The sequence below is a fragment of the Ammodytes marinus genome, assembly GCF_949987685.1.
Source record: "Ammodytes marinus genome assembly, chromosome: 15".
Lineage (NCBI taxonomy): Eukaryota > Metazoa > Chordata > Actinopteri > Uranoscopiformes > Ammodytidae > Ammodytes > Ammodytes marinus.
Window position 1 is genome coordinate 4,737,804 of NC_137219.1, and position 142,132 is coordinate 4,879,935.

At 40.0% G+C, this 142,132-nt stretch overlaps 8 protein-coding genes across 9 annotated transcripts in view; 2 read left to right on the forward strand and 6 right to left on the reverse strand.

Moving 5' to 3' along the window:
- Positions 1-21,025: 21,025 nt before the first annotated feature.
- Positions 21,026-33,195, reverse strand: LOC307261514 (uncharacterized protein). The gene is made up of 18 exons (XM_080042072.1): positions 33,054-33,195; positions 32,766-32,812; positions 31,770-31,845; positions 31,485-31,630; positions 31,235-31,318; positions 30,804-30,860; positions 30,476-30,697; positions 29,539-29,745; positions 29,249-29,303; positions 29,050-29,140; positions 28,794-28,935; positions 28,208-28,312; positions 26,108-26,210; positions 25,499-25,685; positions 25,266-25,340; positions 24,781-24,883; positions 22,527-22,633; positions 21,026-22,026 (listed from the first exon to the last, which is right to left on the reverse strand). The coding sequence occupies exons 1-18, from the start codon at positions 33,079-33,081 to the stop codon at positions 21,891-21,893; spliced, it is 1,971 nt and encodes a 656-aa protein (XP_079898198.1). The 5' UTR covers positions 33,082-33,195; the 3' UTR covers positions 21,026-21,890.
- Positions 33,196-34,684: 1,489 nt separating this feature from the next.
- On the forward strand, positions 34,685-48,194 carry alms1 (ALMS1 centrosome and basal body associated protein). The gene is made up of 20 exons (XM_080042207.1): positions 34,685-34,738; positions 35,702-35,855; positions 36,082-36,202; positions 36,713-38,525; positions 38,761-38,914; positions 39,075-40,235; positions 40,357-40,472; positions 40,881-41,028; positions 41,274-42,146; positions 42,859-42,981; positions 43,387-43,542; positions 44,031-44,569; positions 45,002-45,364; positions 45,524-45,626; positions 45,832-45,975; positions 46,460-46,710; positions 47,054-47,201; positions 47,431-47,488; positions 47,621-47,720; positions 47,889-48,194. Exons 1-20 carry the CDS (start codon positions 34,724-34,726, stop codon positions 47,931-47,933), a joined length of 6,585 nt encoding a protein of 2,194 aa, XP_079898333.1. The 5' UTR covers positions 34,685-34,723; the 3' UTR covers positions 47,934-48,194.
- A 1,989-nt stretch (positions 48,195-50,183) lies between these two features.
- On the reverse strand, positions 50,184-89,519 carry dctn1b (dynactin 1b; the record flags this gene model as incomplete). Its single annotated transcript, XM_080042359.1, has 29 exons — positions 89,411-89,519; positions 88,321-88,461; positions 77,536-77,787; positions 76,196-76,274; positions 73,174-73,205; positions 64,957-64,977; positions 63,848-64,018; positions 62,032-62,229; positions 61,285-61,489; positions 60,872-60,950; positions 60,357-60,516; positions 59,814-59,918; positions 58,768-58,959; positions 58,470-58,586; positions 57,942-58,094; positions 56,378-56,538; positions 55,876-56,044; positions 55,615-55,683; positions 55,004-55,216; positions 54,420-54,581; positions 54,113-54,244; positions 53,786-53,911; positions 53,402-53,544; positions 52,805-52,971; positions 51,931-52,058; positions 51,310-51,496; positions 50,959-51,032; positions 50,745-50,834; positions 50,184-50,321 (listed from the first exon to the last, which is right to left on the reverse strand). Exons 2-29 carry the CDS (start codon positions 88,450-88,452, stop codon positions 50,184-50,186), a joined length of 3,855 nt encoding a protein of 1,284 aa, XP_079898485.1. The 5' UTR covers positions 88,453-88,461; positions 89,411-89,519.
- A 1,868-nt stretch (positions 89,520-91,387) lies between these two features.
- On the reverse strand, positions 91,388-100,739 carry slc39a8 (solute carrier family 39 member 8; the record flags this gene model as incomplete). The annotated part of the gene is made up of 8 exons (XM_080042208.1): positions 91,388-91,534; positions 91,943-92,127; positions 92,570-92,777; positions 95,162-95,317; positions 96,065-96,187; positions 96,644-96,813; positions 99,656-99,818; positions 100,515-100,739. 8 exons carry the CDS (start codon positions 100,737-100,739, stop codon positions 91,388-91,390), a joined length of 1,377 nt encoding a protein of 458 aa, XP_079898334.1.
- A 1,352-nt stretch (positions 100,740-102,091) lies between these two features.
- Positions 102,092-112,487, reverse strand: manba (mannosidase, beta A, lysosomal). Of its 2 annotated transcripts, XM_080042823.1 has the most exons (17): positions 112,204-112,487; positions 111,604-111,698; positions 111,417-111,522; positions 110,780-110,953; positions 110,226-110,349; positions 109,432-109,604; positions 109,024-109,134; positions 108,425-108,576; positions 107,820-107,937; positions 107,229-107,315; positions 106,668-106,835; positions 105,931-106,149; positions 105,224-105,388; positions 104,619-104,763; positions 104,000-104,142; positions 103,318-103,578; positions 102,092-103,046 (listed from the first exon to the last, which is right to left on the reverse strand). In XM_080042823.1, the coding sequence occupies exons 1-17, from the start codon at positions 112,405-112,407 to the stop codon at positions 102,822-102,824; spliced, it is 2,670 nt and encodes an 889-aa protein (XP_079898949.1). In that variant the 5' UTR covers positions 112,408-112,487; the 3' UTR covers positions 102,092-102,821. The 2 variants fall into 2 exon arrangements, with proteins under 2 accessions (XP_079898949.1, XP_079898948.1); XM_080042822.1 differs by having other exon boundaries at positions 111,417-111,698.
- A 603-nt stretch (positions 112,488-113,090) lies between these two features.
- Positions 113,091-121,123, reverse strand: LOC307262250 (ubiquitin-conjugating enzyme E2 D2-like). Its single transcript, XM_080043072.1, has 7 exons — positions 120,713-121,123; positions 119,014-119,077; positions 118,350-118,381; positions 118,044-118,121; positions 117,483-117,588; positions 117,060-117,153; positions 113,091-114,492 (listed from the first exon to the last, which is right to left on the reverse strand). The coding sequence occupies exons 1-7, from the start codon at positions 120,734-120,736 to the stop codon at positions 114,447-114,449; spliced, it is 444 nt and encodes a 147-aa protein (XP_079899198.1). The 5' UTR covers positions 120,737-121,123; the 3' UTR covers positions 113,091-114,446.
- A 2,525-nt stretch (positions 121,124-123,648) lies between these two features.
- On the reverse strand, positions 123,649-132,328 carry LOC307261424 (RING finger protein 145). Its single transcript, XM_080041970.1, has 11 exons — positions 132,074-132,328; positions 131,454-131,713; positions 130,989-131,097; positions 130,330-130,421; positions 129,995-130,236; positions 129,253-129,428; positions 128,631-128,771; positions 127,773-127,955; positions 127,249-127,396; positions 126,400-126,756; positions 123,649-125,226 (listed from the first exon to the last, which is right to left on the reverse strand). The coding sequence occupies exons 2-11, from the start codon at positions 131,620-131,622 to the stop codon at positions 124,339-124,341; spliced, it is 2,505 nt and encodes an 834-aa protein (XP_079898096.1). The 5' UTR covers positions 131,623-131,713; positions 132,074-132,328; the 3' UTR covers positions 123,649-124,338.
- Positions 132,329-134,942: 2,614 nt separating this feature from the next.
- LOC307261398 (putative carboxypeptidase X1) overlaps positions 134,943-142,132 on the forward strand; it is a 23,348-nt gene continuing 16,158 nt past the window's right edge. Inside the window, exons 1-7 of the mRNA XM_080041939.1 lie at positions 134,943-135,105; positions 137,179-137,288; positions 137,841-137,980; positions 138,480-138,564; positions 139,220-139,373; positions 140,990-141,081; positions 141,383-141,506. Of these exons, the coding sequence (XP_079898065.1) occupies positions 137,196-137,288; positions 137,841-137,980; positions 138,480-138,564; positions 139,220-139,373; positions 140,990-141,081; positions 141,383-141,506 (688 nt within the window). The 5' untranslated portion in view covers positions 134,943-135,105; positions 137,179-137,195. The remainder of the gene's footprint in view (positions 135,106-137,178; positions 137,289-137,840; positions 137,981-138,479; positions 138,565-139,219; positions 139,374-140,989; positions 141,082-141,382; positions 141,507-142,132) is intronic.

Here is a 142,132-nt window from a genome sequence, read left to right on the forward strand (position 1 = left end):
CTTTCACATTTGGGTGATTAAGTTCATTATTGGACCCCGCGGCTACATTAGCATGTGATTATCTTGGGTATCATGCTGCGGAGAAGAGCATAATTAAAGGTGGAGTCAGTGATTATTGAGAACTATTGTTGCCAAAATCACCTTTGGATATCAAAATATCTCCTCTCGATCCGCTACCTTTATGCACTGTTTGTGTTCTGCTAAAAAAAAATACATTGTTAATACATAGCCTAGGCTCTGTAAAAGGGCATGTTGCTAACTATGGTGGGCCACACTTTTGTTTACATACCCATTTACAGAGCCTAGGCTGTGTAACACCAGATTATTTTTTTCCGCAAACACACAGTCCTGACAAGTAGGTAGATCGTGAGGAGATATTCACTCAATTTGACAAAAAGTGTTTTGACACGAGCGTTCTCCAGAATCGCTGACTCCACCTTTAACATTTGAGAATAAAAAGGCTTTGGGGTTTTTTGGCCTGGGACTGTGTGTAGCTCAGCGGTTCCTCTCAGTCTGCCTCCTCCCTTCTTTCTTTTCCCCCTTCTCTCTCTCTCTCTCTCTCTCTCTCTCACTCTCTCTCTCTCTCCATCGCCATAGCAAACACATTTCTAACCCCTCTACCTCTTTTGTTTGCCAAGATCCGGGTTGCCATGGCGACCAACTGGCACTTTTTATGAGCACCTCATCCCTCATCTAAATATTCCCTAGTTATCTATGGTAATGAAATGCACACACCATTATCCCAGGCTTAATGAAATACACGCCATTGTCTGTGATGTAGAAGAGAAAGCGTTTATTTCTACCGTGGTCTTCGTGTGTGTTGTGGTGTTTCCCCTTTAACAACTGCACCGCCATTGGAGCTGTGTGTAAGACTCTGTGAGCCTTAGATAATAAAGAAAACAATATCCAGTTGCTATGCGCGGCCCTGCTATGTTGCTTATGTGCTACAGTGGCTGTTTGATTGCACTAATTGGCCTGTATGCACTCTCTTTGCCTCGAGATGGGAATGCTGCTTCTTTTAAACTAATAATTTAAAAAAATTCGACATAGTATAGTCCAACGTTTTTACAGAACAGAATTTCGATACAGCCTTTTCTTTTCTTTTTTTAAATCAAAAAATACTATGCACAGGTCTTACAAATGGCATGTTTTTAAGAACAAAATATCTCATAAACCAGACAATTAACAATAAATTTATTAACTTTAGAATAGTGCTCAGAATGATAATGGAAAGTTTAGCTGATGTAAGTGCTTTAGAAGTAGAGATTTAGTATTGAAAAACCATATGTGAGATAATGGCCGTCAAAGATGGTTGCATAGGATAAATATACAGACCCAAACAGACAAGGTTTAGTAAAATAAACACCTAAATGTACATTTTGGACTATTTATTTATACTAGTATGAAAGAAGACTTATTATGGAAGCGAAATAGCCAAGAAATCTCAAAATTGACCAGTGCTTGAAAAAACAGTTTTTGCCTGCAGTGTATTGCCTTCAAAAAAAGGGAAAAGGAGACCTATTAGGAGAATACATTCTAACAGAGTATCCCCAGTTTTGACAAAACAACAACAGAGTCCGCAGAGAGCAGCAGTAGAACATCATTATCTAAAGGTATCTGAATTCAAACATCTTTCGCCTCTTTTGTGGTTTCTGTGTGTGTGTGAGGGAGCAAAAAGCCAAATGAGCTCCTAACCATACACCACTATTCATCTGTGCTGTAGCTTATTCCACGGTCTTTGAAATCCTCTCTAAAGCATCGAGAGCATCATAAAACAGATACACCGTTAAAATGTGCATATGATATCACTTGTTCCACCCTTAGCGATAAAACAGGAAAAAGTGTAAATAGCAGTACTTTCATATTGTGTGTGTGTGTGTATATATATATATATATATATATATATATATATGTGTGTATATAGTGTATGTGTGTGTGTGTGTGTGTGTGCATTTGTCTGTGTATGTGCATTTGTCTATGTGTGTGTGTGTGTGTGTGTGTGTGTGTGTGTGTGTGTGTGTGTGTGTGTGTGTGTGTGTGTGTGTGTGTGTGTGTGTGTGTGTGCCCGTGTCTATATTTTCAATTCAAGACCCCAGGATAATATCTGCAGATTGGGTGGTTAAGTCACTTTTGCATTTCATGAGCCGGGCCCTGTCACTAGCATTTATCTCCTCACTGCCCTCTGAGGAGTTGTCTCCAGGACGGTGAAACGATTCTCTCAAGCTCTGAATAATGCATGAAATTACGTAATGCAAATGGAGGGGCTTTATTTCCCCTGCCTCCCTTTCTTTCACAGACACAGACACACACACACACGCACACACAACCACACACACACACACACACACACACACACACACACACACACACACACACACACACACACACACACACACACACACACACACACACACACACACATACACACACACACTGTATTACGAACAGCAAAGCAGAAACACTGTAGGGAGTTCCCTAGAGTAAAAAAGGAGCTACAGCTATAGTGTGAAAAGGTCAAAGATAAAGAAAAAAAGAATGGGGCCTTCCACTCCTACAATGCAGCTCTATCAAGTATGAAGCCGGAGTTATTGCACAAATTGCCAAGTGGGACGTTACTCACATACAGCTGGGGTGGGCTATCATCATGGGGAGGCTTATTGTGTGGAGGCAGTGAAATATTCATTAAGGAGGAGCAGCACAGGCCTGGCTGGTTTCCCCCTCATTGGTGTCTGCCTGTAAACAGAAGCCCAATCAAATATAAATAATAACAGGAGAGAAGGCGAAGGACAGAGAGAGAGAGAGAGAGAGAGAGAGAGAGAGAGAGAGAGAGAGAGAGAAAGCAGCGATGAGTTTTATCAGATTAGGCTATTAGGCTACACTAAACTGTTGTCAAGTCGAGAGCTGGGTATTTGCAAGAATTTTGCAATATATTACAATACATATTGGGATACAGAGTTGACTATAATATTGGGATACTATGTATTGCGATTTTCTTATAGTCTTTTTTTTAGAAAAACTGTTTTACTTATAAACAAATAGTTATTTATATGCATTTGCTTTGATTGATTTACTTGTTTTTATTGACTTTTGAACACTTTTTATTTATTGACTTTTAACAATCTGTCTGCCTGTTTTCACTCTTTGTTTATATCACCTCTTAAATGCTATATCAATATTTTCTTATGTCTTGTCTTTTGTATGTACTTTTATGCCCCTGTAAAGCACTTTGAATTGCCTTGTGTCTGAACTGTTCCACATAAATAAACTAGCCTTGCCGTAATATTGCTTCAGCCCTTCTAAGAATCGATACAGTATCACTTCTATGACATCATTAAATGTCGCAATATTTAAAGAGTAGCGATATTTTCTTACACACCTATAGTCAAGTCCCTGTTTCAACAAGTAGACAAGCGTTCCCACCCTCTCTCTCCCTCTCTCTCTCTCTCTCTCTCTCTCTCTCTCTCTCTCTCTCTCTCTCTGCGTAGTGGGGGAGACCTGAATGGCATTAATTGCCCCCTAAGATGACGGGCGGATGAAAGTGAGGTGGTGCTTTTGCTTTGGGACATTGGGGGCCGGTTACAAAGAGAGAGAGAGAGAGAGTGCTGGCAGGTCTCACAGGCTTCAAAAGCACAGAATGGACCTTTTTAGACACAAAGGATCCTCATTTTTTCCCTCTTTTTTGTGCTTAATCTTCAGATAGTGTGGGGTTTATTCGTGCCAGCATCCTCTCTCCTTTGTCTACTTTGTGTCGAGGGTTTTTTTTTTTTTTTAACGCCAGAGGATTAAATTGCTGTTGCGGAAATCATTGTTTGTGTTTTTCTTCCTATCGGCTGACTTCCCCCATTGTGCCGTGACATAATCGACCGCTCTCGAACAATATGAGAGGTTCATCTCTTTTCCTTTTTGTGAGAAAAATGAACAGCGGATTGATCTGGTCACCCCTTGTTTGTCCCGGGCACAATATGTTGTTTTGTTTAGGAATAGAGTAGAGTGCTCTTAACACTTAACTCCTTAAGTAGTTTTTTTTTTTTTTAATGAGGTATTACTTGGAGGAGCCTTTAGTGCAGGGAGGGGATACAATGAGCTGACAATGGATATAACAAATGTGAGGTCTGTTCACTGCAAACAAAGAGGTCTAAAAAACACAGCAATAACACATTGGTCCAGAGGTTCCATATATTGAGTATATTTAGTTGCTTTATTTGGTCAATTAACACAAGGCTACATTGAAATGTGTCTTTTTTTCGTATATCCCCTCTCAAAACACTACACTCAAGAGGGGGTCCTCGCACAGGGTCAGCCATAGTACAGCCAGCGCCCCTGTATATGTACAAAACATATTCAGAATTGGGGGGGAAATTGGGGCTCTTACACACAAAGAAAACATGGCAAAAAAAATATTTTTTTTTCCTGCTCTGTCAAGTCTGTTCTGTGTATCCACCCGGACCTTCACCTACAGCCCAGATTCCTGTCATTCTCCAGTGAAGGTATTGGACTCCAGTCGTGCGCGCACACACACACACACACACACACACACACACACACACACACACACACACACACACACACACACACACACACACACACACACACACACACACACACACACACACACACACACACACACACACACACACACATTCACACAGCCAGCCCCCTCCATCTGCCCATGAATAGGTCCAGTCACATTTCTGATAGCATTTAATGAAAAATCCACCCGGGCTTTGGAGAGACGGATGGGGGTAGGGGTAGGGGAAGGGGAAGGGAAGGGGGGGATGTGAAGGGAGGGTTTGGGTTGAGGTGGGAGAGGCGGAGGTAGCGCTCAACAAAGAGTGTCTTTCACTGGAGTGGAAAGCCTAGATTACTGCCTCTCCCTGCTCGCTCGCTCATTTTGTCTTTTTGGATTCAACATCAAAAATGTGCCAAATGACTGGGCTGGGCAGAGACCCCCAGAGGTTGTGCAGTAGCTCTGTGTGTGTGTGTGTGTGTGTGTGTGTGTGTGTGTGTGTGTGTGTGTGTGTGTGTGTGTGTGTGTGTGTGTGTGTGTGTGTGTGTGTGTGTGTGTGTGTGTGTGTGTGTGTGTGTGTGTGTGTGTGTGTGTGTGTGTGTGTGTGTGTGTAAAAGCGTCACACAAAGGGAGAGGTGTTTAAGGTGGCAGCGGTGAGGAGGACACAAAGGTTAAAAGCAAACTGGTTAAAGATGTGACTATAAGCTGGAGTCAGCGATTCTGGAGAACGCTTGTTGTCAAAATCACTTTTTGTCAAAATCAGTGAATATCTCCTCACGATCCGCTACCTGCCCGCACTATGTGTGTGCTGAAAATACACAGCCTAGACTTTGTAAACTGGTATGTTGCTAGCTGTGGTGGGCCCCCTTTGTTTACATACTCTTTGTTTACATGCCAAGGATGACACATTTTTCCTCCCCAATGATTTTGGAACAGGCATTCACAACTCTACAGACAACATTTACAGTATGGTGATGTAGTTTATAATTAAAAAAAACAGCTGTTTTTCTTATAACAGCCCAATGTGCAGGTGTATCTGTGTATATGCTTATGTCCACACACAGACACTGTATAGGCTCTGACAGGGAGGATAATGGTGTTGACTCCCTTTGTTGTCTTTCTTGATAAATGACAGTTTAAAGGTTAAATCTCAGGATCAGTTTGTGGCTGGTGTGTGTGTGTGTGTGTGTGTGTGTGTGTGTGTGTGTGTGTGTGTGTGTGTGTGTGTGTGTGTGTGTGTGTGTGTGTGTGTGTGTGTGTGAGTGTGTGTGTGTGTGTGTGTGTGTGTGTGTGTGTGTGTGTGTGTGTGTGTGTGTGTGTGTGTGTGTGTGTGTGTGTGTGTGTGTGTGTGTGTGTGTGTGTGTGTGTGTGTGGACAATAAGACTGAGAATACTGTTGAGAGTCATTTACATCAATATTTCTGCACCCAATTTGGACACCACACCACTTTTTGCCACTCTCAGTAAATAGACATTTCAAAGGGAGCATTGGACTGTGTTGGGAGTCTACCATGCAGCACACACAGTAACGCTCTGTGAGCATCGGGCTGTGAGACGAGAGCACAGGGACCATCTGCAAAGGGCAACATTGAAAAAATATTCAATAACTTCACTCTGATACAGTGCAGTGCAGTTACTAGTGTGAGGAAACGGAGTGTTTCGCCTCCGTGAGAATGGTGACTGATTCACTCACTGCAATCAGGTGTGTGCACTGATTGGCTGATTGAGCCCAGGTGTGAAGAGGCTATATCTGCCCTGAGACCCCACTGCTCTGTGCTGCTCATTGTTTGCTCTATGCGATGGTGAGAGGTTCACTCAGAGTGCCCTCTGAGTTAGTAAAAATAATTGTTCAAGTTTTGGTCTTTCGTTCAGCTGCTTGGCAGCAGTGGTTTGGTTCTCACTTTAGTTTTGTTATTAAAAGGTAGCCTGTGTGGCCCTGCACAACTTTGTGCTTTTTGTTTTCTGCCCCCTCCCAGTGTCGCGTTGCGATTTAGTGGTTATCCCTCCGGGGATAACTTTTAGAAACCCCTTGGTCCGCACCTGTGTCCCTAACTCCCCCCCAAAGCCTTACAGAATGAGCAGCCCAATGCAGGGCACAGCGGACCCCACTAGTGCTGCTGGGGACAGTTTAGAGGTCCATAGACAGGCAATTTCGGCTCAAGGAGCCCTATTGGGCTCACACGATCAAACGCTACGTGCCATTGTGGAGCAACAGGCCTCGCAGGACTGCATGCTGCGGGAGATACTGGCCCGTTTACAGCCACCTGGGCCAGCCCCTACCCAAGCACAAGCACCTCCAGTTCCACCCCATGACCCTTTTGTAGGCCAGGAGACCAAGTTGGCAACCCCAGCCCGCTATGACGGGCATCCAGGGAGGTGTAAGGGATTTATAACCCAATGCAGTTTAGTGTTTGAGTTACGACCCTCTATGTTTAGCACAGACCGAGCCCGGGTCGCATATATAATATCCCTTCTTTCAGACAAGGCCCTTGCATGGGCTACAGCCTTGTGGGATAAACAGACACCGGGCTGCGCTGACTCTGCTCTCTTCATGGCAGAGATGAGGCACGTGTTCGACCATGATGTAAGCGGCCACGAAGCTGCCAAACGCCTTCTTAGGTTACGTCAGGGCTCTTCAAGCGTTGCAGAATTTTCAATTCCATTCCGAACTTTAGCTACAGAGTCAGGTTGGAACAGGGAGGCTCTAGTGACCACTTTCGGTAATGCCTTATCTGAGAGGGTTAAGGATGAGCTAGCTTCCCGTGAGGTTCCGGATTCTCTTGAGGATTTAATATCATTGGCCATTCGAATTGACAACAGAATTCGTGAGCGCAACAGGGAGAGAAAACCGGGGTACCCCCGCCCTATGTCGGAGGAGTCCAGCATCTCTTGTGAAACAACTAACTTGCCTAAGGGGCCCCTTAGCAATGATGACCATGAACCCATGCAGATAGGACGCACACGGCTTACCTCTGCGGAGAAACAGAAACGTATGAGCAGTGGAGCTTGTCTATACTGTGGCAGGGGAGGTCACTTCATTCGCCAGTGCCCCTCAATGCAAAAACCCGGTATGCAGGGAAACGAGTAGACTCTGCAGACCGTGGGGAGGCCTCGCCGAGTCTTAATATTTCCCCTTGTGTGGATAATCACACTTACTTGCCCTTTGAGTTATTTTGGGATGGAGACTGGCGCACTTTTTCGGCATTTGTCGACTCAGGAGCAGCAGGTAGTTTTATGGACTCAACCCTGGCCCGTAATCTCAAACTACCAATTTTTGATCTTCCTTGTCCACTTGCAATCACCGCAGTGGATGGGCGACCGTTGGGTAGGGGTAGGGTTGAGAAGGTCACCTGCCCGATTTGCATTCGCATTGGCAATCACACGGAAGCGATTAAGTTTTTTCTTATTGATACACCTCAGTTACCCCTCATTCTGGGACACCCATGGCTCAAGGAACACAACCCCCACATCAATTGGAGGGCGGGGCAGGTGCTGAGCTGGGGCCCAGACTGTGCTTCTCACATGAGGGACTCAGACTCGGTGCGACTCCAACCTTTGGGCCTGGGGCCTCCTGCTGCTACCACCTCCTCTGCCTCAAAAACTCCCAGTTCATTAGGCCTCACCTGTGCTACCCCCAGTGTTCCCCTGACTCTTGGGGCTCTCGAGCCCGTGACTCCTTCCAACTCTTCGTCTTCTGTGTCTAATCTTCCCAGTGGGGTTCCGGTAGAGTATGTTGAACTTAGTGAGGTCTTCAGTAAACAGAAGGCTTCCACCCTTCCTCCGCATAGGCCGTATGATTGTTCCATCGATCTCCTCCCAGGCACTACGCCCCCCAGGGGCCGCCTGTATTCGTTATCACAACCTGAAACATCAGCTATGGCGGGCTATATTGATGAGGCTTTAGCGGCAGGTTTCATTCGCCCCTCTACATCTCCAGCTGGAGCCGGGTTTTTCTTTGTGGGGAAGAAAGATGGGGGGCTTAGACCCTGCATTGATTACAGGGGCCTAAATAGCATCACCGTTAAAAATCGCTACCCACTCCCTCTCATGTCCACGGCATTTGAACAACTTCAGGGTGCATCGTTTTTTACCAAGTTGGACCTTAGGAATGCCTATAATCTGGTGCGCATACGAGAGGGAGATGAGTGGAAAACGGCGTTCAACACTTCACGGGGGCACTATGAATATCTGGTCATGCCCTTTGGACTTTCGAATGCTCCTGCAGTTTTCCAGGCGTTGGTCAATGATGTCCTCAGGGAGATGCTTGAACATTTTGTCTATGTGTATTTGGATGACATTTTGATTTTTTCAAAGTCCTATCTGGAGCATGTGTCTCATGTTAAGAGGGTTCTCCAGAGGTTGTTGGCGCACCAACTCTTTGTCAAGGCGGAGAAATGTGTCTTCCATGCCCCCACAGTCAAGTTTCTGGGGTATATTGTGGAGCAGGGCAGTGTCAGAATGGACCCAAGCAAGGTCAAAGCGGTGCAAGATTGGCCTCGACCTGACTCTGTCAGACACGTTCAGCGCTTTTTGGGGTTCGCTAATTTTTATCGACGCTTCATTAGGGGCTTTAGCTCGATTGCTGCCCCTATTTCAGCACTGGTAAAGGGGCCGCCTTCACGATTTCATTGGTCCCCAGGGGCTGAGAAGGCATTTACGGAACTTAAGAGAAAGTTTACCACCGCACCGGTCCTGATTCACCCAGACCCCTCCATACCATTTGTTGTCGAGGTGGATGCCTCAGATGTGGGAGTGGGGGCGGTTTTGTCCCAAAGTTCTCCAAAGGACAAAAAGCTCCACCCTTGCGCATTCTTCTCTCGGCGTCTTCTACCAGCCGAGAGAAATTACGATGTGGGTAACAAGGAGCTGCTGGCCGTGAAGTTGGCCCTGGAGGAGTGGCGCCATTGGCTTGAAGGTTCCGAGCATCCGTTTCAGGTCTGGACAGACCATAAGAATCTGGCATATATCCAGCAGGCCAAACGCTTAAATCCTCGCCAAGCTCGCTGGGCCCTGTTTTTCAACAGGTTTGATTTCAATCTTTCATACCGTCCAGGTTCGAAGAATCTGAAGCCGGATGCCCTATCTCGACGATATGAGTGTTCAGGTCGTGACAGTTCCCCAGAGACCATTGTGCCCCTCACTCGCATCCTTGCCCCAATCACCTGGGAGATTGACACAGTGGTTCAGGGGGCTCAACAGCAGGAGCCCGACCCAGGAGGGGGGCCCCCAGGCTGTCGGTATGTTCCAGCAGGAGTGCGACCACAAGTTCTTCAGTGGGGTCACTCTTCACGCCTCACCAATCACCCTGGTGTTCGTCGCACTATGGGTTTTCTCAAACAGAGATTCTGGTGGCCCCGGATGGCGAGAGATGTGAGCGAGTTTGTGGCGGCTTGCACCATTTGCGCCCAAAACAAGACGTCACAACAGCCGCCTGCCGGTCTGCTCCAGTCCTTACCTATCCCGAAACGCCCTTGGTCTCATGTGGCCCTGGATTTTATTACAGGACTACCCTCATCGAAAGGGTTCACTGTCATTATGGTCGTAGTAGATCGGTTCTCAAAGGCAGCCCATTTCATCCCGCTTCCTAAGCTTCCTTCTGCCCTAGAGACCGCCCGACTTGTAGTCAAGCATGTCTTTTGCTACCACGGCCTCCCCCAAGACATTGTGTCTGACCGAGGTCCCCAGTTTGCTTCCCGTTTCTGGAAGGCATTTTGTTCCCTTGTGGGTGCTTCGGCTAGTCTCTCGTCAGGGTTTCACCCCGAGACCAACGGTCAGACTGAGCGCACCAATCAGACACTCGAGAGAACACTTCGTTGCCTGGTGTCCTCCAATCCTACCACGTGGAGCGAACAACTGGTGTGGGCTGAGTATTCTTATAACACTTTAAAGAATGCATCCACTGGTCTCTCTCCTTTTGAGTGTCAGTATGGATATCAGCCACCGTTGTTCCCAGAACAGGAGAGGGAGGTAGGGGTGCCTTCGGCGGCTCAGTTTGTCCAGCGGTGTCGTGCTACCTGGAGGCGTGTTCGTGCTTCTCTTCAACAGGCTGTGGCACGGCAGAAGCACTATGCTGACCAGCATCGCCGCCCAGCCCCAAACTATCGGGTTGGTCAAAGGGTGTGGCTCTCCACTAGGGATCTCCCATTGCGGGTTGAGTCTCGCAAATTGGCGCCACGTTTCGTTGGTCCCTTCAAGATCATTCGAAGGATTAACCCTGTCACTTTTCGCCTTCTGCTTCCCCGGTCAATGAGAATCCACCCCTCGTTTCATGTTTCCCGCCTTAAGCCGGTCCGCTCCAGTCCACTGGCACCTCCAGAGAGGCCTCCGCCTCCACCCAGGCTGGTTGGGGGTCAACCAGCGTACACGGTTCGGCGGATATTGAACAGTCGACGTGTGGGACGTGGGATTCAGTACCTGGTGGACTGGGAGGGATATGGGCCTGAGGAGCGTGCCTGGGTCCCAGCTAGGGACATTTTGGACCCAACTCTGGTCCGGGACTTTCGCCGCCTCCAGCCTGGGGGTCCTGTGGGAACGTCAGGTGCCGTTCCTTAGAGGGGGGATCCTGTGAGGAAACGGAGTGTTTCGCCTCCGTGAGAATGGTGACTGATTCACTCACTGCAATCAGGTGTGTGCACTGATTGGCTGATTGAGCCCAGGTGTGAAGAGGCTATATCTGCCCTGAGACCCCACTGCTCTGTGCTGCTCATTGTTTGCTCTATGCGATGGTGAGAGGTTCACTCTGAGTGCCCTCTGAGTTAGTAAAAATAATTGTTCAAGTTTTGGTCTTTCGTTCAGCTGCTTGGCAGCAGTGGTTTGGTTCTCACTTTAGTTTTGTTATTAAAAGGTAGCCTGTGTGGCCCTGCACAACTTTGTGCTTTTTGTTTTCTGCCCCCTCCCAGTGTCGCGTTGCGATTTAGTGGTTATCCCTCCGGGGATAACTTTTAGAAACCCCTTGGTCCGCACCTGTGTCCCTAACTCCCCCCCAAAGCCTTACAACTAGTCGAGCTAAGAGGACGTCATTTAAGTTTTAATAACATTTTGCTTATGAATTATTGATACCGGAAGTTCAAATCTGTCATATTTTTTCACTGCAGTCTTGAACTGTCAACTTTATTCTCAACATTTAGTTTTTTCCCTCAAAGTACATAATGAAAAAAATACTTCCTCATCTAATTTTTATTTCTCTCTCGTGGCCCTAATTATGTGAAAAGGAGACTGTACCATTTCGATATTTTCCTTTTTCTCTGTGCATGCATGACTGAGTGTGCAACCCTGGATGACGACACTGTCAAGACATCTTCCTCCTTTGTAAACAACACACGAGCCAACAGGTGCTAAATTGAACCTGAGAAAAGCCTTTCTTCCTTGTCTGACATCAGAAAACAATCCTTGTGCCCTCACTCATTTCTCAAGCCTGACAGATAGGGCGAGTCAAATGTCTCCAGCATGCTTTGCCATCATTACCATCTCTGGCTTTTTCTCCTTCTCTTTTCTTTCTTTCTTTTTGATCAAGCAGAGCAAACAACATGCAGCGCGGCCTTGTTTGAGTTTGCTTTTGTTCTCCTTGAAGGAAGAGGTCAACCAAACTGAAACAACTCTCATCTTGTTTGCCACCACTAACCCTCTAAGCCTTCTGAGTTTATCTTCATTCAAATTACACAAACAAACAAACCGCTTAGGGGCACGTTTTTTTGCTAATAGCACAGCACGCATTGATCCTCTTATTAGCTCATTGTCTAAAATGTTAATCAATATCCCTGAGAGCTTGGGGGGCTGGTCTTTAGAGGAATGTGCACTTGTGAACTGATGAAGAGTCTTCTCCATTTTTCTAGATGCGTTTTTTTTTTTTTTTTTTTTTTTTTTATGATGACGAACTGCATTTTCTATTGGGAACAACAGAGCAGAAGAGTTGCTTTTGTAAACATTTCTAAAAACTGACACCTACTTATTACAAGGTGACTCATAGCAACAACAACACTGTGCAATGCTGGATGTAGTTTCAAGATAAGGTTTGCTTCAAAGGAAAAGAATCCTGCCTGAAGAAATAAACAGTAATAGTAAGAATCTGAAAGTTTTTAACCATTGTGCTTCAACATTCAACTGTCAGAATTTGTTGTGACCCTTTCACACATTCTGGTTCATTTAATCTCTGACAGACATCAGGTACATTCTCAGGGTGAAATGCATTCTGGGAAACACAGGTGATCAGCTCTTTTACATACAGTCTATTATCACCAGACGATGCGGATAAAGTCTCAGCTCAAATGTAACACCAAAAAGTAAAAATGACAACATTTACATCAGTGACTCTAACGTAAGTTTCATTGATGCTATCTATCTATCTATCTATCTATCTATCTATCTATCTATCTGTCTGTCTGTCTGTCTGTCTGTCTGTCTGTCTGTCTGTCTGTCTGTCTGTCTGTCTGTCTGTCTGTCTGTCTGTCTGTCTGTCTGTCTGTCTATCTATCTGTCTGTCTATCCATCCATCCATCCATCTATCCACAGCAGTGTTGCCTTGTCAGATAAAGGAGTAATATATTAATTGTTTTAGCCCTTTAAATATAAACACAAGTTCTCCATGTCTTCAGTGATAGGAGGAAACCCTGGGTGATGAAGTCATCCGTCTGCCTGGTCCCTGCGCTCCACACAGATGGTCTGTTTCTGCTTGTTGCTCCTGAAAATCATCCATCTTGTAATCTGTCCATTAATCACCATCATAAACGGCAGGTGAACAGTAGGCTCCAGTAACCGTGGTGCACCCGCTGACAGCTGGGTAGTGTAAATGTTTTGGAGGAGGGTTGGGGTAAGGTGTGTGTGTGTGTGTGTGTGTGTGTGTGTGTGTGTGTGTGTGTGTGGAGCTGGGTTGTTTTGCTTGTTGTTTGAGGCTTCTGCACTAACTGGAGCCAAATCTTAATGGCCACAATTACCAAAGCTCTTTGCGGTTTTTGGTTTCCAGGACAAAAACAAGAAAAGGAATGAGGCTACTTTATGGTGCAACTGACACAGAGTTACAGTTGGAGGGTGTGTGTGTGTGTGTGTGTGTGTGTGTGTGTGTGTGTGTGTGTGTGTGTGTGTGTGTGTGTGTGTGTTTGTGGCGCGCAAGTACACAAATATTTGTGTGAGAACCAATTAGACCTTAAGAGTGAGGACATTTTTGGAAACTGAGGACATATTGGCTAGTTCTCACTTCGGAACAGGCCTTTAAAAGGGATGTTTTAATACTAGGTTTTAAGGTTTAGTATAGCTGTACAAATGTGTGCGTGTGACGCGTGCATGTGTTTGTGTGCCTGTGTGCATATGTGTGTCAACAACAGTGTAACAGGGTACTGCTTTATACCCTCACATGGAAGCCACTGAGGAGCCCGGGGTCTCCATGTGCTAGCCTACGTCCGAATGATGATTAACTGTAATTACCAAAGCAGTACCTGGCCCGACATGCCAGGAGGCAGCCCCAATATTAATGGATCTCTGGCTGCAAAACGGAACAAAAGCTCACATTTCCGAGGTAATGAATCGCTCCGGTACTAAGGCGGCGTCTTCACGTGGTGCACCGACCCATGGGCCCCCGGGGAGGTGCACTACAACGGGCGAGAATAGATGGATCTCTCTCTGCAGTATTTTCAAACAGGCAGGCAGGGCAAGAGGAAGTCTTAAATCGTCCCAGACATCCTGGTTGGATGGTTGCTACATACATAACCATGGCGAAGAGACAAACAGCCCTCTTTGGAGCTTTCTTAAATGGGTGGTAAACATTATAGCCTACACAGCAGCTTAAACCACCGTGTTTGCCTTTGTCTCGCCACGTACACAAGGTGTTTAAACAATAAAAGCTTTGGCGTGGTGGTGCACACTGGTTACGTAATGAGGGTAAATTGATGCCTCTGAGCTTTTAAGTGACAACAAAACGACTGTGGGTTATATTGCCTTAACCAAGTAAAGAAATAAACATAACAGTAAACAACTTCTAGTTAGAATGTTAATGTTTTTTTAACCCTTTTGCTTCAACATTTAAATGTCAAAATGTGAGTTGTGACCCTTTAAACACATTCTGGTACATTGCTGTGCTTACTACATTATCAGAACCTTTTAGCAAACAAGTTATATTCACAGGGTGAAGGGCATTCTGGGAAACACGGTTTATCACTAGTCTAATTGACGCAGAGGTTGATGTAGTTTCAGGTAAAATTTTACACCAGCAGTAGAAAACTCAAAGGTATTTGGGTAAACACCATAGGTTAACACATGCAAATGTTACATTTTTAATGATTTTTTTACTTTAAGTTGAATTCCCTAACCCAGTCACGATCACCAAAATCCTTTTTACTGGAAGTGTTTGACTGAGCTGACATGCCACTTAACATTATCTACATTAAAGGAAGCAGGTTTTTTATTTGTACAGGAAGTGTGCAGTTTGGTAAAAAGCCTGGAGGGCCACAACATTTTATTACAAGTGTCTCCTGTTATAAATCACTGTCCACAGGAGTAAAGCCGCAGATTAATGGTGACATTATGTTGTTTCGGTGTCGTGGAGGTTAATCTAAGAGGGTTTGTGTTGAGAAATGAATGAATGACACCAAACGGAACACAAGCCACTGGACAATGTGTGAAACAAAATGGTGGACCCTGGTGATGTATAGAAAACGGGCCCATCAATTATTGGAAGTCAAAAGACTCCTTGAGGCAACAATGAGAGAAGATTTACAAGCCACGACATCTCTCACGTCCTTGAACATGTTGCCTCCAGATAATGTGGGTCGGTCGATGGCTAAGTTGAAATACGAACCCTGACGCAAGGTTTTTAATGATTTCAACGCATACACACACACACACACACACACACACACACAAAGGCCAGGGCCACATATTTCTTTCCCCCATTAACTCACATAAACACTTGAAAGGAGGAAGCACAAGTCGAGGCATGTCCATCTTTACATAACGGTGTGTGCACTGATGCCATAAAAAACTCAATAACCTTAGATTAGTTTTTTCTCTCTGCAAACTTCTAATCATTTGACATGGGACACTTTGCTCCCCATTTCGAACGATTTCTCAATTGATTACAGAGACAAAGACCAAAATAATTAGACAACAACAAGATTTGTGCCCATGCAAACTGATGGGAAAGAGATGTGAGAGTCAATCTTTAAATGGTCATTTATCAGGGAAGACGACAAAGGGAGTCAATGCCATTCTCATCCTATACAGTGCCTGTGTGTTTGTATGGACATAAACGTGCACATGTACACATACACATACAAACAGGCATACCTGAATAATTTATTCAAATGTAGAGAAACACTATACATTATGGATGCAGTTACAGCTTTACTGAACCTTATGTACATGCAGAAACATAAAGAATGAGTGTAACATGCACTATACACCAGTGTTTTAATGTTAACCCTTCTGTGAGCATACCACTCTTTAAACAGGGTTTCCGCAGGTTTCAACACGTTAATTGTTTGTAATTGTTACATTGTGGACGTTTAAGATTATTTTGACTCAGTCACATACTGTACAATATAATCCTGATGTACAAATTTACAGTACATCGATTGTGTATTAATCCGCAGCTGAAAGTAGTCCCCAACTTATCTGAGACTTACTTTCATTTGTTATGCACTCGCTGAAACTACAGTTCTTGGCTTTTGAAAAAATAATACTTGTCTTTTATTAGAATGAAAGTAATATAAAGATTAACATTATGTAGGAATTTGCCTGGGGGCTTATGGAGACGAGAAGAAAAAAAGGTTGAGAGACAAGCCTAATCCATTGTTGGCAATAACGTACACCTCTGCTGTAGGGTTGTGTGAACGAGCTAAAACATGCATGAGCGCTGATATTACCCTTTGAATGATGCAATGAATTACCTCATTTACATAAAACTGTTTTTGTGCGACAGTGTCAAAGAGTGAGAACTGGATTTCTGAAGGCGGTTAACAGCAGTTGATGATCACAGATGAGTTTGTCAAGGATGGACAAAGACTTTTTCTTCATTTCTAAGCTGTATAGATAGTCCATAAGCAAGAAAGACAGTGGGCACAATAGACTCGACATCCATTTATCTTCCCTATATGACCCTGATGCAAATGAGGCAAAATGAAAGCAAGCAATCAATTCCCTAATTGGGTTTGCGCTATTTTAACTTGTTAAGGGGGCCTCCGTCTAGATTAAAGGGAAGGTCAATTTCTCATTGTGACAATTACTGTATTCATTTCCACACAGTGCTAACAAAGGAATACTGCAAAAGGTTCTGGAAGAGACTGCAGTTAACCAGATGACTCCCCCCATTGTGTGTGTGTGTGTGTGTGTGTGTGTGTGTGTGTGTGTGTGTGTGTGTGTGTGTGTGTGTGTGTGTGCGTGTGTGTCTGCTAGCACAACATCTTGTTGATCTCAGCTGTCATGCTCATTGGCCAAACTGATGTCATATTCATTTTATAAGTTATATAGCCTTCATTTGATAGCCTTCATTTGTATTTAACAATTAGGAATACTGCGGGTCAGTTTTTAAACAATTGGCCGTCTTGGAATTTCAGAAGACACACATAAATTTTTCAAAATGTTCAGTATATCAAGAAAATGTAGGATAGCCCTGCTAAAGAAAGGGCACAAGTGTATTTTTTTAATATATGTTAAAAACCTTATAATGCTAAATAAGTAGTGATGTGACTCCAAAAATAACCCCTGGTAATATAAACAATGCTCAATGCTTGGTCTTCACTCTTGATTATTATCGCTATAACTGTAAATATTTATTATCAAATGAACTTAAAAGTGGATACAAGGAACTTTCATTCTTGTTGATTCTAGCGACACCTCTGACTATAAAAATAACATTGTTTTCACTGATGGTCCCTTTTGCTGTTACAGGACTTATGATTGTCAGAGGACAAATGAGAGACCGTTTCATGAACATTTAAAACTTCTTGGTAGGAGGTTTGAATACCTCAAATAATATCTGAACACAGCTGATCCGCTTGTTCAGGACTGCGTGGGTGTGTTGTCATCACATTTGATTAACAGCATGAGATAACAACTCTACAACTGTCATCATATTTTCATTTTTAATATTGCCATATCTTGACTGTCTGTTGCACAGAAATAACAGACTGACTTTGAAACCAGTGAGAAGAGCACAGACTAAACAGCACAGGCAGAGATTTCCCCTGTGAAATAACCTAAATGCTCGTAACTCTGGCAGAAAATTGCGAGCTCACATAGGACCATATCACTCATAGTAAGAAGCTGATAGAAAAACTTAAAGGTGCACTTTGTACCTTTGGGTGTGTCAGAGAAGTGAATGTATATTCTCAAAACTGAATAAACTTTCTTAACATCAAAATTGGATCTGTGGAACACTGTTTGAAGTTAGAAAACTACCTGTAAAGTTGCTGTTTCACGGTTGTTGTTTACAGCAGCAGCTAGGGCCCTCAGTTTTGTTTTACGAACATTTTCCTGTCTTACCTTTGGTTCCAGCCAGGTGCCCCCAAAATAATTTAGTTTTGATTTATGATGATTGAATTATTCAAAACTAAGAATTACATGTAGAGTAAATATATTTTGTAAACTATAGCTGCAGGCTCTTAAAATGTAAACAAATAGAAATCCCCCTTCCCCCGAAAACTACATAGTGCGCCTTTAAACTGCCAAAACAGAATTCCTGCGAGAGTTTTGTGTGGAACTGAATATACAGCAAGAAAAACATTTGTGTGTTGGTTTAAATAACCCACGGACATGTTTGCTTGTCTACTTTAAAAGGAGCAACACTTCAAACGGCAGAAGCCCTGCTGGGAAAGGTTATGAAGTTGGAGCAGAGCTGTGAGAGTGTGAGTGTGTGAGTGTGAGTGTGAGTGTGAGTGTGAGTGTGAGTGTGAGTGTGAGTGTGTGTGTGTGAGTGTAAGTGTAAGCTGAGAGGCTACAACCCTGCAGTGGAGCATTCATTTTTGCTTCCTTAAATGTTTTGCCTTTACCAGCGTTCATTAGGTTTTTTATAGATTTTTTTTTTTTAAACTGTAGCCTATACTTTGTTGTTTGATTTTTTTTGACCGTAAATCTATGAAGTACTTTGATTTGCCTATGTGTATGAAATGCACCATACAAATAAAGTTGCCTCGACTTATAAGCAAATCAGACGTGTATGTTGATATACAGCTGGAGTCAGCTCCTCGCCCATATCACATCAATAGTTTATTTACCAGCGCAGGGGAAAAACTCACAGAATTAGAATAAATATTAGATTATGTATATGCTATCCTTCCTGCGCTATAAGCAAAGTATTCAATTACTCCAGCTCAACAGTCCTCTTGGAGGGGGGAGTGAGGAAGATTCTTGCTGCATAGCCATATATCAAAAAGCAAAGAGAGGGAGAATAACTAAATTATTCTATAAAATGTTTGTTCTGCTCGAAAAGGTTTTTAAATTGTAAGTTTTTCATAAAATCATGTTTACCGGATGTGACTGTTAGCTTGTAGCCTACTCTTCCTATAGGCAGTGTGTGCATGCATGTGTATGTATACACTTATAAGCGTATATGTGTAGTATATTGATGTGTATTTGCATGAACAAGTGTAGTAAAATGTCTATATAATGTCTATTAATAATGATCCTTTTAATAAACAACATGTCATGTCTTCTGGTTGGTTTGTGTTATTCCCTCCTAGAGAGAGAGAGAGAGAGAGAGAGAGAGAGAGAGAGAGAAAAATCTGTTAAAAGCTCAACAAACCTCAGCCACAGCCTTTTAACAAGATGCACTTAATCTTTTTCCCGGTGTGTTTGCTTTAGTTAAGTCCGGGATCGGCTTTGTGTCCGGGGGCGCGTTGTGTGGCAGAGTGCTTGACTCCAGCCGGTGTGTGTGATCCCTTAACCTCTTATCACTCCTTTATCTGCATTCGAACAGGTTTTTACTTCCAGCAGTGCAAATCCGAGAGAGAGATTATAAACACAGACCCATTTTCTGCAAGTCGGTAATGTATCAACCCGCATGTCATCCCCTAGTGCTTTTGCCTTGCCCGCCTATATGGGTTCAACCAGAGTTCATGTTATTAGTATTACAGGCTTTTTCATGCGCTCAGATCTCACACAGATCAAAAGGGGCTTTGTGAGGAATGCCACCGACAGCCAATTAATGCCCACGACTACAGCTGCTACCTCTCCAGGGTCAAAATGGAACTCTTTTCACAGCTTAATGGCTTCCTTTTACCGGTCCAACCTTGTTTTTTAAGGTAATTATTCAGCTCTTTGGAAAGCCTTTGTAACACACACCCCAAACATTACATAACAGGAGGTTCAGGAGAGTTGACCTTGAGCTGTTAAGAGTCAAATAACAAACTTTCTGGTGCTTCAGCGAAGAGGGATCTGCACAAAGCCCACCCACATTAAAAAGGTGGACTCAGCGATTCTGGAGAATTCTTGTTGCCGAAACCAGTGAATATCTCCTCACAATCCTTTATCTGTCCATACTGTGTATGCGCTGGGAAAAAAAAGTCTGGTGTTAATACACAGCCTAGGCTCTGTAAACAGGTATTTAAACAAAAGGGCCCAACCATAGCTTGTAACATGCCAGTTTACAGAGCTTATGCTGTGTATTAAAACTGCATGGATTTCTTTGCAGCGCACACACAGTACGGACAGATACCGGATTGTAGGGAGATATTCACTGATTTGGACAAAACGTTTTTTTTTTTTTACAACAATCGTTCTCCAGAAATACTGACTGCACCTTTAACAGCGTGGAGAGGGGGCACACAGTGAGGGAGATTGAAAGGGAGGCTTAGAAGAACCTTGCTTCAGATAAAATCTCAGGGACAATAGTTACTATGCAGGCATTTAATTGGCCCGCTGCTCTTAACTCGGGCGGGCCTAAGACCACTGCAGACAGAGCGCTCCTCACTCAAGGACACTGCAACCGGATACACAGCTGCTGCCAGGGTTAATCTGGTGGTGGGGCAGAGAGAGAGAGAGAGAACCACTGGGGCTTCAAGGATTCCTCTGACCTCCCAAAAGCAGGATTAGGGACTATCTAACCAAAATTTAAATATGTTAATAATATGTTACTAAACATTGTATTTGTTTGTGTTGTATTTCATGTTTTAAATGTGAAAGTGTTTTAATGTGAAATGTGTATGTTTTTCTGCAGCTTTCTTGGCCAGGACTCCCTAGGAAAATACATTTTCATATCTCAATGGGAATATTCCTGGTTATATAAAGGTCAATGAAAAAAGAAATGTACACACTTAAATGCTGAGGCTTGAATAATCCTTCTTACAAATCATGGAGCTTTTCATGAGGCTGACTATTATGGGTTTTAGTGAGTAAGTTATATCCATCTATATACTGTTCACTCAAACCAACCCTGTGTTCCAATTTGCGTACTATTTATTTTTTCACTATTCTACATACTACAGCTGATCAACAAGTATTAGCATGCATAAGACACACAACTGGGACATACTTTTACTTATTCAGTTCTGCATCTGACTACATCTATTGGGACATCCTTAATCGTTTCTGTACTAAATAGCAGGGAAGTATGGGAACTGGAACACAGCCCAAGTTCGGTATTGACAACAAAATGTTGGACACAATGTTATCTCTTAAAGTTGAGGCTTTAATTCCAAATTATAAATTGCAGGCACAGTGCAACTGAAAGGCACTTACTCTAGGACAATTTGTGTGCAAACATCACCACACTCAAACGAGATTCCCCAACACACAAAAAGCATTACAGAAATATACACATAATCTTCAAAGCTACTGAATTAGCCACTCCACACTTTAAACAAACCAAAATGTCCCAGAAATAAAACTTAGAGCATAGTTTAACAAATATAAACATGGCGCCTTAAATGTGCAGATAGTATAACTCAACAAGCACAGCCTTTAAAATGAAAAGCAGAACAGTTTGTAGCCCCAAATGTTAAGGGATAAAAAGGTAACAGTGCCATCTACTGGTGACTGAGAAAAACAATTAAAATCTGATTTTTAAAATAATTTCTAAATAAAAAAATCAAGTTGTTTTGCACAATCTTTAAACAGATTAGATAAATCACAAAATATCCCTGATAGATGATTTCAAAAGGAATGCTCTGATTTTGATACAAATTAATTAATACGACAATACAGATAGTCATTTACGGTGGTGTGTTGCATCCTTTGTATTTGTGCATCAATGGTGGGTCCTACATACATAGTGGTGCAAACACTTCCAAATATGCAACACATTGACAAATCCGAACAAAAATTCTTCTTTTTTTGCAGCAAAAATTTCACAATAATCAAAAGTTAAACAGAGGTAACTGAAAGCAGCCTATAGTTTGACACCACCACCGAGTCAAATATATAAAAGGAGACGATGCATGCTTGTCATTTTGCACGAGTTCCTACATTTGAAAGTTTCCCATCCTACTGGTGAACTTCTCCCTGTCAATGTTCTTGTTTTCGGGGACATGTCTGAAGGTGCAGTCCTGTCTTGTGCACCCTGTGGTTCTCCAGAAAAAGCATTCCTTCTTGTACGGGCTACGACAAACAACAACAAAAACCATTATACCTCACTCGACTATTCCTTTATAGTGATATTCTGCAACGCTTAAAGAGGGGGGTTATATACTTCAAAGCATCACCTTTTAGGAAATTGGAAAAAAGAAAAGAAAAATAATTTATATGAACCGAATCAAATGCTATTTGAGTTTTTTCCAGAACATGTTTTGCACTGGCTACTACAAGTCGTCATAATGGGACTCTAACCATTAGTGACTTCTAGTTAGTTCACCATGTTTTAACAATAAGATACAACTGACAATCTTTAACACATTCCTCTCACTTCAACGACTTCAATCACTTTACACTTGCAGATATACAACCAACAACAATATCAACTGCATATCATGCAAGCTTCTTTGAGTATTTTGTTTTCTGTATTTTGTGAGTATTTGTATGTCAAGCATCTTTGAAGGTCTAGAAAAGCCCTATATGATTCCTATCAATTATTAGTAGTAAGTATAAGAAGACGTTCTTACCCGGGGCGTGAAAAGGGGTCAGCGCTGGTGGATTTTGGCAAAAGTCCTGCTTGGATGGCTCTGTTGGGATATCGCACTGAGAGCGGCGCTCCCTCTACCACCATTCCCTAAAGAAAAAGAAAAAACAAAAGCAAACAGCAGGTCAAGTTCAATTAAAAAAAAATCCATTTAACTAGCCGATTCTGAACATCTGGGGCCGTGTCCGGACTGCCATACTAGCGTCCTACATACTCACCATCTATATACTGCATACTCTCTACTCAAAGATCGATTGTGTATGCGAGTTGCGCCGAAACGTTCTAAGCTGAAATATACTCAAGCAATGAAGAATTTCTTCTTCTTCTTATAAGATTCAGGCAGTTAAGACGCTGTTTAGCGTATAACCGCCCTCTACAGGTTAGATATTGAACTAGATTTTTACAGTCCTGTGTTCATCATCTGTGTTTTAGACCTCTTGTTTTATAATTATGTTTTGAGGCGGAGGATCCCTCCGACGCTCTCTGTCCGGCTCATCAGCACTCAGCTGTCTGTGAGTTGAGCTGGACGAGCCGCGGTGTGTGGAACAGCGATCTGTTCTAATCTCTCTCCACTATCAGACTCACATCACTCATTTCACTTAGTGACTCTAATGTTGTTAGGTATTTATCTTCATCTCTTATCTATTGTAAGAGTTTTATGAATGACTGCACGTACAGTTGTCAGATCGCGGACCCCAAACAATGTCGTTGCCTAGCAACTTGCTCGAAAATATTTAATTTTCCTGGGCGGGTAGAATTGACCCAGTGCATTGTGGGGCGGTTGAGTAGGAAAAGTATACAATCGATTCATACCCAAAATCTTCCCGGAAGTTAGTACTCATCCGGGAATTTCTCGCATACCCAAACTTGCATACCCAACCGTCACATACTCAAATTGAAGTCAAAATGAGTATGAGTAGGACGTTAGTATGGCAGTCCAGACACGGCCTGTATGTATGGATAAGTATTATGTCGTCTTTGTAAGGAAGCTGGATAATCAAGCATGGACACACTTGTCTTTTCCAGCTCTATCTACACCGATGCATTTATTTCTGGTGTTTAATCCATGGCTACAACAAACAATTAGTACATTATCGATTGATGATAATTTATCAATCATTTGGTCTATAAGAAGTCAGAAAATGACAAAAAAAATGTCCATCTCAGAATCTTCAGAAGTCCAAAATATTCCATGTATTATTACAAAAAGAATATTTATAAAAAAATTCAAAAAATAAAAATAAAAAAGCAGTTGCCCATGCTTTGGATTAAAAAAAATACGTTAAAGTTTAAGTCTCATAGTTGCGTCGACACATCAACTAATCGTTTCATGGCTTGGCAAGTACTAATATTACACCCATATGTAAACAAACATGACTGTGTGAAAGCATTGGCTCAAATAAAACGAAGGCTTGAATTCAGTTGCCAGTACTTTTGCCCAAGACGAATTTCCTTTGGGACATCAAAGTTAATCTTATCTTAAATAACTTTGAAATGTTATCATATTTTTCTTGCATACTGTAAATTCCCTGTGTTGAGAAATAAATGCTTTAACTGACAGTAAACACAGTTGAGCTGAAGGCACACAGCTTGGGAAATAAGGAGAAGTTTTCACAGAGAAACAACAGATTAGATTTATGTCAGAGTCGTTTTGTATAATGGGGAAAAATAATGCTACAGTTTTCGAGAAGCGGGCTGACTTTGAAGAATGAATAACAATAATATATTTTTTTATGTCTGAGAACAGTTTTGATTATTTTCTTTTGTTTGTTTTTGCTTTCTTTTTATCTTTACTTCTTCTGAATAAATACTTTTTCAATTCCAACTGCAGGTGATTTAGTAAGACATTCAACTTCTCTGCTTGCTGCTCCACTGAGAATCTGTCAAGTTCTCAAGTACCGGCACTAAAAACCTAAAATATTTTGCAGGAACATTCTACATTCTTTTGTGAACATAAATCCTTTGATATTTGTTATATCAAGTAAATCTTCACTTTTTAAAGTTCAAAATTGAGTCAAGCTAATATAAAACTTGCTGAATAAAAATGTGCTGCGTACAGTGGACAACATGCATTTCTGATTCAAAAACTGTTTACAATGAAATAAATATTAAAATATGTATATGTGCCATGACATAAGCTTATTCTACCATTTGATCCAATGTGAGTGTCTCAAAATTGACAATATGCCAAATAATAATGCAGATGTCATTCAAAGACAAACGTATACAGTACATACATTGATACACTGGATGGCCCGGTCACAGTCCTCCTTTCTGGTGTAGTTGACAAAGGCACACTGTTGCTCCAGCAACATCTTGATCCCATGGACTGTCCCCGCTCTGAGGAGAGGAGAGAGCGTAAACACATGAGCTGAAATCATTAACACTGGGGAGAGATTTGATTTGTTCTTATTGACTATAAGCTGCAAGTCTACACATCAATTCAGCAGAAATAATGCCTAAATAATGCATTTCTGATGACCACATTTTTAGAGCAGAGTGAATTTGAAATATTTCACTGAATTATTAAGTTTTTTTTCCCCCAAAATATTTCACTGAATCTACACGTTACCTGTTTTTTTATTTTATGTTTTATTTTATTTTCAAAAACCTTGTGAATCTAATGCAAAAACTCAGACAGCATCTGATTATGACAAAGTGTTGAATGACTTTTTCAACACAGAAACATGCTTAGGAGGCATGAATGAGATGAGTGTGTTACCTGCTGAAGACCTCATGGAGTGTGGTGTAGGTGACGGTCGGGGACAAAGATCCAACCCAGATGGAGAAATACCCACTTTGTAAATAAGAGAAAAAAAAATATATACTTTACACGCCACTTTAAGACAAGAATTGTTAGAAACCAATCCATCAAATTGTTTTTTTAATTTAATAAATGTCCATGTTTAAAAAAAATAAAAAATAAAAAATGTAAATGCTTCACATTAAACTTACACATTTTTAGCCGGGGGAGTCGGGGACTGTGATTTGGGCATGGCGTGGTCCATATAATCCAGCACTTTGGTCTGCTGTGGTCTGGGGCGGTTTGCTGCCTGGAGGACAGTCCATTCTCCGTCATCCTCCTCTTCCTCCTGCAGCTGCATCATCACCTGCTCTGTGATGTCACTACTGGTGCTGGCTTCTGGAGAGAGAGAATAGACAGAGAGAGAGAAAGAAAGAGAAAGAGAGAGAGATGAAATAGCATGACAGCATTAAATTGACAAACTCAGCTTTCAAATTTTAAAGCTATAGTGCGTAACTTCTGTCGCCCCCATGAGGAATTCTGAGGAATTACAACAACACTGTCTACATGAGGTAAGCCTTTGGTGATCGCTCATGGATTTTATTCATTCTGCTGTACGTCCAGGTTTTTCTCTTAGAAGGTAAAGTCAACAACTGAAACATTTCATTAGCGCTTCTTGAGCTCCTGTGCTATTGACGGGAGGCGACAGGCTAAATTTACTTAGTGTCAACTTATTTGGCAAATGCTTGAATGTAAGGAACGTTCATTTATTGAAAAGAAATGACGCACTATAGCTTCAAGTAACATTTTTGGACATTTACCTCTAGGACCAGGGTTACCACCGAACAGAGCTTCGACAGCTTCCTCTAACGTGGCGTGAGCTTTCAAGGCCTCCGAGCTCTGTGGCCACGTGAATCCCATTTCCTAAAAATGAAAGTACAAAAAAAAAACCTTAGCTGACGTCATACTTAAAAATTAGGGCTGAAACTAACGATTATTTTGATAATCGATCAATCTGTCGATTATTTTCTCGATTAATCGATTAGTGGTTTGGTCCGTAAAATGTCAGAAAATGGTGAAAACTTTTGATACATTTTCCAAAGCCCATGTGGACGTCCTCAAATGTATTGTTATGTCCAAAACACACAGATATTTCAGTTTACTGTCATAATAGGATTAAAGAAACCAGAAAATATTCACATTTGAGAAGCTGAAATCAGAGAATTTGGACATATTTTATTAAAAAATAACTCAAAACGGTTAATCGATTATCAAAATAGTTGGCGATTATTTTAATAATCAATTAATAATCGATTTGTCGATTAATCGTTGCAGCTCTAAGAAACATGCAAAGTACGTTACCATGAAAATGTTCTCATATGAGCTTTGACATATCTTAAGTGATTTTTTTGGCAGTGTAATCAGTTGCACATTAAAGGTACAACGAGTAAGTCGGCACGTTGGCGACACCTTTGAACAAAAGCGGTAGTATTTTTACGACGCCAGCTGTCGTGAAGCTGTTTTCTAGCTCGTGCAGGGCCTCAAGATTCAAATAATCAGGAAGCAATATAGTGCGTGTCCGTGTGTTGAAAGTGTGAGGGCACCGGACTCTTTTCGGCTCGGTGAGAGTGGTTAGTGACACAGCATCAACTACACCTGACCTGATTGCAATGAGTTGATCCATTGTCACCTCTCACGGAGCTGAACGAGTATGTGTCCCCAGTCCCCACACAAAGCGAATGAACGAGAGACGGCAGTTAGTTATGGATCACGATGAGGTAATGTGTTTATGTTGTTGTAAATAATGACTATTTCAGATGAATAATGGTCATCTGATGATGCTGGTGAGGCAAAGTAAACTTTGTTTTAGTAGGCTACCGCTCATTCATTTAGGAGTAAACACTGCAGTCTAGGTTCGCTGCGTGAAATTGTGTATACGTTGCTTGGCAACGCCCTCCCGCCCGCCTATCACTCTCCCTTTGAGTTTTTCTTCATTGCATTTTATTTTTTTTTCTTTGATGGTTCAGCCCCGTTATCAGTCATTATGACGACAAATAACTGTCTCAAACAAGGCTCCCGCTCCCCTTCTAGGATGACCAGATCGCATTTCCATTACTTTTCACACGTCCCGCAAATTGAGACGTTGTCCCGCATTGTTATTGAAAGTGAGCCCCCCTTTTTAAATGCGTGTTTTATAATCTGGCATTAATCCGATAGCTGTCAGGAGACAGCAGTCTCCGTTTGTCTGTGTGTGTGTTTGTCTGTGTGTGTGTATCGGGCTGCTGGGCTCAGTGGCTCTGTGAAGGTGCTGCCTGCAGTGCTTCAACGTTCACTTTCCTGTTACTTCAAAATAAAAGCCAACTCACGTTTGTCAAGTGAAATGCTAATGTGAAGCCAGTGAAATGCTTTTAATGTGAAGCCGCAGCCTTAATGCTCTATTTGTTTAACAGTAGCTAACTTAACTGCTGCACGCTGATCTAAAGATAGTGTTTTTTTAATTTAGAAAGCCGTGTCTCTGGCATTACCGGTGGTGACACGAGTTTATTTTGCTAAAAAAACGGCACTTTGTCCCGCATTGTCCCGCACAAACGTAGTCTTTGTCCCACATCTGGTGAATTGGGATCTGGTCTCCCGCTCCCCTTCCCTCACCTGGAGTGATAGGCTTTTCAATTCACGTTCCTGCGCCACACTGAAATCTGCGACCAATACGGATATGTGACCATAGAGCATGCACGCGTGAACCGAAAATCGGACTGGGTGTACGACCAGATCAAATGCAGTAATAAAAACTATATAAAAACGTCTTTCTTTGCACTGATGGTCTCGTTTGCTGTTAAAGGTAATTTATGATTATCAGAGGAAAAATTAGGCTGTTTAAAAGATATTTAAATGTTACTCGTTGCCGCTTTAACTTCTCCTACCATGAGGTGCAAAGTCTGCGCTCGTTTCAGCTCTGTCGTGGCTTCAGCGCTTGTACTTTCCAACTTCAAAACTTCCTTATAGATCAGCGAGGCCTCGTAGTATTTCTGGAAGGGGGATGAAAAAAACATAAAAAAATCGTTCCAATTTTACAGGTGTGTGTTTACCACAACTATAAAAGAAAAAAAAAACATGGTCCAGAGAATTTGAAGAAAGTTAAAACATGGAGACAATGAATATGAAGAGAAAACACAAACATATATAAAGTTAAAAACACAGTGTTTTTACTGTCTAGACCGTCTGTCTGTGTGGGAGTATCAAACAGTCCACATTGCAACAGTCATTGTTTTTATAGAACGTTTGGATCAAAATACTTATTGTGCAATAAGAACCGCCTCGTTTAACCCGAATTTCTTCAAAGTTCATCAAATTTATATGACAATATATTTCATTTGGATTGAAAAATATGCCTTACTCTCTTTTCAGATGTTTACTATCATGCAACTAACTCAGCAAATCACAGTGTTAGATGGATTTAGTGGATTGAGAGGCTTTAAGTATTAGCTAGATAGAGGAGCAGTTAATTACCTTGAGCCCACACAGCGCTTTCCCTTTTCTAAATAAACCTTTTATCCAGTTTGGCTCCATGCAAAGCGCCAGATCGGCATCCCGCAGAGCATTCTCACATTGATTCATTCTTTCATAACACAGAGACCGATTTCCAAATAACCTGAAAAATAAAAGTAAACAAGTTAAATGCGGTTATTCAAGGGCATTGATGCTACTTAGTGATTCTGGGAGCTTTAATTAAAAGCCTTAACTCCGTTGAAGTCTGTGTACTTACTTATATTCCTTTGGGTTGTATTTAATGGCATCAGTAAAGTATTTTACAGCCATCTCATACTGTCCAGAGGCTGCCAGGCGATTTCCAACACCTACAAGGAAGAGCAAGGACATTACTGCCTGGTATAGTACCTTCACTTTGTTTGTTTGGTCAACTTTTCAATGAAAAGGAAAAAATATATATGTAAATTTGAATTTACCAGCAAGCTCTCTGCTTCTTTTTTCATACTCTTGTACAGCAGGATCTGATATTGTCTGTTGAAATCAGAGGTATTAGGTTAAGACGATATGAAACTAGTCTGTGAATCATGCACACAGCACTACATTTGAATGCTACTTTCTGTCAATCACCAACGGTTGATTTTAAAGTTACTGATACTGATCAGAAAACAGATTTGGTGGAGTGCTAGAATATCTCTATCAAATTAGTAGTGATACCAGGTTAAAATGACGTAAAGAAACATGTATAGTGTGTGTTTAGCGTCCCCACCTGTTCATCGGGTGTAGGTTTCACTTCCGTTTTTGGAACGTCAAGTTTTCGCACTTTTGGCTTTTTCTCACTGGACAGCAGAAATTCCACGCCTTTCATTTTTTCCTTTTTTCTCACTTTCTTAGACTTCTGGATAGCCGTCTCCTCGGGCTCCGATTTAGCCGTAACAGCACATGAATTATTGAATTTCAATTCCTGTTTAGGATACTGAAAAACACAAAGGGTGGCATATTTAAAAGATAATCATCCACATTTTTGTTTTGTCTAGATAAACTGACATAACAGAAAACACGCCGAGACAACCAAAGCTTCAGTTTTTTCATCAGCAGGTTTTAGAAACCGACTTTGTCGATGGCTTTGATCAAAATCAGTCATTTCTGAATTAACCTGTGTAACAATGCAATTTCTTGAACATCTTTACTGGTTACTAATTTGCTGGGAATTCTTGTAAAAACTCAAATTTGCCTTGTGGAAGAACAACTCTTACAAGGACATGTGAATGGAAAACTTGAATAAATAGTAGACCAATGCAAAAAAAAAAATTGCATTTATTTTATGAAAGTAGTATAATACATACATACACCTTCTATTAAGTCACTACCCGTTTAATTACTGGGGATATATTATGTCTGCTCTAGCCTTTTTTTATTTTATTTTTTAGATATTTTTTGGCATTTTTCATGCTTTATTGATAGAGACAGAGGTGAAATGGGGCAGAGAGGGGAGTGACATGCAGAGAACGACCGCGGGCGGGAATCGAACCCGGGTCTGCTGCTGGGCCCGGCCCGGGGTGGGGACGCCCTACCAACTGAGCTAAGGGCGCCCCCAAGCGTCTGCTCTAGCCTTAATATAATTGTAAAGTTTACAGGTAAATTTAAAAGGTTCCAAAACAGTCATTTTGTTCCACAGTGTGACAAACAAAGAAAAACATTCAAACCTTTTGCTCTTCTTCTTCTTCTTTCTTAATCTCAACAGTCACCTCCATTTTTTCTTCTTTAATTTCAGCGCTGCTCTCATCGGAACCAACTGAAGCCGACTCCGGTGCATTTTGTGTTTCAACAGCTGCAGGAGTTTCATTTTCTTCTGCATTGCTTTCAATAATTGGGTTTTCGTCCTGATTTTCTGAGGAGCCAGACTCGTCCAGGTCTTCTTGCTCTTCCTGAAAAGAAAAAAAAAAAAAACATATTACATGAAATCAGCAGCGTTTGTGAGTGGATTTCAAAAATCAAGGTTTGGTTATAACACATAATGGTAACGTGACTTACTTGTAAATTGTCTTCAACTGCAGTCTTCTTTTCCATACGCTTCTTTTCTTTTTTACGCTGTAACAGAAAGAAGAACTGTGTTGTGAGCAACTGTCAAAAAAATAAATAAATGAAAAATCATCATTCAAGGTTTCGTCTAAAGGTGGAGTCAGCAATTCTGGAGAATGCTTGTTGTCATAATAATTTTTTGTCAAAATCAGTGAATGTCTCCCCGTGATCCGCTACCTGTACGTACTGTGTGTACACTGAAAAAAAAATCCAATGTTAATACAAAGCCCAGGCTCTGTAAACGGGCATATTGCTAATAGCTGTGGTGAGTCTTATTTGTTGACATACCAGTTTACAGGGTCTAGACTGTGATTTTGCAAAAAAAGCATTCTCCAGAATCCCTGACTCTACTTTTAAATCCCCATGTTTACACCAACACTGACCAATTTCTTCTTCTTGTTCCTCTCAGTTTTCCCTTTAAGTCGTTCCTCTTCTTCTATCAATTCTCTTGCATGTCTATCAGCTTCCTGGGGGGAAAAACAAGTTGAACCAATGTTAAAAATAAATAAAAACCAATCTTACACTATTAAAAAGGTCTTGCGGTGAAATATAGTATTATTTACAGTTATCCAAAGTGTACTTTAATGTATTTTTTTTTGAGTCAGCCAAAAAGCTACACATAATTAAGAATACCTCTTCAGATAGCTGTCTTATGCTTGGATGTGGATCTAATGGTTTGGTATTAATATGATGTGGACAGTAGCTATCATCATCTTCATCATCAGAATATATGAGATCGTCCTCCAGGTTTCCTTCAAAGCTCCGTAAAAAATCTAATCCTAATAGAGGGAGAGAAAAGCATAGCACTTCAAGTACCTTTAAGTAGTTTAAAAAAAACAATAGTAGGCTACACCATTCTGTTTCCCATCGCAACTTTATTTAAATAAACAGAGACAGCCAGTTGAGAGAATGTTTTACCAAATAATCCAGAGGCAAAGACATCCAAGATAGTGCTGGGATTATGACGTCCATTTATGAGATCTACCATAGATTCCTGAGAAGGACAAGAGAACAGTGACTTAAAATGCCAATATCAATTTGCAACCATCTCATTATTGCTGTGTGTTAAGTTATTGGCTGTTATCTGCAACAGTAAGAGCTGGTATATAATATTTATACAGTAAACAGTAACATCGAGCCAAGATACTTCCATGTAATCTATGTTACTTTGCGCTAATAGAATCACTAGATATATGCATTCATCCAAAAATGTTGGTAGTTTTTCCTTTTACACTTCAGGAAAAAACTCAAAAGAATAACAGCATCTACAGTATCATTTTGAGGAGTTGCCTTACTTAATTTTTACCCCGTTGTAAATTGACTATCTTTGGACTATGGGACAAGGTTTGGCATGATGCATTTTCAATATGTCACCTTTGAGATTAGGGATATGTCATGGACATTAATCAGCATTTCCTGAGATATATTACCAAACAATCCTAGCCTAATCTTAACTGCATGTACGTACTGCTATAATACAATGTGTTCCTTCAGCTATTTTTAAAGGGTGTCACCTGAAGCAATTACCAGAACATCTGTGAGTCAATGTTGTTATAATGTATAATGACTAGATGTTGATGTGTGACTATATATTGTTTTTCTCATAAGGTACAATACACTATACATATATTGTATTGCTTTAACATGACTATTTAACTGTAATCTGACTGTGGTGTAAATTAATTACTAAAACTACCATTTAAATGCACATTTTTACTTTTAAATTACACATTTGTAATATCTTGCCTAAAAGTTTAGTCTATCTATCTATCTATCTATACTGGTGTTCACACTCTCAGTTGTGTTCCCAGGAAGGTGACATACTCACAACACCTTTACTTAAAACTGGATAGACCTGTTGTATCCCAACAATAATAAAACAATAGTTATAGCCAATGCTTGAATCATACTCACGTGAGTTCGCATAAGTCTCGAGCCTTCTTTGATCCTATTTATAGGTGCTGAGAGGTACAACAAAAGGCATTGTTAACTTCAAACACATAAAATACATGTTTCAACTTTTATTAAAAAAAACACTACTTAGCTATGGAAAAATCCACTGACTACGTGCTCATGACGTGTTCACCAAAAACCACAGCGATAGCTAGAAAGCTAAAGTAGCTAAACATTAGACGAAATAGGTCAAGTCCCCAGCGAATCAAAAACCAAGCTTTTAAAAGGAAACCGCTGCATTATCCTTACCTTTAACAATGGCTTTCTTGTTCGACATGATGTTGACGTTATTCCTTTGTACTCCTGTCCCGCGGTAATAGTTTTATTTTGTACCTTTAAAAGTGGCTTATGTTGTTGAAGCAAAAATACCATGTACTGCAGCGAGTGTGTTCCGCGTTTTAACAGTGGAGGCTTTTGGTCCCGCCTCCAAGACGCTCCACCAATCAGCTGCTATATTTTTTTCAGTTTAGGGCTGTGATTGGATATTGGGTCTGCCACTCGTGGTAAAGGCGGGATTTGACTGCAACATGAGGCCTTGATGGCACCGTGGCACCATAACAGTCATGTCCTGTTATTACAGAAATGCGGTCATTAAGATTATGAGTTACGTTTAACATTGATTTAATTGTAAAAATGACACAAGGAATGTAAAGGATTGTGCCTTTATACAATACAATCAAAAACATGAATTTTTGCAATTTGTGTACCTCATACTTATTAGCCTGTGTGTCAGTGAGTTCACTTCTTGACAGTTTTTTTTTTTTAGCTTTAAATAGTTAGGTGTCTGTATGTTTGCGTCTAAGTCTGTCATGTGGCTTGTTGTAAAATAATATGAATGAGTTCTCAGTGGTTCTCATTTAGAATATTATGGGGCTAGTAATAAAGTAGGCTATTCATTAGCCTACAGGAAGACTAGTGTGGAGGACAAAACATCAAGGAGGACGAATAGCATGGGTATTTGGGAGACACCGGACTGCCACTGAATTTGAATTTGAAAGAAGTTACACATTCCTCCTCATTAAAAATGCTAAGAGGAACTTTTATCGAACTGGATGGGATGTAGGCCTAATCTATTTAATTTATTAATCATGAATGCTACATCTACACATTTTAAGGCAGATAAAACATTTCAGTATCAAGATAGGGCTTGAGATCATTTTCTGGCAGGAGGAAAACAACTCCAATGTGTTATATTTGCCCATTTAAAGGTATTTCAGCTGGTAAAACACACTGGATGGGCTGCAATCTATTTAATGTAATACTACTGAAAGTTATCAAGTCATGATGAGCAGAAAAAACTGAGTAAGATAAGACTAGAATTTGACTGGATTCAAAAGAGAAATCGAGGCCTATAAGCTGGTAAAATCTACAGGAAATACATGTTTTATTGTATAAAAAAGCCACACTAATTTTCAATAATTTCAATTGCAGTGGTTTAAAACCATAAAGAAGGATAATTGACTAACGTTGCACATAAACAACCAATAATCAGTATGTCTAGCCTAGGCCAAAATGCTTCAATCACGCAACACAGCCTAACATAATGTACACATATTTCTTATTGTTAATCATTTGGATCAAAATTAAATTATAAAACAATGAAATTACGAGCGAGATCTGGTGCAACTTGGCTTTATGAATGTGAACATTTACTTATAAAGATCAATAAATCAAATGTTCGTTTTCTTGTTTCTTTTTTTTCATACTGTAGTAATACATCCTCAGCTTCCAACTGAGTTTGACGGACCCGTCCGTTTATACTATCTGATCTATGCCCGTCCGTTACACACACGATCTTTGACGTGCAATTCAAATCCCTCTCGCGGGAACTTCCGGGATATTTTTTCTTAGCAACGGTCCTTGGATACGAGCTGCAGGAAGCGCGGTCACCGTGGCGGACTGACAACAACATCAACAATATGGATCCTCCACAGGTGATTTGTTCAACTTTGACTCAATACCTGGTTTGGAAATAATGTTATAGCGCGTTTTTGTGTGTCTTCCTTCGGTACTCGAAAATGTGGCTACAGTTTACCCACCGTTGGCCGTTGTCAAGAGCTAACTAGCTACCTGCTAACCAATAGCCAATTTATAGTTTGACAAACAACGTTTCGTTTCTAAACTTAACTCCCTTTAAAAGTAATATCACTGACAGTTCCCGACCAAATCATGTGTTTCCAGTGCTAAAGATGGTATCCTGCATTACTGGCGGCTAATCGGTTGCTTATAAACGTTAGCATTTTTTATGATAGTGTAATCATGTGTCTCGCCAAGCTAACAAGTAACCTGTTGATCTTTTTCGAGTGTCAACTTATTGATAAATAATATATAATTCAATGTAGTTACACTGCCAATAGAAAAGCCATCTCATTTTCAGAGTGAGTTCTTTTAAATTGACTGTCCTTTTAGTAACATTATTGTTAGTTGACAGCAGCCAAGTACCATTCATCACAAAAACAGATGAAGGTAATAACCTACATTTAGTTTTAAAAGCCAAATAAATACACAATAACAAAAATATAAGGAAATTCTTAAAGTAGGACCATAACCTTAAACTCTTATATTTATTATATTTACACTGTTCAATAGTCATTTTAAGTGGAGACAGTATAGAATTTTTTATTATCATTGTACAGTGTACAACAGATTTAGCAGCATCCAAGTATACACAAATAGTCCTGGGTATTTAAATAGTTAACTATACAATACATTTAAAACATGATAAATATTATTGTCATATGTCATTGTACCAAACATACAACGACATTCAGGTGCACCTTTTTTTACATGTTGAACTGATGAGCGTCACAAGGATTATTCAAATGCTTTGGAGAGTATACTGTAGCAGTGAGTTACTTTGATGATTTGTTTCACAGAGTGTGGTCGTTTCTTCTCAGGTGCCAGCAGATGAAGATGTGACTCAGCACGTTGGACAAACATCCATAAACCAACTGGAAGCTCAAAGTCGTTCCAGTTTGGATCAGACAAAGCCAAAGCTGGATATGTATGACTGGGAGAACCAACGTCCGTGGGGAGACTATTTGCAGCCTGGTATGGGTAGTAAATAAAAACAATGAATTTCACTCTTTCTTCTGCTTTTTGTAATAATATTTAACAGAATGAGGTGATATAGGAACAAAACGTGTTATTGTTTATACTATTTGGTTTTGACTAAAAATATATGGTCTATATAAATATTTTTTGTTTTGTCTCATGATTATAAGTTGTAAACCTCTTTATAACTGTGAATAACTTTCCGTGTTTTCTGTATCACCAGAATTTCAGGACAGCAACATGTCTCCAGCTCTTCCTCTGTTGCATGGAAACGCTGGAGCTGAACACAACTACACTGAATATTCTTTATTCCAACACAGTGACAACGAATTTGCCCCTTTAAGGTAAAACATTTATGTATGGTTGTGCCTCTACAAGATGTCTACATCTTACAAGATGTTTGCTGTAGCCTTGCCAGAGGAGTTTAACGTGAAAGAAGTCAGAGCTTTTATTTTTATTTTCAATATTTTCAATAGGTTACAAGGCAAGCTATCTTATATTGTTTAGTTAGGTGCAGTTAAAACATGTTTGTGAAGTTAAATGTTTATATTTAAATGTGATTCAATGTTCTCTTATCACAATATGCTAATAAACAACATTGTATAGTTTAACTAACACTCTGGTTTCTTCAGGCTTCAGCAGTATCACACTATATATTGTGGTCACCGTCAATATCGACATCGATCAATATCAAAAGAATAATCGTGATAATATTTTTTGCCATATCGCCCAGCCCTATTTTAAAATGAGATGATGTCTTCTTTCTGCTACCTTGTAATGTAGATTTAAAAAAAGGGCTCTCTAAAATTTGTATTATTATTTATTATTTTCTATATTCATTTACTTTTCTAAAGGGGGTATCCAGACGTGTCCATGGCATCAGAGGCGTTCCACTGTCCAGCCCAGGATCTTACAGCTGGTTCCCTGTCCCAGCATCCTTTGGCCCAGGCCACCGTCCTGTCTGAGGAAGGGGCAAGCAGCTACTGCTCTCTGTCACAACACAGTTTGTCACCGGCAGACAAAGACAGACAAAACGAAACTGCTCAGTCCCCACTTATCACCACCACTGACAAACACAAAATGGCATCCAGAAAAGATGCAGGTATCGGAGGAAAAGACTCGGAGGAGGATGATGATGATGAGACTTTTTTCCTGAGTAAAAATATTCCTGCCCGGGATCTTATGAAAATCCTTCAGGAAGATGTGGGCATGGCCAGCACCAGTAGTAGTAGTGCCTTTTCCTCTGAGACCTCCGTTAAGAGCGCTGTATCTTTAACTGAAGAATCTAAAAGTGCTAAAGTTTGCAAACCACCGACCATTGACCAAAGCACAGTTAGAAGAGAAGGTCCTCCGGGTGAAGCTTCTCTTCCCCAACAGCAGAAACAAGAGCCTGACAAAAGCTCATACCTCGACCAATCACAGAGACGTATTTCCGAAGTCGGTAACATCACCATGGGGATACGCAGCACTCAGCCTGACGACAGCAGTGAATCGTTACAAAGAGAGTTGCGGTTTGAGGTGGAGAGGCGCAATAGCCTTCAAGCCGAATCTGAATCTAAAAACAGACCACAGAAAACTCCTACACCACCTGGTCAATTTCTCACACCGTATCCCACAGCCAAATCTGAAGGCAATCCAGCAAGTGTCGCCAGAACAAATGTTAGTCGCGTTCCGTGGACGGGGCAGTTTTCAGCAGGTGTGGAACAAGGTTTTAGAGGTCAAAACCTCTGGAACCAAACGGGGATTGAAGGGTCTTACCTGGGTTTTCTACCACAGTCTCAGTCCACTCCAGGGGTCTTTAAAGCCCCGCCCAAATCCAGTGTCAAGGCTAAATTAGGGGGACTCTCTCCTATAGAATCCTCATATCAGTCAAACACAAAGATCTCTCCACAGCAGGCTTTTCCTTTGACCGATGTTCTCCGCCAAGGCACAGCAAATCAGTCCCAAGAAGAAGCAAAAGTCCATTCTCTCCCCATTCTCAGCTATATGGAGAAAGTGGAATCATGGCGGGCCAACCAGAGTTCAAACAAGACGCCTGTATTTGATAGCTTGGCACTGCAAGGGTTTTCCGGCGTCTCTCCTAAAAAGAAAGCTTACGACGCAGTTTCTGACACACTCAATCGGCTCCTGAGTCAGCATGCAAGTAGTTTACAACAGCAGCAGACTTCTGTTTCAACTAGTGCAACCAATCAGAATGAGGCACAGAGCGTTTCCACAGTTCCCCATGGTTCTTTTACCAAAAGAGGGGAGGCTGTAGGCAGTGCTCCCAATGACAAAGATAACACCGGGCCTACAGCAAGACAGTCACAGTCCCAATCCTCTATTAACACGGTTGTAGCGGCGACCCAGAAAGATCAGCTGATGGAGAAACCTGCAAAAGAAGAACAAGTTCAGACTCAACTTGATGTTCATCAGAAGCAAAGTGCCACAGTTCAACCCACGCCTCGTATGAGCCTCGGTCAGTTCAGCGATTTCTCACTCGATACGACAATCTCAAGTTCTGAAGGTAGTAAAGACAGTGGGATGAAATTAGCAGCTTCCGTTGGAGCTTCTTCTGTCGTCAGCCTAGAGGTGGATAACTACGCCCCCTACTGGACCTCTAAAGTATCAACACCTCCACCACCTGCGCTCAGGCCACGAGAGCTCAACATTGACGAACGAATACCGGTAATAATAAAATTGTGTATAAAGAAGCATTATGCCAACTTATAAAATATTTTTAAATCTATGTGATTAAGTATTTCTTTTAACTGCATAATCAGTTTTAGCCTATTTACATTTAGCAGTTAATTTTATTCACCATGCACATTGTAGCTGACAAAAAAAATTGTATATTGGTGACATCGTCTGGTATTCATGATTCTCATACATTCCTGTATTTTTTCTTTTTTTTTTCTTGCAGCTGTATCTCCAAAACCTGGGTATTAACCAGTCCCCCTCTACAATCTTAACTCCATTTGCAACCAGAGGGCCAATCAGAGAGCCAGAATTCTCCCCCACTGATCTCTGTACCATTAAAGGATCGATTGGAACTCTGAGCGCCCAGCCCTCTGAAGGTACATCAAAACTGACAAATATTACTGATCAATATATCAACTGCTTATTGGTAACTGTACCTATATTACCCTATTACCGCAATTTTTTGTAAAGCAAATTGCCCCAAGAGACATTAAAGTTTTACTCTACTCTAATAACTCTCGTATTGTATTTTTTCAGGTGGCAGTCCCCATAAAGTCGAGCTTTCCCGGTGCAGTGTTCTGTCAGTGGACTCCAGTGTCTCCATACCTTTCAGCATGGACAGTCTCGGTCCAAATGCTGCATCAATCCCATACCGACCAAAACGGGCTTCACCTCCGTCGGATACAGTAGCTGTCCAGAGTCAGCACAAAATGGCGTCCTCCTCCCTGCCTTATCCCTCCACACAGAAGACCAACCTACAACAACAACAGGGGGACGGCATCCAGAATACCATCCAGCTAGCTACCAAGGCTGCCAAGTGTCTGGATATGGAGTCACCCATCATGAACCGTAGTATGGAGCAAATCGCAGAAACCTCTTTCGTTAGCTCCCAAGCTTTGTTGGAAATCCGTAATCTACTCGCTCAGGCAGAGAACATGGCCTCCACTGGTTCTTCTTCTTCTGCGTTTTCCTCTGCGGCGCCCCGTCTGCCCTCTGAGGACGACGACATATTCCTTTCAATGAAGAAGAAAAGCAGCAGCTTCACAGACTCTTTATTCTCCTCATCCTTCTCCGCTGCTGCTGGAGATTCTAGATCTCGCTCATCGTTGCCGTGGGCGCGGTCCTCATCCGACTCAATGCTACTCTTAGAGAAACTCCGAGACAAATCTATTGGTCGAGAGGGGATGACGTCATCACAGCAACCCAATACTACTAATAATCCATCCACAGTCAAACAAGCTCTTATCACCACACCAGCCACAGCTACATACACAAGGCAACCAGATAACACTGTCAGTCGAGATGCCGGTCCCTTTGTACTTTCCCAATCAGCTCGCCGGGCAGAGCCAGAGGGCTGCAGCGCCGCTCCCCCCGACAACGCAGTCATCACACCACAGCAACCAGTCACCAACCCATCGCCAGCATTCACTAGTACAGAAGGGGACTCTACGCCTACAGACATAGCAGGTAGCATAGAGGAGGAAACACAGACCATTTTGGAGGGTCCGGTAGAGAGTAGCGGTAGCGTTAGTTCCCCCTCGCCCGTCCTAGAAGACTCGGATCAGGCAGTGATGAGTGATGGCAGCAGTGGGAGCTCGCTGGCCGTCAGAGTGGCAAAGTTACTGCAGACTGAATCTCCAGCTACGATGGTTTCCAGTACAACCAGCTTCACTGACCTGGAGGAGAGCAAAGCCAGAGGTAAAGGGGATTCAAATTGTAATGTTGAGGGATAAAGCTATAGTGCGTAACTTCTGTCGCCCCCATGAGGAATTCTGAGTTATAACAACAACACTGTCGATGCAATGTTTCCGTTTGGCAGAGTGGCTAAAGCTGAAGATATCCGGACAGCAGTGTGAGCCTCTGGAGTTGGACAAAGAAGACAGAAGGCGGATTGAAGAGATCAAGAGAGAGCTGCTGTTAAAAAACCCTATGAAGGTAAAGTACTGATAAAAAGCTCTTTATCATTAAAATATCAGTTTTACTCATACAAAGAATAATTTGTAGCAATTTACTACATTTATGAATATTGTAAATTAACTGACAAATGTTTATTTTCATGTTTCAAAAAATTTGAACAAAACATTTTTTATTGTCATTTTTGATGTCTGCCTTCAATCTGTGGACAGCTCAGGTCTCATGCTTAAGGTAACTGCTGTGATGCAGGCATGGTGTGTCAACCTTTGGAAATATTGAATTTGAACAATGTTTCCAGAGCAATTTTGCAGTGAAAAAAGGTTTTTATTTGGATCTTTTGTGGTGTTTGAATTCATTCACAAAGTAACATAGATTGGACATTGCCTGCGATCACAGTTTAACACTCTTGTATTTTGCTTCTCCTTTCAGAGTCAGTTGAGCACGGATACAGAGAGCAGTGCAGCGTCCAGTGTGAGAATCCCAAGACGGGAGGATCTGCTTCAGAAAACTGAGACATTCACTGCTGTCAGTGATGCTAACAAGCAGCCGTCCCAGCCACTGCAGGGCCTCAGTACAAGTAATTTAACTTGTTTTAACTCAGTTTTTAATTAGTATTTTTTACACTTAAATTTAATTTGAATTTTTTTTAAGCAAAGTTTATTTAATTCTTTAAGTGTTCGACAGTTTTAACTTGACAGGGGTTGGTGTGTGTGTTGGGGTGCGTTTGGTTAATTTTGACATGTTGGTTAATATTTATGCTACTGGATATCAGAATTTTCCTTCGGGATCAATAAAGTATCAATCCATCTAATCTATCTACAGATCTCCCTGGCTCCAGCGCACCGCCTCCTCCTTACCAAGATCTGGAGGCTCAGATCCGTGAGATCGCTGTCAGAGAAGGTGTGACCCTCCCCAGGACAAACCTCCAAGCCCTCACATCTATCACCATCGCCACACGCAGACGCTCCAACTCTCCTTCTCCCTCCACCTCCCCTGCACCGGCTATGCTACACCTAACTGAGCTATCTACAGTTGACCATGCTAAAACTGACCGCCAGCTTACCTCTACCATGGATAAAGAGTATAAAACATCCACGGATCAGGCATCTGTGTTTGAACCAAGTCTCTACTCCAGAAACCAAAACCTGATTTTGCAGTCGACACCAGCCAATCAAAAGAGGCAAGATGCTGTTGGAGGCCATTTTGAAAAATCTCCTCCACCGTCACAAGGTTTAGACAGAGAGGAAGTGAACGCTAAAGTAAACAGCTCACAGGCTTTCAAACGAGAGTATGAGTTATTGGTGCAGGACAGCGCTATATCTGGTGTTGGACATGAAACCGAACAGGCAAGTTCATCCACCTCCGAATCTCCACCCAGCATAGGTCACGTCTCACACGTCCACCTCACTCTCTCCCCCAAAATAGCCGATCACAGCTACGGAAACACAGACGCTGGGACACAGCTGCCACGTAAAGAATTTGGGCCCCTAAGACGTTCCCCTATAGCCAGCAGTCCAGACGAAGGAGTGGGTTTGTCAAGTCCACCGGAGTGGTACGAGCGAGTGCCGGACAGAGTGGACACATCCACCCTGTTCAAACCGGCTGTAACCCAGGGAACGATGACGTCATCACAACTCTTTACACCAGTTAACAGAGGTGTGGTGTCACCAAGAACCACAACCACGGAAACACCAGGTAGGCTTGTTATGGATTTAATTTAATTATAACAGAATAATAAAAACTGTTATTTTTAGTTATGTGACAGTAGTTTAATTTTTCTAAATAACTATAAACTGAAAAAGAATATAGGCCTCTCGAAAAAAATTAGAATATGATGGAAAAGTTCAATTTAATTCAAAAAGTTCAACTTTCATATATGCTATAATAATAATTAATTAATATAGCGCTTTTCAAGGTACTCAAAGCGCTTTACAGGGTTCCAGGTTCAATTCGTTCACACACAGTCATACCGGTGGTGGTAAACTACGATAGTAGCCACAGTTGCCCTGGGGCAGACTGACAGAAGCGAGGCTGCCATTCCGCGCCATCGGCCCCTCCGACCACCACCTCAAACATACACATTCACACGAGGCAAGGTGGGTGAAGTGTCTTGCCCAGGGACACAACGACCATGACACAAGTGGCCGGGCGGGGATCGAACCGCCAACCCTAGGATCGTTGGCCAACCAGCTTAACCACCTGAGCCACAGTCGCCACAGTGCTAGATTCCTTACACAAAGTGAAATATTTCAAGCCTTTTTTAATTATTTTTTATTTTGATGATTAAGGCTTAAAATCTAAAATCCAGACCATAAGTCATTTGGATGATAAGTCCATCTCAACAACATTGTTTGATTCATTCGTGGACTGTAAAGATGTCTGTTCCCTCCCTCCCGTCCTCTTCCAGCAGTGCCTGTCCTGTTGCCTTACAAACCGCGTGGCAGTGAAGAGCTTTTCTACGTTCCTCAAACAGAAGCCGACGTCTCCTCTACCCACCCGTCTGACACCACCATGGAGAGCACACACACAGGTACAATCCACTCAGGTGTATCTCTGCTAAGCAACTTTGATGTTTACATGTCACTTTGAAAATAATTTGAACTGAATACATTCAGACACATACACACATTATTAAAACATTAATCAAATAAAATGTAAAAATCCAGTTCATCAAATTGTCAGTTGAATCTTGCAATCAATAAGGAGGCAGTGCTCTGATGTCCCTTGTGCCTGTGTGTGTAGCAGCTGGTCTATTGTAACATACACCAGGCAACACATTAATTATTCATGTTCGGGGGCTGAGCGAGACAAAGAGAGAGGGAGGCCCCAGCAGAGAGGTAGAGGGGACTGTGGGTGTCGGGCTGAAAATGAAGAATTTTTGGTATATTTTTTTAGTAGCATTGCAAATGAGGTAACACTTTTGAATTGTTCCCAGGCTCGGATGACGCTGTGCCTCCACGCTTCAACAGTGACGTCCTGGGACACCAAGACCCCGGGCTGGACCGTGGAGTCACTATCAGACACACAGAGGGAATCTACAGCAAGAGGTTGAAAACAGACACATTCAAGATGAACCAGCCTGCACACAGAGGTGAGCTGAACACACACACACACACACACACACACACACACACACACACACACACACACACAAACAATACGCATATACACACTGTAGTTACTTCCTTAAAGGTGCAGTGTTATAACATTGTGAAATCAAATGTGGAGAAACAAGCGTTAACTGTCCATGAATTGCAAAACCAAGTCTGTCATTGGTTATTTTTGGTAACACTTCATTTAAATTGTGTCAGTCAGGTAAAATTATTAAAAATTTCAGAACAGAATAAATAAGTAAATACTACATCTTCTCCTCATCACTTGATATTAACCAAAGACTTGATGATGCCATCTTTAGTTACTAACTTCTTGTCTTTGAAGGCTTCTGTAGCTTCTGTTATTATTCGAAATTAAGGGTTGCCTAGAGAGCGTTCCAATCTAGAACTTCCACCACTATATACAACTCAATATTCCGATATTACACACTGCAGCTCTTAACACCAAGCATGTCTCTCCTCACAGGTGCCTCAGTGTCAGCAAACAAAACCTCCCAAACCCATGTGAACAAGTCTAGTTCCCATGTATCCGTTGCCTTTACCAGCGTGACTTCATCTACCAACCAAAAAGCCTCAACCAGGAGAGACCAGGGAACCAGCCCGGTGCACTTCCAACGTTATGACCAACCCGGGCCGAGCCGTGAGAGATTCAGGCCTGTTAATGTGAATATGGATCCCAACAATGTGAGCCATCAACGGGACGAAAGCTCTCTCCCACCACGGGTAGGAGGGGAGCGAGACCAAGAGAGAAGGGACCCCAACCCCCAGCCACACAGCAGCACACTGGACCAACTGTGGGGGAGATTCTGTGATGAGTGGAGCGTGGCGGAATCACGACCGACCAACGGCAGAGATGCAACACTTCTGGAGCGACTAGAGCGTCTGTCTCGCATTATTCACAACACGAAGAATGCTGCGGATACATCGGAGGCTAGTGGTCGTCCAGGAGAAAGTACAGGAAGGAGAGGAAAAGGTGCTTCACGGGACAGGGACACGGAGAAGAAGGTAAGAGTGAGCTAGAATGAGATGAACATGATGTATGGGCTCAAGCACTTTAAAGGTGGAGTCAGTGTTCTGGAGAAGGCTGGTTGTCAAAACCAGGCTGTGTGTGTGCTGAAATAAAATCCAGTGTTAATATCCACAGGCTAGGCTCTGTAAACGGGTATGTAAACAAAGGGGCCCACGTAGCTAGTATGGACATAACAGGTAGCAGATCACGAATGGAGATTTACTGATTTTGACTAAGAGTGATTTTGACAACCAGCATTGCATTCTTTTAATGCTTCCTCTTTTTATGAAATTTGAATGTATGTCCATTTAAATTAATGCCTGATTTTATGTGTATCATACCCTGATCTATTGAGAACAATACATCTCTTCCTCCTATGCTGAATGTGTATTATAATAGTGACAATAACACTGATTTCTGATTCCTAGGTTGACGGTCCCGTGCGTCGTTCGGCCTGGACACAGAAGCTTCAGGAACATTCTCAACCTGCAGACGATGACGTCAGTGACTCCAACTCCTCCAGTGTCTCTGATAACTCCTCCCACAGTCCACACCTGGAGTCCGAGACCGTGTCCACCATGTCGGGCTCCATGTCCACCATAGACACGGCCCGGCTGGTCCGAGCGTTCGGCGCACACAGAGTCCAACACCTGAAAACCAACTCCGGCCTCAGTAAACTGTACAGCGCCATCGACAAGCAGAAAGAAGGGAAGGGACACAGGAGAGGAATAAGACAAGAGACGCTTCACTTTGTCACTATGTCGGAAACCACCAACACTGATGAATCCACTGTAAGTCTGCTTTTAGTCTTACTGTAATGTGTCAAACTTATTCAATAAAGGCTTATGCAGGAGAACAGAACAAAGTGAGAACAATGCAAATATAATAAAACTTCTAATGAAAGGTATTGAACAGCTCTAAATGTCTGATGTCATTGCATTGTTCTACAGGTCACTGCTGATTCTGCCTCATCAACCAGCACTTACACCTTCCCCTCTCACCACGGCCGCTCCAAGAAGCCTGTTAGACTGCTCAACAAAGGCATCCAGGCAGGTCAGTTAACAAACCCCGATGATGAGTATTGGTACTTTTTACTCGTTAGCTTAATTAAACAAACAACCCATAATTCAACTGGGTAGAAGCGGGTAGTACTGTCTACTGAAAAAGTCATCTGTGTCAAAAATATGACAGATGGATAAGAGACATTATAAATAGCAAAGTCAATATTGTATATAGAAAATGTCCTTTGTCCCTTCAGGTGGTCTGGAGTTTGTTCGTAACGGGACTCGACGCCACACCAGAGATGTTGGAACCACGTTTCCTTCTCCTGCGCCCTCCAAGACCCAGGGCTCACGCAAACAGAGGAGGAGCAAGAAGGTTCCCCCTAAGACCTACCCCGAAGGTACAGCACACTATACATGAGGCAACTGTGGCCATATAATATGCACTGTCCCTAACAAATAAATAAATATTGTAATACAGACCTTTCACTCCGGCTGATAAATGTTGTGTTCTGATTGGTCGATCATGGCCTGCTGATATTTCTGGATTAGCTGACCTACTAAGGATAATTCACCGTTGCTATGGGTAACAGAATGTTACTAGAGGGATATTGTTTTGTTCGATCACTCCCTATCATAACAATCCGCTGATAGATAGAACAGTTACTATTCCAACAAAAAACTAATTAAAATTAAGTATTTTGTTTCAATTAATTCATTAATTTTGCAGCCAGGCTATTGCTCACCTTGTCTGTCTTTAGTCATTACCTGTTAGCTATAGTACATGATCCTTTACATAAAACATATAGGCCTTCTGTATACATACCTAGAAGTTAGAACTCATTTCTCGCATTGATTTGACTGGTTTTGAATTCTTGTCTCCAGGTGTTTCTTGGTTCGTCTCCGCTGACGACATGAGGTCAGAGGCGCGGAAGGAGAACGAGGAGTCGTCGCAGCAACCGAGCACTTCCTGGTTTGAGCCGTACAGTCGAGTCCCTCCGTGGAGAGAACCGCTCAGACAGAGACAAGTCCATGAAGAAGAAAACACACAGCACAGTGACATCCATCAAACTGAACCAGAACTAGACCCAACAACTAAAACCATTCCCTCTGGTTTGGCACGGATCACTCTCCAGGTATTTGTCTTTTACTAAAACATCACTTTACAGGCTCCTGTGTTAAGGGAAAATGGGTTATTTGTATAATTAAGAAGTATGAAACTTTTTATTATGAATTGTCCTTTTGAAGTAAATTGTTGTTTGCGTTGGGTCAGCACATTTCAGGTTCCTCCTCTGTCCTCTTGAAAAGAACAGATGATTAATTTAAAAAAAAAATCAGTTTTGTACTTGTTGACCCTAAAGAAAAGTGTCACTGTCACTCCTCAACTGTCAATAAAGGTGGAAATACCTAAAAAAAAAAAAAAAAAGTATCTAACTTGTGGCCCTTCTCTCTGGTACACAACCCTGTTCCACCCTCCAGGAGGCTCTGCTGATGCGTCGTCCTGACTTTGTCTCTGAGTCGAAGCAGCGCGTGAGGCGTTTGGAGCGACAGACAGAGGAGAGGAAGCTGCAGGACATATTCAGCAGAGAGAGAGAGCAGCTGTACAGACCGCTGCCCAGGCACGCAGGTACAACACTACCAGCTTTATATACAACAAACCTAAATGGGGAGTCAAATCGGTCAGAAACTTAGTTATTGGCTCATAGAATCACAGTGGTCTCTGTTTTTAGTTTTCAGAGCCCCGTTTGAACAGTTTCTGCACATGCATTGTACATTGTACAGAAGGATCCATTACTTGTAGTATTTTTTAAAGGTGTAATTTTAAAATCTAGAGTATTTCTTTAATGTGTGTTCAGGCCCCGCTGTGCTGCTGAGAGCTGTTCCCAGGAAGGAGATGATCCAGAGATCCAAACAGTAAGAGATTTGATCTGACTTTTTGAATAGTAATACCTTGTGTAACACAGATGTTGCAGAAAAGTCGACTATAATTAATTATATTATAAAATGAATAATGATTATTTGCTGGTAACGTCGTCTGTTCTCCAGGATCTATGACAGTCTGCCAGAGGTGCAGAGAAGGAGAGAGGAGGAAAGAAGGAAAGCAGAGTATCGATCGTATCGGCTCAACGCTCAACTCTTCAACAAGGTACAAACTAAACAAAACAACATTTTGACCAGAAAAAACAAGATGATTCAGACAATCTCTGTAAGAACTAATTTTATATAAATGATTACTATGTTTAGGACCTTAAAGATGTTTTTTTTTACTACAGTTTGTGAGTTTGTATGAATAAAAATGATTTTTGTCTTTCAGAGAATCACCAACCATATCCACGGAAGAAGAACAGCGTGGCAGTGATCAAACTTCTTACTCTGTTGGATAAATCAATAATGTGCAAATGTTTTTAAGTATTTTTATTATTTTTTTTAGATTAAGAACATTAAGAACAAACTACCTAACTGAGCTCAAATTAGATTTTATTTATTTGTGACCAAATGTTTTAAAGTTGGTATCTGAAAGATAATGTTGAAAAGTAGAATTCTACTCATTAGATACATTTTATTTTGTAACTTTTTCTACCTACATACCAGAAGTGTCTTTTACTTTGGTTTTAACTTGAAAACGTCTGTATATTGTAAAAAATAAAGTAGATTTCTGCAGATACTCAATTGTATTCAATAATACATTGAAGGTTGACAGACACACACTGGCTTTAATAATGTCTTTATTGATCAGTTATCAGTTGTGCAAGAGCAGGAAGCCACACGAGGAAAAGGTAAGACGAGTTCAGAACATCAGCTGCTCACTCACACAACACATAAATAACACAATGAATAAATAAGAAATGTCTGCAGCCATTTTTCCCTCTTGAAACTACAGTTACGGTCTGTAAATGCACTATGCCCATTCATTAAATTAATCATAAATAAAATTCAAGTCATGACAACACATGTAAACAGTCTAAGAATCGGTTAAATAAAAAATGATTTACGGATTAATGATCTAAAAAAAGTATTTAAAAAAAAATCAGCCATGGCAAAAGTGGTGAAGAAAAACAAATATTCTTTGGCAAAGATGGTGGTTTTGCATTTAAACAAGGATTTTTCTAATCAAATCAGAAATAAGGCAGGTGAGTGACCGCTCTTTAGCACAAGGCTCTCTGCAGGTTTTTAAGGCTCGGACGACGTTTCAAATACAGCAACAGGAATCTCCACAGAACAAAGGTAACACACACGGTCCTTTCTGGATATTTTTTTTGTAATTCAGTAACTTTCCCAATACAACTGGTGTGTGTTCTATACCAAGCATGTAGACGTGGTTGACGTTAATAGCTAACTGGATTTCATTTTTACACCACCTGTGTATTAAATAATTAATAATTTAACTGATAAATTAGTTCTTAAATAAATAAAAACACGTAAAATCTCTTGAGAATAATTAGCTTTTCTTCTGTGCAGTCCACAAGGTTAAAATCAAATAATAAATCCACCACACAGACGGACATCTACTTAATTGTAACTTTATCTAAAAATCACTTTTGTCATCAGATCATTGAAGCAATAAAGTTACATCCAAATAAAGCGACTGTGCAGATTTCGTTCTCTATGGTTTCGTTATATGTGCAAAAAGTCTCTTTGACCAAATCACAGTAAAGTAAAATGCCCACCACTTTGAATGGACAAATCTATTATTAATATTCTTTTTTTCTAAATCACGTAATCCTCCGTTCCCTTTAGACAGTAAGGTTATAAAAATGGAGCACACAACCGTTGACACCTGATTTTAAATATTGTAGCACAGTCATGATCCTGTGTATTAACGTTAACACAGAAACGTGGAGCAAAATCCAATGTTCTTCTGGCCTAACACTATATAAACCACTTTGCGGGTTCCACACCAGGGCCAAAGACCAGTTTGAGAAATGATCTATGCAACAAAAAATTATATATACGATATATATTGGTGAAAATCTGGGCAGCATGCAGCAGTGCAGGTGCAAGTGTTTCTTCTTATTTTTCTGGCCATACAACTATATTGCTGTAAGCTACAATTTGTAGACCGGCCGAAGTGCAGAAGTTTCATCTAAGTCAATTTGAAAACCAAGTTGAGCTGAATTAGATTTTAAGACCAACTGTCAAAGTCCTTTTGAGGTTTCACCAAAATGAAAAAGAGATATTTGATAGTGTTGGTATCACTTAGTGTTACAGGCCTAAGTAAATATGATGCTTCATGGTCATGATCGAATTTTACTTTAAATTCGATTCAGAAAATAACACGTTATAAAAAAATTAGGTAGAATTACTAATCGAATTATTTAAACTCGAGTGGCCCAGACGAGTCCCAAATATTTAAAATCCAAATCAGACTGGTTTTAAACTGTCGCAGAATAAGCTGCGTTTCAAAGAAGACACAGGCCGTCCCCGTACACGTTTGTTCAACTAAAATACCTCCTGGTTTGACTTGTTTGGCCCTGGAGTGGAGATGTTGATAATGGGAGTGGGGGCTTGCTGTTGTTGCTGTTGCAGTTGTTGTGTAGATGCAGCAGGCAGGATAGTAGGGCAGGTGAAGTGTAGTTTAAGTCCTAAGCAGACTGAACAGGTGTGTAGTTCAGGTGCGTAGCAGACTGTGAACTCTCTGCAGTTGTGTCTGTGACAGGACGAGGCGATGGACCTGCTCCTGACCGCGGGGACACGGGACACTGACCCGCCCCACCAGCACCGTGTCACCGTGACGCTCCTCCTTCGCCTGGAAGCAGAAAATAGTTTGTTTTAGATCTTCAAGTTTCCTTATCCATCTAGTGGCGCTTGACACAGAGAGTCCTGCCAGATCCCCCATTGTGTCCTTTGAGACATTTAAATGTTTTTAGTATAAGTAGTAGTCTGCTCCTGGGACATCTAATTGTGTTTTCCTAATAAATGGAAAAGAAAAAAATAATCATGGAGCAGCTTTGTATTTTTTTAAACTAAAGGAGAGCTGATCAAGAAGCTTTCATGGGAATACAACAAAAAATAGTTTGAAATTAAAAAGCAACTGTTTGTTTGTGGACATTACTTTTTATTTAATGATTTTTTCCACAAATGTAAAAGATGATTTATTTAGAATTTAAAAAAGGTTTATATGAGACAATGAGCTCAGACTGACAGTGTGTCTGTGTGGTGCTGCTCATACCTTCACAAACGATGTGGAAGGGAACGTGGCAAAGTCTGAGGAGACTCGAGCTCCAGCATGATGGTTGACCACGTGCTCTCCTACTTCATCCTGACAGTGACGACATTGAAGAAGAACATTTAGATTATTCCTGAATTATTACCTGTAATGTATTTTAAGGATGTTAGTAGTATTATTATTATTAGAATAGTTTTCACTGTAGTGTGTTATTTACCTTCAGTCTGTCCAGAGTGTCTTTCAGGGACTGTAATCTGGCCGTCTGTTCCAGGAGCTGAGCACTAGGTGTCACTGCAACACAAATAATTACTACTTTAGGTGCTCTGTCAAACTAAAGGCAACCCAAATGAATGTATCAACATTTTATCACTTTACTCATCTAGATTTTGGCGGCTGGACTGTCAAGACCACACAGAGATTTTAGTGAGTGAATCAAATAGAAACAATAAAACTTTGGTTGACACAAAAATAGGATTCTTTGAAGACTTGCGTTGTGCTGCACGCACGCACACACACATGCACGCACACACACACGCACGCACGCACACACACACACACACACACACACCTGGGGTTTTCCCGGTGATGTCGACCACCTTGACGTTGGCGCTCATCTGCAGCAGCGTCTCCAGCAGCTGGTCTGTCTTCCGGTACAGAGCGCCGGAGACGACCTCCGGGCGACCGCCGTCTCTGGAGGGAAGTTTAGTCACGTGGAGAGGAGGCAGGGAGGCCAGCTGGGCACGCATCTTCTCCGCCTGAGATAGGGGAACATATGTTAAAAAAGCAATACATATATTGACATTACAGCAGCAAAGTGGATCAAATAAAATAACTAAATTACTATGATTGTATCAAGGTTATACATCTTCAGCAATGCCACAATGAGGTTTATGAATAACATTAGTTTAATAACGGCGGGTTGTTTACAAAAAAACTTATCTATCGAAATGCATGTGTGGCCGTCTTAATGGGCCAAATTCACAGAACAGATGTGCATGTGAATATATCCCAAGAACATGAAGAGATCAAGTTGTCATTAAAGAAACGGGCCAGTTAAAAACAAATGTATCCAAGAAATAGTTTTTAAGTGTGCATTTGTTCATTACTGTGCCGCTGTGTTCTTACTAATTTCAGTATCCTACTTCAATATGTTTCTATACAGTAAGTCAGATTTTGAGCTGATTCCCACCTTGAGTCTGTTGTTGTCATTCTTGAGGTGTTTGATACAGAGTCTCTGAGCTTCGATCTGATTGGTTAACAACGGAGAGTCTATCACCGTGACGCCCGAGCCTGAGCCCACTCCAGGCATCGTGTTAGCTGTAGGAGAGAGAGCAGAGACATGTTACCGGATTAGGATTTTAAAATCATACTGAACAGAGTTGCTCAATGTGGATTAAGACCATGCAAGGAGATGATGTACATTCGTATGTATGATTTGTTTCTCCAATATCACATTAATTGATATAATTTACGCACAAAAAATGCTTCATAAAGTCATATTGTTTTTCTAACAGGATTCTGCAGGTTCATCAAATTAAATGTAAAACTTTTTTTCTACCAGTTACCATACAATATTGCCTTGATGTATTTTTCATTATGTCAAAATAAATTCCAGCAGTACATAACAATAATTCACAAATATTAAATAAAATCAGTAGTAGATGCGGGATGTGTAGCCCTGGGCTTAAACCATGCATGTTGTATTTAACTGTCGTCAAACCATGCACAGCTTAAACATTTAATTTCAGTGTTTTGTTCTTTTTTAAACAAAAGTGATCATGCAGGATCAACAGCAGGCACCAGTACTAGCAGGTAGATACCTTGTTGTTCCTCTGAAGAAGGTAAAGTGAGAGATTAAAAGTCACAAAGAGAAAAGAGTAAAGACAAAGAGGAGGGTTATACAAAGTGGTTGGAGGTAAAATGATGATAAATAACCCCAAAAGTGTTTAAAATTACTTCTCATGATTTGTTTTTAGTCTGGTTAAGAGAAAAGTGGTTTTAAGAATGAGTTACACTTGCTTATCTAGAAACCACCACATAAGAACATGTAGTTCTCCACTAACCTCCAGTTCCTCCTGTGACTATGTTAGCGATCCCCGACGGTCCGGTCCCTCTCAGCCCGTCCACGGTGTTCTTTGACTGGCTGTTGATTCTCTGCTTCAGCTCGGCTTTCTCTGACTCCAGCTGGTCTATGTCGGCCTGCAGCGCATCCATCGTCTCCTCAAACTCCCTGTAAACATGGCACAGCTGTAGACAGTGGCGTAGGTTTGGTTTAAACATATTATGTGGGGCTTTTAGGGGCCCTACTTTCTTTTAAATTTGTATGCACCGATTTGTGCCTTTTCTGCATAAAATTTATGGTGGGAGATGTTTTTTTTTCTGTAAAGCAATAGTGCTTTTGAAAGTATGTCAATATGAAAAGTGGGAATTTACACAAGTTACTAGCAAGAAGACAACATTTTGTCTGTTACACTTCACATCGGGCCTTTAAAATTATCCTAAGGCCTCGTCTTTTAATTTTTTTTTTGAGGAAGACAAATCTACCTCTTCTACATATTAAGGGGGAAATATCCCCTGCATCCCCCCCTGAAAATCTCCGCCTATAGAGATCTGTGGCGGACAGTCATGAGCCTGAATCTACAGCCAGACGTTGTATTTACTTCTCTTTCTTCTTGAGCAGAGTCTGGGCCTCGTCCAGTCTGGTCTGAATCTTTTCAACTCGCTCGTCGGCGTCTTTAGACGAACTGTCCAGCTTCTTCTCCAGCAGACTGAGACGCACGTTGGCCTCACTCAGCTCCTCGCCCTGTAACACACACAAAGAATTCATGCTATTAGTAGATTTTCATTGAAGCAATTAACCAATATAGTATTTAACTGTGTGAAAGATTAGATGCAAGAAGTCCATTTGGATTTGCCAGTTGTGGTTTCCTGAGTGGCTTTTCTGGGTTTTTTTTTCTGTCCGACCTCGTAGTCCAGATCCCAAAGATACTGAAATGTTTTCGTATGTGGCTTGGAATCAAAGAACACTCTGCATCCAAACCCACCTTGATCTTGAGGGATTTCTTCAGCTCCTTGATGACGGTCTCTCTGTCTTCCAGCTTCATGCCCAGACCTTCTGCGTCAGTGATTTCAGCTCGAAGTGCAGCGGCGCGCACATCCACTGGAGCAGGGTTCTGACAAAAGAAAAACAGTGGAAAAAAATATTAAAAATCCAATCCTGCTGTCAATTCAATTCAAACTACTTTATTAATCCCACTAGGAGCAATTGGTTATTGGCAAACAAATCAAAAAACCTTAGCGATCATGTCCAGGTAAGAACTCAGACCTGTACAGTCATACATACATATCTATTTATTTTTTCACATTGTCACCTGGTTCTGAGGCCTCTCTGAGTCGTACTCTCCCTCCTGCATGGCGGTGGCCATCTTGTTCATGGTTGCTATGACGATGCAACAGGACTGTCGCAGTAACTCGTAGGGGTTGGCGCCCTGGGATCCATAGATCTGAAAATGATGTGAAGTTTGCTTGTCAATATCTGGAGCTGTAGGTGTGTTTTATTAAAATGTTTGAGTTCCCCATGGTCTCTTTTTCCTACGTTAGTTTCATTGCAGTTCATTCATCAATATGCGTCTGACTGTTTTAAATAAATAAATAAATAGTTTGTAATGTCGTGTGTACCTGCTCTCCTGCCTTGAAGGCCACGTCCTCCAGTTTGACGGCGGCCAGTCCCTCCTGTTCCCCGAGCGGCGACATCATCTGAGCTCCGGCCGCTGCCACCTCCTGCAGCAGAGCCACCACCCAGGTCAGGTGCTTCCTGCAGTCTGACAGGGTGTCTGACACCTGGGGGGCAAAGGGCAACAGTTATCATTACATTACAGTTAGCGTTACATTACAGTTAGCGTTACATTAGTTAACATTAAGGGAATTGACCAGGAATCGAACCCTGGTTTAGCGGGCTTGTCATATTGTGTATGGACTGTGAAGCCCACTGAGGGAAATGGCTATATAAATAAAAACTTGATTTGATTTACTGCACCAAATAAAAGTTAGCGGTGTTACCTACTGAGGTATCACTGAGTTCTTTATATTTGTCAATATTCTACTAAAAAGTTCCTAGTGATCAATCTTGATTTTTTTTTTTCATCTTCTGCAGGAATAAAATAAACTTAACTTAGCCTGAAATTATAATTAAATGTACAGTAATATAAGCTTTGACTTGAACCAAAAACTGTACAGTAAAGAGGTCTGGTTGCCATTGTTACCTGTTCTCCAAATGTGAGTGCTGCAGGTATCCCCGGTGCGTCTGTCCCCGGCATCCTGCGGCGGATCTTCTTACAGAACTGTCTGATGTCACTGCAGGACGTCTCCAGGTCTTTGAGCAGCACGGCCAGGTCGGCCTTCTCCTGACCCGTGTGAAGGAACGCACGCAGACGCCCCACCTCTACCGCCATGCAGTCCAGGGCACTCTGGGTAAACTGGACATGGACACACAACAGGGGAATGTTAAGCTGGTGAAGACACGTGTGTTAATGTTAGTAACCTGTTTAACAGAAAAGCTGATTGGGCTTGAAAGAAAAAGGCAACTAGATTGAAAAAAATAAATAAGTAAAGGAACTATTTTGTTAAGACATGTTTGGGGATTTTTATGAACATATTTTTAACACTAGCCAAAAAAAAATTGCAAATTCAAAACTTTTCCAAATTATTCAGTTCATTTCAAACATTTTCCAGGCCTGGTAAACATTTTTTCTAATTTCAAAACCTTTCCAGGCATTTCATGACCCTAGAAACCTGTTTAAAGAAAAAGGTGGTTCTACTGTTACTTTTACTTTGTGTATATTCCTCACAGCCGGCTGGTGCTGCTGGTACTCACTCTGATGTGATCGGCTAGCTGCATGGTGCAGTCCTCGTTCTGATCTGCCAGGTGGATGCTGTACAGGTGCTGAGAAGGGACAAAAGTTGTGTATAAAAAGTATGTCAAACTAATAAGCTCTCTAACTGTATGTTTGCAATCAATTTATTTAAAAAAAAAACAATAAACACATGGCGGGATGGACATTATTACCAAATAAATATATCCTCCTTTCATGTACATTTTTTGGCGAAATAATCGTGTGTGTGTGTGTGTGTTTACCTGATAGTATTTAATGGCCTTGGTGAGCGGCTCCACATTAACCGTCTCATCCAGCTGGTCTTTGTGCAGCAGGTCGATGAGGAAATCTAGAGAACGTTCGTGGACACACATCTCCGGGTACAGAGCGCCTATCTTCTTATAGACATCTACACTGCACTGAGACAGGGCCCTGAAACACACACACACAGATTTGTTAGAGCGTATATATACCATTTAAGAGTATAGAGTCACACAACAATTTTATAGCCTTCACATTTACATATAACCTTTGGAAATTAATGAGCATTTTCAGTTAATTTCATGCCTATATTCCTTCTTCCTTATGGTTACTTTTATGGTTCTTCACAGACGTAAGTGCAAATTATGCACAACAAGTCAATGTGTACTATTCCACTTTGTAATTCAATAAATAAATAATGGGTAAAAAGTCCAAATTAAGCGACGATAGGCTGAAAGGTCTGTGATATCTCCCTTGATGTTAGTGACTGTGGTTTAGACGTACTGTTCATATTTATGTAGCGTAGCCTGCAGCAGACTGAGGGAGTAAACCAAACCACCGGCGAAGCTCAGCTGCTCCCCGACTCCTCCCTTCAGCCCCGATCGATCCACACAGCTCTCATTCAGCTCAAACTTCTCCTGGGCCTGTTTACTGATCAGCTCCGCCTAAAGACAGACAGACAGACAGACAGACAGACAGACAGACAGACAGACCCACACGCACACACACACACAAATATACAATGAATTTAGAAACATATAAACAGTTGAGTGGCTTCTTTGCTAAGTATTAATGATTTGCCTGATGTTTGTTTCTTCATAAAGAATTATGAAATAGCCTTGTGTCCCTACATTTATTTTTTACATAATTTATAAAAATATAAAACTGACGGAGCTACTTAGTATGAAAAGATACTTATTTGATGCTAACTACTTTGTTTAACCGATATCTTACTGATGTAACAGAGTAATATATACAAAGTTGATTAAAATCCTTTCTGTCCTTTCTTCCCCATTCTTCTTTTTCTTACCATTCATTATCTATTAGAGGTAATGTGTTTATAAAAGTCATGTGTTTACCCTTTATATATACAGTCTATGGCAGGGGTGTCAAACATACGGCCCGCGGGCCGGATCCGGCCCGCGAGATGATTTGATCAGGCCCGCGACCTGTAGAGCATAAATTTCTGAGTATGTCAAAAAAAAAAGTAAGTCTCTAGCCCATTCCTGTGAGGAGTTATGAATTTTTAAAGAAATAACCGAAATGCTCACTCCTGCCGCTAGGGGGCAGCCTAAATAAAAAAAGCACATTTTAGCAACGTGGTAAATGGTAAATGGCAATCCTGCTTCACCGCTATTAATGTTTCCTACAGTGCTTTATGGCAAAGTAAAAACCAAAAAAAAAAAACATTTTTATTTTTAGTACATTTATTTTATTACTTTTTAATAAAAATAAAACTATTTTTATTAGCAGGAGCATGCTAGTGTAGGCCTACAAGATTTATTTCCTAATTTTCAATGCTGCTTTATTTTTATGTTTTAAATTGGGAAAAACAAATTCCAAAACAACCAATAACCTCTGTATTTAAAAATAAATCAAAACAGTAGAAGTTGCACTTTTATTTAATTGTATTTTGTACAGTCTGCATGTTTGCACAAAATGTGTCCCTGTACATATAATAAACAAAATTGGACAACTGTAAGGTCAGTGCCTGTTGTATTTGTGTATTCAAATAAACAGTTGTTTATTTCATTAGTGCACATTGGCATCTTTGAGCAAAATACCCCCAAAATTTTTGCTGCGGCGCTTCGCGCCGCACCTCCTATTCCCATGGCCAGCAGCAACCTTTACTAAGACATTTCCTGGGGGGTACAGAGATCCCTTGTGATCCGTGATAATGTAGGTTGCAAATGTAGGCTGAGTGATAAAGCATATTACTGAAAAACAAAGTTAGGGATTTGGAGTTATTTTGCCATTATTTTACTAGTCCGGCCCACCTGAGATCAGAGAGGCTGTATGTGGCCCTCGAACCAAAATGAGTTTGACACCCCTGGTCTATGGTGTTTACCTTGCATATGAGCCTGGGCATGAGCAGCAGCACCAGGATACAGTCGTGGTCTCCACCGTGACGCAGGAAGGACTCGGGCATGAAGGACGTCAGCAGAGAAACCTGTCTGTTCGCCTGACCAACCTCCATCTTCCTCAGCTCCATCTCAATGGCCTGCACACACACACAGGAAATACACATTAGAGTTAATACATAACATAAATTTGACAGTTTAAAATAAAAGATATACAAACAGGTCCAAATGTAGATGAGGTGCAAAATTGAAGAAGTTTCAGCTTGACTAAGAAAGCCTAAAGAATAGAGGGACTTTAAAAATACTCTTCTGGGCACTATTTGTGTTCAAAATAATTATTATCTGATCGTCTTTTTCATCATGATTTTCATTGTTTCAACTACCAATAAATATAGCTGTTAATTTAAAAAAATGGCGAAAAAGGATATTCAGACTAATACTGAATCACATTTAACGTCATCACACGACTGAGAACTACTTGTTATTCAGACCAAAGAGCTCTTATGGTGTCTGACCTTGGCGTAGGCCTTTGTCTCTGCAAACTTGATCTTGAAGTCAAACAGCTCTGCAGGCGGCTGCTGCTGTAGCTCTGCTGAGGCTTCCTGCTGGCTGGTCAGATCTCTGTTCACCTCCTGGAGACAACACAATGGAAGAGTCAGACACACAGAGACAGGTAGGATCATACCTGCTTCAAACTGGAAACTGGAGGGTGGGAAGTGCAGAAGTTACGTATTATAGCTTTAATAAACAATTAACATGCAAAAAGTGCTCCAACTAAAAACTATACCCAGTCCCAGTCCATTCTGTCTGTACCTGTAGGTGGGCCGTGAGCTCTCTGTATTTGGTGATAGTCTGTTGATAATCAGCGACGGTCTCCTGCGCGGCTTCAACTCGTTTCTCGGCCTCTCTGACTCTGGAGGCTCCCAGGTCCAACATCTCCCTCAGCTCCAGCTCCGTCTCTCTGCCGTTCTCCTGCAGCTCATCGTTCATCTCGTTTATAGCTTCCTGAAACAAACAGCCTCAGTCATTTACTCTAGTCCTTTGACGTCCATTGTTTACATTTCTAATAATTCAAATTAAAAAGATTTAAAATAGTACAAATATATTCTACTTTTATTTCAAATGTTAAACTATAATCATAATGTATATGATTTGAAAACCCATGATTGTAACCAATATCTCTTATTTATTTAGTAACAAAATCAGAACCCAAATGTTTTGAGAAATGCCATATTCATAAACATTGTGCCGACACTGTAAGTGACTTTATTTGGCCAAGTGAAGGAAGGAGCAGCGGGTCATTTGTTTGAACGAGGTCGATGGATATTGAAAGTGGACTTAATTCAAACAGTAACTCACTATTGACTGCAGTAACAAATCACAAGAGAGCAGTATGTACTGTACAAAGTAAAGAGTCAGTCTGCAAACTGTGGCACTTTCATTTTCTCTGACCTCAGTCCTATAAATACAAATAATTAGGCAGAGAAGGAAATGCACAAGTCTCAAGACATTAGCTGTGGATTTTATTTTTTATTTTTTTTATCAAGTTTTTTTATTTGTTTTTTATGTATAGAAAAGTGAAAAAGTTGTTAATTTGTTACAGACAGGTAGTATGAAAGAATAAATAAAAAACAACTTATGCCACTAACATCGAGACAAACAGTAAAATAAAATAAACATCAAAATACCCAAAAATAATCCCTCCCAAGTCACTGCCGGTTCACAAAGCCTGAAATGAGCCCAAAAAAGGAGCTGTGGATTCTTGAAACGAAAAACTGAATCAACTTTGATGTTGAATTAGTTTAATATGAATGAATGAATGAATGAATGAAAGCTTAGACAGTAGATTGTTCTCTCACCAGATCAGTGACTGTCTCTCTCAGCTCGCGGACCTTCTCCTCCAGGTCAAGGTTTCTCTCCGTCAGCATCTCCACCATCTCCTCTGCTCCCAACGCTGCATCCACCTGGAACAAAGCACATCTGAACTGGTAACTTAGACCCCCAAAAAGCGTGGTCCTGTTTTGTATGTACATTTGGGTTGTGATTTTCTTGTTAGAAAAAAAAAACATATTAAAAACATATAAAAATGTACTTTATTTTTTTATTTTAAACAGGCGCTAGTGTCGTAAAAACACTACCGCTTTGGTCCAAAGGGGGCACTAGGATCAACAAAAACAGAAAGTTCCTGGAAGCTACTCTGAAATTTTCTCTCTTTTTTTGCATTCCAATAATGAAATCATCAATCACTTTGCCAATAGGCTTTTAAAGTTCACATTACAATAGGTTTCCTGAGTCAGTTGCTGGTGGCCTGTAGGGTGATTTATGTCAATGAATAGCTGCAGAAGCCTCTTTTTTTTTAGCCTGTTTAGCCTTTGGTAATAATGAAACCCCCTCACACTGACCTGTTCTTTGAGCTCGTCGATGGTCTTCTCAGCCTGGCTCATCTCCTCCTGTAGTTTCTCCTTGGTGCTGCGGTGAGCGTCCAGCTCCACGTTCTTCTTCTCCATCTGCTTCTGCAACTTCAAGTGTTCCTGTTTCTCTGACGACGACAGGTCACGCATCCTGGTACACACACACACACACACACACACACACACACACACACACACACACACACACACACACACACACACACACACACACACACACACACACACACACACACACACACACACACACACACACACACACACACACGTAAGAGCTTTGTGGAACTTCTTATACTTTTATCTTTTAACCCTTTCTACTGTGTTTACTGTTAACTATAAGGAAGTACAATTAAACTTAGAAAATATTTAAGGTTAGGGTTGAACTTTTTCTTGGTGTCCTGCAGTGTGAGGATTCCATTTTTTTATTTTATTTTTTATTTAACCAGGTAAGTCTTTAAGAAAACATTCTTATTAACAAAGAACTCTACCTGACCAGAGCTTCCTTCAGTCTGCCGTTCTGCTCCTCCAGCTGTTTCACATGGTAACTGGAGGCAGCGCCATCAGAACCTGACAGGAACACAACAACACAACTGAACTTTTCTACTCACTTTTCAATTAATGTCACTAAATGATACTTTTAATCAAACAGATGTTGCTGGTGTTGTGAGTTGACTATTTCTGCTGCAGCTTTAAAAAAAACTATTTCTTATTGCAGAAAGAACACTCCATGTTGCCTTAAATTAAAAAAAATTGCAGTCACTACATGTAGCAAAAGGCAACTAATGCACACTGAACAAGAAGTTACATTTTGTTTTCACCTGCAGGGTGCAAGTCATTTTTAAACACGTAGAATGTAGAAACTAGAATTTAAAATAGATCTTAAATCCCAGCGTGTTTGTACCTTTCTCCTCGATCTCGTGTTTGAGGATCTCCAGGTCCATGGTGAGTTCCTCGGTCTTCTCCTTCATAGAGTCCACCTCCAGCTGCAGAGACTCGGCTCTCTCCTCAGCCATCTCTTTATCCAGCGTGGCCATCTCGATCGCATCCGCCGTGTCTGACATCTCCTCCATGTAACGCTCCTTAGCCTCCATGGCTTCCTTTGCCTCCTACGCAAAAATTCAATCATGTTGAGTTAGTTACGTCTCAATAAAGTAGACGTGGATGTATGTTCCTTTAATGAAAATCATTATTTCTATCATTTAATTATACAACACTCAAATTATTGATGAACAAATGATCAGATAGTTGGGGATATAATCATAAAAAAGGTCTATTTTTTGTGTTTTTTTAGGTAAACTCTCAGGCCTCAATTTTACATTCACTACATTGTTTTCAAAGGACTATCACTTTTACTCATCGGACAACGTATTTGGTGCTTCAGAAATCAATCAGCAGCACCAAACAGCCCTTGAACCTATCCACCATCTACCCATCTATACAGTACTCTCATAAACTCATCTACTCCCAACCTAATACTGATCCATTGTTAACAAAAAAAATTTCAAGACTTAAAAGCACCAAACAGTCTTTCAATCTCCCCTCCATCTATACATACAGTACTCTCATACACTCAGTAATAGTGTGTACAGTATAACACTCAGTAATAAGTGTGTATATACAGTATAACACACAGTAGTCTGCCTCTCACCCGCTTGGCCTCCTTGAGTTGCTTCTGCAGCTCTGCCTGCTGCTCCTGCATCTTGTTCTTCCACTCCTGCAGCTGCTCCAGTTGGATCTTGTGTTTCTCCAGTTCCTTCAGTTTGGCTTTGTCCTCCGTCCGCTTCATCTTCAGCGTGTCAAGCTTCTCCTCAAGATCTTTAACCTGGGAACGCAGGGACTCCTCTTCCTGGATGGATGGAGAGGATTATTCAACATGGAGGATTGGTGGTGGAGACAGAAGGGAGAAAAGGACACATTTAATTTAACTTTAAATATATATATAATTTTATTTTTTTATAGTTTCACACATTGCTGGTGCAGGATGATGAGAACAATCAGATGTTAAAAAAAAAGAAAATAAATGACACACAATTAGGCTACAGGCAAGATCCATTCAGATGGAAAGATAACTATATTGTCATGCACATGTCGTACGAAATTTCGTTTCACTTAATACATAATTGTGTTAAATTCACATATAAAATATTGTACCAAAATGGGTACACAGAAACATATTTTTGAAACTTTTTTCCCCACTCATCTTCATTCTAAGGTGGCAGCACTTTCATTTTCTAAAGTGTTAGGAGGGTTGCATTTCACTTGCCATGCAGTAACTTAACCTGTGGAAAGACTCAGCAAAACAACCACAACCACACACACACACACACACACACACACACACACACACACACACACACACACACACACACACACACACACACACACACACACACACACACACACACACACACACACACACACACACACACACACACACACACACACACACACACACACACACACACACACACACACACACACACACACACACACACACACACACACACACACACACACACACACCTTGTCGACTTAATGTGCTTGTGTATCTGCACACATGTAATCACACCAACTCTTAATTAAATCGTGCTACAAATGCGCACCTCACACACTAACTAATGACGAAAATCACAGCTCAGAAAACCTGTTAAAATGTTAGTGAGAAAAACAACACTTCAATATCAAGTGCAAAAACATCACGCCACACCACTGCACCTGTGTTTCCATAGTGACGTCCTCCTGGAAGGTTAACATAGGAATCAATCTGGTTATTTTTAACGCTGTACGGCAACAGATCGTTTAACAAAATGTTAAAATTATAACTTTAACCTGTAACCTGTAACCTGACCTTTACAACACATTAATATACAAGCTGCTGTTCTCAAATAACACACAAGAGATTCAACTTGTCCACAACCAACTCATAATTAAAGAAGAGTACACGGATAATTACGCCTCTTCAAATCAAGTAACATTTGGACACAAACTGGATCTAAATCTTAGCTTGATTGACCATGTGCTTGAGAGCTAATCACTTCAGCTATTACTGCTTGGTATAATTGCTTGAAAGATGTCAACTTAAAGCTGGGGTATATGATTTCTGATTGGTCAAAGTTGTACACTTCATACCAGACCGAGGCTCCGATTCTCTGTTCTTATTGGCTGTTGGGACTGTCCATTCACTTTGGCACGACTTTGTTGGTGTAGAGTGTGTCAGGGAGGGACCAAAGAGAACAAGTGGAGCGGTTGAGGTATTTGAATTTGAATCTCTATCCCAACTGCCATTTTCTCCAGGAATCCTCCACCCCAGCTTTAAATCTTTTTTGTTAGCAGTAGAATCAACAACTGAAACCATTTTTGGGCGCTTGTTGGGATTTTTCTGGGGTGAAACCATATGTGTGGTGTGTTGCGACGCTGTCAGCAACAGTGTGATCAACACAGTGAAGTCTTAAGCTGACACTGACCTTGCTTGGGACGGGGGGCGGAGGGTTTCCAGGGGAGTGGAGCGTTGGGATGACCGGAGCAGCCAGAGGAGTCTGGGCCGGTGTGCTGGGCTCACTGCTGCTCATCTCCCCGGCAGAGGCTGAGGCAGAGCCAGACGCAGCGCCCTTACCAGAGGCAGGGCGGGTGGGCTGCTGTGGAAGGATCAAGATGATTTTTTTTAAGAATAATTATGAAAAGAATTTGTAACCTCCATTGATAGGCCAAGGGCGTACTTTGGGACGCATTTGCAAAAACTACAACGGAAAAATAGTCAGAAATTTAAAAAAAATGCATAGAATCAAAATTAGGAAGAAAGCAAAGCATGTTAATATGCAGAAATAGCTCTGAGGCGGATTAGAACAAAACTAAACAAAAGCTAGAACAGAAAATAAAATGTTGTGTTAAAGTGTTGAATACATGATTTCTGTAGCTACATGAAAGGCTAAAATACTGAAAAAATAAAAAAGCATAAAACCGAAATCAGGAAGCAAACAAACCTTTAATGTGCAGAATAGCTCTGGAACTTATTAGAACAAATAAAAGGACAAAACTGAACAAAAGCAACTACAGAAATAATATCAAAATGTTGAAAATATGAATGGTGGAATACTGTGTGTAGACAGGACATAGTGTTCCTGCTGTAAATGTCAAAGTGAAGAATGTCAAAATGGCTGAACAGATTGAATAAAAACAGCAATGTGCAAGATTATGTTAAACTGAGTGGAAACATATTTGTGCTATGAACCAAAAACTCATTTCTTTTAGTGAAATTAAAAATGGATTTGGCATCATGTCTGGTGATGTATTGTCACTGCTGTTTGGCAACACAGACGCTTGCACACACACACACACACACACACACACACACACACACACACACACACACACACACACACACACACACACACACACACACACACACACACACACACACACACACACACACACACACACACACACACACACACACACACACACACACACACACACACACACACACACAGCTGCATGAAGCGCAACAACAACAATCGCAAATAGATAAATGTTGATAAAAATGGTAAGCCCTGAAGACTTTGGAGACTGGGCTCACCTTGGGCCTTCTGGCCACGGTCTGAAGAGGAGAGGAAGTAGGAAGTAGGAAAGGAGGGAGGGAAACAAACATCCAGGGTTAGTGATTCAAGGGCACACTTCATATTAAACTACACATCACAGGCAAATAGGACAATATGAGCGGATGAAGCTGACATGATATGAATCCTGCTACTTCTCTGTAAAGCTATTGTGCGTTACGTCTGTCGCCCCCATGAGGAATTCTGAGTAATTACAACAACACTGTCAGCGCATCTACATGAGGTAAAGCCTTCGTTGATCGTGTATGGATATACCTTCTGCCCTACGTCCAGGTTTCATTCTTATCAGTATAATCAAAATCAAAAACATTTCTTGGGCGCTTCTTGGGGTTTGTCTGAGTTCCTGCATTGTGTCGGGTGGGGGGGGGGGGGGGCGACACCAGTTTGTAAATACTGCCATACTGAGATAGGCTTAGATCAACATTGTATGAATCCATTGGGCGATGGCTTGAAATGTAACCGACATTAATTTATATGAAAAAGTTACACACTATAGCTTTAAGGCCCACAATGAAGCCATTATCATGTAACATCCAGATCTCATCTCTGATCAGTTTCTTTACGTCTCGACACTCTTGTTATAACTAGTCTCATCTCTTCCACCAAAAAACCCTCCTTAACAACATGGAGACTGTGTCTGGTACGGATGCTGTGACCTAAATGACTGACTGCATTGTGTCTCGGCCCAGTTTTCAAACTGCAGACAGCGCTGGAAGAATGGCTCGTTATCCACTGGCTGCATCCCCTTGTTTCAGTGAAGTGTGCAGAGAAAGATCCACACATTGTTCTTATGTAAAGTCTGTCCAGCAGACCTGGGTAACACTGCTGGTTGGAGAAGAAATTGGACAAACCAACCAACTATTATGTTCTCAAGTAAAAATGTGCCTCTTTAGTTTTGCTTGACTTTTACGAGGTGACTTATATTTATAGTTAATATTATTTCTAGACCTTAAGGACCATGAAATATTTTCAAATGTCAAACTGTATTTACTAGAACATGCCAAGGTTTAGGACTGGACCATAATTCTACAGCATTACCTTCAAATTCTCCATAAGATTTTCTGTTCAGAGATAAAATAGTCATTAGGAAAATAGTTTAGCAAACTCAATCTGTAGCCATAACAACTACCAGAATAAGTGAACGTTGTTATAATTGTATACTGAGATGAGTCATATTTTGTGCAGAATGTCTGCACTATATGGCGATCAAATTACGTTCAAGGCTTTCTTTTTTATCATCAAAACATGATGTAACCCAGGTCTGCACACTTCACTGTCCTTTGCATTCTCTCTCTCTCCTCTCTCTCTCTCTCCTCTCTCTCTCTCTCTCTCTCTCTCTCTCTCTCTGTCTCTCTCTCTCTGCTTGGGCCTGGGGCACGGCCGTCTCTCTGGCTAGTTATCGTCCTTTATTGGATTACACAGCCATCCCATTCAGCAGAAATGATCCCGGGCTAACAGCTGTACCAAAACAAGAGATGACAGCCGTCCTAAGTGTCATACTGTCAGGATGCTAGAACAGGCTGTACTCTAATCACATCAGCCTGAAATGATGTCATTCTCCCTTGGAGGGTCAAAAAAAGAAAAAAAATAGCTCTGACCTCATTAAACGTTGTGGTAAGCTTCTGCATCATGAGGCCAAATTAAAATATACACAGAGATACACTGATGTCCATTGAAATGACAGAAAAAGCCTACACACATTGCTGCAGACACAAGTGAAGGCAAAAGGCAAAGTCTGCAAAAATGTCACTATGAGTTTGCAGAAATAACATTGAACTCACAAAATTAAAAAAAATTAAAATTAAAAAAAACCTATTGGCACATTCAATTGTACTTCCAAACTGAGAATATCTAATACCATATTAAAAAGGGTAACTCAACAACAAAATTAAGAATAACTTAAACTTCCAAGCATGACCTTTTACAGCAGAATCTGCCCACAAAAAAAAATGGATGACGACAACAACCATAGCAACAACAACATCCCAAATGCATGAGGACGATCATAAGGAGTTTCTGTACCTTCCGGGGTGCCGGAGTCTGTCTCATCATATTTGCAAGAGGGGAAGACACACAAACACAGTCACCGAAAAATACACACAAACACACAGGAAGGTGATAAAACAGGCAGAGTCCACAGGAGCCGGGTTCAGGAGGACAGACAGCTAAAGCCGAACACACAGTCAGAAAAGCAGCTGCTCAGGCCAGGAAAGCTGCAGTGGTGCAAATGGCTGCAACGCTTTTTTTAATTCTATTTTCCCAGGCTCTCTCTCTGTCTCTCTATCTCTCTGTCTCTCTCTCTCTCTCTCTCTCTCCCAAGCCTCTTTCAGTAGCCTTCTCTACTGCGATCGTGCGTCCTCCCTTATGTCCTCGGCCTCAGCTCATCTCATAATCCATATTCCCATAGCCCTCGCTCTGTGCCTCCCTTTCCCTTTTCTGCTGCTATTACGACTATGACATCTTTCCGTCGCGAGCATCCGAACTGCTACTGTTCACGGGAGACGCCTCTCCTCTCCTCTCCTCCCCTAACCTCCCTCCCCCTCCTAACAAATTCTCTCGCTCCGTTTTCCTCACTCGGCTTGTTGTGATTTGTCAGCGCAGCCAATGCCAAGCTGCTGATGCATTACATCACTGTGCACGGTGCACCTCCCTTGCTCTCCTCCCTTTCTCCCTCTCTCTCTCTCTCTCTACATCTCTCTCTCTCTCTCATCAGCTGATGGCCTGTATAGGTCCGGTATCTTTGATGGTGCTCTTGCCCAACGACTTTACCAAACAATTTTCATTCATGAAATGTAAAATCAATGATGAATGTTTGTATTTATTTATTCATAGAAAACATCAATAGCCTTTGAAAATAAAGGTGTTTTAAAAATCAACTTTCTCTTTCTCTCTCCATTCTGCTCACCCACAGACAGACAGACAGACAGGGAGGGAGGGAGGGAGGGATAGATAGATGGTGCATGTGAATCAGTGACTGTGGACAGACAGAGGGGCGGGGTTGTACTGAGGTGAAGAAGGGCAAATGAGCAACGCCACTGATGCAAGCCCCTCTCTCTCTCTCTCTCTCTCTGTCATCTCCTAGCAACACTCACTGAGCCGTCCTATGGGCTCATTAAAGCAAGACGAAAACAAGGAGGAAAACTAACACCTTATCTGGTTCACAAATCAGAGTGCATTAAGTCATAAATGCCTTTCTAATTATTTTTTATTTGTTTTAAATTTACTGCATATGGATATTGTCCAATATAGGCATGAGACAATATACTGGCCAAAATAATTGTGACGAACAATATCATCCCAATAATCATTACAATATTCTTAAACCCCTTAAACAAATGGCAATAGAACATACTGGAACAACTTAACCTTACATTTAGTTAAAAATATTTTTCTTTCATTATTTTTTATTTACATGTCACTCGTGAGAATATTCACGATTATCCTGATAGAATGCCCCTTTAAATCCAGTGATGGCACGAAGCAGAGCTCATAGATTACAAGCAGAGATAATTACGGGATCGCTTCCCACGGTATTAGACGGATAATCTCACTGGAGGGCCATTTAATTTCGCTCTATAATCCATATATTAAACTACTGGAGCCGGGGGGCGCCTTTAGCTCAATTGGTAAGGCGTCCCCCTCCCGGGCCGGGCCCAGCAGCAGACCCGGGTTCGATTCCCACCCGCGGTCGTTCTCTGCATGTCACTCCCCTCTCTGCCCCATTTCAACTCTGTCTCTCTGCACTATCAATAAAGCATAAAAATGCCCAAAAAATATCTTAAAAAACAAAAAAAAAACTACTGGAGCCACAGAGGAAATCTGTAATGTGGGCCGCAATTCAAAAGGCCTGGACTACGCTACCATGGGCCATTATCTCATTTTGCCCATAAATAGTTTACTTTAGTTTATTCACACTTCATCATCATATCATTGAGAAACAATTTTACGGTACACTTTATGGCAATCTATGATGCGTACAATGGGTGAAAAGCCAAATAAGCTACTTAAAGGAATTCCTAGTAGTCATAATTGTTAAATACTTGTTCTAATAAAATAGACAGATGGGTTTAAATGAGTAAAAAACTATCCGGTATTCCAACAGCCAGAAGGTAAGACTGAAACAAAATGGAAGACTTTGATCTTTAGAGTTAATACTAAAAGGAATAAATGGTTTTTTAAAGAGGCCATTCCTTCCCTTACCGCCTAGAGCCAATCGAGTAGCTATCCTAATATCTTTTTCAGCTCCACTAACATTCTTCTCTGCACCAACAGCAAGAACAAAGAGAGTTAATCAGTGAGGAAACTACGCTTTAAAACCTGAACTCACATTTCACATTGTGCGCATTAAGATGGGCAGAATCTCTTGATATTGCTGTGATTACTTACTAAGTTAACAGTAAATAAAGACGATGTAGGGTTTCTTTGTGAGAGTCCTTAGGCAAGACTGACTAACTGCCTACCTCCAGTTGTACATCAATTTGGATTAAAGTGTCTACTAAATGACATGTAATGTTATAATAATGTAATGTGAGTACTATAGAAGAGTTTTTTTATGATGAAAAGATAGAGGCAGAAATTCATAGTGTGGGCCGCTGAAGCAGAAATAACAATGTGTTTAGGTGTATCCATTACAGAGCAGTTGAGGGAAATCTGTCCTGATGAAATATTCAACATCACATCTGCTGTGTAATCCTTTCGCCTTCTACTACAAGACTTAAGTGCTGCTCTGGGAAGCAGGGCTGGGAATCAGAGGAAACCTACACACACAACCAAAGACACACACACACACAACCCTCCCCCCACACACACACATGAAAAAAAATTAAGATGTAAACACACATACAGAAATAGGATGTGTAACATATTAACACTTTTTTGTATTATATTCGAGTTATTTCTATGATTACCATCGATATCATTACATCATTAATCTACATATATTTAATATCTTTAGTTTTGATTAATACTTCCGCTATTGAATTTGCATGAGTTGTTATATGATGCCTTGGCAATATTGGTTTTGAAAATGTATTGAATTGAGAGAGAGAAAGGGAGAAAGAGATAGAGAGAATTATTAATGTGTGTCCTTGCGTGAATATATGGGGGGTTGTTCTTATATTTTGTGAAATCCCTAATGCTTTGACAATACTATTTAATATAATAGTCATGCCAATACAGCTTTTTGAATTGAATTGAATTGAGAGAGAAAGAGAGAGAGAGAGTGAGAGAGGAGATAATGTTATTGGGCCATGGTAGAGATGTATCAGGTTCCTGCCTTCCCATCACACCCACCCACCCACACACCCACACACACACACACACACACATACACACACACACACAGGGCGGATGGACTGATGCCTGTGAGGTCATCGCTCTGCAGCCTCCAGCAGGACAACAAGGAGATCGAGTGACTGCACATGAAGCATCTACACAGCAGAACTCAACACGCTCGGCTCATAACTGCACTGTACAAAACAACAAAGATAAAATATATGTTTCTGTAGCTCTCTACAAGGAAGACTAGGATTTCTATTGTTGTTATTCTCATATTCTTGTTCTGAAACTCTGATGACACATTTACAGCCGTCATCACTCCAATAGATCTGGAAAAAAAAACAAAATGGAGAATATGTTTCAGACTGATCCTTGGTCTTGCTGCGGAAGGAGACGATAAAGGAGCTGACAGGTAATCTATACTGCAGGTCTGTTCTCTGCAACGCTTCACCTCAGTCACTGTCTGACATTTACAGAGGAACTCCTGCAGAAACTTTTATCCAAATCTACTTAAGACTGGAGGTATGTAGTTAGAATGAAGGGTCTTGCCTAAGGGCTCTTAAAGCTAACTGCACCACCCTGACCAGTAATCGACCCTAGTTTGCCGCACCACAGTCAGTGAGCTATTGAGCATCCCAGATGCACATCATGTATGGCTCAGCTGAAAAAGAAGACGGAGCTTCTTCTTGGAGTGTTTTTTCCATTTCTGTTGATCAACTTATAGTTTAAATAATCAATTATTCAGAGCCATTGCTATCACATGTGTCTGAGGCAGCCCCAGCACCTCAAACCACCTCCTTTACTGATGTGAAATGGCAGAGGCAAATGAAACTAGTTGACAAGTGCCTACAGCTGCAGCTTTTTAATACAACCTCCCAAAAAGAAAACTACTCTGAATGTCATTTTAAAAGCCTTCACAAATGCCAGATCTTTGTCATCCAGAGCATGGTGCTGAATGTGGGCAGAACTGTCTCTCTCTAAGCCTGAAGCTATTAAGTATTGTATTGAATTAGTAAATTCACTTCTTACCAACAGAGGTTTTTGTGATTTATAAAAGCTAGTTGATCATTGACAATGAGACACTACGGCACTGCGACTTCAACATGCTTTATATAAACACACGTAAAGCAGACAGACACGGCGGCAACAGACAACACACACACACAACACAGAGGCAGAGAGCACAGTTCAGGTGACAGACAGGAGGTGGGCGTGGCACTCTTGCGAACACAGGTATCATCTATTTGTTCTTTTTACTTTAACTTTCCATTCACTCTCACATAAACACAATAAGACGTTCGGAGACAAGACAAAAACAATGGCGGCATGGTGAGATTCGACGTAAAATCGCAAATAGTCGTACAATGAGGGAATGAGGTGGGCGCCCTGTTGCCATGCAGCAGCGAAGGCCATTCAGAGCCATGGTTACTAATATATATATATGGTCATTGTCATAACATTACAGCGGTACCGAGGTTAGAGAAACATGCAGCACCTTTTTGGGCTTCAGTCCTCGCTGCGTGGACCAAGGAAAGAAGGGAAGGAAGTGAGGGAAGGAGGGAAGGAGGTTAAGGGTTTGTCACAGTCATGCTGGAGGTGACTGGGAGGTGTAGTGGGTCTGTGCTCCTCGAAATTGTTAGTGGATCCAAGAAACCATATATACAGTACACACATACAGTAGTTTCACCAATATGTCTTCAGTTCACTTTCACACACATATTTCTTTTCAATCGTTCAGTTCATTTTGAGACAAACTGCATGTTAAAAAAGAAATATCAAAAAATTATTCATATTTACAGACCTGCATCCACAAAGAAATAATCAAAGCGTCAGTTGTAAAGGCTAAATAATTTTTATTTAAAACATTTAACTGATCTTGGGGGTGTCACTATTTGTTTCACTTAATAAATCCATGTATCACAAGTCATGTCTAGTGTACATATTTATAGGCAAACGTCTCCCTCTGCTGGTCAGATAGGAAAACACAGCCTTTATCCTAGATTGCCTCTGGAGTGCAGGGTCGGAGGTTCGATCCCCCGTCTCCCCGCCACATGTCGAAGTGTCCCTGAGCAAGACACTGAACCCCACATTGCTCCCGATGGGTCAGAGAGCGCCTTGCATGGCAGCTACTGCCATCGGTGTATGAGTGTGTGTATGAATGGGTGAATGTGGTAAGAAATGTAAAGCGCTTTGGGGCTGAGAAAATCGGCTAGAAAAGCGCTATATAAGTCAAGTCCATTTACCATTTATCCTGGATTGAAGAAAATCTGGTAAACTCATAGTTTCAGCGATTATTTGAAGAAAAAATTATCATTTTATAAATTGTTTCTGTATTTCAATTGTGGGGGAAGACAAGTCGTTATCATGGATGAAAGATATGATAAAGTATCTCCATTTTCTTCTGCATCATTACAGGCATGTATAAAAGAAGAGTTATTTACACTAGAGATTGTCTGTAACTCTCTTTAGCCTGAATTATTCAATGCTAATGAGCAAAACAAATGCACTTTAAAATGCTGAACATAACATTCAGTATAGTCAATGAAAGGCTTCCAAGCATCTTCCCACAGCTAGTACTAACACAAACCTTTTTTTTATTCAAGAAATGAATGAAAGTGTTGAATCCAACTGAAACAGCAGAACAAGTGTAGTCAACAGGAACGCACTTTTACTTTTAGATAACAGAGTTTGTACATGTGTGTGTGTGTGTGTGTGTGTGTGTGTGTGTGTGTGTGTGTGTGTGTGTGTGCGTGTGTGTGTGTGTGTGTGTGTGTGTGTGTGTGTGTGTGTGTGTGAGTGCATGTGCGTGTGTGAGTGCGTGTGCGTAAAAGTCCAGGTGTGAGCTCCTGACTTTCCTGCAGTGGAACCTCATATCTCGGTGCAGCGTTTATCTGACTCACCAGTTTGCTGGACTTGGGCGTCTCCAGGATCTCTGCAGATTAGAAAAGACAAACAAAAGGAAGTGAGAAGCAAAACTTTCACTTTATCATCAGTGTTATCGTCTTTTACAAGGTCTAAAGTCCTACTGAGATCCGGTTGCAAACACATTTAAGTCAACATGATTTATTTATTGTCTCTTTACCGGATGCTCAACACTGATACGGAGACACAGTCAGGTTGCTGAGAAATCACAAACACCTGACTTAGCCTACTCCTTCAAGTGAATCTGATGGCGATAAAACAGTAGTTGGTAGTCATGGATGAATAAGTATCCTGGTCAATTATAATTTTTTTTTTTTACTTAAAAAGTCTTACCAACTCCTCCATATAACTTTCAAAAAAGCAAAAGTCTGAGAAATACTAATCTTCATCTTGTATTATTTTATAACATCACTGTATTGAGCAAACAATCTTGAAAGTTTTGAATTGTTTTACAGAAAACATCATTCGACTGAACGGGACAATTCACAATTGCATTTTTTTTTGTAAAGGTGGTGTCATGACATACGTTTTTTTTCCTGTTTTTTTTTTAAATCAACTTTCAATATTTGGTGCAGGACAGTGTTACAGCAACCAAGGTGTCATGAGAACTTTCCTCTGTGTTGTTACTATAACCTGAAGATACAGCACATCTAACTTTGGGGCTGAACTTATGAATGAACTCCTTAGCCAACTAAAAATTGCTCAAAGAAGTGCAGAGTGTGTCACAGCTTTAACTCTCTCTCTCTCTCTCTCTCTCTCTCTCTCTCTCTCTCTCTCTCTCTCTCTCTCTCTCTCTCTCTCTCTCTCTCTCTCTCTCTCTCTCTCTCTCTCTCTCTCTCTCTCTCTCTCTCTCTCTCTCTCTCTCTCTCTCTCTCTCTCTCTCTCTCTCTCTCTCTCTCTCTCTCTCTCTCTCTCTCTCTCTCTCTCTCTCTCTCTGCGTCAGGAAGTGGAACCTTATGAAACTGAAAACAATGCACCAAACCGACACCCCCCCCCCCTATTTTAATGTAGCAGCAGTGAGGAGTTACCATGGAAACAGAGAGCAGCTCAGTCCATTCTCAAGAGGATGAAAACATATCGATGACCACATGTAAAAAGTAGAGACAAGACGACAAAATGTATCACAATTTATTTGAAATTGATTATGTATTATATATGGCAGTATGTATACAGCAAGAGTTATCATTATCAAAAGTGACCAAGTATTTTAATGGTTAAAACTTTTTTCTTCATACAAATAATCAAGCTGGTTGAGATTTAAGGTTTGTTTTTCGATTCAATTCCTATGATTACTGTGACTTTAATTTTGTTGATGTCCTGCAGAACTATTTGAAGGAGAGTTATTATAATTGTTAGCTGAGCTGGCTCTTCTGGCCCCAAAACAGCTCTAATATATTGCTTCTTTTTCACATTTATTATGTCTCTTGATGAACTTGTCGACACCAAACAGCTCTTGTTGACGCTGCAGAGAGTAAAACATAATATGTTTGCTGTCAACAGGAAACCTAGATGAAATGTTATTGTTCAATTTGACATTTATAGAGAATCAGTATTCAAGAGCTTGACTGCACCAGATGGGGCACACAGAGGGATTCAAACCAACAACCTACGCAGTGCTGGTGCAACACTCTGCTGCATCAGTGACTCAACATGAGACTAAACAGCGTCTCTGTAATGAGATATTTTACATAAACACATTTATATTTCAGTGCTAAAGCTGAAACTCTTACAGTGAGCAGGCGGGGGGGTTACACTGCCTTGCTTTAGGGCGTTTATACACTGATCTAAGACTTTTTAATGCCACTTTAAATTAAATTGAAAGCCAACGTCGAGGCCGCACTGGCAAATATATGAAGGATATCATTGAAATTCTGATGCATTTCAAGGAACTGTTAATAAAGAAACTTAATTATAAACTCACATTAATACACTCACATTGATATACTGTAACAATAGCTTTGTGAAGTGTGTGTGTGTGTATAGTTTTATTGCTTATTTGCCACATAACAACCTCTCCAGGTACTGTATTTATTTTATCTTACAAAAGGGCAATCAAAAATGTAAGACCTTTGTGAAGGAAGTTCAATACTTTGTCAGTGAAAGGCCTGATTTTAATGCTTTCAAGACCCCACGGTTACCCTGACTGATACACAAACACAGACCTGGCTGTAGAGAGACCAAGAGGTTCTTAAGATGTTAAAAATAATCAGTTTATTGCATGAGTAAAAGGGTGACAATTTGAAGACAATATGGAGACAGGAAAAAGCTTTTAGGCAAACAGCCAATCAGGAGAAAGGCAAAAATGATTGTGCGTCAGCAGCTACAACAATAGCCCGCTAACTCTGCACACTGCACACACACTATTATTTTATTTTATACTGTCATGTATAGCACATCACACACTTTACACAGTGCTGGAAATTGCATATATTGTACTATATTTTGTTATATCTTATACTGTACCTTACTGTTTGTGTAGGATGAAAAAAAAGAGTAAGAATTGAATTGTATAGCGCAACTACCTGTTTTACTGTATGCCATATGACAATAAATATTTAAGTATCGCTTAATGTTGTTATAAAACATATGACCTGTCAGTGTGTTAAGGTCACAAAAGGTGAGTTTTGTACCTCTGCGCTCTCATAGTACGGAACTTATTTGCTTTCAAATAGCAGCTCTGCATGTTGAATCTTCTGAGCGTGTGTATGTCCCCAAGACGACTTCTATTTCTTAAAAGGTCAGGATCGATGTGTTTGCACAGTTTGTTTGAGCCAAATCCTTTTCTACCACCTACAGAATACTGATGGGGACCGATGACCAAGGACAAAACCGTGACCGTCTGAAGGGGGGTGTGTGTGTGTGTGTGTGTGTGTGTGTGTGTATGTGGCGTATGTCTGTGTGTGTGTGTGTGTGTGTGTGTGTGTGTGTGTGTGTGTGTGTGTGTGTGTGTGTGTGTGTGTGTGTGTGTGTGTGTGTGTGTGTGTATGGTTGTGTCCTTACCTCGTTTGGGAACCTTGCCGGTGCCGGGCTCAGGTGTCTCTGGAGATGTCGTGTCAGCCCCATCGTCAACTAACTGGATCTGAGAAAAGATACACAAAAATATACAGACATTTAGTCACGGACTCAAAAAACATTACTTGCTATTGCTTCCAATTCGGTTGGCAGAGAGGAGGCCACAGCTGTTGAGACTGCAGCCACGAAGACAAATCCTTTTAATTGATGTTCATTCATTCGTAACACTTGTAATCTGTCCGTTCTCATAGCAACCTTTACGACTGCAGTGCAGAGGCAGTCGAGGTCAGACAGTCTTTTAAGGCCAAGTGGGAAACATAATGAAGAGGATTAGCAACACAACACCAGATCGATATACTGAAGCTTGAAGCTGCTGTGTGTGTGTGTGTGTGTGTGTGTGTGTGTGTGTGTGTGTGTGTGTGTGTGTGTGTGTGTGTGTGTGTGTGTGTGTGTGTGTGTGAGGTAACTGTAAAGCTGAGTCACTGGTAGCATTAACACAATCTACTCTCTGTGCTCACTTAACAGTAGGGCATAATACAACAACCACTCGGATAGATTTATTCCTAAGTGACAAGTGCAACTGATTTAAAAAATCCTTTCTCAAGATTTTGCTAAGAAAAAGTGGTCAAGGGCTGTCATACAAGCCAATGAAAGTTTTTAGTTAATAATGTTAGAAATATAGTCACTCACTGTAACATGCAGAGGTGCTTTGCAGTATTTTTTAGTTTTTGATCAAAACAACACAGATCTCATCCCAAAAGCAGTAGAAAGATGTTGACACCATTCACATAGCAGCAGAGGAAAATGTTAACCCCCACACAAGCCCACTGCATCATATATTTAAGAAAATCTTTAATTTATCTAATAGTTTAGAATACAATTTATTGAACATGTTAAAGCCATGGTGTTGCCCCCATGAGGAATTCTGAGGAATTACAACAACACTGTCTGAGCATCTACAACTTCAACTTCTTAGCAGTAGAATCAACAACTGAAACATTTCTTGGGCGCTTCTTGAGATTTTTCTGAGCTCCTGCACCAGTGTCAAGGGGGTGACACCAGTTTGTAAACACTACAATACTGAGAAATACAGAGAGAGTTTTGTAGAGCTGATAGGATTCAACAACTTTGTGTCAACTCATTTGACCCATGGCTTGAATGGAAACCGACATTCATATGAAAAGGTTACACACACTATACACTAAGTAAAAAAAAAAAAAAGAAAAAAAAAAAAAAGATTGTCAGCAACATATTACAAATTAGTAACTCAAATAATATAATTCATGTACAAAACAGGGTAGGAAGAAGTAAAACAGTTCAGTATTTACCTGTGATTGTCTCACAAATATCCCACGGTTCTCCTCGCATGTGAAGTAGCGCTTGCCCTGCACGGTGCCGTCGTTCTTGCCCTTGGCCTCGTCCAGGATGACCCCCACCCATTTCCCCGAGGCGAACAGCGTGTTGCCGATGTAGGCCACCGTGCCGCGCTGCCCCTTCCCTATCACCTCCACCAGGGAGCCCACCCGGACCGGACGCCCGCCCCCGTCAGAGCTCATCCTGCTGCTGCCGCTACTGGTGGTCTGAGTGGGAGACAGAGAGAGACACAGAGACAGAGAGAGAGAGAGAGAGGGAATTAATGTATGCTCTAAGTCAACGCTGTGGAATGGAACTCCACTGCATATAGTGGAGCAGATAAGTGCTACAATCTTTCAATTTCTGATACAAGCGTGGAAATTGTCATGAGCAGTCTCCATGTGTCAGTTGACAAGATAATCTAAACAACTGTTTACTAAATACATCACAAATTAAAACAATTAAACACTGTTTAGGACACAACTCCAAAATAACATTGGTTATGTCATTTTCTGAAGTTTTAATGCTAAATCAATATGGCTTTGGAGGAGCTTTGACTCAAAAGGGAAACACAACCTAGATGATGTCATCTTAACTTGGGCTTGGTGACAACAAAGTGAACAAAAGAAATGGAGTGCGGAAGTGGGGTTGGAAAGACTTGAATGTTCACCACCAGACAGTGTTCACCTACTTTAATGTGCAGGACGACACAGACAAAGTAAAAGTAAGGCTGTGTCCTGCACTCTCTCTAAATGTCAATGCTCCAACAGCACTGCTCTTTCTTTGTAGCTAAGGAGTCAAGTCTTTGTGATATATCCATGGTAACAATCAGTTGTGTTTTCATGAAGCAGTTGTTGTGAGTGAGTGTTGAGAAAAAATCGCTATATAAAACATAGTTTCAACAGGGCTGCGATATTTTGTAATCAAATAAACGGGCCTAACCTAATTTACTGTGTGATGCCCTAGAACTGACGGTGACTCAGCAGAGGAGCAGAGAGAGGCGCAGATATTATTAGAGAAAACGCTGCAGACTCTCCTTCAGCTTACTGTATAAACACACACACACACACGCACAGACACAGACACACAGACACACACACTTGATGTGCTGCTGTTTAACTAGAAACACAGAGCACTCTGTAGGACAGTGAACCAGCACACACACACACACACACACACACACACACACACACACACACACACACACACACACACACACACACACACACACACACACACACACACACACACACACACACACACACACACACACACACACACACACACACACACACACACACACACACACACACACACACACACACACACACACACACACACACACACACACACACACACACACACACACAACATAAAGGCAATTCAAATGTCAGCTAGAACGAAAACAATTGTAGAGCCGATAAATTGATATAAGTTCATAGCTGTTATATAAGTATATATGGTGGAATAAACAGTGTCAGCATAATATAACGCCTTTTCCACCAGAGAGCACTGGCAAGTTGATTTTTAAAACATTGCACAAGTTTTTATTTTTGTCGTCTGTTGTTGTATAAAGAAAAAATAAGAATATTGGCCATTGCCAATAGCCTATGTCATTATCAGATCTTTTTAAATCAGCCTCAGAAATCCAAGTTAAGGGCTTCATACAAACAAAAATAAGTAATTCATGTTTGTGCTTAATAATTTTGGGAACTTTTGTGTGGGTTTATAAAAGGTACATGTCGTAAGTTCTTAATGGACTCACACAACATAAACATGACCACAGAAGCCTGCCTTAAGTGTGACTGATGTGATAAGTGCACTTAACTAAAATGATCATACATTTGTGACATATTGTGCGGCCCTACAGTCAATGAGCCCCATGGACTTCCCGTCTGTCCACTGTCTCTGAGTCAGAATGCTTCTCTGTCACCAGGAGGGGTGACATCACTGCTAGCTATGTGCACTATACTTTCTAGCTTTGGCTCTGTTTATTTTCAAATCACAGAAAAAAATAACTTATTTATCATGATTGATTGGTCTTTATATATACACTTTTATTTTAGCCAGAGTAACATGGACTATCTATCTAAACCATGTGCATGACAGCATTTTGGTAAGCTTACTTTTTGGGGGGCAAATTAAGCAGTAGCATCTTCAGGCTAACATGTTTTCTCACCCAACACCAGTGCAGCAAATAATGTTTCATAACAGTTTTACTTTCATTGAACACGATAGTCAGTGTTTAAATGTGAGCGTGCACTGTGTTATAATATGAGTAGAGTGGCTCTAAATAATTCAGTACGTCCTCCTCGGGTCCGTTCCGCATCCAGCACGTGTTGGCAAACAGGTCAGAGGCAATGACATGAACAACGCTGAAGGCTTCGTTACAACTCTTTTCTTTTAATTATTTCGTGACTGTAGAGAAAGTGTCACTAAATAAACCAGTAACGGATGTACAGTATGCTTGCATATTGTTGAAATGTGCATTTGAGCTTTTTATGTGTCCCATCTTGAAGTTATTTGATGTTTTAAAATAAATGTTAGATGATGAATCGATGATCTTAGGGCTTGGCAGTGTTGTAGACACTAAAGATTCACGGATGCATTTGATTTACTGCACATGACAAGCTGAAAATGTCTCTTCCCGTGCTGGTTATGAATTATAAGCTAGGTTAATTAGAACTTCATGGGAATGCATGGTTGCCATAACTGCTGCTACATAGCTGAATATCTTAACGTGAATGTTCAAGATTTTCTTCTGCATCTGTGAATTATGTCTGGGTTTATATGTAAGCAGTAAGAGAGTGTTAACTAAATCCATCCAGCAGCAACTATGGTGGAGAAATGTAAATCGTTCAACATGCACCTTTAAGAAGTCACAACATCTTTGAGCTTATGTTTAAATATTTTCCAACATCCTGGCATTAACATTCTTGAAGTGATTTTACAGTAAGCCACAATGATACGATAGAGAGAGAGAGAGCCAGAGAGAGAGACAGAGAGAGAGAGAGAGAGAGAGAGAGAGAGAGAGAGAGAGAGAGAGAGAGAGAGAGAGAGAGGGAGAGAGAGAGGGAGAGAGAGAGAGAGATGCAACTAAACAGTCTTCATAATCCGACATTCCAACCTATACTTTGCTTAAGATTATTTAATACCTCCGCCTTATGGAATATTGATGGCTGACTGTTGAGGCATGTAGGAGGAGAGTGGGGTTTTACTTTTTTTTTTTTTTTTTTTCATTTTCTCATTGCATTGCTTTCCATGTCAGTGCTGTCTCCACTGTAGACAGCAGCAGGCCTATACAAGACGATTATTGTAAAGGGAAATATAGTATCAATTTCCTAATATCAACATTGGAGGTATACGTATTACAAAGAACTGCTTGAACTGCTATAAATGATAGCTTATTTGGCCTATATATTTGGCCATCAATCAGATGTTTCCAACCAGAAAATGTTGTAAAGGAACTGGGAGGCATGAAGATGACTAAAGTTGGAGTCTGTGATTCTGGAGAATGCTTTTTGTCAAAATCAGTCAATATCTCCTCCTGATTGTGTGTGCGCTGAAAAATGCCTGGTGTTTATACACAGCCTTGACTCTGTAAACTCTTATGTAAAAGTAAAGGAGACCCACCGTGGCTATAGCAACATGCCATTTTGCAGAGCCTAGGCTGTGTATGAACACTGGATTGTACCTATAGGTAGCGGATCATGAGGAGATAATCACTGATTTGGACAAAAAGTGATTTTGGACAACAGGCATTCTCCAGCATAGCTGACTCACTCCACCTTTAAGTATTTGTTTAATTATTGCAAGAGATATCGTATCACAACATTCAACAAGGTTATCGCATATTTGCAAGTTTTCCTGATATCGTCCAGCCCTATATTGTCAAGTCCAGTACCTGCTGATAACGGAAAAAAAAATGTCAACCTATCACCTGCCTTTCAAATATCGTCTCAACACTTCAGAGATCCTTGTAGTGACACTCTTTTATTTTGAAACATTGTACTAAACTCTATATGTTTATTCTGCAATCCTTCATTGGACAAACACTTCAATGGACAGTCATTCAAGATCTGGACTTAAAGGGACAAGCTGGGATGGTTGAGTGCAGGTTGGGGTGGGAGGATATCTGTCACATGTGTTAGTATTGGAATAACACAGCTATTGTATATGTTTGGTCCAATATGCAATGTAGACAATGATACATGGTTTAATGGAAAATCAATAAAAATTGCTTAACAAAAAAATTAGAAAAGAGGTTCTGCACACACACACACAAACACACACACAGAGTTGAGTCATCACTGAAGTCTGAACGATAACATCCAAACAGCGATTTTGGGAGCCGGAGGGGGGGCATCCTATACGAACAAAGAGGCGACAAATCCTGACAGAGGAATGCAGCGTTGAAATTGGGTTCAATTCTAGTCACAGTAGAAAATCGACCGGGCATTGATGACAGAGTGAAACAAATTGAAAAGACGTACCACGAACAATGGCGCACCAACTGACCACCAGGACTAACTTAAAAAAACATCACAGTCTGGCCAGTTCATTCATTCACTGACCTAACTGGGATGGTAGACACACACACACCTTGTTGTACACACACACACTCACCCGCGTGTACGTGTTCCTCCTAGTCTGTGACATGTTGCCTGCTTGCCCCCCCTCCCCAAACAAACGCCTGTGCTCTTGTGTTATTGGGGAGAGCCTCCGCCAGACAGAAAGGGGGTCGGGGAGAGGAGTGAGGTAAGGTAAGGGAGCGTCTCACACCATCTCTCTCATGATCTTCACAGCAAAATCTTATCCCTAAAAAAAAATACCCTCTTCCCCTATTTCTAAGATATGAAGAGTATCTCCAAGAGGAAAGACAGCCAGAGGTTTTAGCTCAGTTAAAAAAAGTTTAGGATGCTTTGAAGGTGACGAGTCCACTCCTCCGATGAATGGAGCATGAGGGAAAAACAGGAGAAATAACGTCCGGTCTCGGTGTGTGTGTTGTGCTGTTAGTGCATCAGCTGAGTGCTGCGCTAGTGTCTGCTCCGGCTCCCTGCAGGAGGGAGGGAGGGAGGCGGGTTAGGCCACAGACTGAGGGGGCTGCTGGGTCCTAAAGCCGGCGATTAATATCTCTCCCTCTGGAAAAAGCTTCTCAAAATAAACTTGACAGTCATCATCATTCCCATGCATGACCTCCTGATTTAGCATTAGGAAGAGTATAAGGGTCACAGGAGTGCGAAAAAATATATGAGGAGGAAGTTTTTATTTTATTATGCACTTCGAGAATGAGGTCGAAATGTCGAGAATAAACTCGACAGTCAGTTCAAGACTATAAAGTTGTAAAGATGTTGACAGACTTAAACTTTCGGCATCAATAACCCATAACTAAATAGTTATTAAAACACAAACGATACATCTCTTTGCTATAGTCATAAGGCAGACAATAGGCTCCAAGCTAGACTAATAATATTGCTCTCTATGTGCAGCAGGCTGTGAGACCAAAGCACAGGGACCTTCTTAAAGCCCAACACCGAAGAGAAAACTATACCTTTAATCTTATACCGTGCAGTTATTAGTGGAGCTTGGAGGACATAAACGAACTCTCCTCTCTTTGCACTGTAATCTACGTCAGATTTCTGACAGTTTCACTTTCTTTCTCCAGTTAAGAACCGTGAACGATGAGTGGAAGAATAACACATCGACTGTCTGTAACCTAAAAATTAAAAACAACAACACAGCATTTTTTAACCAGGGGGGGGAGAGTGAACCCGTTCCACTCAGTCTGATGCTGTTTCATTGTGTTTGAACACAAAGGGCCCAGGTGATGGCGTGTATAAAGCAGCACGCTGTAAGCAAAAGCCGGCAGAATGCATTAGGGCCCATCACACAGACAGGATTAGCTCTCTTTTATTAGCGTCGATCAGCTAACTGCAGGGCTATAGGGCTTTCTTTTTTTTGTTTACTCTCAGTCCTTCTTTCTGTATTGTCATCTTTTTGCAATGGTAGTTAACTCTGTCTGCAGGGTTTCTGAATTTGAACTAGTTCAGAGAGAAGTTGTAACAGAATGCTTTACAGTATCAGAATTAAAGAAACCCCAATCTTAAAGCTATAGTGCATGACTTCTGTCGCCCCCATTAGAAATGCTGTCGGTGCATGAGGTAAGCCTAAGGATTTTATACCTTAATTGCTTTACGTCCAAGTTTTTTCTTAGTTTTTTCCATTTGTAAACACTGTCATACTGAGAAATACAGAGAGAGTTTAGTGGAGCTGATAGGCCTAATCAACTTTGTGTCAACTCATCTGGCGAAAGGCTTGAATGTAACCAACATTAATTTATATGGAAAAGTTACCCACTATAGCTTTAAACACATTGGGGTGGGGATGTTTAGGAACACAGAATAAACCTCTGCAGTCTCCTTGCACCCGTTTATGCAAATCACAAAAGCAGAACTAAATTAGGGGGGTGGGGGGGTTAGGGAGGGAGGGTGGGGATTTTGTGGGAGGAAGGGGAGAGTTTGGAGCCCTTATCTCTTTTCAGTCACAATACAAGCCAGCAGCAGACAGCCAAAATCACAGAGCTGCCCTCCTTACAGTGAAGGAAAGGACAATAGAAGGAGAACAAGACGTCATAAGCTCAGCCAAATGGGTTTTGGATAGACTGCAAAAGGAGGTGAGCGGAACAGAGGTGTCGACTCTGCACCTCAGCCTGTCTGCTGAAATCGACGTCACTAAACAAGGTAAAGCTAAGCAATTCTACGTCCTACAAGCTGGCATTGATTAAGATTGTAGGAAATAATATGATATAATTTGACGATCATTTAGAGTTCTATTATAGGGTGGAACTGCAAACTGCTGTGTCAGGATTCTGCAGGTATCGTCATTTGGTCAAGGTAAGGAGTTTAAAGGTACGTCACAAAAGAGAGAGTTTTATTTAGGGCTGCCGGAGACAATTTTATTTGAAGTTTATCTTTTTAGTCCGATTTTTGCTTAAACATGTCATAATTTAATATAAGGAAATACTGATAAATATTGAACTATATTAGCTTCAAGATCTCAAAGTGATGTTGTCAGATTGGTGATTTGTGACCTGAAGACAGAAAACCAAATTATTCCGTTTATTCAGATATGAAACAGATCAAGCAACTTTCATCACTTGAAATTATTTTATGTGAGTTTTAATAAAAGCTGCAGATATGACTGTGACTGAGAATCAAATTGTGAATCACTGTGCCTAAGTCTAACAGCTGTAGGGCTATAGAACTAACGATTATCTATGTTTGTATTATTGTTTACTATTAATTAATTTTTGGTTCCATAATACACTGACTAAAATATTCAAATTATTTGTGTTGTCCAACTTTTTTTGGAATATACTCAAAGATATAAGAAGATTAAAAAAAAATTATTTTATAGTAAATTAAATTTCTTTGGGTATTGAATAATTGTTTCTTTATTCACGATTCATTTATAAATTAAAATAATAATCTGTATATGATGGTGACAACAGCTCTGTCTGCTTCCAATAGCGAATAAACATTAGCTATATTTTGGGCTTCCCACCACTCACTGCATAAATGAATTAGCCTGGTAACAACTGAAACATGCATGTATGAAAAATAGGTCATCCGAAAAAAAACAGGGGCAGGGTCTATTCAATCAAGTGTATTCACTCCAATGTGCATCACAATAGAATGAATTGCTCAATTTGAACTGGATAGTCAACAACAAAAATCTTTACAAAATATAAATAACTAAATCTGTGGGAATATTTAAAGGGCCATAACTGTAATTTGGTGCCATCTAGTGAAATGAAAGCCCAAAGGCTACTGCTCCAATCAAATCCTTACTCCTCACTGACCATAATAATAGTTGGTAGTCATTCAGTCATTCATCTTTCCATTTCAAAAATCAAAATGATAGGCTACTAATAAAAACATTTCTGCCTGTTATGTCTGGAGGGAATCCTAGGCTATTAAATCACAGCATGGGTGTGGCTGCAGCCTGACTGACATGTCATCCTGGCATGGCATAGTAACCAAATTAGATGAAAATAATTAGGTTAAACAATGTGGTTGGGAGGTTTAATTCATTTAAAGGATTATGAAAAAGCCATAATCTTTCCATTAAGAGCAAGAAATTCGGATTCATACTCCCTAAATAACCACCAACCAAAGCTCATTAAATAATTATAATGATGTCGACTCCATAAATGGTCGTTTATATGTACAAATGTCGCATTTTAACAGCTTAAACTGGCACTGAAAACAAAAATGTGAACGCTGGCATTTGGAGCTGTCAGTGGGACTGGGACACTCCCTGACTAGACTTGCAAGCACCTGCTAGCGAGGGTAGCCGTTAGCTTCGGCTGGTTAATACATAACAAAAAATAACCCTCTTAACGAGTCAATTTTAATCAAACAAACGCATATTTATTACCAGACAGCTTTGCGTGTGTATTCTTAATTTACCTCCCACTGTCCAGTTGACATACAAGCGGTAAATCTTACCTGTCGTAAATCCGGGTAACGGTTCAGCTTCGTCCCTGACGGGCTACATCCATCCATGGAGGTTTGACCGGAGACATCCGGCACGAGGTGTCCGAGCTCCTGCCTGACTGGCCCGCCTCACAAGAACCGAGACACCCCGCTGATATGTTTCATTTTAATGTTTGTAAATGATATGTATTTTATGCCCTTTGCTCTTAATTGTGCTTTTAATCTGATTATGAATTTGTAACTGTGTTTTGAACAGTGTTATTTAAATAAAGTTTATTATTAGCCTATTTCTCCCAAATTCCAAAAAATAAATAATTTTCAGTTTTTAGATTAATAAAATGAATATTTTTGTATGTGCTGCATTTGAGTATTTATTTTAGATATGTATTTAAACGTTTTAATTATTTTATATTTATTTTTAAACTTCAAGTTACTGTAAGAACAATGCATTCTTGGGGATAATTAAAATAAAAGTTGACAGCCCAAACTATCTTGATTTAAATAGCACATTTGATATGAAATAGAGATAATTGTAATAAGACAATAACCCGACAACTGTACACAAAACAATCCACTGGGCAGAACCTCAGTATTGCCCCAAAGCCATCGAAATCGGGTTCAGTTGTTTTCAGAATCCTTGCCCTGAGGTTTCAAACTTCCTCTGGCTCATAACAGAAGAAACTCACTCTTCCAGTTTGAGTGAACAGGTGCAGGACTGTTTAAGCCTCCAGCAACACAATTCAGTTTGAAAATGGTTGGAAAATGTGAATGGTTTCAGTTCCAGAGTTTTAACACGCACCACATTCAGGTGATCAGTAAAAATATGGAACGGAAATATCTGGAAAATAGCTCCCAGTCCATATTACACACCTGGTAGTCCTGTTGTGAACAAATCTAATAGGTTCATATCAATTGCTCTAGATTACAAGTAAAAGTTTTAAGGCCAGGGGTGAGGTGAATAAAATGTATCGACTTTTTTACTGAAGTTTCCTTTTTTAAATAAGATCAGTGTCTGATAGTCTTCCATATCGAATCATTGCATCACTTAAAAGCAGAGCAATTCAAAATTTAAATTGAAGGAGCATTTTTAGATGCATTCATTTATTCAATGAATTATGTATAAATTAAATCCTTTACCAAATCAATTTTACAAATCAATTTCAAGGAGCTCAAACAATACAAACTTTGAAACAGGCAGACTTTGGGTGAAGCAGATTTTCCAACTCGAACTAAAAAGAAACAAACTAAACAATAAATGATCAAACTGTTATGGCAGTTATTTGATTCCATTATCCCATGGTAATGAGAAAATGTTCAGATAAAAAAAAAGCTTGTTCCCACTTATCACTTATAATATTAGCTTGTTTCTCATGGTATCAACATAACTAACTTGAGATCTATAGAATAACCTTATATTTTAAGTAATGAGTGGAAACGATTTGTTATAATGGTATCAAAAACTATTTACGAGCACGGCCGTATTCAACTTCCCTAATCTCTAGTATGCGTTTGTAAGAATAGAAAACATGCCTGACCTTTTACTGCCAATGTTTTCTAGTAAACAGTTCCTTAAATGGGTACAGTCACTTGACCTGCCCTGAGTTATGGTTAATCTTAACAGCAATACATGCTGGGTAACAAACAACAAGCATAGAAGCCTTTTGAATGGACGGTAGTGTCGCCCTGAAATGTAACACAATCTTAGTGTCTTGTAAGTTAAAAAACTACTCAGTCCTTTTTCTTTAAATTGAGTCTATACTCAAAAAGAGTGAAGTTCATGATTTTGGCGGGAAGCTCAGGGATGACAAACTCCCGTATTTTCTCGTAGCCAATGTGTTCGTACAGCTTCTGCGCGTCCGTCTGCACCACAGAGGTGAACAGAATGACTGCTGGGTAGCCCCTGTCCTGAGTAAAGTCCGCTACCGTCTTACACAGGGCCTTGGCGATGCCCATCCCGCGGTGACTGCGACGCACGGACAAGCGTTTCAGCTCCAAGCATTCGGGCGCGCTCGCCGCCGGTAGGCAAGCCACCGATCCGACCACGCGACCATCCATCTCAGCCACCCAGAAAAAGGTGTCCTTGCCCTTTAAGTAGGTCTCACTAATGTTGTCCATGTCCTTTTTGAGCGAGGTGTCGATGTATTGTTTGAACAGGTGGACGACAAGCTGGCGGGCCCCGGCTAGGAGCAGGGTGATGGCCATAACAGGCAGCATGAAGGATCTGGAGCTGGTGATGAGAGCGCAGAAGGTGCACATGATCACCAGTTGGGTCAGGGGCTGTTTGAGCATGTGCATGAACGACGCCGGGACGTGCTCGCTCATCCCAACAGTGAACATCTCCTTCACCTCGTCAGCGTCGTCATCCGTGTACTTCCGGATCTGAATACCGGACATGGCTCAGCCCTGTGTGTGGAAAACAACAAGAGGTGGGAATGTGAGAGATAACACAACACTACATATGACTTGTTTTGCAATCTTTCTATCTAAAAGAGCAAAAAAAATATAGAAAAATGCATTAAGGTTTATGTTTTTTTATCGGAACTACTGTTAGATACATTTGCGGAACTTTTTTATTATGACATCATTTTTGACATATGCTATATCACGTAGCTATGGTCTTCAAATTTAAATTCGTTTCAGAGTTTAAAAAAATTTGATAAGATTTGACATGCTGAGCAGCATATAATTATCTCAACTGCTGATGAACCCTGATATACTGTGCCAGGCAAATGGCAAAACAGGAGGCTATATAGAAGCCAATATTTGACATAATTCCATTTATTCTTGTTGTTATTTCTAGTGCTTACAATGTGTAAATATTGCAGAATTATGTTCATATTTATAAACTTCTTATTCCTGGAAACGGAATTTCCCCTGAGGAGAAAGTATTTCTAATTATAACATATTGAGCATAATTCTTTGATAATTAAGATGAAGGATCTTCATCAATGAGTTTCTTCATCTCGTGTGTAATAATATTCAATCATGTCGGTCAAATGTGAACCACAAAATACAGACAATGCTGACAATGTAACCGACAGTGTTTATTTTTTACATGACTTTATAAATGCAGGCTTTTGATAGTGTAGCTTTACTCTTTGCAGACCTACCCCCACTTACACATGCCATTTAATATCTATTAATAAACTCAATCCATGCGAATAAAAACCAATAAGTGAGTTAACACACAGTGTGTGAATGATCGTTTAAGTCAGACGATGAGTTCAAAGATTATGTTAGTAATGCTAACTTTGCTAGCTCACTTTAGCCCATAATCTCTCACCTTCACAAAGCTACCGAGGAATTACATTTCATTTATTTCTTATCACCAGGAGGAATAAACGTGACTTACGTGTTGTATTTGTGATACTTGAAGGCAGAGTCTGGAGACGGCAGCAGAGAGGAGAAAAGTCTTTAATTTCTTTAAATCGCCTGGCTTTATTTGTCTCCTCTTCCTATGTTTGGGAATGCCGCGTTCAGGGAACATGGGCAGAATGGGAAAATCCATCAGCCAGTGTTTTCAGTTAGGGATTTACGTTATTTAAAACTATACAAATGTTGCCACAAGATTCATGAGATGTATATCATTGTCAAACAGACCTAAATGACAACTATGCTTCTGACGGTAAGTGTTTTTTTCTCATATTGTTACTGTGAATAACAATATTTACGATCTGTGCGTATGTGACCTGAACGCAGCTTGCAGCATTTCCTGTTTTACGTCGATTGGCTGCCAATATGCTGCCCACCTGGCTGCATCATTTTGGTCTACAGATAATAACCATTTTAACAAGAATAAAAAAAAAATTTATATAATATTTAATAGAGACTTGAAGAGGTACATTTTCCAATGATTCAGAAGAAAATAATTTACACTAAAATAAAGCCTAAATAAATATAATTTTGTGTGGAAAAAATATGATTTTCGGCCTTTCTATCATCTAACAACCCATCAGATTTATTTATCTTTATCATGGGAACCACTGGCCTACGGTACATGTTCGCTATATAGAATTTACCATTTAATAAAATAAGTCTGCACACATCACTTACATGCCATAAGAAACTGCATATTTACCATTTATTTTTTACCTTTACACATACAAATAGAAAATAATAAATTACATGAAAGCCAAAAAATATTTGAATTTTTAAAATTTGGTGGCTGTATTTACAAAAATACATAGTATGTGATTTACATACAATGAGATTGCAATTTTGAGTAAAATCAAACATAGCACATAGAATAAAGGTTCAAGTACCGGTACATTCTTGACAAATGCACGTTGTACATACAGTAATTAGTAAGTCTATTTGCACTGTGGAGAAGTTGTCTGGATGTTTGAGGAAGACGCTCTTGTTGTAATAAAAACCCTTCATAATCAAACAATGCACAATATAATACATATATGGATGCCTCTGATGTTAAAAGTTACAAACATTTGTAGACGTGGTGGTGATTTTGTTTTTTCTGTTACTTAATTTTGGTAAGTATCCAACATTTATCAATGGCAACTTAATAACAGTGTCTAGATTCTGACAGATAACACAATATTTGAAGGTCATAGAGTTCACAGAGCTCTGAGGTCAAACACTGTTGCCGTACAAGGCCAAACATGAACTGTTGTCACAATAACACAACCTAGGGTAGTTTACACTACAGCACCGTAGAGGTACAATCAATAGAAAGGTATTTCACACTATAGAAAGACTGAAAAAATAATTTATTATCCCTTCAAAACACAATCGACTAGAGTTCATACATTAAAAATGATTTTAAAGAGTTTCCCTTTTGAACAGTGTAAACATTCCACTAGATTGATAGTCAAAAGATATAAAAGCATAATTTATCCTTTAAAGCTATAGTGCGTAACTTTTTCATACAAATGAATGCCGGTTACATTTGAGCCATTGCCAGATGAGTTGACACAAAGTTGATGAAGCCTATCAGCTCCACAAAACACTCTCTGTATTTCTCAGTATGGCAGCGATTACAAACGCACGGAGCTCAGAAAAATCTCAAGAAGTTCTCACCAAATGTTTTAATTGTTGATTCTACTGCAAAGCAAAAACCTGGACGTACAGCAGAAGGTATAATGGGTGATCCATACGCGATCACCGAAGGCTTACTTCATATAGATGCACCGACATTGTTGTTGTAATTTCTCAGAATTACTCATGGGAGAGACCGATGTTACGTACTACAGCTTTAAATATTTGGTTTAGCTTGTACAAAACGATCACTTTACATAAAATTTCCGGCCCGGCCGAGTGAGCAGAAACTGGAACAGCTCATTTATATGTTCAGTGTGTGTGTTTTTACGTTTGTCTAGCCTAAGTTGATCTGTCCGGCATACATTGTTATTAGCAAGATTATGGCGAAGCCGGTGAGAAGCCCAGCATTCTGGATCAGGAAAAATATTATCTTGTCGGAGGTCTTCTTCTGTTCCTGTGCTATCTTGTCCATCTCTGGGAACTGAGAAGAAAAAGAGCGAAAAATCAAATGTCTGTGTGCATGCACTAAGGACAAAATAAGTTGGCTTCATTGGGAAGTAATAGTTTTAAAAACAAGAAGTATGAATCGGTCAGTTACAGTTCCCAGACAATGAAACTGGAGGAAAGACCACAGGTAAACAATCTCATCAACTGACTGCTGATGTCGATAAAACAAGTTCCCCCAGCTTGGTTTTTCTCTTTCAAAAATGTAAGTTCAAAAACAGGTAGTAATTCTAGCTTTCTTTCTTATTGTCATCTAAAGGACTCAAAATAAATCTGAGGGGATTATATAGGATCTATAGCCAAAACAATATGTATAGAATAACACTAAAGACCAGAAAACAAACAGCAATCTGTACATTTACAATTTTCTCGTAATCTCACTCACCATGTCGGCCAGTGCAATGTACAGGAACATTCCTCCTGCGACGGCAAAGATTGGGTTGGGGGCAAAGTTGCTCCCGAGCAGGATGCCGAACACCAGGCCAACGTAGCACGACGCTGCCGACAGTAAGTTGAAGAAGATGGCCTGAGGGACGCTCATGCCAGAGTTCAGCAGGATGACAAAGTCGCCTATAGAGGGAACAAAACACACATGGTTAAATGTTTAAAATGAATTGTCTGTCATGTTGTTCATTAATTAACAGCTCGACATCAAACACAATTTAAAGATATATTACAGGTGTTTCTACTTGGTTTAGTAGATTATTCAGTGTTTGGAGATGAAACAGATAGATACAAGTTTGGGTGCAATTCTGCAATGTGTCAGTAGAGGGCGACAAAGATTCTTAATGACACTTTTTTGTTTGAGTGAAAATATAAGCCATTCCATTTATCTATCTATCTATCTATCTATCTATCTATCTATCTATCTATCTATCTATCTATCTATCTATCTATCTATCTATCTATCTATCTATCTGTCTATCTGTCTGTCTGTCTGTCTGTCTGTCTGTCTGTCTGTCTGTCTGTCTGTCTGTCTGTCTACCATCCACCCGCAGTATTAAACACTCACCCAGTTCATGGGGGAACTCCTCACACACTATGGCGGTGGAGGTACTGAACCCTGCCAGTATGGACACAGTGAACGAGGCTCCGATCGCTAGACCGTCGATGAAGTTATGCACGGCGTCGCTAAGGGTGATCATCCACGCCACGGTCTTAATGCTGGAGACCTGTTTCCCCCGCAACCAGCTGCACATCACTATGGTCTCCGGGATGTCCTGCAAGAGTGACAGGACAGGTTAAAGCTAGAGTGCGTAACTTTTTACTATAAATGAATGTCGGTTACATTCAAGCCATCGCCAAACAAGTTGAGGCAAAGTTGGTTAAGACTATCAGCTCCACAACACTCTCTCTCTCTCTCTGTATTTCTCAGTATGGTAGCGTTTAAAAAACTGGTGTCACCCCCGCCAAGAGGCGCCCAAGAAATGTTGATTCTACTGCTAAGAAAAAGCCTGGACGTAAAGCAGAAGATATCAAAATCCATGCCCAATCACAGAAGAAGCCAACTTAATAGGCCTACTGCTACTGTTTGATTATACCAAAGAAATGTCATGTAAACAATGACGTATGTGGATTTAGTTGAGCCACAAAGATAACACACAATGATATCTCTATGACTATGGTGAAAACCCAAAGTTCAACTCATTCAGCAAATGAAGGTCAAAGTTGAACATCTTGCTGGCAGGTATCTGATCAATACCTGCTTAAGGAATTTTCTCATCAATAATGCAAATCAAGGAGCGACAATGTCTTGGTGTTTCAGATTAAGATTGTATCACTGCATTGGCAACACTTTTCTCAATTTGTAGATAAAGAGACTGCAGTCATGCTAGCAGCTTTGTGGCTGCTTCAAGCTACATGCTATGGCAATGCTAACATAATGGTGTTTAGCAGGTATAATGTTAAACCATTTTCACCTATTTATTTTAGCATGCTAACATTGGCTAATAATCACTTAACAAAAAATAGGCTAAGCCAAACCACCAAAGTGATCAAGAGTGGTGGACCGACCTACTGGGACCCTATCCAAACGGCTATGTTGCCAATTGGTCTAAAAATAAAGACTTTGAAGAGAAAACAACAAAGTGTGTCCATTGTGGATCCACATAACATAGGCCTACCAGATACTCATCTTTCAACCGCAGGAAATATTTTCCCTAAATGAATCTGCAGCATTTGCAACAGAACTCTTCGATTACAAACTTACTGGCGCTAAGTGTTTTTAATGGGAAACCTGAGTAACAGGCGCACATAGGCAGAGACATTGGGCCTTGAGGTTGTAGGTTGTAGCAGTGACAAAACGCCCCTGTTATTAGCAGCGGACAAACAAGGGGTCTTTGTGCTCCGGTCGGACAATTACTGCATTTACCAGGAGGCGAAGGATCCGAGGACTAAAGCCCGGGTTTCACTGTTTCATCCTTATGGGACAGGGGCATGACTGTTTGTTTAAGTATTCGGATCCCTTTCAAAGCAACACTGCTCCATATGACACCAGATATTTCACAGTTACATATTAACACTAACTCTAATTGCCCCGTGACCCTGATAACAGCCTAATAAATTACTCTTAAGTGCCTCAAGTCCACATTATTCCGAAAGCTCAAAAGTCCGAAAATTTCCCATTGGTCCAAAGGTCTGTTATTCCAAAAACAAAACCCATAGTAGGATTTGTAATTTCATGTTAAGAGAGAGAGAGAGAAATAGGTGGCTTTATCTTAAAGGTGTACTCAGTGATTCCGGAGAATGCTTGTTGTCAAAAAGGCTTTTTGTCAAAATCAGGGAATATCTCCTCAGGATCCGCTACCTGTCCGTACTGTGTGTGCACTGAAAAAATCTGGTTTAAATACACAACCCAGGCTCTGTAAACGGGCATGTAAACAAAGGGTATGTTAACAAAGTGGGCCCATCGTAGCAAGCAACATGCCTGTTTACATAGCCAAGGCTGTGTATTGACACAGTACTGACAAGTAGCTGTGAGGAGAGATTTACTGGTTTGACAAAAAGGGATTTTGACAACAAGCTTTCTCCAGAATAGCTGACTCCACCTTTAATTGTTTAATTGTGCTATACCTTGGCTTTTGCTGAAACAAAGCCACGTGGTTTGCGCGTCAAAATACATTAGATATATAAGGGTAAAAAACTTCATGGAGTTTGTGTATTTTAGGGATAAGGGACGAACAAAACAGTGGTGAATATGTCGGACTATTGAGCTGTTGGAATAATGGACAGTCCCTGGTGTACGTTGGTACTTCACTATATGCTTGATGCCCATAAAACTGATTAGATGTTTGAATTACAGTGCAAGCCATTAATTGTCCATTTTGAGTTCATGTCCTGATTATACTGAATATGACACACACAGCAAATTTCTATCAAGCAATTACATTCAGATAAGATTTTCCGACTGAGCTACCTGTTTGATAAAAGGTGACTGAGTGCAAGGTATACTGCTGTGTAAGTTAATGTGACCTGTGTGTGTGTGTGTGTGTGTGTGTGTGTGTGTGTGTGTGTGTGTGTGTGTGTGTGTGTGCGTGCGTGCGTGCGTGTGTGTGTGTGTGTGTGTGTGTGTGTGTTGCCATACAGATGAAGTGTCCACAGTTACCTGAAGTGTAGACTCCTCGTTGGGGCTGCTCTTGTCCGTAGCGATGGTGTTGTTTATGCCGGTGATGGCGATGGAATCCTTTTTCTCCGGTATGTCTCCGTTACTGAAGGAGGTTTGGTGAAGCGTCTCGGCCGAAGCGAAGTGACTGTGGCCATGCTAAGAACAAAAAACATTTTAAGAAATTGGTAAATAAAATAAAAAGTCTAAGACTAAGCCAAAAAGAACATTCAAATCTAGTTGCAGGATTTCAATACTTTCTTTTAGTAGACGTTATCATTCCAAACCTGCAGAAAAAGTGTGTACTAGCTTGGCCTATTGAATGACACCTTGAGTCAGTAGGCTATAAACTGGTGTTACTCGGCAGCACTGTGTGTTACTGAATGAATGTGGAATAAAAAGAATTGAATTAAGAGACTAGAGCTCATATGCAGCACATTGCAGCTCTGTGAAGCTGCACAATTGTGCTTTGAGCAACATGCTAACATGATTTTTAGGAGGGATGATTTATCTATATATTCATTGACTTTCATCAACTTGATTCGCCTTTTATCAAGTTGTTTTTTGTTTTCTGTACTGTTGCCTGATTCTAATACGTCTGTGTTAGTATAAACTGAACAATATTAGGATTACCTCCTATCATAAAACTCTTACATGACATCACAGCCGGTGTCCCTGACCCTTGTGCCAAATGTTGTACTTGTATTTGTAAATGCTAATACTGTACGTGACTCCCGTAAATTGTAAGTGTCCTCATGGATGTCACTTATCAGCTTTGAAATTAGCCAATAAATCACCGGTAGTAACAGGAATAATAGATATAACTCCAATAAATAATAGATATCAATTCAATAAAAGAAAACTCATTGGCACCTCATGAACTCCCTGACTGCAGCATTAGCTTACCTCCAGGTCCACCTTAAGAGCCATTATCAGTATCTTCTCCACAAAGAAGAGGAGATAGAAGCCTCCGAATATTCCAACAGCGTTAGCCACGTAGTTATCTGTTTTGGGATCAAACCCGAGGGCCTGCGGATCAACAGGAGAATGACAGTGGAATGTTAGTAGCCTGTAGGGCCTACTGGGTCTGCTTCACTATTTCATGGCCTAGGAAAGAACTGAAAAAACAGCAAATGAGCTAGTAAGACCACAAACAAAAACAGATAGTATATAAAAAACACATATATTTTGTTTAGAATTACTTTTATGAATGTTGATTATACAGTGATATAATGTTGGCATTTTCTACTATGTCTGCTAATTCACTTTGTCATTGCCTAATCATAACATTTACTGTAACCAGCCGCAGATGATCAAAACCATACAATTTACCGCTTTTTATAAAATTGATATTGAGCAGAATTGAATCTAGCCTATTGGACTAATCCCTGTTTCTTATGTGGCCCCTTAGGGAAAATGAATGGCCCACCCCTGGACTATATACAGTGGTGATTCTGACCCTCTCTCTCTCTCTTACTCACTAACCTCTGGAATGAGTTGGAGCACAGCGTTGGAGAACAGCGTCCCGATGGCGAGGCCGATGAAGTAGGTCAGAACTTTGGGGAAGTAAGGCTTCTTGGTGAAGGGGATCAGAAACAGTCCCAGCAGAGACGCCATGTTGATGATGGTGACCGCCAGAAAGCCATAGCCCCAGACTGGAAGGGCAGAAATGGAGGATTAACAGTTAATAACAAGTAATATTATGAACACTAATACTTTTTTTTTTTTGACATATTTAATGCTTCAGGCATTTTGCTGTGGTGTTCTGTTCTGGTAAATCCCCTGTACTGTAAACCCCAAATCCACACAATCCTTCTAATTATGTCATTTGGGGAATTAGTTGCATAATAGCAGGTTTCTGAGAAGAGTTAGGACTTTTTATTTGTCAATCCAGATTAAACATATTGTCGTTTAAGTTTGATAAACTTTACAGAAATTTGGTTTAGATGAGGCGGGCTTTGCTCAAGTTCTTATTAGGTAGTAATAGTTAAATACACATTCACTGCTCCTTCTTTTCTACCAATTCCTCTTATACTTTTTTAGAAACAAACAGTTATTGCCGCGGCTTGAAGAATGTCTATTTATGGAAATGTGTTAAAAAAACAACATACAAGGTTTTTTCTGAAGAGTTGTATAACTGTAGAGTGTTTAAGGTCATTCAGGTCATGCTGGTCTTGCCAGGCTATGACATTTAATGGTGGCCATATTGGAGGTTCAATCTTTTAAGTAGATTTTTAGGGCAATGTTTTAGCTTTATTGACAGTTTGAAACCTAAGAGGCAGACAGGAACAACGAATACGTAAATTAACAAATTAATAAAATCACTTAAGCGTAAAGTTATTTGATCGTTGCTTATTTGGTCTTCAATATTATATGTGTTATGGAGAAATATGAGATTCAAAGCCACGTTTTCTGGTGGCTTTAAACACAACTGACTGCTTTCATATACGTCTGACACACTTCACAAATAGGTGACATGCTGTAGCTGATAGATAAGAAGATTTTGCAATTTTATTTAGTTATAATTTTGTTCCAGATATTAAAACAGAGTTCCTTAACAGATGTTTATCTTTACAAAAGACACAGCTCTATGCCATTATTTATTTGCAGAGGAGAAATATTGTAGTGGAGCGAGAGAAGTAACAGCATGCCTCACGAACAAATCACTGAACAACAGTCACAGTTGGTTGTGTGTCTGTGTCAACAGCGTTTGCCGGTGGCTCGGAGAGTTCAGCGGCTCAGGGGAGTCAACCCAGGACATTATACAGTGTTACGTAACCCCGTCCATAGCATACAGTCTATGGTTCGAGGAGTTTAAGGGGTTTATTTCCACTTCTGACATATATTAGTGGATATAGATAAGTTTGATTGGGTGACATCGACAGGAGGCAGAGGACCAGAGGCAAAAGTCCAAGATTCTGACATTAGGACACACCAGGATGCTCGTATACACTTTCAGTTCTTATAGTTTTTCATTTACAACCAAATCAATCAGAGTAAACAGAAGTGACATCAATAAATCTATACTGCAGTAGATCCTGTTGTAAATTCCCATTTGACTTCACAGACAAGGACACATGAGGAGGTTAATGTACGAAAACCACACTGTTAAAATGGTCTGTTACAAGTACAAGTCTGAGAGTATATTTAGGAAAATTAAAAATTATTGAAGAAGACAAATTGCCCTTGTGCCTGTTTTACGATTCTATATTCTCTCATTTATTTGATTGATTGATTAAACTTTATTTCAGACATATCAAAAAAAAAAAAGAAAAACTAAAAGCATGAAAACACAACACAAAGAATATGTTCAAATGATTTCACAAATAAAAATAAACAAAATAAACAAAAAATAAACATAACATTGAATTGATATGCCTGAAAAGGAGTAGGAAGAAGTATAAACTTATTTAATCCTACCCCTTTTCCACAGCTCAATAACTTTATAATAATTTTTTATATATATATATATTTTTTTTTATATTTATACAATCCATATATCCATATATACTCGACGCCATTGCAAATGAGGGACACCCCTGAATTGGTCTCCCGAGGATAAACAAAAGTCAAACGAAAAATGAAATGAAATATCCACTACATACATCCATACAAAAATACATCCACCATATGCATCAACACAATTCATACGTCCATATCTCCATATTTGTACAACTCACATATCCATATCCACACATATACTTTCCGTCTTAAATCTCTCCCTCATCCCTGTACCTGTTAAAAATCATTGCTTTGAATTTTTAGAAGCAGGATTATAACTGTTGGAGTTGGTTTAGGTGGAGCTCATTGTTTACCTATTTAGTACCAGACTGCAACTAATGATTAAATTAATTCTGGCTCCTCTTGCTGATTATTTTCTCCTTCAGTTGAATGATTGATTGCTTTGAGCACAAAGTGACACCTTCACAGTGAAAACAGTCCAAACGTCAACATAATTACAAACAGAAAACATCAAAGTTATTCAAATAAAATGTGCAAATTTGTCACATTTAAGACGCTGGAGACATCAAATGGAACCCAAACATCATAAGCTCCTCAAAAAAAAATGTGTGAGCAAAAATCGTAATCTGTAAAGACGCGCTTTCAAATTGAGCCTATACTGAACCAAAAAGTAAAATGTTTCCCTAAAAAATAGGGAATAGGAGTAGAGAGTGGCTTTTTAAATGCTTTCCACTTCTTCTTTCTATTTTCTATATATTCTAGAATGAGAGCAACTGTAACAAAACTGAAATGCTTTAGGGTTTTAAAATGCCATCCACTTCCGTCCTTTAGTCCATCCACAGAGTGACTATGTAATAATCTCTCCTCTACCATTGGTCGAAAGCAATTGCCCAGACCTCATCCAAGGCCACAACGACCCAATGAACTGTGGGAATTATTTGAGTTGCAGGGGTCTTTACAAATAAACCAACAGCGGATTTTTTTTTTTTTTTTTTTTTAGCTTTTTTTTTTTTAGGTGATGATGAAGCAACTGACCGGAGTAGTCTACGGTGGGCTGCGGCTCGGGGGCGGTGTGGGGGCAGGAGGGCAGCAGCACCTGGGTCAACACGGCGGGGCAGATCCGCTCCAGTTCTCCCACCGTCAGCTGGCTGACATTACTGAACTCAAAGTGGGTCAAGATCTCCTGCAAAGAGGGACACTGAAGGGACAGAGAGAGAGGACATTTAATATACTGTATCTATTGGTGTTACATGTTACATAACTTTTGTCTCTTAAAACATTTCCTGGTGTTTTTTTCCTGTGTTCTTTATATGTTTTATAACTTGTGGGATATGTATAAAGTTGCGTTGTTATTATGAAATAACAGGGGATTAAACTAGATCTATGAATGACATTCATTTTGAAGTTAGCCTAAAAGTATAGTACAGTAAAGTCATGTAAAGTGTAATGTCGTTATATGGCCTATTCTATACAGAAATGCGTTTCTACACATGTGCATCTTCAAAGTGTCTTAATTACATCAAAAGGCAAAAACTAAAAATTACTTTAAATGTGCATTAATAACACAAAACCTAAGTCCAATAATTTAACTTCACATAGTTGCAAATAAAGTAAGTCAGATGAAATACAGGCTATAGAATGTTTCAAGCTGTATTGATGCATTTATTACAATACATTGTCACAACATCATATATAACAATATGTATAACGATATAATAAATGGAAACTTATCAAAAGAAGTTCATTTACTCACAAAATTTTTTTTTTTTTCATTCATTAAACTCAACTTCACACTATATGAAATAAATGATGAGGCCATTAAGTCTGGTTCAGTTCAGTAAATGGTTATAAATAAGTAAAAAACAGTAATCATATAAAAAGTTGCTGTGCTCACCTCTTTGCCTTCCAGCGGGTTCCCCTCACTCACTGACTCGGACCTCCTGGCTGCGATTATCTGCAGTAAATTCTCCAGATTCCCCGTGGAAATGGATTTATCTTCTCCATAAAAGCGCAAAATATCCTCCAGGAAAACGTGTCCATCAGTCGCATTCACATCCACACTGTGGCACTTTGAAACAAAGGCCAGGACGCACGCAGAGAAAGTTATTAACTTAAACATGACTGTTTTTTAAAGTGTTGTTCCAGTCAGTAAGTCAGAAGTCAGGATATCCGTGGAATTCGTGCGCTTTCCACGAATAGATCCATGGAAGTATAGTCGCAGCAGACACCGGGTTTTGTCCTTTAAGTGTTGTAAGCCAATCTTTTTTTTTTTTTTTTTGCCTCAAGCGTGATTAACTTATATCCTCCGTTCTGATTTGCTCCTGGGGCAGATCTATCAGGACTATCTGATGTAGCCTATATCAGGTTCAAAGATCAATCTGCAGGAGCATGAAAGTAAAAACATGGAGGTGACCCAACGAACGACCGACCGACCGCGTGCACCCAAGCAGGGACTCACTCGCTCACGGCTTTCAATGCTTTCTTTTGTGACTCAACTTTCTCACTTGGTATGCAACGTGCTCCCTCTCACTCTCTCTCTCTCTCTCCCTCTCTCTCTCTCTCTCTCTCTCTCTCTCTCTCTCTCTCTCTCTCTCTCTCTCTCTCTATGTAACACGCACGCACGCGCACACGCAGTCTCTCAGACGCACGCTCCTACTCGTGTCTCCTTTGCGTGTTTTAAAAGTTAAAGTGCTATATAATAGGCCTATGACAATTGCTTACTTTGTGTGTGTGTGCAGTTTGAGCACAAAAGTGTTAAGTGTGACTTAACAGGACGTGTAACTCAGTGTGCCTCACTCTACAGCTGTGTCTCCGTTAGTTCAATTATGAAACAGCTGGAAGCTAAAAAAAAAATCATAAACATCAGAACATGTGGGTTAGTTGATTAAAGGTCCATGTCGCCACCAAGTGACAGAGGGGCGTCATTGCAGGACAAAAAGCAAAAAAATTACTCTACACTTTCAAATTAAAGCTGTAACTTGACCCCCACTAGTTTGGGCTCAACTGCCTCCTCCCTGAAATTCAAAAAGTGCATCAACATGGGTGGTTCTTGGAGGTGGGCTTAGACAGTAAATGCACACCAGACAGCAGTGAGTTTTCACCAGAAGTATTTACATCATGTACTGGTATGTACATAACTAAATGTATCAATGGAACCATACAATCTGACTCCAGTACACGCACAAGTGCTGCATTCATTTTCAAAATTAAGTACGGAGGCCCCGAAGTCCCAAAAGATGATATTTTCTTATATCTTGTGCGCACTAGTTATAATCTTGGAGGGATTAAGCGCAGAAATTTCATTGTATGAAATTACTAGGTGAAAACAAAAAAAGCTAATTCACTGGGTTATCTCTATAATATGGTGGCTGTGTGTGGGTTGTAAAAAAAAGGAATGATTCTGAACAGATATTGTAAAGTGTTCAAGTTTTATTTAAGATGTGCAAAAAAGGCAGACAAGGAAAAGGTTCAGTGCACACAAACATTCATCAGTCAATCTGAACCCAGGTCAAGTTACATGATGTCTCTGCAAACGGTCTGATCAGACTTCAAATCAGTTTAGCTGCTTTTGTTACATATCAAAACATTTTGGCCTAGTCCTCGGTTTCATTTCCCCCAATAATCTGTGTTGCATGTCTCTCTCTTCTTGTGTTTCCAATTTAATAAAAAGGCACAATATCCAAAAAACAATCTCTAAACTAAACTAAACAAAACATAGCAGGAATGTGACAGTGATTATTGTGCACCTCTGGTTCGTTCAGTCAAAGCTGCAAGACAGCAACGTTTTATTTGATTTTGTTTTGTTCGAATAAAATCTTTATATTAAAAAGGGCTCTGATGTCTCCCGCAGTTCCCCTTCTAGTAAATGTGAACATTGATGTTAAGAGCCATTCTTTAATTTTCATTGCTGGATTTACAGTAAATGCCCCACAATCGTCTAAAATACTTTTTTTGCTCCCATAAGAAACAACAAAAAAGCATCTGGGGAAACAGAAATGTCCTCCTTCATTTGGCAACAAATCAAGTTTGGAAAATATTATCTTCCATCTTTCAATATCAGTCTGTCCTTTAAATCTCCACAAAGACCAAAAAGTCAGTGTCTCTTTAAAAATACACTTAGCAGACGACCAACAGGAAGACCTTAGTTTGTGGCCTTTCCACTTACAGTACAGCCCAAACATGGAGGCTGGCTGGTCCCAGGTCAGTATACGTCCGTTAGAGAAGTGACTGTGAGGGATTGGGAGAGTTCTGTGACGCTGGTGGGACGCCAGGGGATGAAGCTGACCGTCCTGTTTGGAGAAAGCATGAGGAAACCGTTGGAGCTGAAGCGCCCCGGGACCTTTCCCACATCCAGCCAAACAAATGGAGCCACAGAGGCAGAGAGCAGGGTGATGGAGTATCCAGACCCATCCTCCTGGACCTTGGCCTGTAGCGAGAGGGAGAATGAGTTTAGTGTAGTTTCACATGACAGACAATATAAGAACACCCAGTAATAAAACCTAAAAAGTTAGATGTGTGGGTGTGGCAAAAACTTGTACAGGGTTGTATGAAAACCATTTCAACGACATGCATTTTTAACGAATCATCATATTCATGTTGAAAGAAGAGAGTTACTGACTGCGATGTCCTTTTGGTACTGTCAGTGGAAGTGATGTAATGTGAATTTCCTAATAAAATAATTAAACATATTGACTTACTGTGATGTTTGGTGTGTGCAGGCCCTGTGCGTCTCTAGGGGAGCAGAGGTAGTGGTGGTTGGTGGGACCTTGCTGCTGCCCTGTCTGCTCCTCCACGTGGAAGGTGAGCAGACAAGTGAGGCGGGTGCAGTGACCACATCCTGCCAGCAGGGCGGGGACACGCTCTTTAAAGATGGCCGACGCGCTGCCCCCAGCAACAAGCAGCAGCTCTGACTTCACTGTGCACACCGGAGCAAGATCGGACCAGGAGTAAACAGTTACCTAGACGACAGACAGAGACATGAGATCAATATCAAACTGATGACACATTTAAATTAAATTAGCTAATTCAATTGCATATTTTTTATGCTGCAAGTTAGGGAAATAATGGGATGCAAGGACTTCATCAAGATACTTTTTATTTTTAATTTTTTTTTTGATACAAACAATTTTAGAAATTATTGGGCAAAGATTTTAAAACAAGGATGACCTGCATTGCAACCCTGTTTTTGTCTTGATTTTTTTGATTCCGTTTCTATTGCACATAGTAGTAAGTGAAAGAACTTGAACTGTCGCACTAAACACACTTTCATCTATTTGTTGGTCTTTGATTATTACACTTATTTGAAGTCATTTAGCCTTAAGTGCGAAGTGCAAAATGAATGTAATGTAAAGACAGAGTTAACCTGCACTGTGAACCCACCACAGCCCTGAGCTTCAGGTCCTGGCTCAGGTCGGAGACGGCGTAGATGAAGAACGTCTCATCATCCTCAAACCCAACGGGCAGAACGGGAGAGAAGAAACTCTGAGCAAAGTAATGAAGCATCTTCCACTTCCCACCGAACTCTGCACACACACAGGGAATTATGCATTTATTTTATTATTTTTTTTAATATATTTTGCGACAGTGACCTACAGTCCAAAGAAATTATATAAACATGTATTAGACAACAAAATTACTTATATTGAGAATGAATATATGCCCATTTACTGTTCAATGAGTGGAGTTAAAGGTACAGTGTGTAAAAGGAATTGGGTTTTGAGATTTGGTAGAAATGGAAAATCATCAAGAAATGCACCTGTTGTGGTACGAAGAAGAAGTACTATAGAACAAATAACTAAAAACATCTTCACCTCATCACTTGATATTGTATAAAGACTTGATGCAGTGGTGGTTGATGCCAGCTTTAGTAACTAGCTTATTGTCCTTGAAGGCCACTGTAGCTTCCTGAAATTCTCTGAAGGTCTAAATACTCCCATGTTACACGCTGTACCTTTAAGTTGAACCTAAATATGTTTCTGCTGAGCGTGCGTTGACTCACCAATGGATGACCAGGAGGGCGCCTGCCAGATGTCATTGAGCTGCCAGTACAGAGCGCCCATAGTCTGACCTTTACCCTCGATGATTTCACTCTGACTGCGCCGGTAGAACTCTGTCTGAGCCTTCACACACTGAGCCTGCATCACCTAGACATGACATATGATCTTTACTATATGAGAACAGTGTCTAAGGCGAGACACAGGTCTTAAATTAGCAGTTTCCGAATGTTTTTTGAAGAACAAAATTGATCATAAATCAGACAATCAACAAACTTATTAACAAATCCAAGACAATGGTGTTGAGAATGATAATGGAACTTTTAGTTGATTTCGGTGTTTTACAAGTTGAGATTTTAGGTTCAGAGGATTGAATAAAAGTAATTTTGAGATAATTGAAGACAAAGACAAAAAATGTGTGTGTGTGTGTGTGTGTGTGTGTGTGTGTGTGTGTGTGTGTGTGTGTGTGTGTGTGTGTGTGTGTGTGTGTGTGTGTGTGTGTGTGTGTGTGTGTGTGTGTGTGTGTGTGTGTGTGTGTGTGTGTGTGTGTGTGTGTGTGTGTGTGTGTGTGTGTGTGTGTGTGTGTGCGTGTGTGTGTGTGTGATTTTACCTGGGTGATGTAGAGAGTGTCTGTGAATCTTTTCAGAGGGTCAGTAGAGTTTGGCAGGTTGTAGTGTAAAGCCGCCTGCTGTAACATCTGCTGGTTCCCGTTGCCATGGTGCTGACGATGGGAAGAGAAAGAACTGTTGTAGCTCCAGTCTTCTTCCACAGACACCTGGAACATCACAAAGGAAATGGAAACTTTATATTAAAACTTGCTCCAAGGAACTTTCAGTTTTTTGTTAATTCTAGCGCCCACTTTGGGCAAAAACGGTAGTGTTTTTTACTATACCAGGTATAATTCCAGGGTGAGGGACCCGTGAAAGGCATAAAGAAAAACTATATAAAAATAGCATTCTCTGCACTGATGGTCTCGTTTGCTGTAACATGTCATTTATGATCATCAGAGGAAAAATGAGTTTCTGAAATATTTAAAAGTTCCTCGTAGCACCTTCAACACTTTCTGAAAAGAATGAAAAAAACTCAGTAAACCCTGAGTTCTGTGGGTGTGATGGACAATGTCAGAGACTACCCATTAGTTGTTTAAAACAGTAAAAGCATCTACAAGATTCAACTATAGTTGTATATTTGGAATTTAATCAATAAAAAAAATAATAAAAAAAAAAAAAAGGCTCTCCAGGGATTTTGTTAGAGTAGAGCTCAGATTTGAAATACAAATAAAAACATGAATGCAAGAGGAGTTTTTATTTAAATCACCGTCTGCAGAGTGGAGAAGGACGGCCAGGACTGGAAGCCGTATTCTGAGGCGAACCGCGTGCGAGGGAAAGTGTTCCAGTCCCAGCAGTCCAGAGTGTAGCTGTAGAAGTGAGTGTCTCCGTAGTGAGGGTCGTACGGGTTCTCTGACACCCAGCCCTCCTGCTCTGACTCTGCCCCGTTAGTCGGACTGGAGACCAGGAACGGGCGACTCTGGTCCTCCTAAAGGGGGATAAGTAGAGAGTTAGTGAGCCTTTTATTTGAACTTTTAAATATGATTATAAAACACATAAAACAGGTCTTCAAAAAGCATTTCAGGCATTTTTTTTAAGAACAAAATGTATCATAAATCAGACAATCAACAACACATGAACAAATCCTTCTGTAATAACCTTCAGAAGAGAACTAAGGATGATAATGGACATTTTAGTTGATGTCAGTCCCTTTAGAAGTTTAGGTTCCAGTTGATTTGTGGTCCAGAGTATTGATAAAAAAAAACAGATTCTGAAATAACGTCTGTTAAAGGATGGTTGTTTAGGAGAAATATACAGACGCAAACAGCAAAAAAGTTTAATTAAAAAATAAATACCTGAATGTACATTTTGGACCTCATGAAAGACGTTGCTTCAAGCGTGATTAACTTATATTATGGCAGATAAATTGCCAAAAAAACTTCAAATTAACCGGTGCTTACATTCGTCATTCTATTTCATAAAAATGAGACAGGATTTGACTCTCACCTGTTGAACGATGGCCCTGATGTTCTTCACATACAGAGTGACATAGTCTTTCAGGTATGTGGGCCTCTGGGAAACCGGGATGCCAAACCAGTCTGTTGCCAGAGCGGCTTCGTTTTCATTGTTCCCGCTCCAAATGATGATGGACGGGTGAGACTTTAAACGCTGAACCTGATGAGAGAAAACATTTAAAATCAGAACAATGCAATAACAAATTTCTAGGAAAACCTTTTGTCAGTATTTTTAAAACTGCAGGCCAAGGAGAGACAATCACAGCGGATGTCAAGATCGAAAGGAATTTGTCATTTAAATGTGTTTTGATTTTGGGAAGAATATGCAATTTTAAAAAAACAAAAAAAAATTATAATAGTTGTTCATACAACAATACATACATTGACATAGGACCTTCCTTCTAAAGTTAAACCAATGTTGAGAGGTTTAACAAATCCAAGTAAATGAATGGATTTCTGAATGGACTTCTGTTAAAGTTATGAATACTATCTAAAAATGCAGCATTTCAGCATTCACACCAATTGAATAAATACAAATAAATCCAGTGCTGACCTGTTGGATGACCTCTTCTCTCACTGTCTGTATGAAGTCGTCCTCAGTGGGATACATGGCACAAGCAAACATGAAGTCCTGCCAAACCTAAAAGACACAAATATCTTAACACATTGAGCATCCATCTGTTCTACAATGTGTTCATGTTTCACAGTCTAAATCATACAGAAATATATTTCTAAAACAGTCCTATTTATATACAGTATTTGTGTGTAACCTATCAAGTATAATCAGTACAGTCTGGAGCCCTAAATTTGGATTTTTTTTTATTTGGATTTGGTTATGCTAAATTTGACAAAAATCCCAATCAGTTTGTTCTTGAGTGCGAGTTGACATTTGCGCAAACTTGGCCCGGACAGACGGACGGGCAGACGACCAACCCCAAAATACAATGCCTCTGTGCCCAGGGCCTTTGGCTATCGCAGGCGCAGAGGCATAAAATGTGAATGTGAGCCAAATTATTTTGGGTTTATTATGTTTGAATATTGCTGATAGTTAGCAGTGCGCCTACTTTATGACAATGTTATTGTATTCTCTACATTTTTTGTATGTCAAGTAATATTGATATCAGTAGAGGATGACAGTAGTTACCATGATTCCTAGCTCATCACAGATGGTGTAGAAGAGATCCTGCTCGTACACTCCTCCGCCCCACACTCTGAGCGCGTTCATGTTGGAATCCACCGCCGACTGCAACAAGTTCCTCAAACTAAAGGACAGTCACACAGCAGGGAGGTTCAGATTTGATGTATTCACACAACTGAAAAATACATAACTAAGACATTCTCTTCACAATTCTTTTTCGAATGTTGCAGATACCAGTGGCTACATTGAAACACTGTTACTGTATTCTTTTACATTTGTGGGAGCTTCAGATTTTTCAGTATTCAGAAATTAAAAGTACACTGGAAAAAATGCCTCTTCAAAATAAAAGTTTAAAAAAAAGCAACATAATGTGTATTTCACTTGTAATATCAAAAAAAAAATCACCGATACAGTAAGTGAAAAGTAAATTGAAGCAAATTGAAAAAAGGACTAATCCCGTGAATTCAAGTTAAAAGAAACCCAACTGTACAAAGACCCATAAGGGAGAAACAGTTTATTTTGTAATATATTCATAATTAGTGATCATCAGTATTCCCCTCAGCAGTCTCTACAGCAACAGTGTAAAAAGCTGCTATTCAAGCCAGACTCACACAGCGGGAGTGACTTGGTCCTGGAAGGAGTGGGGTGGGATCCAGTTTGAGCCTTTGAGGAAGATTGGTTTCCCGTTGATTCGGAAATAAAAGCTCAAACCTGGAGAGCCCACGACTGGCTCCTGGATGAGTTCTACTGTGCGGAAATACACCTGCAGGAGACAATATGATATAAAGTTTCTTTTTTTTTGTCTTCACTTTTTATAAGGATTTTCCTGGTCCATATAATCAGTAATACTACTTATCATCCTTCTCATTTGGCTATCTGTACATTTACATTTGTAGCCCCACAACAAAGTTTCACAGAAAAACATCTAAACTTCAATGGTAAAACGGCACTGTAGTTAAAATCATTCAGTTGAATCTCCGTGTGACCATCTCAACAACAAAAGGTCATTTAATTAGAGAATCATCGGTGCAGGCTGACTCATAATATTTTTTTATTTTTTTCAGAGTGAAAATGGAGATATTTTCAGCTATTTATGTCAGAAAATTATTTATCTGATTCTACCAGTGAATAAATTAATATAAAAACATTTGGAAAAAGCCTAAATTTAATATGAGAATGATGTCATAGTTGACAGGCGGTGAGCTCTGACCTTAGTCTCTGTATTCAGGATCAAACGTTTATCCTGTTTGGCTCTGACAACCAGACGGTAACCGGGGCGGTCGCCGTGTCCGTTGGGCCACCACAGATTGACCTGGCTGTCCTGGAAGAAGAAGAAGAACACATTCAATACATCTTCATTTGGATTGACATTATTAGCTTACTCATTCTCAGTCCTCTCCAGAAATCTTTTTTAATTCAATGTCCAATCAATGTAAAAATATATGATTCTTTTCTTTTTCATCATTAAACTTCCTGTACCAAATATCTGCACAGATAAGGGAAAACGTGTCTGTGTACTACTATAGAAATTTGTGAAAAGGAGCTTTTTAACATCAGCCTAAAAAATATACAAATCTCAATTTTTATCACATAACAGTTTGTTTGGTCGATCTCTTACCGTGTTGATGTGTAAGGTGAATGTGTTCCTGGTCTTTCCTTGGAGAAACTTTGTGTTGAACTCCGCCTCCTGTGAGGGCAGCCCAGGTATGGACAGAACAATCACGCAGTTTGTAGTCTGAACCGCATCGACAAGTAGCTCAACCTGGACTCTCCACTGAGACAGGCTGGAATCTACAGAGAAACACAGAGTATAGAAGATTATGAATAAAAACAAGTTATTAATCCTCGTAAAGTAATGTAAGTGGGGTAAAGCAAAGTCATTTTAGCAAAAATAATTAATTGAAAAAAAAAAACACTTGTAATTATTTCTGGTCAAACTTTTCTCAGTATCAAAATGTGGAACAGTATATATCTTAGTTGATTAAGGTACACATAGCTAGAACTTATGCCCTCTACTACAAAAATCCTTACAAAACTCCTCCCTTTATGATGGTAATAATGTTGTTGTTTTAGAGAGTTGATTTGTAGGATGCAGTTTCTGGAGCTTTTGAGCTGATCTGCGTTGTACTGACGGGTATTTCTATATTGTTGTCCACCCTGTTTACATCAATGGGTGTACGCTTCAAAAACAAAAGAATGTACTGTTAATTCATTCACTTGTTCAGCTACTGTTCTTATGCAATCAATAAATAACGAACACGTTTTTAAGGATTTCTGTCATATAAGAGTCGCTCCATTTTTTATTTTTAAAGCTTAAAGCCTCAAAACGTCCCTGCTTATGATTGATGACAGTATTCGTAACGTTTTAACTAACAGAAAGGTTGCTGATGAGGCTTTTTCTCTGGGACTTACTGTACAGAGCGACAGAGGAAAGCTGGGTGAAATGTACGACGTCAAACGCCTCCAGTCGCACTTCCTTCCACAGTCCCATGGTGGGGAGCGACGGGCCCCAGTCCCAACTGAAAGAACTCTGCTCCTTAAGAGACAGAGACAGAGAGAGAGAGAGAGAGAGAGAGAGAGAGAGAGGGAGGGGGAACACATTTCACAGTGACAGAGAGGGGTGCTGTTAAAATGAAAATTCTAAAAGTGTCAAAGACTATACACACGGACCTACATATAAGATTATTAGACACATGTTTAATAGCTTATCCTGAATCTTGATGTATTTTCTTTGTTTTTACTATCTCTTAAATGCAAATTTATAATGTCTAATCTTGCTGTATTTTATCCCCATGTAAAGCACTTTGAATGGCCTTGTGTCTGAGTTGTACTATAGAAATAAACTTGCCTTTCCCTGCCTAATATTTATTATAATGTAAACATCAGAAAATTATGAAGACTGCTATTCTGACTCAGATTCAGGTATTTTAAGGGTAGATAAAACTCGGTCAGATAAACAAACATACTTTTCTGATGAAATTGACGTGACATTCTCCCTTCTGGACGTCAGGGGGACATTCAGGAGGAACTCTGTAGGCGGAATGAGCTTCTCTCCGCTCGGACGCGTAAAGAACCGGAGAAAACAAGCTAACGTTCAACACATTATCACCGTCTTTCAGCAAATCTGTGACTGGAAACTCCTGCACACCAGAAAAAGAAAGGAAAAAGAAAAGGTACAAATGAGGCATTACTGTGTAGAACATCGTTAAAGCTAGAGTGCGTAACTTCTGTTGACCCTATGAGGAATTCTGAGGAATAACAACAACACTGTCTGCGAGTCCAAAGGTAGGCATTCGGTGATAGTGAATGGATTTTAAACCTTATGCTGTAAGTCTAGGTTTTTTTCTTAGCAGAAGAATCAACAACTGAAACATTTCTTGAGCTCTTGCACCAGTGTCAGGGGGGCGACAACAGTTTGTAAATGCTGCCATACATAAAAAATACACAGAGAGAGTTTTGCAGAGCTGACAGGCTTGATCAACTTTGCGTCAACTCATTTGGCGATGAACATGTAACCGACATTCATTTATATGAAAAAGTTACGCACTATAGCTTTGATACAGTGCAATGTGACTTGAGGTGCTTATTTTCCAGTGAACACACATATCTACGAAACATGTTGTCCGTCTTCCCGAGAGCGACTCCATTGAGATAGATAGTTGCCACGGTGTCGACGCCGTCAAAAACAAGCTGCACCTTCTGTTTGGATCTGTCAATGCAGGGAACAGAAAAGATTACAGGATACTGAAAATAATTAAAAAAATAAAAGATAAAAAATCCTAATACTGACCTCAGATTGCCAGACAAAGGAAATGTGTTTGTGTATGTCCAGTTGTCGAGAGCAATCCATCGATAGGACACATCGTTGAACCTGAAATACGGGTCCTGACACAGAAATTAAAAGGAGTTCAGTTGGGCAGGAATTACAATATAATTTCATTAAATTTTTCTCTTAGTTTATGGTTTTTAATAATGTGTTTAAAGTCTTATATGTGTTTTTATTGCTGTTGATATTGAAGTTTTAAAAGATAGATAGATAGATAGATAGATAGATAGATAGATAGATAGATAGATAGATAGATAGATAGATAGATAGATATAGTGTTGCAGTAATTCACATAGGCCTACACTAGCCTACATGAAGAAAAAAAACACATGTAACTTACAAAAACACACTGAGGTTGGTAAGAGAGCCTGAATGCATACATTACAAATTATGAACAAGCCTATATACAAAAACTCAGATATCAAATAGAGATTAATACAAAAAACTTAAAGAAAATATGTTACTATTGGTGTGTAAATCAAACGTTAAAAGCACATATGGGTCAAATAAAATGTTTTTAAAAAATGCATTGAAAGCATAAGATAATAGTTATATAATCAGTACCTGGATGTATCCTTGTTTAAGTAGAGCGGAGTGAACACAGCCGGGCACAATAGCAGGTAGCGACACTGAACCGTTGGCGTTTGACAGTTTCCATCCACAGTTCAGTTTCCAATCCGATACCGCAGAAAAATCGGATAAAACTCCCCAAAACAGACATAAAAAAACACCAAATACACGAAAACTATTGTTCCCAGCCGGAGTCATGGTTTGTGTTATTTTAAAAGCATTGTAAATAACGGGAATACACTTTTAAACCTGAAACAGTTAACTATTCGGGTGTGCAAAGTTGTGTTTACATTATAGGTCCATGGTGTTTACTGAAAGGGCACTTCCTGATTGTCACGTGAGGGAGGTCAGCTGATTGCACGAGTGACACGTCTTGGCGCGAAAAGGAACATATTTTAATCGTTTTAATATTTGTCTGAGATCATGTGCCAAACACACTTTGACACAAAAACTAGAATTTTTACTTTTTATATTTTCTTAAAGTTTGAGTTGCAATTATGGAACTGGAAACACGTTTTAATAAATATTTATCTTTAAGTTTGGACAATTTTTAATTAAAATGATCTGTATAAGTGTCTGTATATAATATATTTACATTATGTGAAAACATGGTGTTAATCAGCTACACCTAGGCTACTCTTTATAATAGGTCCATGGGCTACTCAAATAAAATAACTTATACCACAAAGTAAAAATCCTCCTATGAAAATGTTACATGGAAGAAAAAGTTTAATATTTCACCTGCCAACAACTATAACTAATACTTAAATCAGTAAATCATATGAGTTGAACTTTTAAACTCTTATTCAATAACTACACACATTAGTTTTTTTCTTAAGTCACAGACACTTTTAAAATGAAATTGTACTTTTATTAGTCAAATATCTGTGAAGTTATTTATGAGTTTAGGAGCAAATACAATATGTATACTGGCCTTTATTGTTGAGAAATTAAATTTTCTACAAGTACAAACATTTAATCAATTAGACAGCTGATTATGCTTTCCCAGTTGCTTTACAGGCACAAGAGGTTTTCAAAGGACAAAACAGGTATACAAAATCTACACAAGACTAAATATATGACTTTATGACAATGTATCCAACACATTTACATTCTCACTTTGAATGAAAATCAAAAAAAGGCACAATTGTGACTCATTTTATGGTTTAAGTAACTTTATTGAGGGGAAAACTAAAATGAAAACAGAGCCACGAGTTGAATTTCAACCATCAGCTTTGCATCAATATTTTAAGGGCTACAAGAAGACAGTGTTCGAGTGGGCATAAAACTAATAGCTCATCTACTGGCTTCTAAATAATGGAAAAGAAAAAAAAAATCGAAAAAGCCTTTATGGAGGGGAACCAAATGTTTTCCAACTGTTCAGCCTTACAATCCACTTAATGTGCAGAAACATATCAGATATAATAATAGTCTACCTTTATTAACATGCATAAAATACAACATTGAAGTTCCTTATATTTTGTTTTTCTTAACATTGATATATATACTGCTGTATACTTCTCTGTACACACACTTTGATAGTGGAATAAGATACACTCCTTTCGTAATAGATTCCTATACTAATGATCAGAAGAACATACCGTTGTCACGCCACACACCCTTTGCAGATTTTTCCCCACTTTCAAAATAAAACGCAGCAGAATTTTGCCAAAAACTTTAAAATTCAATTATTAGTATTATTGTTTTATTTTACACAAACACACACAAGTATGGCAAGAGACAGGCTTTCTCCACAAGTGCTCTGAGTAAATCCAGTCCACGACGAAGTTAATATCAACTCCACAGGATCCAGCCTGTTAAACCCAGCGGGACCTTCATGGGGTTGATACAGTGTTCAGTGTCCGCAGAACAGTTGCATCAGATTCTACTAAGTGTGTGCTAAGAGTGACTGACTAAAACATCACCAAATTTTGGGGTTGAAAAAAAATAAATGCTTACTGGTGCATGCTCAAGCCGAGTGTTCAGAAACCATGATGATTTGTTAAGTTATTTTTTTTTGTCATATTTTCTTTTCTTAGAAACTTCACAGAAACTGGCACGTGTCCTAGAGAGAAAACACTATCTTCTTATGAGCGCACAGGTGGGAAAAAAGGAGTAAAATGCTTTGAATAACAAAAAAAGAAACAAAGAAAAAAAAAAAGTGAAAAAAAAAATCCCAGAAATCTTTTAGTTTGAACCAGCCACGACATTTTCCACCAGCTTCCCAAACGAGAACCTCACATCGCGTATTTGCCTGTCCATTCTTTTGCCAGTCTGGTGTACCTACAGAGAGAGAGAGATAAATTAGCTTTGGGAAGTCTTTATAATTCACATATATTTATTACATTTTCACAGACGGTACCTTCATGGTTACTAGGGAAGTCTAACGCTAAAAGCTAAAACTGACTGACGCATTAAAATTTCTTGAATGAAAAAAAGAAAAGGAAATTACAAATTGTTTCACACGATTCACCTTTATTCTGAATTAAATCACGCAACATGCACTTTGAGCACATTGCTTAGCAAACCAAGATGGCGTCAACACAATATCCCAATATTTACCGTACAATTTGTACAAACTGAACTTTCATATTTGAAACTCAAATATTTACGTCTTTTTTTGTTGTTGTTGCAAGAACAAACCTTTTCATGCTGGAGTTAGTGTCTACATTTACATGCACAGAAATATCTGGACCTATACTACTTTTTGGACATAAGTGTTTAGATATCAAAGTTAAGAACCTCCTTTGACTGTGACAGGATTTCCATATATCAAAATAATATAGACTAATATTTACATTTATATTATTTTAATTGCTGCTCCATGTTTTATTTCAATGTCTTCTCATGAACATAAAATATATCAAGATCTACCTGCATCAATGCACCAACCTATTATTTGATAAATACCAAACAACTAGAATAACCTTCTAGCTACTTTTCAAACCACACATTTTGACTATTTTCCCTATTAGGAAGCAGCAGCTGTTTGCTATTCCACTACACTATGGAAATTAGCTTGCAAATACTTGTCAATCATTGGAGATTTTTTAATGACGAAATATCGTTGCATGGTAATGTAACTGCCAGCCCAAACTGTTTAAAACACTACTTTTCTGCTCACACATTAACCTTCTGATACAAAAAGCCAAACTGGCATTATCCTGATCAGAGATTAATGTTCATGAATACAGTTCTTTTTGGCAGCCAATTGTTGGCATGTCCTCGTATGCCCCATTCAGAATGGTCCCCTATGAGGCAACAATAAGTGCGAACAGTAAGGCAGCCCGTTATTAACTTTGATGGATCACCAGCTCCAGTCTCTACATGTTCATTATCCAATAAAACTAAAAAGGAATGAAATGGGAACGTTTTGTACACGACGGAAAAGTATTGGGGCGTGTAAGACCTCAGCCAACCCCTGTTTGGATTTTGCTACGTCATGTGTGAATGCATACTTTTTATTTAGTAAAAGGATCAATCGATTCGAACTAGAAGGTGAGACATAACAGTACAAAGCAGGTAACGTTAGACGCAGATCCTATACGACAAGAAAGAGGCACTTGTTTTGGTGAAAGTTAGGTTGGCACTTTATTGATCCTAATAGGGGGATTCGTATGCGTTTGGTCTTATTTAAAAAAAGGTTTAGTTCTGTTAAATCTAGGTTTGCACTTCATTCCTTTTGGGGAATGTTTGAGTTATAATTTTTTAAATAAAAACATATTTTAAATAATTTCTGTTTACATTTTTTATTAACAAACAATCTAATGTGGTATTAAAAAAATAGATTATAATTCCAGACGATATTGTTGCCCAGCTCTATTTAGTATATTTTCATGTAACAGAAAACTTGTGATTACTATTACTGGATCATATATTAGCACGGACAAACAGCTGCCAAAGAGACCAGTTTATCTGTAGGCAGGAAACCAAAGGCTAATTGTTTATTTACAGCAACAGACTTCATGATCGGCTGGGTATCAATGGAGTAAGCTAGTTCCTCCAACCAGAGATTAGTACAATCACAGTCATGTCAATGAGACCAGAACATCCCACACACACACACACACACACACCAGCCAAGATGCAGCGCTGCCTCTTGGCCTTACCCTAAAGCATGGCATACTTTGTGGTCCACTCCGTAGCTAGTTTATTGTACCTGACAGAGTGAAACTAGGTTACATACTAGACAAACCTCATTTCAATTAACTGTGCATCTGATGTCACACTCACTGTGGATAATTGGCCTAAAATATACAGTCAGTCGCCAGTTTATTAGGTACACCTAGCTTAACCCTTAAAAAAATGTCTGTCAACTCTTTAGGAGAAGCCCATATTAAAATATTTACAGGGTCTGAAAAAAATATATATATATTATTGTCAGAAGAAATTAGGACACTGAAGGGTTAGTCATTTCAACTTATACAGCAATGAATCCCATCCTTCACGTAGGCAATAATATTCAGCGTTGTAACTTATTCCAGATGTGTCAATACCACTTTATGATCATTTTACAAATCTGCATTTTGGGGGGGTGTATAATGCTGCTGACAGTTTCTATTATTTTGTCCACCTTCTATCAGTAAGGGAAGGCCAAATAACAAACACCTTTCTCTATATTAAAAGTGAAAAACAGCAGAAAATGCATCCTAGAAATGTGCAAACAATTGGAATTGACACTTCTCTTAAGGAACTGTTGTATTAGCATTACTTTGAGCTATGTGTACCTAATAAACTGGCCATTGAGTGCATGTTGCAGAGTGTTGTTCTTAATGGAAGAGAATATTGGTTATTTGACATGTAGAAAACAAATGGAAGAACTCCAATAATAGATAAGTAAATGTATTTACTTGGAGGTATCTGTTTTGTAGACTCGTGCGATCTCTGGCACTAACGGGTCATCTGGGTTTGGGTCACATAGGAGTGAGCAAATGGAGAGAAGAACTACGAGAAAAAGAAACACAATATATGTACATGTGATAAACCAATTTGTAAGCTGAGCACTTTTAAAAACAATTCAGTTTAACAGATTTTTGGCTGAAAGTCACATTGGCTTAATTTCTGGGACAGGAATTTGACAATAGATGAAAGAGGACAGATTCTATTAACCAAGTTAAGAAATAAATGTACCAGTGTTGTGCCAATACTACTTATCTTAATACAACTAACAATAGGTTACATAACTTCATACGTATTGTACATTACAAACTCCTGTTGACGCCTAGTATTTGTCAAGATTGTCATCAAGCATTCCGTGTCCGTTTCAACTTTACCTTTTGAAATAGTAAGTGCAGGAGACCACTGTGATCTGAGAATATCCAGACAGATACTGCCGTTACTGTTAATATTTGGGTGGTAAATTCTTGTTGTAAATGCAACCTGGAAAAAAAAAAGAGAAAAAAAAAAAAAAGTATAGTTAGAAGTGACATACCAGCTTCAGATGTTATGCAATAAAATGTTCTTTGACACCAGGCTGTGACGTTTGATGCTCGCGACTATCAACGTCTGGTATGACCGGTATTACTACTCGAGGGTTGTTGACGGATAAAATGTGTTGACGTGACGATGCCAATCTGTCGGCTTGACCTCACTTTAGGAGGAATTTTATCATCCCCTTTGACTCTTAGAAAGAGACATATCAGAACAACATTTCAAAACGTGAAGGCCTGAGTTGCTAAAACTAAATATATACTGTAGTACTATTTAAATGTCAAAAATGAGACCAGTGTTTGTTGTATGATTGATAATACAGGTGTTTGGCTTGATTATACACAATCAAATGACTATTATTTTACAAAGCAAGAAGGCCTTGTTTCAACTTTGGTTAAACTTACCTTGGGTGGTTTGAAGGGGTAGTCTGTGGGGAAATGAATTGTCAAGAAGAATACACCTCCCTGATACGGACTGTCACTCTGGAAAAAACAAGAATGACATTTACATATTTCAGAAGAAGAATAATATAAAAAATACTTCCTATTCACAGCTTCTCATTATCAAGTCAAATTTCAAACTTTATCTCCGTCATACATTTAAATAAGCAAAATGGGAACACAGCCGCAGTGAACCAAATTACAACATTGGGCTGCTGTATGCATGCAGAAAAGAGAGAGCAACAATCTTGTCATAAAGTATCTACTTACAGGTCCCATGATTGTGGCTTGCCAGTGAAACACTGCAGAGAACAGAAAGTAAAAGTTAGGACACATTTAAAAGGTCACTGGTATGGGACAACAACAAACAAGGATTCTAAACTGCTTACGACGCTTTCGGAGTAACACATTTACCCCTTTATAGAGCCTACTCTTAATCAAACTGTAAAAGCCATCAATCGTTCATAGTAAGTTTTCTAGGAATGAATTGCCACATCTTTCTAGCAACTAAAATTTGAATATTTGATATAACATTTGGGGTTTTGGGCTATCGATAACACAAAATAAGACATTTGAAGATGTCACCTTGGTGGTCTGTGAGGAATTGCAGCAATGGATATTTTGCTTTTGTTTGAGTTATTTTTAGGTTTTTCTGGTCAGTCAATTTAAGGGCGGACATTTTAAGAGTAATATAATAACACTTAACTTAAAATATGACAACCAACTTGACTACTTAATTGAGGAGAGAGACCTGGCTGGCACCCCTAACAAAATAATTCAAAGTTCCAACATAGAGCAAAATAAACTCAACTATCATAGGGTATGCGTCACTATCTTCAAGTATTTCAGGGACCAAATAATCAGCTAAAATAAAAAAATGGCAGACTTGTCGATAATTAAACAAGCCTTAAAATGAAAACTTTGCACCACTTACTGTCGTCGCCCACTGGACCGGCGGAGCATTGTGCTGGAGGGTCACGAGCGAGGTCGCTAAGCTCCTGCAATGAAAAGAGGTTCAGAACAACAACCAATTAGACCACGCAGTAATGTCCGTAGACAAAACAATAAGGACGAGACAGGATCTAAAAATCAACGTCAACATGGGGGCTAGCTATCTGTGGGGGAATGGAGGCGACACGTGAGAGGTTGTGTGCGTTTCAATTTCTTTCACAACACCCTCTTGAACGGTGTCGTCAGCCCTTTTCCCAAGTTCGACTGTGTGATTAATGCACCAGCAGCTCCGGGCCCAGTGGGGGGTAGGGTGGGCACCTTGTCATGTCTCCATAGTGAGACGCAAGATGAGCCAGGAGAAGTATATAAATCTACTAGCCAGTGCTGTTATTTTTAGGTGCACAGCTACTTTAAGAGCAGAGGTGGTGGAGGCCACACTGCCCTGCCCCACCCCAGGCTGTCCCACACACACACTGACTTCACATGTTACGTGTATGGATTTCCTTGTAAGAAGATTCCAGAAAAACAGCTGAGTGACGAAAGGAAATACTTCATATTAAAAGAAAAGGTGTTTCTCTACTCTACGTCGCTGCTCCACTAATACTGCTGCCAACTTCCTCCATTAACTGCCAGAACACACCCTGTGATGAGCACAAGCACAGAACAAATAGGATCACATACCAAGGAAGTTAGTGTATCATGAAACGCAGCTATGACAGGCCGGCTAACACAGATCCAGCAGAATGATATGAGTCATGGGTTCTTCTTCTGGTAAAACTAGAGTATCGCCAGCGCTGTTATGAAACGTTTCAACATTTGGCTAGACAGCATAATATCAATGTGAAGGTCCATTAAAAGGCCTAGTACAGACAATTAACAGCATTTCAAAAAGGGTTCTTCTTACAAGATTAAGGCAAGTTAGAGTCAAGACTTTAACACGTTTTAATGCCACTTGGAGTCACAATAGATCCATTTTACAATAACACAACTACAGAAGAAATAGGAAAACATCAATTACTTTTGGTAAGGGGTAATTTAGTTTAAAACATGACCTATTTGGGCCAATTCGAATGTTTAAAAATATAATTTTTATTTTTTATTTCAAGTCATTAAAAACACGACTAAAAGTCAAGTGTCACCTAAATGTCACATTGTGTGACCTATCGGATCACGCCATGCCTTATTTACTTAAACTATAGACACTAATTAATTAGTTTTCAAAGAGCAGTGTCAGAATGGAAGTAAATTGTTGATTAAATCTAACACCCTTAGCATTTCAAAGACTTTTGACAGATGGATTGAATTCATTTTAACGCCTATTAAGGACCGAATTATAGATTATTTTATTCAAATGCCTTTTACGACTTTCACTGAGGATCTGTGTAGGAATCCCTCAATCAAACGTGTGTTCATGTGAAGGTATGAAGTGTTGAGCAATTCATGCGGCCCGTTTTTCCCCCTAGTCAATCCACTTTGGACGAGCACATTTGACATAAGCGAAACTGCTAATGTTACCCAGCCAGTCTGTGTATGCGCGTGTGTAATATCAAATAAAACTACCATCAATTACTGTACACACACGAATAATCAAAATCACTTTCTCGTGAACATGTTCCCCCACCGCCATGTTTCTATGTTAGCATTGAGGGAGGCTAAGCTAACGAGCTAACCACTATCTTTACCTTGTGGATCCTTTTCAGAGCCATCCTCTTGTCTCTCTCGACGTTGTCCTCTTAAACGTGAAGCGTCGTCCGATCCAATAACTTTATGGGAAACTTCGATTATGCCAGAAATATTCGCTTATGTTTACTAATAAAAAATAAAGGTAATAATAGTACGCCGACGGCCTTTTATTGTCGAGCTAGCGCGGTTAGCTTGCTACGTATGCCCCGGAGTTGGAGATGTTATCCAGTTTTTTCTGTTTTACTCCTCCTTAGATAAAACCTCCTAGTTTCAACGTGTTCCTTAAGATTATGTTGTATCCCCTCCTCGGCTGAGGCTTGTAAATAGCGTGTACCAGGTGTAGAAAACCCCCGGACGACAAAAAAAAAAGCTTGTGGTGTGCCTCTACTTTCTTGGTTTCTGACGGTGCCCGTTAGCCAACTGGCAGCTGCGTTCACAGCGCTGACAATTTATAGAGACGAGGCGGCGCGCGCGACTGAATGCTGAGTGACGGGGCGGATGTGGTGGCAGATTAAAAATGAAAAACATGACAGAACATGTCACTGTCAACGTTTAATAGTCCTTTTTTTTAAAAACTACTTATAGTGTTCCTATTTATAGTGGGGGCCTACTACTCATAGTAGCCTAGTGTTCACATTTTTGAAAGTAGGAAAGTTTGTTTGTAGTCAGGCCTGCCCACACAAATGGCTTGGCCCCTGAAAACCTCCAGTCAATGGGCTGGAGGTTACTCATACTTTACTTGTATCAATGTGTTTGCGCTCATCCCCAAATAAACACAAACATGTATTTGTAGATAGACTAACTATCTTATCAACCAGGGTCGTGCAGCGAGAGTTTTCGGAGCAGGAGCTCAAGTGAGAAAAAAGGACTCTTTTGTGATTATTATGTATTTTATAAATAGAATCACATTTCTGACATTGTAATACCCTAAAACTCACGCAATTGCTTAATACTCAACATATTTCTACAAAATAACAATAGTTTTTTTTTAAAGATATTTTCTTGGCATTTTTATGCTTTATTGATAGTGTAGAGACAGAGTTGAAATGGGGCAGAGAGGGGAGTGACATACAGAGCACGACCACGGGCTGGATTCGAACCCGGGTCCGCTGCTGGCCGAGGCCCATGGGGGGACGTCCTACCAACTGAGCTAAGGGTGCTCCCAACATTAGTTTTCTTGAGTATTCACTAGGTTTATTACAGGAGCAGGCAACAAAGGACACTATCACAGATATGGCCTATGCCTGAAACTGGTCAGACCTCCTTATGGTGTGACACCTGGGTCTGGTGCATTTGACATGCAACTCATGGAACATTTTTCAAATTGTACCTGGCTGGGCGTGTCAACCTGAAGACACATAGGTCAAAGACTTTGGACGTTATTGTCCCCAAAAGGAAATTCTTTATCACAAAAATGTACGTTAGGAGTTTAAACCTGTTTGTAGACTCAGGAAAACAACAGAGAATGAACTTTATAAGAATGAAGAACAACAGCAAAAGGTACCGACCTGTTTTTCTGTTTTACCTGCGGGGTCCAAATCTTTTTCACAATTCATAGATCAACACCCAGACACAAGTAGCAGAACGACTCAAATAAAATGATCTAAAATAAAAATCGACTCAAATAATCCACCCAAAACTGTACAACAATATATCAAAAGAACCCAATTTTGTAACCATATGGCACACCAAAAAGTACAGGAAAGTTATGCATAGTTGTATAAAATAACTACATTGATCTGATATGGAGACACCTGAATTCATCAAGGAAAGAATTTTTACTGATACTCAAACTTAAAAAAGCTCTTCAAGACTAGATTCATTTTTGAGAGTTTAAATTAAATGGATGCCGGGCTGAAATATTCTACAATTTCTGGGAGAACAAGTTTATATTTATTTTGAGATTAACACATCCAAAACCTCGGCCACAACTACAACTAGGTGGGAAGCCTATAAGGCAATGGCATACTGTATAAGGGGTCAAATTATAAGATATACCACTTCCCTGGCCAGCCTCCATTCCCCCTCAGCTCAGTTCTGTAGTACCCAGTCCACCTGCCCTGGGTAAAGGTAAGGGAGTACATCATGTTATGATGTTTTGAAGGCATATAGGTAATCTCTTGTGAACACTTGGCAAATGTTTGTTTATGTTTATACTAACCTCGTTAATATTTGTCTCTCAGAGCCAGTGCCCCGCCTGTTCCCCGAAACGTCGAAATCGTAAATATAAACAGCTCTGTGTTACATTTCATAGCCTATACAGACAGAGGCAGTGCTCAAGACCCACCTATTACTTTGACTTTTTATTTCATCTTAATTATATTTTCTTTAAATTGTTATTTTTAAACCTTTTTTTATTTCATTCTATTCATTAATTATTTTTATTTATTTATTTTTTGATTTTCAACTATTCTATTCAATTGAACTTATTGATCTTTTTTCTAACCTATTTATCTTAATCTTAGCCTTTTGTAGTTTAAAGGACCAATATGTAAATATTTACAAAACAATTAACACTATATTTTGCACATGGGTGAATGGGTAACAATTGAACCTGAAATATAGACTTTTCCAAACTTTCTCCGTTGCCTATAACATCTTATACATGTATTCAATTATTTCAGATAGTGTGCTTGTATTGTGCACGTTCCTAAATAAGTTTTGGTTTATTTAATGATTACACAATGTCACGTACTAGCCCAGCATAGGAATACTGAGCACAGTGCACAGAGAGGGTAAGTAATGGGAGTTAATAGTCTGGAAATAATATGGGTCACATTGTTCATAAATATTTCAGTTTCAGTCTCATGAAAAGGTTTGCCCTCGTTTTTAAACAAAATGTTATGTGGAGCTTTAGACACGATTGATGTAGAATACTTTTATTTTCTCTGAATCAACACATCAGTCAAACATTATTTATCTTGACTCTCTTAGCTTAAGGCCACAGAAATAATATTCTTTTTGGACTTCACAAAGTCAGAACTTCACTCTGCACCTGATCTTATTAATTCATATAGAAACTACAGTGTGAAAAAAAAAAGTACCATACATGTGTAATACTGGGAGACAGAGAACCTTCGCAGTAAACAAGGCTGACTAAGGACTAACAAAGAAGACTTCTGAAGATTTTCCTTTTGCATTCACACAAAAATGCTTTACATGAAGACTACCAGGACGCTGGAAAAATTAAAATTAAAATTAAATAAATCAAAATGCAATTTAATTTCTCTAAGTAAACATATTTACATCTTTGCCACCTTTTAGAATTTGGTAAATATTGTCACAAAGGGTATAATTGCTTTTAATTACACATAATATCTATTAATTTTAATTGTTATTTTTTTTTTACAGTTGTACAATAAGGGGGTCATTTTAACCAAGCATAATTTAGTTTCCGCTGTGTGTGATTTGCTCAACTAAAGCACATTCATTACACTTTCTTATAAAAGATACAATTATTATTTTTCTATTGGTTCATAATAGAGAAGGCAAATTGTGTGTAATTCTCCAGTATGGAGGGTCACCCTTTTTTTCACCTTTCAAGGCACCGATGCACGGCCGTCAGTCACTGTTGTCTGTGTGCTTGTGCGAGAGTAAAAAGCATTTTAGACATTGTCAGCCTCTCTTAATTCGCCTGGTCCCATTCTGTACCGTTACTGTTATGACTTTGAGAATTGCCGGCACCTTCTAAGAGTTCTGAGTTTCCATGACATGATTCTATGGTTGCACGGCGATCAGAAAAGTTCATACTGGAGCCGACCTCAAGTTCTGACTCCACATTATTTGATTGTGGTGAATCAAAGCTGTTCCATGATTCAGAATTCCCTTCGCAGCTGTCGACGCCATTTTGTGTCAAAGTAGGACAAAGAGTACCTACAAATTCTGCTCCTTCAGAGTCCGATTCACACTCTACTGTGTTCTCATTCACAGCATTAGGAGTGGATAATAGTGACAAGTCCATGCCACTCTCCTCACCTTGGTTATGCATGTGGTTAGGGTTAAGAGGAGAGGTTTTACCCAGAAGCCCTTGCGAACTAGAAATGCCTTCCGAAGAACAGCTTGATGCCGCCGAGCCGACAAATCCAACAAAATCTCCACTGGAACTAAATCGAAAACCTTGGACATTTTCCCCGTGACTGTTAGGTTCATCCGGTCTCTCTGTATCTTCTCTCCTACAATCTCCATCCTCAAATCTTTCCGTCTGCTCGGTGGGATCCGGATTTAAAACTTCATTCTGTGTCTCTCGGTACGACACGCCATTTTCCTGGTTCAAATCCCCCTCTTGTGCGACTGGATTTGGATGTGGATTTGGATTCTGATGTGGTTCCGGCCCTGTGTCTCTCTGTTCTTGAGCTGCCCCCGTATCATCGGCCGAAGTCTGGCTTTGATTGGACGGATCGGGCCGGACCTTCTGGTGGCACATGGGGCAAGTCTCCTGCACGTACAGCCACTTGCGGAGGCAGTTTCCGTGGAAGAAATGCCCGCAGTACGTGATCACTGCAGCGCTCATTTCCTGTGGGGAGAGACATATTTGACTTGAAAATAATACAATAGAGCAGTATTTGGCTCAATGCAGTAGTGTAAGAAATAATAACATATCTGTAATACTATTAAACATATTTAGAATATTATAACTATTACGCATTTAGGTGACCTTGAGAGCCATAAAAAGCAAGCCATAAATAAATAATAATTTATCTATTTCCGTTTTCTTACCTTTCAACTTATCTGCTTTAACATGCTTTAACATGCAGATGAATTTCCCTTTAAGGATTAATCATATCTTATCTTTTCTTGGGCACATTGAACGACCAAATGGCCAGACAAACATATTCTCTGCAACTTTTCTGTTATATTATCAAGATTGTTTCTGTAGTTCCTTCTTAAAAAGGCAAACAAGAAATCAATGTGAAGTGCAAATCTAAAACCGAAACTGGTTAACGACAAACAAAAACACATGGCTGTGGTCCAAAGGTCTGAACAGCGCGAGGAGAGGTGGAGCTCAACTGGAAAAACAGGAACAACATGCCTTGTAAGGGCCTTAGAGTGTTATGAGTATAATACACAGTGTATACAGTGCGGTGGATGGCGTATACACAGTCTTGACTTTCCTATTGGTATAAAAACTAATTTCCGGTCCAACCAAATCCTTCGCCAATCACAGGTAGACAAAAGCAAAACATGTATACGTGTCACAAAGGCAACCATGTCAATTTGAATCCAAGTACAATCTGTTCAAATGTAGTTGGGAAAAGTATTAAATTAAACTGAACGCTTTAGTATGTGTTGTAGGAGTCAACTACAGCAATAGATTTATGTATGGTGAATATAGCCTTGCTGATATATTTTGTAACTGTTTTCATTGTCTCAAACATTTTAAAAGTATTTTACCTTAAAACAGTATTTTACTTACTCTGTAAACTGAAAGGCCTATGTAAATAAAGTGTATACAAACAAATGGGGCCCACCATGGCTTGCAACATACCCGCTTACAGAGCCTAGGCTGTGTGTTAACACTGGATTTTTATTCAGGGCACACACATATCACGGGCAGGTAGCGGGTGTTGAGGAGATATTCACTGATTTTAACACAAACTGACTTTGACAACAAGCGTTCTCCAGAATGACTGTCTCCACCTTTAAAGGGGGATTTAGCCCTTGACATTAGAGTCACAGTGGGACTGACCTGGAAGCAGATGGAGCAGACATCGTTGTGTTGCTGCAGCTGTTGCTCCGTTGCCCTCGGTAGCGAGTTGATCTTCTTGGCCGCTTCCTGTCTGAGTAGGAAGCTCTTCCAGCCCGACTGAGCTCGCAGCCAGACGTTGAAATAAGAGTGAATGATGATGACGGAGGCGCCCATCCAGCTCCACTCCCCAAACAGTGACTCCCACGTCCCGTAAGCCACCACGCACAGCGCCACCACAAACTCCAGCACCCTGCTCACTGCATTCACCCAGTAGATGACTTCATCCAGGCTCTCTATCGGGTCACTGCGGAACAACTCCACCATGAAGAGGGAGTAGATCAGCATTGTGCCTGTGACCTGGAGGAATAGTAGACATTTTTAAATTATAATATTAAAATGGAAATAGAAAGCTATTTTGTCTTACTTCACAGGTGCTACATGTGACAAATGGAATGTTATTCTAATAGCAGAAGTTGTTTTTTGTAAAGGGGTTCATTGCGTCAACCACAAGTGACTTCCTTGATTTGACCACTGGGCGGCGCCAAAGACATTCTTGATAATTCTTCATTTCAAAAAAGTTTAACAGTACCATGACTGCCCTGAATATGACTTTAGAAATTCAATTTCAGTGATTCAAAACATAAAGCAAGTGAATAATAAAATGCACTTCCTGGTGTATTAGTTATTTTACTTTCTGTAATGGAAACTACTTTGAATTGTATGTGATTTTATTCTGCGATTAAAGTGCTTATTTTTCATCTTTCTTTTTTATACACGAGTGAAAAGAGATATCTAGCTCCCTTTCTTCAATATTTCACAAGAAAAGACGTATAAAGTTACTCATCCTACCTGAAGGGAAGTCAGCATGCAGCTAGACACTAGTATAAGGAGCCAGAAGTCCATGTGAAAGAACTGGGAGATTTTATACGCCATGTACACGGGGAAAACCAGCAGCAGCAGACACATGCTGATGCCGCGGAAGTGTTTCCACATACTCCTGGAAGCAACAGAGGGAACAGAAATGAAGAGAGTGAAGCAAAAGCACCAGCACATTTTTCTTGAAGGTGCAGTGTGTAATATAGGAGTATTTTGGTGTCATCCAGTGGTAAGATTCCAGATTGCAACACTGGCTAAACCCTCATATTTTGAGAATTTACAGAAGCTACTGTGGCCTTCAAGGGCAAGACGCTAGTTACTCAAGATGACATCATCCACCACTGCCTCAAGTCTTTCCACAAATTTAAAGTAATGAGCGATTATACACTAAGAAAAACATACTTATGAAAATGATATTCAATTTCTACCAAGTCTGTGCTTTAAGTACCTTAATATAACTTTTAAACTCATAACACAGAAACGAGCGCTGCCGTTACCTGTTGCGTGATGCACCGAGGGCCAGAATAACTGGATCTGTTATTTCGATCATTGACTGCAGGGTGGAAGTCACCACGATGAAGAGGATGATGCTGAGGAGGAAGGTGCGCTGCAGGGCCTGCATGTCCAACAGGCCCGTCTGGAGAGCCAGCAGGAGCAGCGTCACGCCCTCCGTCACACCTCTGAAGACACGCAGGAAACAAAATGGAGGTCAGGTTATAATAGAGCAGAGGTTACATAGAGACAACAGCACTTTGACTTTAGTTCGTTAACGTTTTTTTTTTACATGGACATTATAATTGCATTGGACGAACCAGATGCATTGTTTAAGTGTTTTAGCATACATGCTAGTTCTCGACACTTATCCAATTTAGACTTCAACAGTTTCTCATAAGGACCTCCTGAATATCTGCAACAGTGACAATAATTTTTTATCATTGCCACAAGGCCAGATAAGTTTAATAACCGTGATGAATTGTAAAACGTGTTTATGGAATGTATAAAGGGATGGGATAACCTTCTAGAATCCCTGAGCAGTCACAATAAAATTGTTCTTTGAAATAACCAGTAATATTTGCTTCCACTATGTGACTTGTGCGCCCCCCAGTGGCAATAAAAAGAACTTGCTCTGTAAATGCTGGTAACAAGATCGCCATCTCTTACCTATGTTTGTTGCATCAAAATATCTCAGTCACATTAATATTTTTGATAGTAAAAACGATTTATTTAAGGTATGTGATTCATCCATTTTGCAGTATTTGTCAATAAAGCTAATTGCGTATGTGGAAATTGGATTGAGAATGATACAAAATAAATTGTGTTTTTGTATCAGGGATTCACTGTAGTCTAGGCCTCACCTGTGCATGACGTTCTCATTCTGCACGGCTGCGTAACCCCCCAGGTAGAACTTGCAGAGGTTGAGCAGCCCGAGAGCCAGATACGACACCACGAAGGTCAGACCCAGGAGAGAGTACGGCGTGCCACAGCATTCAGAGACACTGTCGGATTACAGAAATGAAGCAATTGAAAACAATAGTTAAACAAAATACAATGTGTGTCAGTTACATTAAAGCCACAGTGCGTAACTTATTTTGCCCTCATGATGAGGAATTCTGAGTAATTACAACAACACTGTCGTCGCATCTACATGAGGTAAGACTTCGGTGATCGCTCATGGATTTTATTCTTTCTGCTGTACGTCCAGGTTTTTCTTAGCAGTAGAATAAACATCTGAAACATTTCTTGGGAGCTTGTTGGGCTCCTGCGCCAGTGTCGGGGGTGGGGGGGCCAACACCAGTTTTTAAACGCTGCCATACTGAGAAATGCAGAGAGTTTTGTGGAGTTGATAGGCTTAAATCAACTTTGTGTCAACTCGTTTGCCAATGGCTCGAATGTAACCGACATTCATTTATATGAAAAAGTTACGCACTATAGCTTTAAAGAGATAATAATAAAAATCCATATCGTGACATCACACACCTTGTGAGCAGGAAGAACAGTATTCCCTGATAGCCTGCCGAGGTGTTGGCAGACATGATGTCCGTACACAGCTGCACCACGAACAGAACAAACCAGAAAACACTGAAGAGAACCGGGACGGCAAACTGGTTCCACAGAGAGATGCCCACCGCCAGCAGCCTGTACAACTCAATCACCTGGGGGACAGAGGGCCAGGCATGGGGTAAGGAGGAGGGTCAACATATTAGGATACATAGGGAACAAAAACCACCACAGACAAGCAGAACGAAGAAGCAGACAAGTGGGAGCACGCAGCACATTTCTATCGTGTTTTCCTGAGAAATTGTAGTTAATGTTCGTGTTAGAAATGAATATAAAAATCCCATGTGCTAAAACACAGGATTAATATTTAAATCCATGCACCCAAGGTTGTTTACTAAATTAAAATGTCTTTAATTAAATTGGCAATAAGTACACCAACAAGTGTCAGCTTGAGCATTCTTCAGGACTTTTCATGTATGTTGCCCAATGAATAAAATTCCTTTTTATATTTTTTTAAACCAACCGTGAGTGCCTGGATCTAGAGTATTTCTGACTCTTTTTGGGGTCATAGCTCTTCCTCTCTCCCATCATTGTAATAACTTTGCTGACCAGGGTTGTTTTTATTAAACTATGAAATTCTTATCTTGCATAAAGAATGCATCCAAATCATTCTCAGACAAACAGGATGTCAAATTAATACAATTTCAGAATGAGAGAGCACCTCCAGCTGCAGCAGCTCTGAATAGGCCGCTCTTAGGAGGCGATATGGCAGAAAGAGATTTGAGAGGATGAAGACAGCGATCCCTGCTCCCGTCAGTCCCATGGAGAAGGTGTTGACGGTTAACAGTGTGGCGTGAGGCGCGGCGCACAATCTGGCCAGCAGGGGGAGCATGTGAGCAGAGAACAGCCACACCTTCCTGGTCTTCATCAGGAAGGCACACAACGTACTCAGGATTATCTGACCTGGAGAGAAGATAACATCAACACAACTGTAAAATGGCTGCTTATTGACTAGACATTTTTTTTTCTCCATGTAAGTTTGGTTTGTGCACTCACTAGTCATCGCAGACACAAATCTATTGAAGGCCAGAGAATCAAGGTAGACTGCTCCTTCATAACCGTAATGCAGCTCATCGCGAACGTAGTCCCTGTAAAAATGAATAGGAAAGAAATGTATTTAAAATATTTACAGTTTTCTTTTTGGCAACCACGCAACTGCCTGAGGAGTTATCTTTGGCTGTAGTGTGGTATATGTAGGAAACAACAAGATTTATTATGAAATATATATTCAAGTAAAATCATAAATAAATTCTCAATTATCTTGGGGAATCATATTTATTAACTGAGCAATAAATGAGAAAATGCACAAACATCTAAAAAGGAACTTATTATCTTGTCCAGATAAGACAAATAAGTATTTTCAAGACAACCACGAGTTGTTCTCACGTTACAAGATAAATGAGACAGAAACTGAGCAGTAAACAATAGGTTTTTCCTGAACTACTGTATATCATGTGACCTTAACACATAATACCTTGCTATGTCTCCTAAAAATCAAATATCAGGCAGAAGAGATCTGGATACATAAAGAGGGAGGGAGCAGCAAGCTTTGCAAGGAGAGAAAACTGATCCCGAAACAATAAACCAATAAGTCTATTCGCAGTTGTAGCGGTTGTCATAGTTACAGTAGTAGTACTTGTAGAAGAGCATCTCACTTTGAAATCTGATGCCCCATGTAGAGGAGAAGGGCAGCGAGGATGTGGAGGTAGAGCGTCACTATGTGTCTCAACGGCAGAACCAACACCACCACGTTTACCACATGACCTGGGGGCAGAAATGAAAATATTGAATGCGTTTTCTGTGTTTTAAGAAGTCAAGTGTGAAGATTGTAGTTAGGGATGGGAGGAACTTAGATATTATCACAGATAATAAACATTAAATAATTACACTTGATAAAAAAAAAACTCAAGTGTAGATAATTGGTATGCATATGAAAAATGGGTGTTTATATAACTGCTAAGTGTGTATAGATAATTATACTCGGTTGAATTGAGTGGGACTTAATAAGCTTGGACTTCCTCTTGCTAATTTAAGATTAATATTATTTCTAAGTAATGTTTATGACACTTTATAAATATTGTTTTGTGTACTTCATCATTTTAAATCACACCCTCACTCACCAAGGTAGTACATGTTCCAGATGACATATTTGTATTTGAACAGCAAGTCTTCATTCTTGGCTCTGAGGTGCTCCGTCAGACCGTCAATGTCACATTTATACAGCAGGTCCAGCACCAGGATGCTCGGCACCCTCAACGCAACGTTGGCCAACTCTTCCAGGCGAGGCATCTTTGCAAATCAAAAGATGAATGTGTGTATGTATGCCTGTCACATGCTGAGAGCTAACTGCTTTTCAGTGCATGGCTCGTCTTCGTGTCATCTGTAAAGACACACACACACACACACACACACACACACACACACACACACACACACACACACACACACACACACACACACACACACACACACACACACACACACACACACACACACACACACACACACACACACACACACACACACACACACACACACACACACGTTTTGTTCAAAAAACAACTCATGACATGTTTACCCAGAGACACTCCTCTATGAGGCCGTTATTAGCTGGGAATTCTCGGCTTTCGCGTCACATGTTAGCCGTCAATTGACGTTATAGATAGTTAGACAGTGAGTAAGGATAAACAATAGTGACGTTTAGTAGCTAGTGTGCGTATACTAAGAGTAGTTCACTTACTTTGCACATTGACAGACACCCCAGCTAGTAGTTAGCATCTGCTGCTGCTTGTGGTTGTTGCTAGCTTTCACATCGACCAGCAACATATTTTCATAGCACTACACGCAAAATATTTAACTTTTCCACTAACTCACGGCCGCCAATGATAGTTTGGTAGTCGCCATGTGAGAAAAGCGAAAGTAAAACGCTCAATATTAACGATACGAAGGTGTGGAAAGAGACATTAAATGCAATGTTATGATTCCGTTCGCTTGCGTGGCCATTTCCCGTGGACACGTCATTTCGGAATGGACCAATCAGGCTACGGTATGCACGATTTCAAAATAAAAGCCACGTTTAAGGATACGCCACTACTATTACTTCTCTACAAAAATTAAGATTTTTGAATTAAAAGTAGAATTTTTAATAACCATATTTTTTCCCAGATGGGTACGATATATTTTTATATTTATCTTGCAGTGTTTGGAGTACAAAGTGATCAAATGAAAAAGATGCTTCTATCACATAAAATTATATACTTTTTAGAATTTTTGTCTAGGCCTGCCTTTACTTTTTTTGTTGGAAATGGTGGGTATGTTTTATATACTATCTATGGTATGTTCACATATTTGGTTCTAATTGTTCTTAAGTGATTAATAAAGTATCAATCTATTTGTCTATCCATCTATCAATAACCTTCAAAGGAAACTATTTGAAAATATATAATACTCAAACTTCTCGCAGCCCATGTCCACATTAAATCCAAATTGAGTTTTTGCTTCAGTGGGTCACAGTTAGAAAAGTCTGTGGAGAGTGTAACAATATATGTTATTTATTAACAGGAAACCTTCTTTAAACCGCCTAAACCACAAGACAATGCGTCATGTTGTGATCAAATATTTTTTTCACTCAAAAGCCAAATCCATGTATCCATTTTCTTATAAGTTCCCTGATATTTGAAAAGGATTTAAGACAGTTTTTTTGACATGTGGAATATTTGTATCTTTGTTGTATATGCATTCATCTTTCCTACCATCATCCATCTGTTGTCAGCATGTTCCTGACTTCTTGGTCCATCAAAGCACTGTACAACTGCTGTCTCCTCACAAGTTCTTTCGGATTGAAAATCAAATACACTATAAAGTTACATTCCCAGAACACGCAGTATAGATCACAGAGTTTCGATCATAAATTTCTCTTTTTAAAATGGTGGCATTTCACTACACAACGCAGACACACTTTTATCGTAGAAATCACTCAGAAATGATGACTAATAAAGAAAAACACATTTCCTGGTTGTGTGGGAGATATGTTGCATGGCTTATCTATTTTTTGTCTCTGCAAAGAGACAGGAAGCTGTTTATATTTGAATCAACACAAGAATCATGGTCTTAAAGCCACTAATTAATATTCTTAAGTTTAAGACACTTCTAATCGTACCTTGTTCAGTTTATCAGGGCTATAATGGCATTTGAAAATAATTTGTTTTCTTAAAATATGTAATATTATGAGATTTTTACACTCTATTTTTAACATATGTTCAATAACTTTAATTTGGTTTGGAGCAGCAGTTAAAACCTGTCCAACAAACTCTGTGGTGGTGCTTTGGAGTTGTACAGGAGACTATGGGCCGAAAGAGAAGATCATTAGAAATGCTCCAAGAGAGACTAAAGCTGCAGTCAAACCTGGAAACACAAACAAAGATGTCCTCACTGTATAGACTGCTTGTGTATGAATGCATCCAGGCCATCTGGTAAACAGCTCATACACAGCTCAGAAGGTGCCGGTGACTCCTTGTTTATATTAATGCCGTCTTGCATTGCGGCTTTATTAATGTTACCACATGTTGAGGGGCCAAGTGAGTCAAGATCATGACAGTGCAACTTAAACACAACACAGATGTGACGGTTCGCTGACAAGCCCAATAATATGTAGTTTGGATGGAAGTATACAGACAAACAAATTGGATGATGTGTTCCCTGTAAGTGTGTAAGTGACATTTACATTTAGTCTGGGCCCATTGGTTGTAATAACTCTTTGCTTGTATATTCAGTCCAATAAGATATAACCAAGATATAACTTGATAGAGATGCATCAATATATTTACTGTCGTTGTTATATTGTTATTTAGGCGAGGCAAGGCAAGGCAATTTTATGAGTGTAAAAGCAAAACATTTATTATGGAAAAAGTGCAAAAGTTAAAAGTGCATTGTAATAAAGATTTAGCAGAAAGCTAAAGTGAAAATACACTTAAAGCTATAGTGCGTAACTTGTGTTGCCACTATGAGGAATTCTGAGAATACAACAACACTGCATGTATTGTATACCTTCTGCTGTACGTACAGGTCTTTTCTTAGCAGTAAAAATATCCCAATGAAACATTTCTTGGGCTCTTCTTTGGATTTTTCTGAGGGGAGACACACCAGTTTGTAAACGCTGCCATACTGAGAAATTCAGAGAGGATTTTGTGGAGCTGATAGGCTTGATCAACTTTGTGTCAACTCCTTTGGTGATTGCTCAAATGCATCTGACATTCATTTATATGAAAAAAAAAGTTACACATTATAGCTTTAAATGGCAAAAAAAAAATTTAAACACTTTTTTTCGCGGGACTTTTGTCCTGGAATTTATGCAGGGGAGGGGAGGTTGGATGTGGATGGAGCTCTAGCTGGCTCTGTCATCTCCACATTAACTGGCCGGCGGAGGGAACAGTTTTTTTTCTTCTCCGTTCACTCACTCTGCAGCAACGAGCAAACAAAAGAGCAAGATGGGAAGGCCATGGAGCGTGTTGGCTGCGATGATTTTTCTGGGAGGATTTTTAGACGTTGGCGGAGCGCTGAAAAACGAGACTAGTGCTGCTACAACAGAAAGTTATTTATCCTCCAGAAACACAACCACTGCAGCAGCTGTGGCTCGACCGACTCCAACAACGACAGCAGCAAGCACAACGTTACCAAAACCCACCAACTCCACCACTGTCACAGACAAAAACAAAAGCGAAGAAGAAAAGAAGAATACAGATAAGAAAAAAGAGGATGTCAAAAAAGGACCAGGTAGGACAAATATATTCAACCACCTGAATATCATGCCAAGTAGATCAGTTAGACTTTTTCTGTTATGACGTTGAGCTGTTGGAATCCAGAAATATCAATCTGATTAATCCTATTTTTTAATCTTAATTAAATGAAGCAGTTAAGTGCAATTCATTAATGATGCCTTCAGGGACACATGGAGATCCGGATGTCAATGGTGGAAGAAGTGCTTTAACTTAACTTAAAAGTTAAACTAGTAATGCCACAGTTTTGAAATGTCAGAAATATGTTGCATGCAAATTCAAACTTGCACCAATAGCAAAGGTATTCTACTCATTATGCAGCATTAACTATTTCAGAATCATCACATTATTGATGCATTAATTTCTTCATCGCTATAATGTTGCGGCTGGTAAAGGTGGAGCAAATTGGAATGACTTTAATACGTATTTAATACTGATGGATAGATTGTTAATTTACCCCACTTAAGATCATAATGTATTTTTTGATCAAATTTGCGTACAGTATTTGAGTAAATGTACTTAGTGAGTACCTATATAAACCTGCAAAATATAAATCAAGAAACATTCAATTTTGTCTGCCAGAAACTAGGATTCTATTTGATTGATGGACTAATAACAGCTCTACACATACAGTATGGAAGAGATTTGTCCTAGTGTGAAGTTATAGTGTGAAGTGCTAATTTAAAACCTCCTTAAAACTTAATTCTTCTCCTCTTTCATTACTTTCAAATATGTTCCAGATGTTCCAAATATGTTTTATTTTTTATAAAGCTCAGGCCTGTGAAATGAAATAGATATTGTTACTACCTCTATGAACGTGTACTGTATGTTGATACTAAAAGAAAATAAGAAAATCTCATTACGAAAAAAATAAAAGTTCCAGTGAAAACATAACCCATATCTTTTGCCCTGACGAGAACACAACACATTGTTTTTTCACTCCCAGTACTGGTGGTATTTGTCATGATTAATGTGACTGTTTAAAGCTTCTTCCCAAACCCATAAAAAACCAGCCCACAGCAGCTGTATTATCCCCCATCTCCCTGCTCGGCTGGACTTCACTTTTTCAACTTGGTCTCAAATTACATTCAAACTATTCACTCATTCGCTTATCTGCAGCTTTTCCTTGGAAGAGGGCCTCCTCCACACTTCCACCTATCTGTGTGTGTGTGTGTGTGTGTGTGTGTCTGTCCGTGTGCGTGTGTGTGTGTGCACGTGCCTGTGTGCGTGTGCGTGTGTGTGCGTGTGTGTGTGTGTGTGTGTGTGTGTGTGTGTGTGTGTGTGTGTGTGTGTGTGTGTGTTGCGGGGCCTCCAGTCTTCCACAGAACTGACCTCGGGGCTGATTATTCATATACCACATACTGTAACAACTGCTGGAGCCTCCTATTAAATGTGCCATGTGTTTGCTTACTCAGAGAAAAGCAGAAAGAGAGCTTTTTCTTTTTAACCCCTTAGCAGCAACCGGTTCCCAGAGCGTTTATGTTTTTTATGTTTTATTATAATTTTAAATATACAGAATGAAGAAATAACAAACGAATTAGTGCAATAAATAAAATAGTTTCAAGATTTCAACAGAAAATAATTAGACAACCCAATAAAATGTATACTAAACTAATACAAAGAAACACATACTGTATATATACATATAAAGAAACAACAAAATGAATGGGACTTAGGTTTTTGCATAATAAACAGAACTACATGTGAATAAAAATACTATACATGGGTAACAACCGGTAACAACTGATATTAAAGTGGTTACAAGGAACTTTCAGTTTGTGTAGATTCTAGCGGCCCCTTTACACAAAAGCGGTAGTGTATTTTACGAAGCCAGCATAGTGGGTGATCGGAAAGGCATTCAGAAAAACTATATCAAAATAGTGTTCTTTTTGGTCCCTTCTGCTGTTAAATTCAATTTATGATCATCAGAAGAGAAATTTGACCTTTTCAGAAATATTAAAAAGTTCCCTTAAAGCTACTTTAAACACCAGTTAATTGGTACAGACATAAACACAGAGCTGATTTTTATCTCTTAGTTACTTGGTATTTTGTGTTCTCCCCTCCTCTCCAGACTGCCCTCCCCTCGGCATGGAGTCCTTGCGGTTGGATGACAGTCAGATCAGAGCTTCTTCCTCCCTGAGAACAGGCCTGGGACCTCACAGGGGGAGGCTCAATATCCAGGTGGGTTTGAAGATTCTGGATCACAGCCATTGCAAACACACAAAGTACAATGAACTGCTTCTAATAGAAATACAAAGAGACTTAAGAAAAGGGGAACCAGGGAATATTAAAGGCTGTTTATATAGAGGGTTTTAAGTGTGTTTCTTTTGGGAAAGATCCTGCTTGAAGAGAAATAAATATTTGTTTGTATGCTTACCATTATAAAAGAGCTGCAACTATAGGGATTATTCACATTATCGTTTCATCTGCTGAATACTTTTGTTACTCAAATTCACTTGTCGTCACACCTTGTCATGTTTTAATGTCTTTCCGAGTTTACAGGCTGCATATTTGTTAACCTAATGGACTATGAAGCCCTCCTCTGCTTTTACTGGCATATTAAATTACCGCTATATAAAAAAACTAAAAAAAAAACTACAGTGACTGGGTTTGTTGCAACTGCCGTCTGAAAGCAATTATTTTACAATCAGGGTCAACACCAAACGATGTAATGCAACGTTTAAACATGTAGGCAAAAGCAGAAAATCTTATGAGTTACATGTGTTTTTCTAGTCTGGCATCGAGGATGGGGATATCTACGATGGAGCCTGGTGTGCTGCTCATAAGGACCAGAACCAGTGGTTTGAGGTGGACGCCATTCATCTGACGCTGTTCACGGGAGTCATTCTGCAGGGACGCAACTCCATCTGGAGGTCAGGTAGTGTCTGGATTCAAAGTTTTTGTTCTGAAATTGCTGCTAAAAACAGATTAGTTGGCTATACTTACTGCATTAAAGGTGCACTATGTTACTTTGGGTGTGTCAGAGAAGTGAACATTTTCTGAGGTATATTCTCTTAAGTGAATAAACAAACTTTACTCACGAGAAAATTGGATCCCTGGAAAAGTGTTTGAAGTTAGAAAGCTAGCTTCAAAGTTACTGTTTCACTGTTTATGTTTACAGCAGCTGGGCCCACAGGTTGGTTCACAAGCATATTCTAGTCTTACGTTTGGATCCAGTTGCCTCAATATAATTTAGTTTTGATTTATGATGATATAATTATTCAATACTAAGAATTACATGTAGAGAAAGTATGTTTTATAAATTACCTGTAAGCACCAAATGTAAACAGCCCCCCTCCCCTGAAACTGCACAGTGCACCTTTAAATTCTATTAAAAAACTGATTATTTGTCCTTCTGGTTCTGTGTTACAGTTGGGACTGGGTCGAGACCTATAAAGTGCAGCTGAGTAACGACACAGAGAGCTGGATGACCTGCATGAACGGGACAGAGGAAGCGGTGAGAAGTATTTGTTGTGTGTTTTTCATTGATGTAAGGAATGTACCAGCCGTGACCACTAGTGAACCTCACGCAAATGGAAAACAGATTTTTCAAAGAGAGTTTGTGCCAAAGTGAAATATTGACTGTGAAGAAAGATCACACAGGGAAGAAAGAATGAAAAAGGAAAACAAATACAGAAGAACAAGACATGTGAATGTGGCGTAACAACAGTTTAAAAATGTTTTTCTAATAGATTAAACCACGACACCATGAGCACCCCCTGTTTTAAATTATAATAAGAAATACTTTTTGCACTTGTCACCTCTCAAATAGAGCTTCTACTAAAAAAAAGTGGAGTGCATTCAAACTAAAATACATCTTGATGAAGGCTGTAACAATCAGAACTGTACAAATGTAACTTTTGGCCTGATGAGGCATGGCTGCTGTAGAGGAAAAGTCAAGAGTTCACGGAAGTAACAACAATTTATCTTGATGGGAACATCATATTTGTACCAAAATCTCATAGAAATCCACCCAATATATATTTTCAGTCTGGACCAAATGGACAAATGGAGAAAATGCCTTCTAGTTTCAACAGTAAATATTTCAAAGCAGCATTGCAGGAGGATCCTACAATGTTAAATCCTTTGCCTACCTATAATGTATTTGGCAGATCTTTGAAGGAAGCTCTGAGAATCCAGAGAAGCTGGTTCTTGCGGTCCTCCCTGTCCCCACCGTGGCCCGTTACATCCGCATCAACCCTCAGACCTGGTACTGGAACGGAACCGTCTGCCTCCGGGCCGAGATACTGGGCTGCAGGGTGAAGGGTAGGCAAACGTGCACACAGTCTAATGTGTATTTCCTAATTACCTAGTGCATACCTATCCTGGTTAAAGGTGCTACAAGGAATTTTGATACATTTCTGAATCAGTCTAATTTTTCCTCTGATAATCATAAATTACACTTAACAGCAAACGAGACCATCAGTGCAAAGAATAATATTTGTAGGGGAAGGTGGGGTGATTTGTGCAACTTTTTACTCAAAGTGATTTTAAAGTGAGGCCTTGACAGTTATGTCTCCAACTCAAATATGTACATATATTTCAGGATGTTGTGCATCCCTGGCAATAAAAACTTTGGATCTGGAATAAACTGTTTAAGAAATATAGCTTTCGGAAAAAAAGTTGTCTTGTCGCACAAATCACCCCACGTAGATTTGTGCGTCATTGTGTCACAATGACAAAGTCACCATCATCATCTTTCTGGCCATCTGAACTCTCATCAGTGGTGTCGTTAAGTGGAATTGAGATGTCACCCTCTTCTGAGCTACTGTAGACAATCACTTTCTTTTGGTGACCAGCGTATACAGCCATGCCACTGGCACAACTCTCAGAAATGTACTTTGCACTAGTTGCTCCGTGCTTGTGGAACCAACTGCCACCTGACAAATGTGATTCCCCCTACATTTCTGCCTTTAAATCAAGGCTCAAAACCCATATGTACACCCTGGTGTTTCCTCCCCATTAACCTCTGCACTACTTACTTACCTCTGCACTACTATCTGTGTTTATGTGGATGTATGGGCTTTACGTCTTTTATTTTGGTTATTGTTATTTTACCTTCATTGTTTACCTACTGAATGCACTATGTACAGCACTTTGGACAGTGCAAACTGTCATAAATGTGCTTTTATAAATACATTTTACTTACTTACTTACTTATAACTCACCCAGGCCCTTGCGCACAAATCACCCCATCCCCAGAATTTTGGATAATAGGCATGATGCAGCAATTTAGGGTTGACATTGTGCTAACTATATAGACTCAAAGTATAGCATACCAAAGCACTAAAACATGTGTCAAATGTTTTCAAACGTGTCTATAATTGTTCAGACACAATAATCAAAAAACCTTGATCATGGAAATTTTACTTTGAAAGGCAAAACACAGTTTTTTGAGCTTAAATGTGCTTATATCTTATTCCTTGTGTCTCCCTTCTTTACAGGATGAGTCAAATGGATGGCTCTTCTTAAATATGTGGTCACATTTCCAATTTCTTCCACGGTTTTCTAGAAACAAGGGGTTTTGCAACTTCCAAAATGCACAAATCACCCCACCTTCCCCTATATAGTTTTTCTTAATGCCTTTCACGTGGGTACGCTCACTAAGGAACTACAGCTAGTAAAAACACTACTGCTTTTGTCCAAAGGGGGTGCAATAATTAACACAAACTGAAAGTTCCTCGTAGAACCTTTTAAACAAAGGTTAAATAAAAAATAAATATTACAGAACTACAGACTGCGAGTGATACTGATAATCATTGCAAAAGTTTACTTTCAGAACAGGACAGTCACGGTGACTTTTCAAAATATATAGAAATATTGTCCATTTTTAAAGGCCTTTCAGTTAACAATAGGATGTTAACTGTGCTTTTTCCTTCTAGATCCAACAGACATCTATGCATCAGAGAGGGAACCAGCTGGATCCAAAGATGATCTTGACTTCGGACACCACAACTACACAGCCATGAGAAAGGTTAGAGCTTGATAAACGGCTGCAGGGCCACGCATGATTAGTATCTTTCCAGTTAAGCTACAGTGAGTCTATAACAGTTTGCAAATCCATTCAGAGTTCAGATTTAACCCTTGGATGACTATACGCCCAACTTGTAACTTATTTTTTTTTACATTCATTTACTTTTTTTATTGAGTTTTTGTTTGACAGAACACAGATAAACCAAAGTGGTACATGTATGTTAACAGGACATCGGACATAAACTGAAATAAACAGTAAACAGTAGGGTAATACATATATCCCGTGTAACTTCTTAACTTAGCTGATGAAGTCTGTGACAGACGAGTGCCCGGACATCACCCGCGTCTACACCATCGGGAGGAGCTACCACGGCCTGAAGATGTACGTCATGGAGTTCTCAGATAACCCCGGAAAGCACGAACTAGGTAGGGACGCTTATTGTTTTAAAAACTCTTTTTCTATGAGTTGAGATGAAAACCTTGAAGTCTAAAGTATCTGAACCAGAGTTCATCATGTTTCTCTGGGTTTCCGGAGCTGCTGAGGGGCCCAGTTCAACATCCTCAAGTATTTATACAGACTTGGCTTGTCTTGTAGAGAAGGGCCTCTCTTGGGTAAACAAATAGATAAGGATTTGAAATAATAGAAACCAGACACTCTTTGTGATAGTGTCTGTTGCAGCCAGAAAGGAAAAATACTGTATATCCAGTGGGGAGTAGTGGAGTCAGCAAGTTACATGTGGGGGATTTGAATAATGAGTATATAGTAGGTTGTTTGATTGTCAACAGACGATTGAAGGTGCCGTGTTTAAAGGAAATTGGCATTTGGCATTTTTCAGAACATACTTGGTAGAAATGGAATATAATATTCATGTGTATGTTTGTTTTTGTTATTAAGAACCTTACATTTTTTTTATTAACTTGGAATACGCCTTACATATCTTCAAAGGAGTAGGGCGTGTTACATGTTGCACCGTCATGTTTTACAGTAGCACGGAATGGACTAAACTTAATGACCTTTCTCCTAAAGGGAGATGTGTAGACAATGCGCATTG

Bases quoted from the DNA above. Each gene is read 5' to 3' on its own strand.
- LOC307261514 (XM_080042072.1), bottom strand. From the start codon at position 33,081: ATGTCGAACAAGAAAGCCATTGTTAAAG. The intron at 31,846-32,765 runs GTGAGTATGATT...TGTCCTTCTCAG, and splicing joins CGAGACTTATGCGAACTCAC to GAATCTATGGTAGATCTCAT. The intron at 28,936-29,049 runs GTAAGTACACAG...TTTATTTTTCAG, and splicing joins TACAACCCAAAGGAATATAA to GTTATTTGGAAATCGGTCTC.
- alms1 (XM_080042207.1), top strand. The intron at 40,236-40,356 runs GTAAAGGGGATT...TCCGTTTGGCAG, and splicing joins GGAGGAGAGCAAAGCCAGAG to AGTGGCTAAAGCTGAAGATA. The intron at 45,627-45,831 runs GTCAGTTAACAA...TTGTCCCTTCAG, and splicing joins CAACAAAGGCATCCAGGCAG to GTGGTCTGGAGTTTGTTCGT.
- manba (XM_080042822.1), bottom strand. From the start codon at position 112,407: ATGACTCCGGCTGGGAACAATAGTTTTCGTGTATTTGGTGTTTTTTTA. The intron at 107,938-108,424 runs GTGAGTCTGGCT...ACTGTCCTTTAG, and splicing joins GACCAAGTCACTCCCGCTGT to TTTGAGGAACTTGTTGCAGT. The intron at 104,143-104,618 runs GTGAGTCAACGC...GTGTGTGTGCAG, and splicing joins GCCCTCCTGGTCATCCATTG to AGTTCGGTGGGAAGTGGAAG.
- LOC307262250 (XM_080043072.1), bottom strand. From the start codon at position 120,736: ATGGCTCTGAAAAGGATCCACAAG. The intron at 117,589-118,043 runs GTAAGTTTAACC...TTTTTTTTCCAG, and splicing joins ACCCCTTCAAACCACCCAAG to GTTGCATTTACAACAAGAAT. The intron at 114,493-117,059 runs GTAAATACATTT...CTCTCTCTGTAG, and splicing joins TACAAAACAGATACCTCCAA to GTACACCAGACTGGCAAAAG.
- LOC307261424 (XM_080041970.1), bottom strand. From the start codon at position 131,622: ATGCCTCGCCTGGAAGAGTTGGCCAACGTTGCGTTGAGGGTGCCGAGC. The intron at 130,237-130,329 runs GTGAGTGCACAA...TCTTCTCTCCAG, and splicing joins ATTTGTGTCTGCGATGACTA to GTCAGATAATCCTGAGTACG. The intron at 125,227-126,399 runs GTCAGTCCCACT...CTCTCCCCACAG, and splicing joins TCTGCTCCATCTGCTTCCAG to GAAATGAGCGCTGCAGTGAT.